Source organism: Helianthus annuus, chromosome 12 (assembly GCF_002127325.2).
Source record: "Helianthus annuus cultivar XRQ/B chromosome 12, HanXRQr2.0-SUNRISE, whole genome shotgun sequence".
NCBI lineage: Eukaryota > Viridiplantae > Streptophyta > Magnoliopsida > Asterales > Asteraceae > Helianthus > Helianthus annuus.
The window spans coordinates 4,228,970-4,373,148 of NC_035444.2; the positions used below are offsets into that span (position 1 = coordinate 4,228,970).

The window sequence follows — 144,179 nt, forward strand, 5'->3', positions numbered from 1 at the left end:
TGATTTGAGATATCTTGTCAGTAGTTTCTTGCACAATCTCTGGACCCGATAATTGACTTTCTCCTATCTCTGCCCAACAAACGGGAGTTCTGCACTTGCGTCCATACAGTGTTTCGAATGGAGCAGCTTCGATGCTCGAATGATAACTATTGTTATAGGAGAATTCAATTAATGGTAAATGGCTATCCCAATTACCACCAAAGTCAATTACACATGCTCGGAGCATGTCTTCCAGGGTTTGTATTGTCCTTTCACTTTGTCCGTCCGTTTGAGGATGATATGCGGTACTTAAATTAAGCCGGGTTCCCATTGCTTCTTGGAAACTTGTCCAGAAACGGGAAGTGAAACGACTATCTCTATCCGATACAATGGAGAGTGGGACTCCATGTAAGGATACTACTTCATCTACGTACAACTTGGCTAACCTTTCCATGCTAAAGGTTTCCTTTATTGGTAGAAAATGAGCTGATTTGGTTAATCGATCCACAATTACCCAAATAGCATCATTACCTTTTCTGGTTTTGGGTAACTTAGTAACAAAATCCATTGTTATGAGTTCCCATTTCCATACAGGCATTTCTAACTGTTGTAGTAGTCCTGAAGGTTTCTGATGTTCGGCTTTAACTTGTAAACAGGTTAAACACTTAGATACGTATTCGGCTATATCCTTTTTCATTCCTATCTACCAAAAATTATTTCTTAAATCCTGGTACATCTTATTATTTCCTGGATGTACAGTATACCTAGATTTATGAGATTCTTCTAAAATTTTATTTCTTAATTCTCCTTGCTTAGGTACCCAAATTCGTTTCTTGTGGAATCTCCAAATTCCATCTTTTCCTTGTTCTAATTCCTTTAGGTAACCTTTCATTCCTTCGGCATCGTCCTTGATTGCCGTTTCTTGAATTTTCTTTATTTGTTCCATTAAATCTAATTGTAGATTTAACCTAAGAGCACGGACTCGCTTTTGCTTTTCATGATATTTACGACTTAAGGCGTCTGCGACTACGTTTGCCTTTCCTTCGTGATATTGAATATCACAGTCGTAATCACTTAAGATTTCCATCCACCTTCTTTGCCTCATATTTAACTCTTTTTGCCCAAATATATACCTTAAACTCTTATGGTCCGTATAGATAGTAAATTTACTTCCATACAGATAATGTCTCCAAATTTTAAGGGCAAAAATTATGGCTCCCAACTCTAGATCATGAGTTGTATAATTTTCTTCGTGCTTTTCAATTGCCTAGAGGCATACGCAATTACCTTTTTGCGTTGCATCAACACACCTCCATATCCTAATTTTGAAGCATCACAGTATACTTCAAAATCCTCAATTCCTTCGGGTAAAGCTAAAATTGGAGCATTTGTCAATTTGTGCTTTAGAATCCTAAAAGCTTCCTCTTGTCTAGATCCCCATTCAAACTTAACGGCTCTACAGGTTATCTTAGTTAAAGGTACAGCTATCCTAGAGAAATCTTTAATAAATCGTCTATAATATCCAGCTAATCCTAGAAAACTTCTGACTTCCATAGCCGTTCGTGGAGCTTTCCAATTCGTGATTGCTTCTATTTTAGCAGGATCTACGTGAATTCCTTCGTGATTCACCATATGACCTAAAAATTGCACTTCTTGTAGCCAGAATTCACACTTCGAGAATTTGGCATAAAGCTTTTCCTTTCTTAACAAAGTTAAGAGTGCATGCAAGTGCTCACAATGTTCCTCATGACTTTTAGAATAAATGAGTATATCGTCAATGAACACGATTACAAATTTATCCAAGTATGGTTTACAGATCCTATTAATCATGTCCATAAATGCAGCTGGAGCATTTGTTAATCCAAAGGGTATGATTGTAAACTCATAATGACCATACCTAGTTCTGAAAGCAGTTTTAGGTATGTCCTCCTCTTGTACTTTCAACTGGTGATATCCAGATCTTAAATCTATTTTAGAGAAATACCTAGCTCCTTGTAATTGATCAAAAAGATCATCAATCCTAGGTAATGGGTATCGGTTCTTAATTGTAACCTTATTCAATTCCCTATAATCGATACACATTCTCATTGATCCATCTTTCTTTTTCACAAACAACACTAGTGCACCCCAAGGGGATGAACTAGGTTGTATGAATCCTTTGCTTAGTAATTCATCTAACTGCTTTTTCAATTCTAGCATTTCAGTAGGTGCTAATCGATAAGGTATCTTAGCTATTGGTGCAGTACCTGGAATTAAATGAATTCTAAATTCTACTTCCCTATCAGGTGGTAAACCAGGTAATTCTTCTGGAAAAACATCTGGGTATTCTGAAACTATAGGGATGTTCTGGAGTTCCTTACTTTTAGTGTTAATGATTACAGAAATCATATACACCATTTCTTGTTTCCTTGAATAACTAGCTAATTTCATTACTGAAATGAATTTTAGTGGCTTTCGAGGTCTATCTCCTATAATTAGAATTACTTCTCCTGTGGGAGTACGGATTTCTACAGACTTCTTATCACACAGGATTCGAGCATGGTTGGCTATTAACCAATCCATTCCTAACACTACATCGAATCCGGCTAAATTCATAGGTAACATGTTTGCAGAAAACTTATGACCTAACAATTCTATTTTTACTTCTTTCAAAATCTTGTCTATGTTGACAGAATTTCCATCTGCCGTTTCAACAGTAAAGATCTGCCTAAGGGTATTTAGAGGTAGGTTAAGAGCTTGGCAGAATGCAGTATGAATGAAACTTTGGTTTGCACCAGAATCAAATAATACTTTTTCATAGATGTTATGCACTAAGAACGTACCCGCTATCACGTCTGGAATGAGTTCGGCTTCTTGAGTGGTCAGCTGGAATGCGCGAGCATTTTTCTTAGTAGTTCCTTCAGTCGTTTTAGCTCTACTGTCTGCTGGTTTAGCTAACTTAGGGCATTCAGACTGGAAGTGTCCTGTTTCTATGCAGTTATAACAAACTCTTGTTTTCTTTCTGCAATCTTCTTCCCGATGTCCTTTCGCCTTGCAGAAGTTGCAAAATACATTGCACTGTCCATAGTGTTTCTTTTTGCAATTTCTGCAGAAAGGAGGTGACGAGTATTGCCCGGTTCCTCTTTTCTTGAATTTATTGCTATTATTACCCACGCGAAATCCTTGGGTAATCTTCTGAGCCAATTCCTTCTTGCGATCTTCTTCTCTGGTGCGGACTAGTTCATCAGTTAAGGTATTAGCTAATTCCACAGTATCGTCAATCGTGCGTGGTCTCGCAGCTTTAACGATGTTACGGATTTCTCCGATTAATCCCCAAATATAACGGGAAATAAGTACCGGTTCTGGCGAAGCCAGGGAAGGTACCACTCTCGCATATTCGAAGAATGTCGAAGTATATCCTCGATAGTCTACACCTAGCATACGATGACTCAGGAACTTGTTTGCCATTTATTCCTTCTCGTATTCGGGACAGAATTTTCTTTTGACAAGACTTTTAAATTCTTCCCAATTCATCGCATAGGCCACCCTTCTTCCTTTTGCTTGTAGCACCGTGTTCCACCATTCTAACGCCCCTTCTTTGAACAAGTTTGATGCATACATCACTTGATCTTCTTCAGCACATTTACTTATTGCAATTACTGCCTCGGTTTTCTCTAACCAACGCAGTGTTGTAGTTGCCCCCTCATTACCTGCAAATTCTGCGGGTTTACAGGAAAGAAATTCTTTGTAAGTGCAACCAGGCGTTGCAGCTTTCATTCTCTTAGGGAGTGGGGCTTGTGGCGGATCATGATCGTCATGATTGCCGCCTCCATTTATGCTGTTACTGCCGTTATCTTCCGGAATACGTTTACTAGGAATTAATTGTGGTTCGGCAGGTTTCTGAACAGCAGCCACGATTTCTGGAATAGCATTGGCTATCCCTTGAGCAATAAAGTGTTCAATATCTTGTCTAGTTATATATTGATCTTCCTGATTTTGCTCGGACTGATTTACTTCATTAACTGGTTCACTATTAGCGTTTTCCATCTGCTAATTAGTATTAATAGAAATTATTAGTGTCTAATTATTAATAACAAAATCACAGATACATACACATATGATCACATAGATCAGCATAACATGCAAGCATAGTCAAAATTGTCGATGCCTCGACTTCTGTTTTGTTTCATATATTATACCTGCTTCAATACACACTTTTTATCTTACAGTGTTTTATTGCCCATTTTACAGAATCAGTTTTACTATTTTAGTTATAATACAAACAAACTTCTCCAAACCCCTCTTATCTTTTGGTTCTCTGGCAGTTTCAGTAACGACGCTCCCTCTCGTCGTACTTCCAAGAAATCTGCTCCCCCATTTCCCTGATCCTATTCCCGGTGCCTATCAGTTCTTCACCAAACTGACGTAGCTCAGCTAAATTTTCATAGCTCATTGGCGGATTAGGGATAGGTTTTGGATCAAACTGTGGGAGAAAACTATAGGGACTATTAACTATATTTTGGAATTGCCAGTCATTGGTCCACCATTCCTCCATTTGGCCTAATGGTCGGGTGTGAACTAGTGGGTCTGGAATAGCTGGTCCTAGGTTTATTGGGAATTGGGCTGTAGCAGGATAAGAGAAAAGATTATCGTTGATAGGCTCTAGAACATCACAATTATCCGGTAGGCGGTCTATTTCGTCCTGGAATGTGATTTCCTCAGACTGTTTAGAACTTTCTCCGATCTCTATCCCTTTTTGCTTTAGGTCTATCCCTATTTCTGCTGGCTTGGAACTTTCTCTGGTTTCTATTTCTTTTCCCTTGCTCACACTCACAGGGTTTTCTATTTTAGGGATTCTCCTAGGTTTCCTTCTGCGCACTTTTCGCCACCCTACATATCTTCTCTTCTTTTTAGGTTTTGCTTTTTCCAGCGGTGGAGCTTGGAATTCTAGCGGTTCCTCTATGTCAGCAATGTAACCAGTGATGTTGTGGGAGACTTCAATTGGCACAGGATAGAGGTTGAGGTTCTGAAATGCTTCCGACATCTCATTCATGCTGTACGGCATATATGCAAAATACACAAAAATGTTAAGTTAAAACTTTGGAACAAAGCTTAACAAATAAACATTTTTATTGCACACTAGTTTGTACAACATACAACAAACAGAATACACTCAGATCTATTTATTTATTTACTGGGAAGTAAATATTTCTAGGTTTAAAGCTTAAAGATTTGCATTTTCTGCTACAGTAGCGAGCAGATACAGATTTGCCCATTTTTCATCTAAGTTATTTTCCCCTGGTGGATTATTATTAATTTCCTAAATTTCTGGGTTAAATCTCACTCTCTTGGTTCGGGGTTTCTTTTTCTCTTGACCTTTTCTAAGGATTGAATTCCTTTTCTCCGGTGTAAGTGGGTTTTCATAATTTGCCTTACGGACAAAAATTCCCTCTTCTAAATTGGTGGGAGATTTGGAGGAAGAGGTTCTCTGTTCTTTAGGTGTACTATCTAATTTGCGATAGATAGCAGAAATCTTTTGTTTACCCATACTGTAATTTTAACAATTAATCAGTTAATAAGCATATATTCACAGAATAACAAATAAAACTTTCCTAATTAACATAGTGAGCTTAATCAGTAAGCTTAAAACAGTGGCTCTGATACCACTTTTTCCTGTCACGGCCCCCGACCCGGTTTGACCTGTTTCAGGAGCCGCGGAACAGGAACCCCGTGGTATTTTAATTTAGGCGACAGCGGAAGTCTTTTCAAAACAGGATCTTTCAATAATTCAAACTGCTCGTTAGGGATAAATTCCCGAAAATTACAATACTGTGATTTCTCAAGGAAATCTTTATTTTCAAAACATGTTCATTTATTTATATGCATTGAGCCACTTTTCTAAGCTGGGAGTGCTACACGGCATGATGTGTGTAAAATGCAACATATAAATCACATCAATTAAGGCATAAAACTAACCCTTTTTAAGTACTAATGTTGGAAAAAGAGTGTTTTTGTCTTCCTTTTGTATTTTCAGGATGAAATGAGCTCAAAATCACAAAAGAAGCAAAAAGACAACTAATTCTAGCATAAATATAAGAAAAGGAATAAAAGTAGACTGCCCGGATCCTCAACGGCACCTCCCAAGGCAAAGAAGAGAAAACAGAAGACTGAACACGCCCCGTGTCCAGCGAACACGGGGCCGTGCCCAAGAAGCAGCAGAAAAGACAAACCAGTAGAAGCTTCCATTGCCCACCACGGGGCCGTGTCCAGCGGACACGGGGGCGTGGTGAAAGTACAGCAGGCGCATTAATTGTAATTGCGAATTACAATTAATGAAGAGAGAGAATGTCAGACGGGCACGGGGGCGTGTCCAGCGGACACGGGGCCGTGCCCAGCCTTCTGTTCAGCCTATAAATAGGGGTGCTTGGTTTCATTCCATCTCATCCCTTGGCACACCACCTCTCTCACACTTCATCCACCACCCACCACCACCATAACACCATCATCCACCACCATCATCCATTGTCCATCGTAGAGTGTGTGAGTCGTCTCAGGATCCAAGATTGATCGTAAGAGTTCTTGACAATCAAGGCCATGTTTGCCTAAGTCTCTTACATCACTTGGTGAAGACAAGTGTTTAGTATAATACTTTTTATTTTTAATCTTTTGCACTTTTTATTTGGTTTTGTATTAATGACTTTAATAACTAGTTACTTATGTTGAAGGTGATCTTTCCTTATCGTTTGTCCGTGGTGTCTTGGCATTATTTTACTGTCTATATAAAATAAAAGATTTTCACCATTCATATCTCCACGGTCTATATGGAGGTATGTTGGCTACCTGGTCGGGGGTTAAGGGAACGGTTTGGTAAGGGTCTTGCCCTTGTTCAGCGTTTAGAGGTCCTGCTTGGGACCTGGGTCAAATTTAGTAGGATCTCCTTCAATGCCCATAGGTATTGGATGGCGGGGATCCAAACTCTTTGACCCCCTCATAAGTTAACTACTATTAATATTATAACCCGGCTATTTAGGACTATATCCCTGCTGACTCAGACTACTTAGCCGAGGGTAACGTCACTGCCGAAAGCGGGGCCTACCACAATTTGCATTAATAACTTAATTCATTATCTTTCAATAATCCGACCCTTTAGGATTGTATCCTTGCTGACTCAAACTACTGGGTTGAGGGTAACGTCGCCTTCAAAAGAGGGGCCTACTACAATAACTAAGATAATCTCTTAAACAAGTGCAAAAGTGCGAAAATAATCAAAGGTTATACTAACACACGTGTCGGATCCAAGTGATTCATCTTGTCTATCTGTTTTTATTTTATTTTATTTTTCAGCATTTAGTTAGCTTTTATTTTTCTTAGTTTAAAACATTTTTTCTCACTTTTTGATTTGATTAGACGTTGAGGATAAACCGGTATTAAAAGCTCTTGTGTCCTTGGACGACCTCGGTATCTTACCAACACTATACTACGTCCACGATGGGTGCACTTGCCCATATGTGTGTTTAGTGTTAGTGAATATCGTGTTTTATAAATTTAAAACTTGGCTAAAAGTGTAAAAAGGGCTTAAATATACATCTAAAAAAAATAACACACTTCACGCACATCACGGCACTTTTCTTTGCTCATATCATATCACCTGAAACATGTTTGAAAAAGGTTTTGTCAGCAGGGAAATACTGAGTGAATCATTCATTTTACTGAAAACGACACATTTGTTATAATCTACAGTATTAAGAGCGATTACAATGTTTCTGATATCAATCCAACTACCCACAGTATTTGTCACTCGACCATCCATTGGCTAGCCCATTTGTCCAATGGTGTCTGTGACTGTGGTCAGATCACCCCTTGGCCACCCGTTTGTCCAAGTGTGACGGGAAACAAGTAATGTATACAAAACCCCACATACCGGCTGTAATTTGGCGATTACATAAACTTAATCCCTGTAATTATAACTTTGAAAATAGTTTTGGAGTTTTGTAAAACAGTTGATAAAAAGAGAATGACTCACATTGCAGATTTTACGAGCGGAGTATAAGCTTTACTGATTAGCCTTTTAACCTAATTTAAATAACAATGCACACACAAACGGGATTAGTAACTAATTCAGCAGTTACGTCAATTCACGAGATTAAACCCTCACAACTATTATCAAGTGCGATACTTAACAATTCAATGGATTCACAACGAATGACAGAGCATAGTCCGAATTCGAACAGCACTCAAACATTCAAGTCGAAATCACAATGAATAACAAAGTACAAGCTCAATTTGAGCAGCACTCGGACAATCGTTGGATAGTTATAATCGATCGGACGTTGAATCGTAATAGCGATCGAGTTATTACCCTGATTGCGGCAGCACCTCGTGATCGTGTGTGTGTTTATTGTGATATATTGGCCTGAACTTGACGTACACAGGGACAATTTACGTCGTTTTAACTTCAACAGTCAAGTGCCAAGGTCGGCTATTTATAGCAAGTTTTGAGGCTCCCTTACGGACCGTAAGCCCGAACCTTTACGGTCCGTAAGCTAAGCAGTCTAATTCATAGGCTGCCTAGACTCGGTTGTAGCTTGGGTGACTCAACTTTTTAACAAATCAGAACAAAGCAACGTTTTAATTAAGATAATTATCAACTAGGGTTTACCCCCCTCGAGTTTTAGGGGCCCTGATCCTGATTCTGATTGTTCTGAAAATTTTAGGGCTAGTGCAGAATTAATTGGGTGTCTCAATTAGGGTTTCCTTATTAACTAATTATCGTCCTAATTATTGATTTTAGTGGCAGTTGTTACAGAAACGATAACCCTTTGAATGATCAGGATACCCGATAAAGAAGCAGGTAACTGTTTTAGGGTCAAGTTTCCTTAGGAAAGGATTATAGAGTTTTGCTTCAGCAATACAGCCCCATACTTTCATATATTTAAGACTCGGTTTCCTTCCTGTCCAAAGTTCATAAGGAGTTTTAGGGACAGACTTAGAAGGAACTCTATTGAGTATATGAACAGCTGCTTTTAACGCTTCAGTCCAGAGGAATAATGGTAAATTAGTGTTGGCTAACATACTGCGCACCATGTTCATAAGGGTACGATTTCTTCGTTCAGCGACACCATTCTGCTGAGGTGTACCAGGCATGGTGTATTGGTTCACAATCCCCTGGCCCTTACAAAACTCATAAAATGGACCAGGAGCTTGACCCACATCAGTTTGTCTTCCATAATATTCACCGCCTCTGTCTGATCTCACAACTTTAATCTGACGATCTAATTGCTTTTCAACTTCAGCTTTATAATCTTTAAAAGTTGTTAGCGATTCAGACTTTTCCTTTATAAGATACAAGTACATGTAACGAGAATAATCATCAATGAAAGTGATAAATGAAGTATGTCCTGTGATGCCAGCGATTTGATAGGGACCACTAATGTCAGTGTGAATGAGTTCTAATAAATTAGAGCTCCTTGTGGCACCTTTCTTATTCGCTGATGTCATTTTGCCTTTAAGACATTTGACACATGTTCCAAAATCAGTGAAATCGAGAGGATGTAAGACTTCATCCTTTACGAGACGATTTAATCGTTCTCTTGAGATGTGGCCTAAACGTTGATGCCACAACATAGATGAAGTCTCTAAGTCTCGAATTTGTTTCTTTTCCATCTTTGTGAGTGATTCATTTATATTATATGACAACAAAGATTTGGAAAAATTATCATCTAGTTCTAATCTATAGAGACCACCATCCAGAATGCCAGTACCATAAACAACGGAATCATAGAGAATAGAGAGTTTGCGATGACCATGAGAAACGACAAAACCGTCCATGTCTAACTTTGGTCCTGATACAAGGTTCCGAGTTACCTCAGGAACATATAAGGTATCACAAAGTTTAATACATAAACCAGTTTTCAAAAATAATTGTAATGTTCCTATGGCCTTCACTTCTAATTCCCGATCATCCCCGACTTCTTCCCAGCTTCCGGATTGTAAGGAATCCCTGAAGTGAATTGGTAACATGAACCATAGAACCAGAATCAAACCACCAAGAATTAGCAGGAACATTTAAATTAAAGGACTCAAGTATCATGAAAAAATCGTTACCTTTCTTAGCCAGCCACTCCTTGAAGTCAGGGCATTCCTTTTGCTTATGTCATGTTTTCTTACAGAACTTGCAATAGGGTTTGCCTAAGGAATTCTTAGAGCTGGAAGGTGCACTTGTATTAGGATTTGGATTTGGCTTTTGAACCTTAGAAGCATCCTTTCTTTGATAAGAGTTCTTCCTCTTCTTTGAGCTGGAGGTGGTGAAGTTAGCAACATCAGTAGTGCGATCCATCTTCATACGCTCTTCCTCCTGCACGCACATAGCGATCAGCTCACTCATCGTCCATTTGTCCTTCTGAGTGTTGTAATTGATCTTGAATGCTTCATAGGACGAAGGAAGCGAAGTGATGATGAAGTGAACAAGAAAACCATCACTGATTTCCATCTCAAGGCCCTTCAGCTTATTGGCCATGTCATGCATCATCATGATGTGTTCGCGAATGCCGCTCCTCCCATCATATTTAGTTATCACCAGCTTGAGGATAAGAGTGCTAGCGTGTGCTTTTGATGTTCCCTTGAATTGATTCTCCACAGAAGCCAAATAGGTTTTAGCATCTTCAGAATCAGGAATGGCCCCTCTGATTGAGTTATGAATGGACTGCTTCATGAACATGAGAGACATGCGGTTACACCTAGTCCATTTATCATGGACTATCTGCTCAGCAGCAGTACTTGTAGCGGTAAGGTCCGCTGGCTTATTCTCTCTTAAAGCATAATCAAAGTCTAGCAATCCTAGAGTAAGCATGAGGGCATCCTTCCATTCAGCAAAGTTATCACCAGTCAAAGGTGGAATCCCGCAATTGGGTGCTGATAGTGGAAATAAGATGAGCAAGTTATGATACAAAAGAAGAAGTCCTAATGTGATCTAATGGGCTTGTTATACTAAGGCAGGCATAAATAATGACCATTTTAATTATGAAGCTGTGATAATGTCTATTACTAACATCACAATAATAGACTTAGTTAAAATTCTACTTAAACGAAGACAAATCAGCTTTGGCCAGAAGTGTAATCATTTAAGTATGTGTGCAAAGTAATCGTGACAAATCAGCTTTGGCCAGAAATGAGACAATCACTTTAGTTATGCACTTGTCAAGCATGCTAAACATAAATGAATTAAATCAGCTTTGGCCAGAATTAAGACATTTCAGGTTTGTAATGCATACTCAACATAGCTTTCATAATACTTGAACAATAAATAGATGTATTAAATCAGCTTTGGCCAGAATTAATACATCAGAAGCTCATTCAAGTAAAGCTATTTTGGTTTTGCAAAAATTATCTGATTCTGATAAATTAATTAAGTGTTAACAAAACCAAGTATTTAATAGCAAACCACCTGTTAGCGCGGATCGAACAGCCTAAGTTTTGAGATCTCGAGTGAGGTCTCGAGTCATGGTCTCGAGTCATGGTTTCGACTGAGTTTTGAGATCTCGAGTTAGTTATGAGGTCTCCAGTCGCAACCTTAGTCTCGACTTGTAGCCTTATTATCTCGAGTAGCAACCTTGGTCTCGAGTTATGACCTTATGGTCTCGAGTAGCAACCTTATCGTCTCGAGTAGCAACCTTATGGTCTCGAGTAGCAACCTTATGGTCTCGAGTAGCAACCTTATGGTCTCGAGTAGCAACCTCATGGTCTCGAGTAGCAACCTTATGATCTCGAGTAGCAAACTCATGGTCTCGAGTAGCAACCTTATGATCTCGAGTAGCAACCTCATGGTCTCGAGTAGTAACCTTATTAACAGCTGTTTTGTGATGATAACTGAAAACTCGAAATTTTAGGGATTGTGGGATAATGTTTCCTGTTTTAATGCTGATCTAAACTTATCAAAAGATTTCGAAAATAATAACTGATTATCTTTTAACAGTTTCCGAAATTTTTAGTAGATAAAATTCAGATCAAAAACAGTAAAACACCCACTAATCCGGATTATATTCCAAAACTTAATGAATTTTTCGAGTTTTCTTAGAACAATATGATGAACCCTAAAAAATATAAACATAATTCTGGGTTCCGAAATCTAGATTTTAAGATTCCAGTTAACAGATTTCGGATATTATTATCCCGTTTATGGTTTCGAGTAAAAAATTATTAAACTTATTTTCCGAAAACAGGGATTTCGGCTCATTAGGACTCGAAACAGTTGTGATTTTAATGACTTAAAAAACTTCCGTTTTCCAGATTATGATCCCAGAATGATGGATACGAAAACAGAACTGATTTATCAACATATGCTCTGATACCACATGTTGGATCAGTTCTGTTTAAATGTAATGGAAAACATGAATAATACCTGTTACAGCAGATAGGCCAGCAGAGAATCCAGTCAGAGATGCAACCATTGAGTTCGACATGATTGTCAGGATGATCTGGTTCCTCCTTAGGGTGTAAGTTAATGATGGTGATGAAACCGAAATTAGGGAGGTTTCGGTTATGGGGAGAGAGAGACGAAAATATTGATGTTATGAGAGTTTGTAATTGTGTAATGTGTGTAACCCTTTAACTCTCTAATAAGCCCCTTATTTATACACCCAAGAGGAAACCCAATTAGTTAATAAGGGTAATATGGTCCATCAACAATTACCAACTAATTATTAATAGGTTATTAAATATATTTTGATCTAATATAATATAAATGATTATATAGGCTACAAGATTAAATATTACATTTATATATTTAATCTCACATCGTTTAGACTCGCGAGCCTAGATCAGTCCAAACAAATTTTATATTTTTTGTGTATATATATAGTATACCTGCTATCTAGCATTGACGAGCTGAGCTTTGGCTCATTTAACCTATCGAAACGAGCTCGAGCCGAGGTTTTAGCTCGTTTAAAATTGTTCTCAAATTACCTCGAGCGAAGCTCGATTTCAACAAATAGTAGGCTTGAACCGAGCCGAGCTCAAGCCCGAGCTTCATAAAAGCATGATGAGCCGAGCTCGAGCCTAGTTAGGCTCAGGCTCAACTCGTTTACACCCCTATTTGTACGTACATTTTAATCGGCGAAAAAATAATAGTTTTTTTAAGCCAAGTGCCGTTAGAATTGGTAATATTCGTATGATAAATGGCACAAAACTCGTAGTCCTTTTAGTCATAAATGACTAGGTTTTACGTAAAAATGGTCCATGCGTTTACGTTGTTGGAAAAGTTAAATGGAAAATAGTTTTTCGTTAACTTTGAACAAAGATATTATATTTATATACGAGGTATACAATTAATTATTTATGGGTTTTTGTTAAACTTGATAGTTTCTCAACGAGCTAAAATTTGTAGATAATAGAGTTGCGATAAATGAGATATCGATGCTCAAATTAGTGTATTTATTAGGAAACATCTTAGTTGTAACACCCCAACCCAGAACGGGCTGGCATGTCACTATTACAGATATCAAAACCAAAGAGTTTCAATAAACGATAGAAACCAAGAAACAAAAGCCTCGAATCCACCAGAAAACCTAAGTCTTATATTACTCAATTTACTGAAATAAAAAAACGGAAGCTTTAAAACTTGAACTTCATATTCCTCTCTCTCATCCCTGTTTCCCTTGATTACCTGAAGACACATATGACAAACACCAGAAAGGAAAATACGGCTGAGTCAAAAAGTTGCTCAGTAACGGAGAAATCAACAGTAAAAGTAAGGCAGGCATACGGAAGCAAAACGGATCGATACTGACACTAACAAATCCAAAAGATGGCACGGAAACAAATACTTTTATAACTTGAATCCCAAAACTTATACTGAACATATAACAGATACTGAACATACTCAGATGCATATAATCATATCAAACATATCATAACAGAGACAAGACATACGTGACAACATATAACAATAAAACAAGTCACGTAATATAGAAGCACCCACGAGCCTAAACAGAGGCATGTATGGCTATAGTCCATGCGCCGAGATGGTGCATGTAGGCGCACACACAATATTCCATCTCAACAGGAGTCAGGAGTCAGGAGTCAGAGCTAAGATCGATCTATTCGCCTCTAGGGGCCATGTGCTACACAAGCACAAACTAGAAACGCCGTGAACTTTAGTTACGCACCGTCATGATGAGTGCCATGTCGTTGACGCCCCAACGACAAGTCAGAAGCGCTTGGGTGACAGAGTACAAAGCCGTATCAGAAATAAAATGTATTTTGACATAAGTTTAGAGGGAACATGCAATAATGAGCACAAAGTCTAAGGTCTATTGCATGCTACAATATATACTAGTCTTATAACAATACGAAACAGAGACAAGTAGCGAAAACATCCGTACTACAAAGTAACGGACTTGAATAAAATACTATAATGAAAAGATAACAGAATCCGTACCTTAACACATAAGTCCAACTTGACAAAACTTTAACGTCTCGCTTGAAAATTATATAGGATAACCTAAAGATAAAATTTTATACACATTACCGCAGAGCATCACTTAAAATTTCTGAACAATAGGCCATATGTGTCTTTCATGGATTTAAGCGATAAGTTCAAATAGTTAATTATGAAAATTCGTATGTTTCACATGATATGCTCTTATACCTACAAAAAATCGTGATATCATCCAAAGTAATTAACTTATTTAAAAGTCTAGAAGTGGAGTTTCACAAAACTTTATTTACACATTTGAAATCGTGGATTTACTTTTAAGTGGACAAAAATCATGAACATTGTTTTTTTTTTTAAAAAAAAGAACGTTAAATCATTATTATTAGGCTTAATAAACAAGCTTGATAAACTGACATAATATGGTGTAGCTCAATGTTATTAGACTTATAAACAAACTCCAAAATCAATCATCAGGTTCGAGTAACATGCATTATGTCTAGGTTTATGAAAAAAATAAATAAATTAATTAATTGCAGGATCATCATTATTCCAAATACAGAAACTTAAAACCCATGATAGACATCCATTTAAATTAAGAAAAGAAAAATGATCGGACTACTCTCTTCGAATGGTTAAACCATAATCGAACTCAAAAGGTGAACGAGAAGGATAAGGTTCATAAAGAGGTTGAGGCTCGATCTAGTTACCTGAACGATGCGGTGGCTGTCAACGTGGTCGGAGAGTTCAGCAACCGTTCAAACCGAAAATCTGGAGACAACAGATGAATATGGCAACCACGGCGGCGAACGGAACAAACAAAACAGCTTCAAACGATGGTGCGGTGGTGAACGGCTCTTGGCAGTAAGGTTGTGCGGCGGTGCGGACGACGTGTGGTGTTTGTGCGGCAAGAACAACGGTGTGGCGGTGGTCACTACGCTGCTCCGGTACACGGTGCGCGGCTTTAACCGAACCAAAAAGGCAATGTACGAACACTTACAGGCAGAATGGAATTAGATCGTTGCAGTGCTGGTCTCGACAGGGATACGCTTCCGGATGCGGTCACGTCTGCCGGAGAGAGTGGTGCTGTGGCAGATCGAGCGGAACAACGAATCCAATTTAGAAGTGATTATGAAAGGGGTTTCACAAGGACGGTTATATCCGTATCACATCCCAAATCTTCGGTAGTTAGTTTGAATGCGATAGAATTGAAAGTTATATATATTTATATATATAACAAAGAGATGAAGAACGATCTGCCGCAATTGCATTTACATATGCTTCTTTTAATTGTATATTTTATTTTCTTCTTTTTCAATGCAAATGATTAAAAAAAAAGTCAAACCATATTCAACTAAAGAAAATCTATAAAGTTAATTCAACATGTAATTTTCAAAGTCTAATTAGAATTTTTATTTATTTACTATATTATCTATACTATATAATAAAAGAAACCTGATTTTAGACACGTGTCATTCATTGAAGATGTCTACATTTGTAGTTTCCTACCTTTTCATATTTAATATTATTATTTACCAAATTAACCCGCAATTATAAATAATTATTATTTAATTTAAATTATTAAATATTAATTAAATTAATATAAATCTTATAACTCTAAATTATATGTACCAATGAAAACAAAAAGTTGGATAAATATTAGACGTAAAGGTGGATAAATATTTTTTGTGTTTCCAACATATTTAAAATAACTTATCATTTTAAAGGTATTAATTTATTAAGTCGGTGTTATACGGAGAATCTAAAAAGCCCAATACATAAAAATATAAAAATACTAGGTTAAAACCCCCGTGTATTACACGGGTTTAATACATGTAATTTTGTATAACAAAATAAAAAGTTATATCTTTATGAACCCCGTATATTGTACGGGTTAAATAAATGTAATTTTACATATCAAATAATAATAAAAAAGTTATATATTTAAAAAAAATCTTTAAAAACTATGTGTATTACAAATTAAATAAATGTAATTTTGTATACTAAATACTAAAAACGTCGTATCTTTAAAAAAAACTTGTGTATAATCAGGTTGAATAAATCTACCAAATAATAAAAAAAATTACATTCTTAAAACCCCTGCATATTACACGTGTTGAATAGATCTTAAAAAAAGTTATACCTTTAAAAACCATGTGTATTACACAGATTAAATAAATGTAATTTTGTATATTAAATACTAAAAACGTCGTATCTTTAAAAAACCCGTGTATAGTCGGGTTAAAAAATCTACCAAATAAAAAAAATATATATCCTTAAAAAACCCCGTGTATTACACGTGTTAAATAAATCTAATTTTATATAGCAAATTATAAAAATTATATCTTTAAAAACTCCGTGTATTACACGGGTTATATAAATGTAACTTTGAATAGTAAATAATAAACAAAATATTGTTAAAAACCCCACGTTTTACACGAGTTGAATAAATATAATTTTGTATACCAAATAAAAAAATTTATATTTTTAATAAATTAGGATAACATTTAATATTAATTTATTATTTATATATTTAATATAAGATAAGTAGGAAAGAGATGTATTTGTTTTAAAAATATATTAAATTAAACTAATTTAAAAAATAATAAAAAATCCATTTTGATTTAGAAAGATTTTTTTTAACAATAGATAAAGACGTGTAATACACATGGTTTTTAAAGATATAACATTTTTTTTATTATTTGCTATATAAAATTAGATTTATTTAACCTGTACAATAAACAGAGTTTTTTTTTTTTAAAATATAACTTTTTTATTATTTAGTATATAAAATTACATTTCTTCCACCCATGAATGCACCAGGTTTTTTTAAAATAGAATTTTTTTGTTTGGTATATAAAATTACATTTATTCAGCCCGCACAATAAACGAGGTTCTTAAAGATATAACTTTTTTATTATTTAGTGGGTGTTTGGGTTAGCTTATTTTGGAGCAACTTATAACTTATTGACTTATAAAAGTTAATAAGTTGTTTTTATATTATTTGGTTAACTTATTTAAGTTGTTTTTGTGTGTGAAAAAGTTGTTATTGAGAAGTTAGAAATTCTAACTTATAACTTATGACTTATATAAGTTAATAAGTTGGTTTTGAGAAGGAATCCCAAACACCCCCTTAATATATAAAGAGTAAAATACAAATGCGCTTATCGTACGATACGTACGCGATCATCCCAGCCGTTCGATCAGGTGCAGATCTGGTGCGAATTCAGTACATATCGCATGTGAAAAATTGGTTAGCATGGGGTAGTGTGAAAAATGGCATGGGGTAATGTGAAAAATGGCATGGGGTGTGTAGAATCGCATGTGGAAGATTGAATATCGCATGCGAAAAAATGGCTAGGATGGAGTAATGTGAAAAATGGCATGAGGTGTGTAGAATCGCACTTGGAAAATTGAATATCGCATGTGAAAAAATGGCATGGGGTAATGTGAAAAATGGCATGGGGTGTGTAGAATCGCACTTGGAAAATTGAATATCGCATGTGAAAAAATGGCATGGGGTAATGTGAAAAATGGCATGGGGTGTGTAGAATCGCATGTGGAAAATTGAATATCGCATGTGAAAAAATGGCTAGCATGGGGTAATGTGAAAAATGGCATGGGGTGTGTAGAATCGCATGTGGAAAATTAAACATCGCATGTGAAAAAATGGTTAGCATGGGGTAATGTGAAAATGGCATGGGTGTGTAGATGGAGAAAATATCATGTGGAAGATTGAATTCGCACAGCTCGTACAGTTCGCATGGAGGTATTAAATCGCATGGGATGATGAAGATCTGACGGCTGGGGTTATCGCGTACGTAATGTACGATAAGCCCGATTGTACGTTAACCGGCCTCAAATTATATTTACTCAAAAAGTGTAATAAATGAGGTTTTTAAAAATATATTGTTTTTTTATTTGTTATACAAAATTACGTTTATTCAACCCGTGTAATACACGGGGTTCTAACCTAGTTATTAAAATATAAAATTTTATGGATATTACATTAGTGGATAGGAATCTGCTTTAAGAAACATCTTATTGCAACTAGAAATGAATATATTTTACTAGCTTGGAATTTGGATACGGATATGGATAGACTAAAGGGAGTTTGGTTTGTAACGATGATTGGGCCTCAATATTTTGGGTTGAATGTGTGCAGCCGGTTCTGATTGGACCGTGACAGAAGACGGACCAGGCCCACTAATGTTGGATTTATTAGGAGGGATTACGCTTGCCCTAGTATCATGGGCTGTGTAATTGGGCCTAGCGGGCTCGGGGATGCATATTGGGAAGAGAGGGTCACAACTAGGGGTGGCAATAAAAACCCAACCATGATATTTTGGGTTATTTTGGGCTTTTTTAAAATAGGAAATAAGTTAGAATGGGCTAAGGATTTAATCAAGATGGGTTAGAATGGGTTTTAAAATACCCATCTAAGTTTTAACATGGGCCAAATGGGTTTTTACTCTCTAAGCCTAAAAGTCTAAAACACGCATCAGACAATGTGAACTTGTGTCAAACCTCATCGATCTGATCCTTAAATCACGATCATTATCTGATTTCAAACCTCATCATCAGATCCTAAATCACCATCATCGTGGATTCAACCCTAAATCACCATCATCATCGTGGATTCTTCCTGTTTTCACCACTAATTTGCCTACACCTTCAACATCAGATCCCTCTATTTGGTACGTACTAGAAATAATAAGTTTTTTATGTTACTGTTTGCAAATATTGTTGGGTTTCTGTGCTTTTGTAGATTATAATGATGTGTTAATTGTTGGGTTTCTGTGCTGTTTGGTAAGGGGTGTTGAACGAATGCCTACCAGGTGTTCTATGAAATGCTTGAGTGAGTGTGAAACACATAATGGTCTCTGTTCACTTTATTACCTGAGCCAGATGTGAATGAACAATATTTTAGAACTGGTTATAGCATAGAAAACGAATCGGTGTACACTAGTCTTGGATAGTTCGATCCCATGCTGGCAAACACTAGTCTGTAACCTATATCGGTGTACAACCTGGACAAGATGGGATTAAGAAATTATGTCGACTAATCCCGAGTTAGTACAACCAGCGAATCTCAGAATAGGAATCAGAAATACTGCTGTTTTCAGTAAGTATTCGTTGGATTCAAGTAAAAATTATGAAATTATAGCGGCAGAGTATCTTGGAGACGGGGTTATCAACGAACCGTGTTGGTTACAGTACATGAGAAAATGGGGCCCGACAACTGTACATGATTCGAGGGCTGAGATGAATAGAACCTTAAATCGTTTGCCTGAAACTCTTCGGTATACAGCACAAATTGTATTTAATAAATTACCAAACGAACTATATGGCGAGGACGGGCCTACTGGGCCGAAGGAGAAAAGCAGTTGGTTTGGTGATGAAAAGTGTTAGGTTTATCTTCTGCCACTTCCTATTCAATATGTGAATTTACCAATATACCCTCGAACCTAATCACACGAAAGTGATACTTTCATGGTTACGTGATTAAAGTAGAGAAACGGTAATAAATATTTATAGGTTTGTGCATATATTATAGCGCTTTTGATTGTTATAAACGATGCGTGCGTCTTGGTTGTATATTATGTTGTAGCTTTTCTATCCTTTGTGTTATTCTTAATGAAAGATTGCTGCTTGAATTTAAGGCACTGATGCCATATGTTACATGAGCTGAATGTTTAGTGTAGACTGACAGATAGTTTTAACCCATTTATGTGAAAAGCAGGATAAATTTTTTAGAAGGTTGACTCGTATTGACCCGCACGACCCATTTAACCCGTCTTAACTATCCATTTTGCCACATCTAAACTCTTATTTATTTATTTGTAGGAGACAAATTATGTCGACTAATCCCGAGTTCGAAGATGAAGTTAGTTCATTCAATTCGAGTAAAGACCATTCAATAGTTTGGAATTATTTTGAGAAAATACAACCTGGACAAGATGGGATTAAGAAAGCGAGTTGTAATGGTTGTGGAAAGGTGTTTAAGGCTAACAAGGGAACAACTACCATGAAACGTCATTTACCTAAGTGTTTCTACATTAATGAACCCGACCCACTAAGAAAACGTGCTCCTTTAGATCAAGCAATGTATCGGGAAAAATTAGCATATTCTATCATTAAACACAACTATCCTTTTAGTTATGTTGAACATGAGGGGACACGAGATTTACATAAATTTTTACATCGAGATGTGACTCCTATAACAAGAAATACAGCAAAGGCGGATGTTTTAAAAATATATGATAGAGAGAAGACAAAACTGAAAGAAAAGTTGCAAAAGATAACTAGTAGAATATGTCTGACCACTGATTTATGGAGCTCTATCACAACTGATGGATATATGGCATTGACGGCTCATTATATTGACGATAGTTGGGTTCTAAGAAAAAAAATTCTAAACTTTAAAGTTATACCACCTCCACACAGTGGCAAACTTTTAGCAGAGTACTTGGTTAATTTATTAGGAAATTGGGGTATTGAGAAAAAGGTGTTTACGATCACAGTAGATAATGCCAAATATAATGATGTTTTGGTAGATTGTTTAAACAGTCATTTTCGTTTGAATCGTGTTTTACTTTGTGATGGGGACTGTACGCATGTGCGTTGTTGTGCACACGTGTTAAATCTAATTGTTCAAGGAGGATTAAAGGTGATTGAAGGAGCCATTGAAAAGGTTCGAGAGTCGGTGAAGTATGTTAGAGGAAGTTCTGATAGAAAGTACAAGTTTGCAGAATGTATACACCAACTGTCATTAAAATGTGGGAAAAAAGTGCATCAAGATATTGTAACCAGATGGAATTCTACCTATCTCATGCTCGATAGTGCATTGGCCTATCGTAATGCATATGAGAGGCTAGCACTTGTTGATTCGAGGTATAAGACTTTCCCATCAGAACAGGAATGGACAAGGGTGGAAACAATCACAAAATTTTTGAAGCCCTTCTATAACATCAAAACTTTGTTTTCTGGTAACTCTTATCCTACTTCCAACTTATATTTTTATAATGTGTGGAAGATTCAAAAGTGTATTGAAGATCAGATGGACAATGTTGATGAGGTGATAAGTGACATGGCAAAAGAAATGAAAAAGAAATTTGATAAATATTGGGAAAACTATAGCATGATATTATCTTTTGCGGTTGTTCTAGATCCACGATATAAGTTTGAGCTTGTTGAGTTTTTTTTCAAAAAGCTTAACATGGAAGAGAAAGTATGTAAAGAGAAATTGGATATTATTTTCAAAGGGATACATAAGCTATATGATACGGAGTATGGTGTTTTGTCAAGAACAACTTCTTCAACAGCCAGGAGTTCAAATATTTGTGTTGATACGTCTGATGATATGGATGGATTTGAGTCATTTACTGGCGAATTTAGGAATGTCGAGAAAAAAAAATCACAACTAGACATGTATTTGGAGGAGGATCGACTTAATAGAAAAGAAGAACTTGACATTTTACAGTATTGGAAGGATAATCAAGGGAGATATCCTCAATTGTCTCTCATGGCTCGTGATATATTGAGCATCCTTATCACTACCGTTGCCTCAGAATCATCTTTCAGTATTGGGGGCCGGGTTCTAAGTAAATATCGATCTTCATTACGCTCATCGAGTGTTGAGGCTTTGCTATGCACCCGTGATTGGTTGTTTGATTTAGAAGGTATTAAGTTCGTTCTATTTATGACTTCACTATGTATAGAATGTTAATTAATGTTTTACTCTTTTTGCATATCCAGATGATGAAAACGAGGATGATATCGAGGAAGAACTTGCAGAAGATATTGAATCATTGTATCCGACATATGATGATAGCCACGTTTAGGTAATATTGACTACCATACTGATAAAGTAGTACATGTTTAGAAAATATTTTTTTACGCCATCAAACATTATCTTCCAATCACTTTTTCGGGCTACGCTTCTCTTTTCTGGTCAAAATACTAGGGGTGTCAATCGTGTCTTGTTGACGGGTTGTAATCAAGTTGTGAAGAACTTGACTCTTCTCTTTTCAGGTTGGTGATCTGAAACAGCAAAGGGGATGAAAAAGATGCCGATATTGCAGTTCGTGTCTTTTTTTTGTAGTAGGGAGCTTTTTAATATGTATTAAAATTCTTTTAACAACTCTATTAATAGTATTTGTACATTATGCATCTACTTGCGCAATATTGTCATTACAGTATTAGAAATGTCTACCCGTTATACTCAAGTTTGTTTTGATATCTGAAATTTGTCATTAGAGTGTATAATGTGAGTGTAGACAGTTTAAATGGTGTGAGCTACTTCGGCGCGTTGTCACAGATAGATGAAGATCCACTTATATTGGTATAAAAGTTGTAAAGCTCTATGAATGCTTGTTTCCTGTGTAATTTAGTTGAACGAAACTTTATCGATTGTTCGGAAAACTTTATATCTTTCTGTCAATGCAGAAGCAGTCCAACAAGCTGCTACTATTGCTGAAGCCGAAGGCGGAGACAAGAAACGCTACTTCATCAGTTACTTTCGGATTTTTAAGGTACAATAACTGCTATATTAGTGTCTCCAACAATTTGTGAATGAAAGATCTTAATTTCGGTTTTTGATAACTTGTCATTGCACCGAATAGTGAAAAAAAGTTGTTATTCTTGTATATATATTTTTTTTGATCGGCAACAATTCTATATATATAAATATATAGGGCCAAGTAGAAATATACAAGTAGAAATTTGAATAACACACTGTTAGTTATTTTTGAAAACAATGAACCAGTATCACACTTCTAACAGCATCTCCTCACTGGTGTAGATACCAAAATAACTAATAAACATAATGTCAAATTCAACTGAAACACGACAATCATTCCCGTTAATCGGTACAACAACGAAACATAAAGAATTTTCTGATGATGGCCTGCAATCCCAAAGTTTTTTTTTATTTTTTTTGAATTTTTTGATTTTTTTTGAATTTTTTTGAATTTTTTTTGAATTTTTTTGAATTTTTTGATTTTTTCGATTTTTTTTTGAATTTTTTTATTTTTTTTTGAATTTTTTGAATTTTTTTTTATTTTTTTTTGATTTTTTTGATTTTTTTTGATTTTTTTGAAAAAAACCCATCTTGACCTAAACCCATTCTAACCCATCTCTTAATAAACCCATCTTAACCCAACCCATTCTAACCCATGCCCATCCTAACCCATTACCCAAACCTACCCAACCCACCCATTTTGCCACCCCTAGTCACAACAGTGGCCAATGGGTGGCGGTTTTGTTATGTCGTAGGTATCTTTTCAAACTCAAGTTCGGCTCGTTTATTATTTATTAATTATAATTTTATATATAATTTAGTTATTTTTTTATAATTTTATTATTATTACTTAAAAATATATATATATTTAATATATTAATATAAAATTGTATAACAGTAGGTTCCTTTAAGCTCGCGAGTCGCGAGCAGGGTCGAGCTCGATAAGCGAAACTCGGGCTAAGACCCGTTTATTAAACGAGTTTGTTTTTAGGCTCGGGCTCGAGCTCGAGTAACTCACGAGTAGCTCCGCTCGTTTGCACCCCCAATATAAACACAAATGATACCCTTTGGTGCAATAAAAAAATAGGAAATACAAATAAGTACATTCTTATTCTTATAACTAACAATTTTAAAGGACTTGTACAGTAATTCTTCTCATTGGTCCATTTGGATCAATCTTATATTTTAGCTTTCTTTTTTTCTTTAATTCCTTTTTAAAGTGAAGTGTCCATCAAATGTTTTTTTTTTTTTGGGTTTTCTATTTGTATAATTATTTTTTAATATAATTGTTGTAGTATTTTATTATTGTAATTTCTTTTGAGTAGTTTTGGTTTAAGTATGCTATTGCAATTTGCTTATTTTTATCCACATTTAGACATAAATTTTATTTAAAAATGAGTTGTACACAGTAATATAATAGGACGTTTTATAAGCCGTTTCCCCTATTCGTTATTTGAGTAATATAATAAGACGTTTAATAAAACTTTGAACATACGATTCGATAATATTTTTCTTCCAACAAACATCGATACAAATGTTGTATTTGGTTTTATGGCTTTAACGACAAGGTGATACAAAATTTGTTGTGTTTTTTATATATAGTAACTCGGCCAGTATTTTATCATAAATATTTCAGGTCTTTATTCGTTAAACAAAATATATATATATAAATATATATATATATATATAGGTAGAGGATCCTGTAAAAAGTGGGACTTTTGTAAGAAGTGTAAGAAATAATCTTGGAATGACAAGTGTCCCTCTTCTTAATTAATTCAAAAGGGTACATTAGTAATTTACCTTTTCTTATCAATTAATTGTGTGTAACTGTTTTGGAGTTAATTTAGGAGATTATATCATCAGAATCAATCATTAACTAGTATTATATCATCTTCGTTCATTAATTCAGGATCAAACGTATTTTTTTTTTCTCTGCAATTTTGGAGCAATTTTTTCATTACGAAAATCACAAATGGAAGAAAGCGATACAGGTTCATGTGTGGTGTTTTATTGCATAAAACAATTGTTTGTATGGTGTCGTTTATATACAGATTGCGTTGAGGAAAAATATACAATAAAACTTACTGTGTTTTCATGGATTTCATCTATATTTTTTTTCATGAAAAAACATGAGTTATTTGATAAAGTTTGTTTTATATAATGTTTGGTATGAAACGGGTTCTATTAAGTTGTATGGTCTTATATTCATAGAAGGTTGCTTGGGATTCCAGATAAAACACCATGACTTGAATCATGGCGTGGTGTTTTATCTAAAGACATTGTTCATGGCGTGGTGTTTTAAACATCTGGAGACAAAACACCACGTCATGAACAATGTCTCTAGATAAAACACCACGCCATGAATAATGTCTCCAGAAACACCACACCATGAACAATGTCTCCAGATAAAACACCACGCTATGAACAATGTCTCCAGATGTTTAAAACACCACGCCATGAACAGTGTCTCCAGATAAAACACCACACCATGAACAATGTCTCCAGATAAAACACCACGCCATGAACAATGTCTCCAGATAAAACACCACGCCATGAACAATGTCTCCAGATAAAACACCACGCCATGAACAATGTCTCCAGATAAAACACCACACCATGAACAATGTCTCCAGATAAAACACTACGCCATGAATCTGATTACAGTTCTTCTTAACGTAAAACATCACGCATTGAATCTTATATAAAACAAAGAGGCTTCCGATTTATATCTTGGTAATTAATTCCTATAATTAAGGAAAAATGAGTGAATGTAGGTGTTTTTGGTTGTGTGAAATACGGTTACCATATTTGAAACATTGAAAAAGACACTATTGCCCTTCAATTTTACATAAGGTCCCTCTAATTAAAACACAATTTACATTTTTATACTCTATTGATCTCAACCATTAGATCAAATATCCAATGGTTTAAAACACTTCTTACCCTTCTTACATTTTAGACACTTTTTACCATATCCCTACCCTATATATATATATATATATATATATATATATATATATATATATATATATATATATATATATCTAATTGTAAAAACCATAAGAACCACTTTATGGCCCTTAGATCAACTAGATGGATGGATGTGATTAAAAGTAGTTAATATTAATATTAAAAGTTTTTTGTCTTATTATGTCTTTAATATTATAATCCAAAAGGGTATTTAAGTAAAATAACTCTATTTTGTCTTTTTATATATATTAATTTTAAATTACCTTTTTTTTCCTATTCATTAATTACTTTTTATTACTTTTATTTTTTAAACATAATTTCTTTATTAAAAACATTTTTAAATTCATATTTTTTTTAAAAGATTTTTATACTTTTTACAATTTAAGTTTTACGTTAAACCTTTTACGTTATTTTGACGGGCCGTTTTTTTGGCGCGCCGTTTTTTTTACGCGCCGTTTTTCAAGCGTAACGCGCCGTTTTAACGCTGTTTTTTAACGCCGTTTTTTACGCGCCGTTTTTCACGCGCCGTTTTTATGCGCCGTTTTTTTTAAGGCGTCGTTTTTCTCAAACGGCGTTTTTTTAACACGCCGTTTCTAACGCGCCGTTTTTAACGCGCCGTTTTTTAACACGCCGTTTTTTAACACGCCGTTCTCAATCGGCGTTTTTAACGCGCCGTTTTTTAACGCCGTGTTTTAACGCGCCGTTCTTAGTCGGCGTTTTTAACGCGCCGTTTTTAACGCACCGATTTTTTAACGCGCCGTTGTTTAACGCCGTTCTCAATCAGCGTTTTTAACACACCGTTTTTTAACGCCGTCTTTTACGCGCCGTTTTTCACGCGCCGTTTTTTAAAGGCGTCGTTTTTCTCAATCGCCGTTTTTTTAACGCGCCGTTTTTTAACGCCGTTTTTTACGCGCCGTTTTTTTAAGTCGATGTTTTTCTCAATCGGCGTTTTTTTAACGCGCAGTTTTTTACACGTTTTTTACGCGTCGTTTTTCCGAAGTTTTTTAACGCGCCGTTTTTTTTCAAGCGTCGTTTTTTAAAACGCGCCGTTTTTCCACGTTTTTTAACGCGCCAAATTTTTTACACGCTTTTTACACGCCGTTTTAACATGCCGTTTTTCCGAATTTTTTTAATGCGCCGTTTTTTGAAGTTTTTTAACGCGCCGTTTTTCCGAAGTTTTTTAACGCGTCATTTTTTTACGCGTTTTTACGCGCCGTTTTTACAAGCGTCGTTTTTTTAAAACGCGCCGTTTCTCCACGTTTTTTTACACGCCGTTTTAAACGCACCATTTTTTTTCACTTTTTTTAACGCGCCCCTTTTTGTACACTTTTTACGTTTTGCGCTAAAAATTTAAACTTTTTACGTTTTACGTTAAACTTTTTACGTTTTACGTAAAACTTTTTACGTTTTACGTAAAACTTTTTACATTTTACGTTAAAAATTTAAACTTTTTACGTTAAAATTTTCACGTTTTACGTTAAACTTTTTACGTTTTACGTAAAACTTTTTACGTTTTACGTTTTACGTAAAACTTTTTACGTTTTACGTAAAACGTTTTACGTTTTACGTAAAACTTTTTACGTTTTACGAAAAACTTACGAAAAAGTTTACGTAAAACTTACGAAAAAAATTACGAAAAACTTACGAAAAAGTTTACGTAAAACTTACGAAAAACTTTTTACGTTTTACGTAAAACTTACGAAAAAATTTACGTAACACTTTTTACGCTTCACGTTTTTACGTTTTACGATAAAAAGTTTACGGTTTACGTTAACAAGTTTACGGTTTATTTTTTTTTTACAAAAACGTTTTTACGCAAAACCAAACGCAACAGAAAATCGCCGTTTTTTACGTTAAATTTTTTAGTTTTTAACGCGCCGTTTTTTTACGTTTTACGTTAAAATTTTTACGTTTTAACGCGCCGTTTTTTTACGTTTTACGTCAAAAAGTTTACGTTTTACGATAAAAAGTTTACGGTTTACGTTTTACGTAAACTTTTTACGTTTTACGTTTCACGTAAAACTTTTTACGTTTCACGTTAAACTTTTTACATTTTACGATTTACATTAAACTTTTTACGTTTTACGTTAAACTTTTTACGTTTTACGTAAAACTTTTTACGTTTTACGTTTTTTTGTTTTACATTTTACGTTTTTACGTTAAAAAAGTTTACGTTTTTACGTTTTACATTAAACTTTTTACGTTTTACGTTAAAAAGTTTACGTTTTAAATTAAAAAGTTTACGGTTTAACATTTTTTTATACAAAAACTTTTTTACTCAAACACGGACACACCCAGAAAACGCGAACTCGGTAGGTATCTCAGATAGATAGATTATTATCGTCATCGACTAGGGAAAAAAATATAAAAAGCCAACAACATCAAAACAAAGCGTATCTCGAAAAGAAAAAACGGGGTTTGGCTCAGATTTTCCGATAATCAAAAAGGCTGCAAAATGGGGTTGCAGGTTCAAAAAACCTACCCTCCGCCGTCCTTGTCGCGCCATCGTCATCAAAATCAACGTTTTTTTTTTCATCATCGCCCCCCAAAATCCAAACCGATCAAAACCCACATAATCAAAGAATACAAATGCATCATTCAAGCAACATGTATCCATTCAAAAAAACATTCAAAACAAGTGCATTTATCACAAACAAATCAAGAATTCAAAATCAACAGAATCAAAGAATTCAAATCAACCCCCCAACAAATCAACCCCAATCTCCCTTCACTCGAAACCCCCAAATTATGAAAACAGAATTACAAAAGAACACATCAGATTCAAAGACATACCACATCATCAGACTCAAAAGAACACACCAGATTCAAAGAACACATTCCTCATGCCACCCCCATTACCTTTGCCGGTCAAAAGAACACATCAGATTCAAAGACATACCACCTCGACACCCCTTCCCTCGAGAATTCCACCATCTCCGACGAACAGAATCAGCCGGCCATCACCCTTTGGAGGTTGCACACGACGGTGAAAAACCCAAAATCGAGAGAGATAAGCCGGCGAAGGCTTACCGGTGCCGTCGTCGCCGCTCACTGCGGTGGTAGCCGGTGGATTTCAGCAGCGGGACCGGCGGCGGCGGTGTTTTTATGTTCCCGACGGTGGATTTCAGCAGAAGGGATCGGTGGGTGGCGGTGGATTTCAGCAAAAGGATCCGACGGGGTGGCGGGTTCATCCTCACCATCGATCGTGATGATCATCATCTGCGTTTAGGATGAAAGGGTGGCTTTCTAAATTGTGGAGAGAGAGCAAAGTAATGGGTTTTCAAAAATGGTGAGTTTCAAAATTGTGGAGAAGAAAGACTGACAAATATAAATGGTGAGGAGAGAGAAGTCTGCCATAATTAATGGGGAGAGAGGTTAGAGAAATGACATTTGTGGGGAAATGACAAAACTACCCTTTTAAGTGGCAAAATCTAATTGGCTGAGAGTGGTTTTTACGGTTTTTACAACTGGAGGTGGTTTTCATTTTAGCGGCTCCCTATATATATATATATATATATAGTTACATTGTTTACCTTTTTTGTTATTTGCGTAACATAATATAAAATTATGAATTCACCGTTGCAACATGTTTATTTTTATCTATGATTTGATAAAACTTTTAATCGAACTGGTAAATATACTTGATTTTTCTTTTGTTCTTTACCATGATCACTCTAACCAATATTGTTTGAACTATATTGGTACGAGTACCATATTCATTTTTGTGGTTTTCTCAACTTCACAATATAAAAGTTATTGAGAATAAAGTTGTATTGGCAATAGAGTATTTATAGTATTGTATGCTATAGCGAGTGTTAGTGACCTAACTTAGGCCCCGACTAAATAACATCGGTACTAATACATGTATTTGTTTCTATAGTTTTTCGATCATTATAAAACATATGTTGATATCCTTTTATGTGTGTATATTTTAGTTGCTATACTAAGTGCAAGCATCATACCGATACATTAGCAAACTAAGTTGGTACCGGCCGAAAGCCCGCCGTGAAGCGCGGGGATACCACTAGTTAAGATTAAATACTAGAAGAGGATTGTCTAAAAGTAACTAAGAATTAGTTTGGGCGTTTGTTCATCTTGTGATGGAATGAGAATACAAATATCTTTCAAAACCCATATGCATAAATTTGTGGGTTTGATTATTATTTTTAAAACCCAAACCCGTAACCAAAAACTAATATCATGTGATGAAACTCATCCGTCATTTGATCTCTCTATAATGGATATAGGTATTGATATAAATTAGAGGTGTGAATTTCTAGCATGACAAGAATCTAATATGAAATTTGTAAGATTAGGTTTAATCGAAATAAGTTGTCAGGTATGATGGAAGTGTGGAAGACGTTAGTTAAATGGGTTGGGTTGGGTTCAGCTCAATCTAGTGGGTTTGTGGTTTGACCCGTTAGCCCATTTTAATTTTATAGATTTAAAATATTGTGTTTTATGTCATAACTTAAAAGTGACAAGGTATCTTAAACCAACAATTATTAAAACATAAAAGTCTATCGTATTTTATACATAATTGTATTTCTGATTGTAATTTCACAATTTGAGAGCATTAATATGCAAAAAATAATATAAAATACTTGCATGGTTAAACGAATGGTGTTTGTATCAATCATATAAATGTCATGTTTAGGTTCATGTGCCACGCATGATTTTAGGATTCGTGTTGTGTTCGGATTCAACCCGCCAACACACCAACACAATGAATTTAGTACCCCTGATAAAATCTATACAAATTAACCATCTATTTCCTCCAAACCAACTAAATGGTATATTTAAATATTCAAAAAATACTATGAAATAACAAATTAAATGTAGTAACGTAACAGATTAAAGAGAGGATTTGGATCTACAAAGATAACATTAACAAACAATACCTACAAAAATTACAAAATTTCATATACCTGGTAACTTGATGCTTCTTCATCCAGTTTTTTTTTTTTTTTGGGTTATTGGATTTTATCACCCTCAACTATCGGCCTTTGGCCGTTGCTACCCGCAACTAACATTTTGATGTCCGGCACCCCCAACTTGACCTTTTGTTTGCAATGGCACCACCCAGTTAAATTTCCACTAACTGGGTTTGTTTTTTGTCCGACGTGGCACAAGTTTGCTGAGTTGGAGATGATTACGTGGCAATTATGTCTCACTATATCACACTTGTAAATACAAACAAACTGCCTAGTACCAACATCAAACCCACATTCTCCATCCAATCTTCCACACTCATCACACCGATCGCCATACGGATGGATCACTATAAACCACCTCAAAACCTCTCGTAAGTGCTTCGGCAAGAGTTAACAAGATCCGGTTAAGCTCAGCACCAACACTTTTCAACAAAGGAACCGTCACACCATTCCTACAATGTATCATCTTCCGTATCGGATCAATCGGGACCTCCGTGATTATAAAAAACGAATCCGTAAGATCCACACCTGGTTCCGGTCAAGTTGACTTCAAGAACCCTGTATACAACTGAATTAATTGTTAACTCTGGGTAACTGTTTTTAACACAGCTGAGGTGGAAGTCCGGTGGCCCACAGTGGTCCTGCTGGTTACCGCCAGTGAAAGGGTAGCTTAGGTTGTGGATATTGCCGTATGACCACCCCCTCCCTTTCCCCCATCTCTCTCTCTAAAATCAAAGTCACCGACACCATGGCACCCTCATCGGCACCATCTACAACAAAAAGTCATAGACGTACCCTTTGTGTGTACCATGTGCTTGCTTGCTTGTACCGTGATGACGATCAAGACTTGTTAGGGCTCCAAGCCTCCGGCGATCTTGTTAAGCGACGGTGACTGAGGTGGGTGCACACTTTTTTTTTCCGGCGATAGCACCGGCTTTGGTGGATGCACACTTTTTTTTCCGGCGGGGAAAGGTAGTGTGGATAACAAACCCACATGATCTTTGGCTCCAATTCAGTTTTCAAGTGATTTGATTGAACTATGAGGATGATGACGGTGACGATTTTTGGCGATTTCCGGTGAGTTTTGTAGATCGTAGTGAAGTTTTGGATCCATTTTGTTCATGATTTGCGCAACACTAATCGATTTGTAATCGTTTGTGATAGACTGTTAATGAGGTTTCTAGAGATTTAGTTGAATGATGTTAGAATAATGTGTAGAAATTGAAAATCCTAGAAATAGAGATATGAAGTTGCGTGATGGATGTAGATCAGAGATGTGTGTGTGTTTATACAGTCTGTCTGATGATGCAGAGGGATTTTGTGGGGATTGTTATAAAGAAGGAGAAGATGGTTTTTATGGGGATTGTTATAAAGAAGAGAGGGATATAACACATCACCGACACCTAATCATGTACACATCAGCAAACCTGTGCCACGTTGGACAAAAAACTAACCAAGTTAGTACAGATTTAACTGGGTGGTGCCATTGCTAACAAAAAGTCAAGTTAGGGGTGCCGGGCGTCAAAGTGTTAGTTGCGGGTGGCAACGCCCAAAGGCCGATAGTTGAGGGTGATAAAATCCAATAACCCTTATTTTTTTTAGATACACTACAAAAACTATTTTTACTTTTAATTTCTCTATGCTACAAAATTCTGCAAATTATGAAACTTTTTACAGGGTATGTATGTGCATATCTCTTAGATGTCCGATCCACCGATGACCCACATTCAACAAATAACGACCCGTTTGACCAAAATCAAGTCAAAGATTCACATATGCTTGCATTTCCGCTCTCAATAAAGCTAACATCGCGTAAATCTCATCACTTTGTGAATTCGATCTATCATTAGCAACAAAAACACGAAGTTCTTTTCGGATTTGAACCCAACTACACCCAGAATTTTACTTAACACGAAGAACGACCCGTTTGACTTTGACCTACCCTTGGGTCAAAGATTCACATATGCTTTCATTTCCGCTCTCAATAAAGCTAACATCGCGTAAATCTCATCACTTTGCGAATTCGATCGATCACTAGCAACAAAAACATGAAGTTCTTTCCCGATTTGAACCCAACTACACCCGGGGTTTTTCTTAATCCCCTTTTCTTTCATTAAACTCCTCAAATCCGACACCTCATCCCACATTTCATTTGCGGCATACGCATTCGAAAGCGCCGTATAATTTCCCGAATTATCTGGTTCCAACTTACTCAAATTCTCCGTTAAATGCTTTGCGATATCAATCTCGTTATGTTCTCTACACGACACAAGTAACGATCCCAATATATGCGAATCGGGCTTAAACGGCATGTTTTTAACAAGCCGAAACGCCTCAAACTTTCCGCATTTCGAAAGAAGACTCACCACACAACCGTAATGTTCCATCGTTGGCGCCACGTCATACTTTGTAACCATACTAACGAATATCTCCACACCTTCGTTTATTAATCCGCAATGTCGACACGCTGACAAAACGTTAGTGAACGTTATGCTATCGGGATTTACACCTTCATTTGTTAATTCCCGGAAAATCGCGATAGCTTCTGAGTGACACCCGTGTAACGCATAACCAGAAATCATTGCGTTATATAACGGTAATTGTTTTACTAAAATCGATTCGAATACCTTTCTTGATTGAATTATATTCCCGCATTTTGCATACATATCGACCATCGAAGTTGCTAATACGGAATTCATATGCATTTCATGCCTTAATACGTATCCGTGTACCGCTTTTCCAAGTTGCAAAGATGCGCGGTTTTTACAAGCCGAAAGTACGCCCACTATGCTTACGATATTCGGTTTTATCCCCTTTTCTTGCATATCGACGAATATTGTAATCGCTTCATCAACATATCCGTTTTGAACCAAACCCGTGATCAAAATGGTATGTGTAATCAAATTAGCTTCAACGCCAAACGATTCCATTTCGGAAAACGAAACCATGGCTTCGTTAACTTGCGCGTTTTTCAAGAATGCGAGAATTACCGAATTCCACGAAACGACATTCGGAGGTATACCCTCTAATTGCATTTCGTAGAACAACTTTAACGTCTCGCCACTTGACCCGAGTTCTGCATACGCGGCTAATAACGTATTCCATAACACGAGATCTTTAGTCTGTAATGACGAAAATACCCTTCGTGCTTCGTGAATTTTGTTACACTTAGCGTACATATCGATGATGCTGCTTGCAACCGCCATGTCGTACATAAGGTTGTTTCGAATGCATTGACAATGTGTTTCTTTTCCGAGTTTTAAACTCTGGCTATCGCCTGCACCAGTCGCGATTAACGTCATCGTCACCGAATCGAACTTTAATCCGTTTAATAACATGTCACTACACAAATTCAACGTTTTTTCGATATCTTTATCTTGTACATAACACGATACCATCAAGTTCCATGCTACAACGTCTTTTTTCACCATCTTGCGAAACACTTTCTCCGCATCTTTAACCAAACCCGTTTTCGAATAAAGATTAATCAACGACGTGCCCACAATGTTCCCTTCATCCAGCCCGTTTAAAACCGCAATCGAATGACCTTGTTTACCTTCTTCAACCGCGCAAAGATTAGCCGTAGCCGAAAGAAAGCTAACCATCGTAACAACGGTCGGTTGAACATCTTCCTTTCGCATATCCGCAAACACTCGAACCGCTTCTTCATACATCCCATTTTGCGAATAACTCACCATCAACGAATTCCACGTCACAACGTTTCTCTCAGGCATTTTATCGAACACCTTACGTGCATCTTCCAACGCCCCGCATTTCCCGTACATATCTACTAAACTACTTGCTACAAACACACAATCTTCAAAACCCATCTTTATAACATACCCATGAACCCCTTTTCCAAACCCGACTAACAAAAGCCCCCCACAAGCTTTCAACACATTAGGAATAATAAAATTATCACCCTCAAACCCACTTTCGACCATTTCAACAAACGTTAACAACCCCTTTTCAAACAGACCCATTCTACAATAAACTCCGATAACAGCAGCCCAAGAAAACACATTCTTCTCAACGACTTTACTAAACAACCCATTAACATCATCCAACTGATCACATTTCGCGTAAAAAACGACTAATTTTGTCTCAATGTAGTCATTTTTAGCAAAAGATTCACCCTTTTTGACAATTCGTGAGTGAATTTGCTTACCCAATGAGAGATTTCGGTCGTACACACATCCTTGAAGCAGATCACCGTACACATCTGCTCCGATTTCGAAGTGTTGTGAGTCTAGTTCGAGGAGAATGTTGACGGCTTCTTGGAGGTTGCCCTGTTTGGATGAAATTGAGATGTGTTTGAAGTAGGAGTTGTAGAGGATTTGATGGTGTTTTGGGGTGGGTAATTGGGTTTGGGGGTTGGGGGATTTGGTGATTGAAGAGGGGGTTAATGGGCTTGTTGGGAATTGGAGAGAAGACATTGTTGTGAAGAATGGTTTGAAGTTGGTTGAGTGGATAAAGTGAAGTGATCATGAGTTCATACCCTCCATTGAAATGTTTTTGTTATTTTGATTGAAAGCGGAACTCGTATATTTAAAAAAAGAGTAAATTACTTTCTGATTTTTTTTATTTAGTGATTTTAAACATTTGAGTATAAAATTAAAAAGTTTTACCCCCTGAGTCACTAGCCATTTATTTTATAACGTTTTGAGTCTAATTTTGTGTTGGGGAAATTTCAGAAACCGGACGATCAGAGAGGCGTGTAATCACTATCAGATCAAATTATTTCGTTGGTTCACCCGAATAATTCAATCGGATACAACTCTGATTTTGAGAAATTGAACCAGTGTATGTTGTTTTGTGTGAAAATGATGAACCAGTAGATTGTAACAAAAAAACTGTCTACGAAATTGGTTGTTTGGGGTTGTAACTGCCTCATGGCAGTTGCCTCTATTTTTCAGACAAACAATAGCCGAAAAAACTGTCGTATTTTATCATTTCGAAAATGATAAAAATTCCAGAAAATAAAATTTTCTGATACAGTTTCATTAAGGCAAGCCAAGGGCTCTGCCCCTTGGACCCCGCCAGGGGCTGCCGCCCCTTGGACCCTACTACCAGGGGCGCTGCCCCCGGACCCCCGCCAAGGGGTCGCGCTGCCCCCTTGGAACCCCCGTAGAGTACGGGTTCCGCCCGTACACTTCGAATAATAATAACTCAAACAAGCGTGCACTCCCGCACCTCCTAACTTGCTTGATGTGTATTATTATTCGCTTTGATCACCAAGTCAATCCCCGATTATACTAAAATATCTAACATTCCTCCCCCATTTTATAACGGTTTAATTCCAATTTTGTTAAAAAAAATTGGACTCAAAAGGTTAAAATTCAGACTCAAAAGGACTCACATGGTTATAGAAAAAGAGTCTAGGGACTCAGGCCGTTAAACATTTTGATTTTGGACTCAAATTACTAAAACCACTAAAACACAAAGACTCAAAAAGTAATTTATTCTTTAGAAAATGTGTCATTCTTTTTTTTTTTTTTACTTTTATTCATTACACACCGTATTGTGGTTTGGTGGTGGGTTTGTGGTTACCACCACCAAATATTGTTGTTCTCAGTGTTGTAGTAGTTTGTGTGGATTTGTTGGTTTCTTGCTCTTTAATTCTTGAGGGTTTCTTACATCCAATGATGACGTTGGCTTGCTTCTTGGCATGACAAATTCGGTTGCAGTCGTGATGACACTAAGCCATAAGGACGACGATGATGATCTCTTAGATATGAGTCTAATGTTTTAATTATTTCTTGTACTAAGGTGATGGTTTTGTGATGGTGACCAGTTCCGGCGATCGGTGGTGGTTGTGGTGGCTAACATCAGGGTTCATTACCGTCATCGTTCATCAAAAACCGTAATAGGTTGGATCTGATGGATGGAATGTAGAGAGAGATAAGAAAGGCGTTGGTGGTTGTGGGGGATGTCGGGCAATAAAGATGAAAAAGAGTCGAAATTTCTAGCTTACTTTGCATTTTCGAATACGTGGCTTGACTTGCATTTCTATTTTGAAACAAGCATTTAAATAGTTATGTATTAGCAAAGATATGGGCATAAATTTATATACTTTGAATGTATTTTAAAAGACACCCGAAGTAAATGATGATGGCGTTATGAATGGTAAGAGTTAATTACAATTTTTTCCTTTACGTTTATACCAAATTTCATTCGTTGTCCTTTGGCTTTAAAATTGATGACTTTTGTATTTTATGTATCTAAATGTTACACATTTTGTCCTTTGATCCTAACTTAGTTAATTTTTTTTTTTGTTAAATCTAGCCGTACGCCTTGCACATGAGGGTATTTTTGTCATTTCACTTTCTCACCACTCTCTCTCCCTCACTCACTTACCACCACCACCACCATCCCCCCACACCACCTGCTAACACAGCCCAAAAATGTTATTACTTGTCAAAATATTGATACAATTAGCTCTGCATCGATATCTCCATCACATATTTAATCCCTTTTTGCCAATTTGACATCCACTGCATCTGCAAGTTATGGAATCCGAAGTCTACTGTTTTTCTTGCCAACCATCAAAGACCCAAGATCGTCTGTATTTTGTGAAGATTAAACAAATAAATGAACAAAAATTCTCATGAGTTCACATGTGGAGTTCAAGGAGTGGACGTTTTCGCCACCAATGGTAGACTTCAGATCTTTGTATTTTCACTATTTTGTGAAGATTAAACAAATAAATGAACCAATATTCTCATGAGTTCACATGTGGAGTTCAAGGAGTGGACCTTTTCGCCACCAATGGTGGACTTCAGATCTGTTCCAGCGAGTTTCAGATCTGTTCTTGAAGGTGCGGCGGGGGTTCAATGGTGGACGGGTTGAAACCATCGGTCTTGCGGGGTTCAATGGTGGACGAGTTGAAACCCGTCGGACCAGATCTGTCTCAGTTGCGGCGAGAGTTCAATGGTGGACGGTAAGTGCAGGAGGAGGCGGTGGTGGACGGTGTTGCAACGGGAGGCGGTGGTGGACGGCGGGTGCAGGGGAGGCGATGGTGGACGGTGGTTGCAGGGGGAGGCGGGTGATGATGTGGTGGTGAAGAGAGACTGTGGTAGTATGGTAGAGAGAGAAGGGATGTGAGGGGTTGGAGATTTAAAGGAGTAATATTAATGTTGTTGTTGCTGCTGTTGAGGACGACGACCACCACCACCACAACCACAACCACCACCACAGCAGCAATAATAATTGTTTTATTTTTTTTAAATAATATTAAATAAATGGCAAAAAGACTAAAATACCCTTTTGTAATTTAACTTAACCAAAAAATCTAACTGAGTTTGGCCTAAAGGACATAACGTGCAAGATTTTGGAATATTATGTACAGAACTTGTCAACTTTTGTGCTAAAGGACACCGTCTGCAATTTGGTGTAAACATAAAGAACAAAACTTGTAATTTACGCAAATGGTAATTTAATATCATGATACTTAAATATAAACAAAGATTAACATGTGAGTTTAAAAATATAACAAGTCGTTTGTAGGTTAAATAGCTTGGCAACATATTTTAAAGCCCCCGCTCCATCTCAGCGGGGCGCACATCTAGTTCTTAGTAAAAAGTAAAAAAAAAAAAAAAAAATCTAAATCAGATTTGCTAATTGTGAATAGGATCGGTTCTTGATTTGCTCCCGGACACATTTTACTGTACTTGAAATGCTGAATGATAGAGCCATATCCAGTAACTCAAAAACATCTTTGCTGGTATGTATGGGTGTTCAAAAACATTAGAGTCTGAAGTCTGAACCATCCAAATCGAGCTAAATCATACGTTTCAGTCCGGTCTGGTTTAAAAGTGAGCGGTTAGTGTTTCAGCAAGAGTAAGAATACCATGCAGACACCAAAGGATAAGGATATTGAGCCACTTGAAGATGTGTTTGAAAAAAAAAGTACGCAACGATCACGAAAGAGGGGGGGGGGGTGTTTACAAGGCATTCTTGGTGTCCGGTGGTTTGAATGGGGAAATAATGCTATAAGGGCAAACCCGTCTTTTGTTGCAACACCATTGATGCCCAAAGAGTTGTACAGTGGAATGTCTTATATGAGGCGAGTTTAAATATAGTATAAAGGCCCGGATCTCATCGATCAATGGTTTGACACATTGATAATAGAACAAGAGAATAAACGCGTAGCTACTTACTAAAAACGCACAAATTTACCTTAAAAATCAAAATAATAGAACAAGAGAATAAATGCATTGATAATGAAATTGCATGCTTATAATTTAAAATTAAAACTCATTGACAAAACAAGTAATGTTCACTGCTTTAACAAAACAAAGATGCCCGAATACACAAGGCATAAATCGTTCGTAATTTGCAAAAAAAGACCTATTCGATATAGCATTCATAATACGAATCCAAAAGAAAATAATATAGCTGACAATGTAGTACATAAAAGTATACAACTAACCAACTCAAAAGCTTCGGTTGACCAAAACCGCTTCATACGAGAATCAAACCGCTTATACGCTGCCCTTTTCTTGATCTTCTTCCGAATACTCATCAACGTCATCCTTGTTCTCCATTAGCTTAGACGCCGCAGGATCCCGTTGCGCAGACGGATTACTAACTCCTGTTACCGACTGCTGATACAAAATACCTCCAGCAATCGTCACAAGCAAACAAAACAACCCGAACGGACTAGCGTGTTTATCCCAAATCACAACATTAATAGCCACCGTAAGAAACTTGTTCACAACTCCAGTGACAGTAAACGCGGTCGCAGATATCGCCTTCCGACACGCAAACCCAAAGAAACTAATCAAAAGCCCAAACACACACGACAACGAAACCGCAGTAAACGCCACAGCCTCAAACACATTCCCACCGTTCGACCCAACTGCCGCAAACACATCCGTATACTCACCCGTCACAACCCAAAACAACGGAGCCATCATAAGCGACAACAAATTGTTATAATACACAAACCCCCACGTATTCAACCCGAGATTCGTAACCATATGTTTAATATAAACCATTTCGGTTGTTATCGTAACCAAATACGCAAACGCCCACGAATACGCAGTCAACGTAAACCCCGAATCCGTCGCAACGTACCCAACCGCGCCCCCGAGAATAACCAAAAGCGACACGAATGTCACTTTCGACGGAACCGGTTGCTTCCTAAACACAACATCAGCAACAGCTACCAAAAGGGGTGTTAATGATCTAAAAACTATGAATGTATCGACATTCGCATGGCGTAACAGATTTGTATTTGTAAAGATAGCTAAATAGAACACAACAGCAGCTGGTAAAAACTTCTTGGCGGTTTCCCACACGAATGGATCGTGGGTTAAGAACCCTAATTTCCCCAAAACCCAGACGCCTAAAGCGGAAGTTAAGTACTGTAAAGCGGTTAATAGACCTGGGTAATTGAATTTAGTGATGGCGAATTTGTTGATTACTGCTAGTAAGCTTGAACATAGAGCGTACCCGATTACTAGACTGCTTGTAGCGTAATGTTGCTTCTGTACTACTGCCATTGTGGGTCGAATTGGGGTGAATTAGGGTTTGATATGATCGGATCTGGAGAGATTGGGGGTGTAAGATGTGGGGGGTGTGGGTTAATTAATGGGAAAAATATCCATTTGGTGGGGGAGATGAAGATCTGGTGATGGATGGGTAGGCTGAAACAGAGTGATTGGGTTGATTTCGAGGACTTATGGCAGTAAATGAATGCCGTGTTCTATGGGATTCGTTTATACATGTGTTATTTCCTCTTGTAATGTTAATTTTTTTTAACTGCAAGAAACGACGTGACAACTATGATACCGAGCGTTGTGGTAAAGGTAGACTACTGGACCGCTGACAGCCTCTTTACTCTCCCTGGTGCGCGGAAACCTGACCTCTAATCGCCCGAAGGCACGACAGTGGAATAATCGGTAAAACCTCGTCTCCCATCCAAGACAAACCGACGCCACCCGTATTCGTCCTTCACCTGGATGCCGCAGAATATAATGGGGAGAGTGGGAGTCGAACCTGGGTCACAATAAACACCAAATCTTTCCCCAACCACTCCACCACTACCTCATTGGCCGTTTATACATGTGTGATTTCCTCTTGTAATGTTAAATAAGCTCAGATTTTATTATTTGGTCGATAACACTTTTAACTTATAATTGTACTACGCTACTTCAAACTTTCAACTTATTTTTCTCTGACACTCCTAAACTGACTGAATTTCAACTTAGTTTTCTCTGACACTCCCAAACTCGCTGAATCCTAACTCAGTTAACTGGCGTCAGATGTCACATCACTAAACAAGTGTCACGTCATAAAAAAAAAGCTATGTCAGATGTCACATTATTAAGAAAAACCACGTGAGACACCACATCATTACACAAGTGTCACGTCAGCACAAAAAAGAAAAAAAAAAAAAAACTAAATGAGTTAGGTTTAGTTAGTTTGGAAATGCCAGAGGAGTTCGAAGTGACGTGGTGCAACTCGTAAGTAGGGGTGTTCTTCGGGTTGTTTTCTCGGGTTTCTCGGGTCGGGTTGTTTGGGTTTTCAAAACTAAAAATATTATCCAAGAACCAAACCATTCTAGGTTCGGGTTTTTCGGTTTTCGGGTTAAATCGGGTTTCGGGTTAATATAATTTTATCGGCTCCAGATTTCAAATTCTCTAGAAAACGAATTGGATTGAAAATCGAAAGTCACATGGAATTCAATTTCAAAACTTGATTACAAGGTTGGAACTGGTTTTGGGTCGGATACTCTCATCGATGTAGTTTAAAATAAGTCTATGTATAGAAATATGATACAGTATATGATCAACATCAATGTATCTTATATAAAGGATATCGGTTATATAAATATATAATTTGGGGAATGACTTCAAGATAGGATTCATCTGGAGTTGAATATGAGCTTGAAAGTTGTTCGGGTTTTTCGGGTGTAACCCGAATCACCAAAACTATATCCACTAACCAAACCGTTTAAAGTCAATCGGGTTCGGGTTCGGGTAATTCGGGTATGATAGTTTCTCGGGTCGGGTAACATCGGGTCGGGGTCGGGTTCGGGTAACACGTACACCCCTGCTTGTAAGTTAAGAGTGCTATCGGGCAAATGGTGAAAGTGTGGTTATTTAAATCCAATAACCCATTAGAAAAGACTATTGAAATAATACTTTCAAATTAAAAATAATAAAATGTTATTTTCAAGGTGTAGTTTTTTTTTTTAAATATCAACGTATAAAAATACAATGGTCGTCGATGCTTATAATAGTAACATCAATCCTTAAATTAATAAGGTGAAAAGAAATATTGGCTATCAACGTATAAAAATACAATGGTCGTCGATGCTTATAATAGTAACATCAATCCTAAAATTAACAAGGTGAAAAGAAATATTGGCTATCTAGATAAACGCCACGTCCACACAGCCGTGTGAACCACCACTACCAACGACAATCCTTAGAACTGTGAGGTCTGTTACGCCTATGTTCGAGTAATTTCATTATTAATATGTTAACAAAATTCAAATCCTCTCCCGGTAATTGTTATACACATGGAAACGTAAACAGATAGTTATTTAGGTATAGATGGTTGGAAACTTCTTTTTTTGAACGACGTACGATTAAGATGTCGCTAATCGAGTTAGTAGTTAGTATGTTAATATTACCAAGTTAGTATTAAAATCACCTCTTGCCTGGATTTGAACCCAAGACCTCCAAGAGAAGCAAAACTTTTAATATGGATATTTAAACGTGATTCTTGCTAGTAGAGTTTAATCTAAAAATATTAAATGAAGAAGATCGACACGGGTTGAATCTGGTTAGCTAAATGCCATATTTTTTTTTCTTTTACTAAATCCTAACGAGGCCTAAAACAATAAAACATGCTAAATAACTGTGTCGGTTGGTGCGTCTTGAGGTCATGCTTTTGAACTTTTTACCTAGACAATTCCCTCTTACAACAAATAATACTTAAATACCTTTAGAAAAAATAATACTTAAATAATTATAATTTGGTAGTAATTTAAAAATGAATTATTATAATTAAAATATATTAGTACTGAAATAAATTATGTAATATGTGGGTAAAATCCTTTAGAATAAATAAATAATTTTCTTAGAGTAGTGACTAATATGAATCTGTAAATTATTTGTCAATCGATAATATAAATGTTTGTGAAATAAGAATACAAACGTTGAAGAAAACTTCATGATAGAAGTCGTATATTTTTAATAGGTATATTAAAGGTTATTCAAATTCATGACTTGTAGATTTTAGTTAATGAAACACTAAATGAATGGGCCATTGATAATCGATAATTTCGTTTTTTTAAGGGTGGCTTTCTATGTACAGGACCTAGTGGTCACTGGGTTCTTGTCAAAGACAATCCCCCGTCAGCCCCGCCTCCGGACGTGATGTTCTATCGGCCCCGGCCGCCGCGCAAACTGACATTCGCCCGGAAACCAGATTGCCCTCACACGAGAACCTCGCTGGGGTAACAGCCGGGTAAAACCGGGTTGCCCTCCGGATCAAACCATGCCTCGGTAGGAAACGATCCATCATTGGGACGTCCCGCACCTTTTGCTACAGCCGGGAGTCGAACCGGCATCTCCAAGGAGAGCACCAGCCCAACTGACCAACTGAGCTAGGGTGGGGGATAATCGATAATTTCGTAAACTAGATAAGTAATACAAATGGGTGAAGGGTTGTATTCAATTGACAAAATTATTGGAGTTAAGTGTTGAGTTTAAGGCTGATTGAAGACAGACTTAAACTATTAAAAAAACAAGTAGTACAAATTCGGTAGAGGTTCCGTGACTTTTCCTTAAGAAATATATTTATTTGGATACAACTTACGTTTATTTAAGATCCATCCATGACTTTTCTTTAAGATAGTCGTGTTCCATGGGATTCGTTGAAAATTGTGTTTTTTTCCTTGTATTGAATTGAAATAATATAAGGTGACGCCACGTCAGATCCACGTTAGTGAGGGAGCTTTATCACGCATGCCTTTAACTTGGAGGGTGTGGGATAAAACCCACTCAATGTCTGTAGCGCCCCCTTATCTTGATCCCTTCCCTTAACAAATCTCGATCAACTCAACATTTCTCCGTTAACATAGTGGCGAGACTCCCATGGCGCCCCAGTTTAACTTGCAGGGTATGGGTGGTGGCGCCGAGGAGGGGGGTGGGGGGCGTTATAGGCGGTGAGGTGGCACGGTGGCGCCCTCCATACCCTCCGGCCTAAATGAGAGTATGGCTCTATGCGAATCGAGCAAAAACAAATAAGGCTTTTTTGTCGTGTTTGTTATGAAAATAAGGTAATGATCATGTACAAGTAAAAATTTTCACACGTAGTATACACAAGAATATGGGTTTGACAAGTGACCTTTTCGGAGGAAAGAGTATTATGTATTTAATTATTCTCTCTTGAAACTACTCTACCCTTGATTTTTAAACGTATATAACTTTTTTATACGATAATACATATATATATTTTTTAAATTACAACGTATTAACAAACATTTCATTCTTTTTAACTTGAGCAGGCTATTGCAATAGTTCTATTAGTTTTTTAAATTTTATTTTACAAGCTATAAAGTTACGTAATTTGTGTAACGTTATGTGATACGTACCGAAACATAATCAATGAATACTTAAATCACATACCATAAGTGCAAGCACTAACAAATTCTCATTGTAAACATTACATCTATAATCACGTAAGAAATTAGACGAGTCCTTACACTCGGAAGGGTATAAACCACATTCTATATTCTATCTGGTCGACGTTTAATCTAGCGAACCGTACATATCTATTAAGTTAACCGGTCGAAGTCAATGACTTTTAAAAGACCCATTAACATTCTAACGGATCATATTTCCGTTCATTCCAGACTAGAAACCTCCAGTAAATTTCCCCTAAGTTTAGGTTGTTTTTGAATTACGGCTATGCTAAAACATCTTTGATTTGTAAAGACTAGTGCATGTAAATACTCTTATTCTAATTTCTTTCTTAAAGGCTTGGGATACGAGTATACGACACTAGCCGCTTGGTCGAGTATTGAATAAAGGGCGAACGATGTCAAAGAAATTCAAATAATCCGTTTTAATCTGTTTTGCTTGATATCTTAAACATTGGACGTGAATACGACCGTGTCCTGGATATCCCCACTCATTTAATTGCAAATGGCCACGACCTAAACCAGTGGCGGAACTAGAAGAAATATTCAGGGGTATCCCAATTACGATACATTTGTAGAACATAATATTTTTACCTACATTACGAGGCATGGCCGATCCTGAAAATTCAAGTGCCTTGGGTGAGCCAAAAAAAAGGCCCTTAACTCTTACCGAATTAAATTTTATAAACTAGTTTTTTAAGTTATTAGGATTTAGGTTAACGAATCAATATTGAGCATATCACATTTGGGCTAGACTTTATGAATTAATATTGGCAATAAGTTTTTAGATTTTAAATTGGGCTATATTTATTTTTAATTTTTAGATCGAAATTAAACAATTCAAGAACTCAAGAAGAAAAGAAATAAAGAATACTCACAACTCACAATCAGCACAACAGTAGCAACTTCAGCCAATGAGCCTGTTCGATGATTATTGTTCTGAACTGTTTCAGCAATCAGCAGCGATACCTTCAGCTCGTGTTCAGCGACTTGGTATCCTTGTTGTTCAGCGACGTCAGCGTTCAGCCCACTGGTTTACAAAAAGTTCACAATTAAAGCTTGTTTTTTGGATTTTGGTTTCGTCATCACTTCAAAGAATTCAAACAATCAAACAATCAATTAACAATCAAACTAACAACCAATAATCAGCCAATAAAAACAATTAACAAGAATAAAACTAATAAAACTGACCAAACTAACCAATAATCATTTAATCTTCTGTTCGACTCTGTTCGAGTGACTCAATGTGCTGCTACGGCTGCCAATTCTGTTCGAAGATTTAATAAATCAGCGGCCAATAACAACTTATCAACAATTAAACCAACTAACAACAAGTAACTAGAAGTCTAGAACATTAACTCATAATCATAAAACTAATCAAACTGAAACTAACCAATATTTATTAAATCTGCCACTCTGCGTCCTCCTGCGAATCTGCGATGACAGAGCAAGCAATCCTGTTCGTTTGAATCTTCGTGTGATAATTCTGTTGTTCGTGACTTCGTGTAATCGTCCTGTGAATCTGCAAGTGCGATGACAGCAACAAGTCAGCAACAACAGCAATCCCTTGTTCAGTTGTTCGTGTAATCGTTTGACAGCAGTAAGTTAGCAACAACAAGCAATCCTGTTCGCTGTTCGTGTGACAATTTTGGACGTTGACAGCAGGTCAGCAAGCCCTTGTTCGTGTCATCGTGTGTGGAGTGTCGACCTTTGATATCCCTGCTTCATTCAATCTGCCGCCCATTCAATCTAATACACTATTGGGTTATTTGGGCTAATTACTATTGGGCTATCATTTGGTTTTTTTGGGTAATATAATCAATATTATTTGGGCTTAATTTCAGTTTGTAAATTTTTTTTCAGGGGTGTCCTAGTACTTGTTGAGGGGTGTCCTTAGTATAAAAATCGAAAAAAATAAAAATAAAATTTTACACTACCGGAAAAAAGTTGAGCCGTAGCCTGTGCTACGCCTCAGCCTACATTAGGTCCGCCCCTGACCTAAACACAGGGTGTAGGTATACACCCGACAGACGCTACCAAGTCCACCCCACTCCCACATTCTTTTAAAGTGATAGTTGTTGAATTTTGAGGTCATAGCATGGTCAAAACTTAAGTATGTTTGTGGAAATTGTTGCATTATTGAAATATAAGGTCATTTTCTTCTCATTTCAAAACACACTTACCCTTCCCTTCTCTCTTTGTCTACGACTCAAGCATCCCCCCTCACAACTTTCATTTTCTAACCCGTTATGAACTAAATCATACACTAGGAATCAATAAAATGTTAATGTTGAGGTATTAGAAGAATTGGAGCTATATCTTAATATCAAGCCTTCTACCATCTATTTTACAAGAAGTAAACTTCCCTAGTTTTAGAATAATGGTGAGGAATCTTGTTTCCATTTTGTTCATACGTTTATTTGATGTCTATTTGTACAAGTCTTTGTCACCAAATGAGATGTTAAAAGTGTATTTTGTCAAAAACAAGTAACTCAAAGTTAAAAATAGAATTTATGGAAGCTTGTATGTGTGTGTATGTAGCCGTGGGTTTGATGATGTTATTGCGTGTTCGTATGTTAAAACATACAGTTAGTATGTTTAAGGGTAAATTTTGTATGTAAAGACTTGGGAGATGATTAAAGTGAGTTTATGCATTATTTAACATGTTAAGTATATTTTTTGAGTTAAACTAGAGGGTAGGCCCGTGCGATGCACGTCATGACCAACAGTTAGTGTCCTTCATTTTGTGGTGCGTTCGAGAAAAATGTTTATGCATGGATAAAAGGTAATTAGCCAAAAGACAATGTAAGAGAAGCCATACAAAACGTCATAAGAGCTTGTACCATAAGCCGGCCACACAAAATTTAAGGCGTGCATAGCACAGGAAACTTTGTTTGCGGAATGTGTTTAAGAACAAACATGTATGCCAAGTCTAAAAACATACATTACAGAAAAAAAAAATTAAAGGAGTTCATAAAGCTTCCGGTTTTATTCAATAATTCACGAAATCTTCTGCCGCTAATGCATGCCCATGTAGTCGCCCTTCCCCTTAGTAGTTTCTTGTCTACAACAGGTTTAAGCAAGTAAACATAAGCAACGGCTATGAGTTAGTCAAATCAAATATCTTAACATATGTGCACGCATGACTCTCCATACATGACTAACCCATAAAAATCACTGAGAGAACTCACTACCATATGAAAACCTTAAATCATATTACAATATGCAACAATAAATTAAATAAAACCAGACTAAATTGTAACTGCCTAAAAACTTGAAATGAATATTAAACGAACTTAAACATAGATAAATGAAGGTAAATGAACACACATAAACAAATTTTTAAGTGAACGAACGTTTATGAACATATATAAACTAACGAAGCATGTGTTCATGTTTGTTCATTTAATTAATGAACAAAAAAATTGTTCATGTTCGTTCGTTTATTAAGAACATCCGTATCGGTTCGCTTACAGGCCTACCCACAACTCTTTTAATGAAAGTAAGACTTATTCAAAGCATTATAGAACATACCTTCCATGTTTTTGAAGCAAAGATCTCCTAACAGCCTGAGTTGGATGAGCAGTGAACACTAAATCAACTGTTTGATTTTTCAATGAATCAAAAACCTCTTGAGGTGATTTTTTAAGCTTATTCACAAGTCTCTTAAGAGTTTCTTCATTGGATGAGTTAAAATATATCATATCTTGCTGAAAAATGTCGGTGTTGGTTCATTCTTCCCCTTCAATGTATAACAGGATCGTTTCACACAAAGAACCAATCTTTTTCATTCGTTTCACACAAATTTGGATGCATACGTATGTCAATCGTACCTGCGATTGGATCTTGTTTAGAGGTTGAGAGTCGATGGCTTCTTCCACACCTTTAGAGGTTGAGAGTCGATGACTTGTGATTTTGTAATACAGCACTACCATCTACAATACCCTGTTTTAAAAACATAAAAGTTATAAAAAAAACAATAGATTTGTGAATTAAACAAATACACCACTTAAAACATGATATACAAGTTAATACGGAGCAAAGTTTGAAAAATATAAGTTGAATGGACTCATTTTTGATGAATAGGTTGAAATTTCCACCTCAACTTGTTCTTCGCAGTTGTTACCAACCTTGCACTGTCTCTTGCAGGGCTTCTATAGAAAGTGTATAAGATCGCACATATATCGGGTTCTTTGGCTTCACCTTTGATGCAGTGTCTTACGTAAAATCAATCTCATGAGCACCAACTCTTGCAGCAATATCCTTCAATCACAAAAAGGGCTAGTGAGGGAAACTTTATCCAAATGTGATGGTATGGTGTCCCATCCACTTTATATGGATTATGATGACCTTTCTCATGGAAACAATATGCTGTTTTTATTGCTATGTGTTTTCATGAATTACCATAATTATTAATTTTAATTTTAAAATTTTAAAATTTTAAATATTAAGAGGAGTAATTAAATTACAGATGTGGTTACTAACATCATGTTGATGGATGCTGCAATGGTGTACCCGATTGCTACTTCAATAAGATTCAAGATTCACGTACTGGACAATTCCACAAAGGTTAACTTGAACCCACCTGAAAAGTTTTAAAATATTTTATAATTAGACATCGATTCACTCTGGGTGTATTGAATTTGCTTAGGTCTATCTAAACAGTTTGGTGCCAGTCTCAAGACTCAAAATTGGCTGGACTTAATTTGTAAGAGAATTGGGTCGGACACGAGACAACTTAAGTTCACTTTTGGCAGGCTGACCCGAACCTGGCCCAAATATTCACAGGCTGACCCGAACCCGACCCGTTCAACCAGGATTTTTTATTATTTTTTTCAGCAAATTAATATATTAAAATAAATATATACTACAAAAAAACACAAATTAGATATTAAAATTACATTAAAATCATAAAAGCTTATGTCAATTTCTATTTTTAAGTTATAAGAATAGCATAAAATACACACCAAATTTAATTTATAACATAAAACATATTGTAAAAATATAATATTACAGAAATGGGTTAAACGGGTCAACCGCCAACCCGACCAGGTTGACCCGAACCTGACCCGAACCCGTTTAGATAACAAACTCATACAACAATAAAGAACAAAAACATTTAAAATCGCAATAGAAAAAGATGAAAAACCTCGACATTATGTGCCTGCTCTGTTCCTTTTGATTTTGGTTCATGGAACAAAATACCTGCAATTAATCACTTCTTAGCCACCTATCTATATGTATGGGGATAACGATAACGATAACGACCCACGCGTTGGGAGGGTTTATAAATTCTTTAAACCAATCTTACCGAATTAACTAACTGAATAGCAGCAAATGCCAACTGAAGCAACTCGTCTTTATTCAACACAGAATTTTCCGAAAGCAATGTCAACAAACTATCCAGCATATCCTCGAGCCTAGAACAGACTCCATTAAACGATCTACAATCAAAACATCAACCCGTTAAACCAAACAATCAAAAACCTCATTAATCAAATCAGTCATTATACATCTTACTTATTCGCATCATTAACCGTTATACCCTCTAACCCGATCCGAATCACATCAATCCACTTCTCAACATCACCCCCTGCAATAGAACTATCATTGAGGGTAAACTAAAAAAATTCCCATAGTAAAACCTTCTTTTAATCTAACATAAGAGAATTCTAATCAGTCACAATTTACAAATTATCTTTCTACGCGGAAGGTGTGCTTTTTTGGTCATATTATCTATTAACTTCTTAAATAATATTAATATTTTTTTGATAAACCCTCAAAAATCTAATTGTTACAACCTCAAACACCAGAAACACATCAAAAACACTATCTTGTTAATTATCCATATCACTTTATCCCTTTCAAACCATAAATCCAAACACCCTTTACGCGCTACGCTCACAAAAAAAAGATAAGAAACGAAAACCAGACCTACATACACACACACACATATATATATATATATAGAGAGAGAGAGAGATGACCTGGGCGTTTACTGCTAACTCTCCAAACTGAAGATCGAACTCTTGCAGCTCTTGTCATCCAAATTCTCGCCTGACAAACAAAGTTATGAAGTAACAGTAAATCAACAAACAGATATGAAACGAAAAACCAAAGAACAAAATAGAATAAAGTGCATAAAGGGGTAACGACCATGAAGTGGGAGTGGTAAATTAGTGTTATCCGGTCAAACGTAACAGTAGCCGGAACAAAAATCAAGGGCCGTCGGAATACCTGTATCACCGGTTTTATGACTGGATGTTCAAGGAAGAGTAGGGATATCAAGGATCAGTTTAGGGTTAGAAATTGAAATAATAAATAATAGCTATGTCACAGAAAACCGACCTGATTAAAAGTGTGGTCGCCAGTCACCGGAGCACCAAATGCAAATACTGATTTCAAACATCAGAACACCGATTAGCGAATTTAGATACAAATTTCGATTAAATATCTACAGATTCAGATCAAATATAAGTTGTAATCATCTGTATTAAAATCACAAACAACATCAAGATACGGAATTGCTTCTGAATATACACTCAACATGGGTAAAAAAAATCAAACGGTGGTTACCTAAAGATGCGATTAGAGAGAGAGTTCTGGCTACCGATACGAAAAGGAGAGCGAGCGGCTTTGGCTTGAGAGGATGCACGCGCCGCTGCGCTACGGAGGGATGATGACCGGAAAATTGATCGGACGGCAGCCGCTGTAGTCACCATTGTGTGTGTGGTGTACATTGTTTTGATCCGGTTGCTATCAAGGGTTTTGAGTTTTGGGAGATATAAAGAAAGAAAGTGAAGAGGTGAATGAAATTAAGTCATCCTCTTCTACACTTGAAGTTTGACGATTGGGTTTCTGGGAATTAAACGTGGGAGGACGATTTCTCTATTTTAACCCTGAGATGTCTTAAAATTTTATAGAACTTCCTTTTTAAATGGAGTTAATTACTGTTTTCGTCCCTGTGGTTTGTCAAAAATCACTATTTCAATCCATTAGTTTAAAAATTGCGATTTCAGTCCCTGTGGTTTCACTTTCGTAACCATTTCAGTCCACCTCGTAACCATTTTAGTCCCTGTACTTACAGAATAAATGGATTGAAATGGTTACGAAAGTGAAACCACAGGGACTGAAATGGTTACGAAAGTGAAACCACAGGGACTGAAATCGCAATTTTTAAACTAATGGACCGAAATAGTGATTTTTGACAAACCACAGGGACGAAAACAATAATTAACTCTTTTAAATGGCTTTAAACATCTTGTACATGTTGCTTTAAAATTGATACGCATGGCAAAATTACCATCTGGTACATCACTTCTCTTTTTTAATATATTATATATTATAGATTATAGATATTATAGATTATTTTAATCAATATTATTTTAAGTACTGCATTTAAAACATCATAAATGTTGATTTTAAAACAGAACATGTAACTAAATTTTAGATTTTTGAGTTAAATAGCTTAATATATGAGAAATTGAAATTTTGGCTATATTAATGTGTATACTTTAATAGAAGGATGAATATGTTTAATTGTAGAAATTTTGTATGATAATGCTTGAAATTTTTTTAAGTATATGTTTATACTTGGTTTTACATGTTATGTATATATGTGGTAATATATGGCTTATTATGTATAAATGGTGATCTTGGTATGCTAAAGTGATATATTAACATAAAGATCACCAAGTATGGTGATGTTGTGATTAGATGATCATGTCAAGGGTTTGTATCAACTACAAACTTCCGATCTTCACAGGTCCTTCACGAAGGTGCCGTTTGTTGAATCGATATCTTACTACTCTAATTGTATTCGTATATATCAAAACTGAATGAGAGAAAAAAAATGGAGGGAAATAAATACAATATCGATTACATATAACGCATATCTTACTACTTCTAATTGTATTCGTATATAACAAAAATGTAGGACAAACATGGAGGATCAAAGCTCCTGTTATATACAGGATAGGGATTTGACGAGAGCGGATCTCGGCGGACTTATCATCGCCATTCATAAAGACAAAATTGGTCTTTCATTTTCCCAAAATGAATTTCGTAAGCTATTTTATTGTATCTTTAATTTAAGTTCTGCTTATCAATTACTTTAATGCATTTGACCTAATTAATTCTATAACAGGTTTGCCGACTGAGAGCTTCATATATAAAAAGCGCATCACCCGGGCGCTGGTCCTTTTTCTTTATTTTTTTTAAGGGCCGACAAAAATTATTTATTCATTGTAGCAAGATGCTACCCACCATACTTACAAATATTCAACCATAGTTACCTAATTCGCGGTTCGCTCCGGTTCGGGTATGCGGTTCGGGTTCGCGATTCACTAGTTGGCACGAATTCGGTACGGAGGGGGTAGGTTCATTTCGGTACGATTCGGTACGCTATTCCGGTACGGTTTACCATTTATAATGTTAAGTTTATATTTTATGTGTATAAACTTATAGTTTGAAGACCAAATGTAAACTAGTGAAGATAGAGGGGGTTAAACGTTAAAATAAACAAACTAGTTTTACACTTTTTATGTAAAAGTTTAAAGTTTTAAGGATTAATTTAAAGTAGTAAAACATAGAGGGGTTAAATGTTAAAAGTTTATAAACTTATTTAACCTAAAGTTGAAACACGACAGCCACTATTCTTCTTCTTCATCGTTTCAGGCCAATATTGCAGCACCAGTTCTGAAACACAAATTGGAACGACATTGTAGGCTTGCAACACCGGTTGAAGCTCTAAAACACAAATTGGAACGACATTGCAGCACCAGTTGAAGCTCTGAAACATGAATTGGAATGACGAATCAAACCCTAAATTCGCGAATTGATAACGAACTGGTCGTATACGAATAACTTGTCCAAAAACCACTTCATTTCTCGTCTTCCAAATACACCAGAAGGTGACCAAAATAACGGCATACAATGCTTTTTTCCTCTTACTCGAACCCGGATGAATTTCGTGCAACGCAAGTATATCCCTTATGCCGAACGCAATAACCGGCGGAACCAAACACCACCCTGCAATATTTAACCATATTACTTGTGCAAACTGACACGAAACAAATAAATGATCACTCATCTCCCCATAGTCTCCACAAAACACACACAGTTGGCTCTGCACCGGGATGTTTCGCGCTGCCAGTGCACATTTGGTCGGCAACCGCTCCATCTCTGCCCTCCATGCGACTATTGCAACCTTATTCGGAACCAGTTACACCATTCAAATACTCTAGAAGGACGCTCTCGATTAAACGGGTCGAGTAGCCGTTTGATACTAACGACATTAAAGGTACCAGATTCTTCATATTTCCAGCTCCATCTATCATTACCAGATGACAAAGTAAACCCGCTGATCAATCCCAAAAGTTGTTGTAGTTGGTTATTTTCGTTATCGCCCAGAGCCGAAGACAACCAATCCCAATGAAAAACCACACCTGCCTTGCCTACCCCCATCCGTTCATTAACCATACAATCTTTGTTTTTTCTGAGCTTTGAATAAGTCCGGGAATTTTATGTATAGTGGTACCTGATCAGCCCAACAGACTAACCAAAAGGAAATACTCTTACCATTCGCCAAAATCACAGACGTAGCATTCTTTAAATCAATCTCGGCTCTTAACAAAATATGCCAAATACTATAGATATTTTTCCACGGACCGGCTATAAAGACTTTTGTTGGAATATCTTTCCATACTCTTGGGTTGTGATGAATCGCCCAAACTATTCGTCTCCACAAACCTTCTTTTTCTGTTTTAAACCTCCACCACCATTTTGCCAGCATTGCTAAATTAGCGTCCCTGAGTGAGCCAAAACCCAACCCCCCGTATTTAATAGGAGCAATAGTTTTTTTCCCACGCCACCCAGTTCATTTTGGCCTTTTCTTCCGAACCACCCCAAAAGAAAACCCTCCTGATTTTATCTAGTGACTCCAGGACCTTTATTCGTGCTTTAAAAAGTGAGAAATAATATGTTGGTAAGGAGTTTAACACCGATTTGATTAGTGTTATCCTACCACCATATGATAATGTTTTTGCTTTCCATAGAGACAACCTACTTTTAAATACCACCGACTTCCAATTTCGAGGAAGATTCACATTCGCACCTACTAATAACCCAAGATGCTTAAACGGGAACGTACCTTTTTTGCACCTCAGTAGATTCGCCATATCTTGAACTTCATGATCCTCCACTCCAATCCCGAAAATGCTACACTTAGCAAGGTTTACTTTTAAACCTGAAGCTAAATAGAAGCATCTCAATAACCGTCTCAAGTTACTAATATTCGCGATTGACAACTCACCAATAAACATTACATCATCATCATAGATCAGATGGGAAAGAGACGGGCCATCATTAGAAAGCTTAATACCCTTAAATAACCCAACAGAGACGGCTTTCTTCATCATGCTAGTATGTGCTTCCATTGCAATAACAAACAAAAAAGGAGACAACGGATCACCCTAACGCAGCCCACAGGAACAATCAAATTCCCTAGTCGGCGATCCATTGGCCAAAACCGAGGCCCTTGCAGAGGATAAAGTTGCCATTATCCATGCTCTCCACCTACTTGGGAAATTCATTTGAGACAATATCGAGTTAAGAAATTCCCAGTTAACCAAACCATAAGCCTTATTAATGTCTACTTTGAAATACATCCCCCTACGCTTGTACTTCTTTAACCAACTCAATACTTCATTAAGGACTAGTGGGCCATCCATGATATTTCTGCCAACCAGAAACGCCGATTGTTGTTCAGAAACTAACTTTCCCAACACCCCTTTTAGCTGATTCACAAATACTTTTGAGATAACCTTATTGACCACGCCAATTAGACTTATTGGTCTAAAGTCCGCTGGGCTATCTGGATCTTTGACTTTTGGAATTAAGGCAATAAACGAAGAAGTACAACATTTATTGAGCGAACCCTCTTTATAAAATCTATTAAAAAGATCGACAATATCGGCACGTAGCCCGGCCCAACACTTTTTAATAAACCTGAAATTGAACCCATCCGGCCCCGGTGCACGATCACCTTCACATTCCCAAACAATCTCTTTAATATCATCCACTAAGAAAGGTAATACTAACCTGTCTGCCTCAGAATCCGAAATAGAAGCAAGATCCGGACAAACCAATTCCGGCCTAACAGCCATCAACTCAGTAAACTAATGACGAAAAAATTCAAACAAAGATTCTTTTATAGATAAGGGATTCGTAACCCAAACTCCGTCAATTCAACCTGAAACTGACTCGAACTCGTTTAGACTAAATCTAAACTCGCGAATTTCGTGTTACCTTCGTGTCGGGTTGAGAGTAAAAATTCTTACATTGATTGTTATTAACATGGATTTCACATGATCATATTGGTAAGTATGGTCAATCATAACTTATATGTATTAAAATATTCAATGTTTTAAACTTTTAATCCACATTAACTACTCTATAATAAAAAACCTATACGATACAATTATAAAGAAACATTGTCATTGTCATATATTACATAATAAATATACGATACAATAATAGAAGAAAAATATTGTCATTAGAATTTGTAATTGCGAATCCGTTTGAGGGTCGTTTTGTTGAATCAGTTTATAATTGTGACTCTTTCAGTGTGTTTTCTTACTGGACCGTCGTCGTTAAGAAAAAATATATATGAATGATAATTTCTTTATGGATTTTAATTTTCTATGTATAATATTATAGAATAGGATAAATTCTTCACTAATTTAAATTTAAAAAAATAAGTAATAAAATAAAAAATCGAGTTAATTACATAGTTAGTCCATGTGGTTTGAACAAAATAACATATTTAGGTACTAATAGTTTAAAATCACATTCTAGGGTATTAACTTTTCATTTTGTAACATTTGGAGGTATTAACTTCTAGGATTTTAACATAGTTAGTCCTTGTGGTTTGCACAAAATAACATACTAAGGTACTAATAGAATATGATTTTAAACCTACAAATAATGTTAATACCTCCAAACGTTACAAAATGAAAAGTTAATACCATAGAATGTGATTAAACTATTAGTACCTAAGTATGTTACTTTGTGCAAACCACAGGGACTAACTATGTAATTAAATGTAAAAAAAATCTATACTTTTTCTTAAAACGTAATGATCCAACATGCATATTTATCTTAAACACGGGTAAAGTTTATTATCACACAGTGTAACACCCCAAAATTCGAATTATTAAATTCGTTAGCATGTTGCCATGTTTAATAAAATGAGATACAACAACTAAGTTAATAAACCTAGTTAAATGCCTATTAGATAAGCTAAATGATGAAACTTGTGGCATATATGACAGTAAGTTAAAACTTGAGGGACTTAGAGTGCCAAACTTGGAAGTTAATTTATTAAAAACAAAAATCTAACACACACAAGGTGTGTGGGTGCGTGAGAATGATCAGGAGCAAGGGGAAACCCTTCTCCTTCAACTACTTACAAGAACTCAAGAATTGAACCTGATTTTGAGAAGAAATCGAATGCATGAGGCTAGATACAACATAATCTAAGTGTATTGATCATAAGGTAAGTTCCAATTTATGATTTGATCATCTTGTATGAAGTGGGTTATTGATTAATCCACGAATTGGTATGAAATTAAGGGTGATTATGTGTTAGAATCGTTATATGAAACATGTATTATGTATGATTCCAACTAATTTGATGATTTAAGAAGAAACCCACAATTTTGAATAAAGGTAGCGACATGGATGTTCTACCCATGTCCAATCCTTGTTTGACGTATTTGTTACTAGCTTGAAATGGGTTTTGTGATGTTAGTTTAGGGTGAATTGTATGAATGGAATGTGATTTTGAACACTCTCTTGGTGGTTGGAATTTAGAAGTTAATGACTATGCTTGAACTAGTTGTAAACTATGCATAGTAAGTTGTACGCACACCAAGTGTTTGATAAAATGACTAGGTGAAGCTAGAAAGTGAAATTGTATGAAAATTGTGAGTTTGCATGTATAGAAAGCGGTTGTGATAAAAGTAGTAGCTTACTAACTTGAAAAATGTGCTTTAGATGGTACTCGTATATGAATTCGGGTTGAAAGTATATGTTAGTCAAACTTATGCATTAGGAGCTTGTACATTGTGTTTGAACGGGTGAGGTTGCTATGCGGTCTACTAATCCCTTAATTACGGTTAAGAGTGAACATGCACTAAGTGAATATGGTGCACAACTTCACTAACAAAGGATGAAATTAGGATTTTTGCTAAGTTGATTCTTATAAGATATGGTTGTCGAATGTAGAGTTATGAAAGTATGAGTATGTGAGCATTGATTATGTGTTATGTGTGATAGTGAATTTGGATTTCGAAGATATTAGATATCGTGGTTGATAAATCATGTCTTATGCATGTTAGTAAAGGTCGATGTTGATAAGAATAGGTAAATGTGTGTTAATTTGAATGAGCATGAATACTAACATTATTATGGCATGACGACATGAAAGAATCGGACCCACACAAGCATGGACGTGGACTCAAGCACGAAAGACTAACGGGTCAAGATGAGGCAAGCAAGCGGGTATGAACGCGGATGCACAAGGTAAGTGATTCCGTGATCACTTCTTAGTTGTTTATGTAATGTTATATGCATTTTAATTACATGTGATAATTGAGGTCAAATAGGAATGAATTGTATGATGTCGATGAATGTATTAAACGGATCTTAGTTTTGATCCGAGCAAGGTAGGTGTGATTAAGAAATTGTAGCATGGTAGTGGAATTGGTTACTTATGTAAGAAATTCCTTTGTTATTAAGGATAGAGCATAGTTGACTAAAATGCCCTTGATAGGTATATCGGGCAAACGACCATAGAAGCCGTTTAGAAACGAGCTATTTCGATTAGAGTAATGTCTTGGACAAGTATGAAAGCGAAGTATAGGGTTTTGTATGTCATGGTTCATTTAATGTGCAAATACCCATAACGGGTCAACAATAAGCTTTTGAGCGAAAATGGGTTAAGAGGATGCAAGACGTCCGATAATTTAATCTTTTATGTTAGGTGCCAATGAAACTATTAAAGATCATATGAGATTGAGGTCAAATAAACAGATTATGATGTTAAATGCACGAACGGGTCAAATAGTTAGAAAATGGTAATATGTCAAATGCACGCAAGTTAAGAATTTCCTTAATCCGGAGGTAGGATTTTAAGTTAATATGATAGAATATGAATCTACAAGCATGTAGGAAGAAACGGTAGGTTAAACGGGTAAACGGTTCAAAAGTTATGCGCGTTTTAGTGCGTACGGACGACGAAACGGAACTGCAGAAAAACTGCAATTTCTAGAGGGCGTCGCCGACGGGTATGGGGGCGTCGCCGACGGGCTCCAGAAAGTGAAGTTTTGTGCTGACGGGTTAATTACCTGCCTACGGGTTTTTGGGCTACGGGTGAATGCAAGGCCCGTCGCCGACGGCCCTAGGGGCGTCGGCGACGGCCTCCCCAAGTCTCAAAAGCTAAATTCTTGTTATTTAAGTTGATTTACGTGTCGTAGGCTTCGGTTTGTTATCCGTGGACTATGACGGACCTTCCAAACATGATTTTTACGGTTCCTTAGATGTTTATGGGCTTTAAACCTACGTCTAAGACCCTTGTAAATATTGTATGTAAGGATGTAGGAAGATATGTACGTATGTAGATGTGTAGGTATGTATGTCTAAAGATATGTATGAGCGTATGCATGTATGTAAAGATGTAGGAAAGGTATGTACGTATGTGGTTGTGCATGTATGTATGTGTAAAGACATGTGTGAGTGTATGCACGTATGTAAGGTCGTAAGAAAGGTATGTGTGTATGTAGAGGAGTATGTATACATGTAAGATGGTACGTATGCATGATTTAAATACGTAGAGTTTTAACGTTACTAATTATGCGTTTGAGGTTGGTATGTAATGCAGGAACGAGAATATCGGATTCTTACGAAATTTAAGCTCTACCTGAAATAAGAGGATGAGTAAGGATAGTTGGATGAACTAATGTTAAATTGTCGAATGCTATTCAATATTTAATTATATGGGATTAATGTTATATGATGTTGTCGTTGACTAATGACTAAGTTGTATGTTATGTCCACAGGTGCCACACGGACTTCTTCTGCTACTTAGAAAGTGAAGCGGAGGTAGATCGAGTCAAGAGCAAGGATTGCACGGATAGATCGGTCATATAATTGAAGTGTATAACGTCTAGTAATGTAAATTTTAGTATAAATGTTGTAAATTCTTTTATAGAACGTTTAACATTTTTAGCATTGGAACCTTCGCGAAAGTAATGTCGTTAATAAGGAAAGAAATTTTTAAAGCCCTTTTTCCGCTGCGTCATTTTTAAGGTAAAACGTGTTAGGGCGTAACACACAGTATTGTCATCCGTTGTCTAAAGAACAATATCAATCCGTGATCTCGAAAAATTACTATACTCGTGATACATTTAACTTCGACCTGACTCATCCTGAGAGGGACAAGCTGATATCATTGTTTCAAAGAAATCCCGGTATATCACCGGATTATGTGAATTTCTATGAGATTTTGCGGAAGTCCTCTATAAGACAACGATGTGAACCAAGTTTAAATGAAAACTTGTCATCGACTAGTAATAAATACTCCTCAAGTCCTAAAACACACACTAGTACATACAACCCGTTATTGGACCAACCCCACATTGCTGATGGTGGTCGAGGATACATCGGTGTGACTTTGGTGGTGAAACGGTGGCACTTTTTCGGTGTGCAGTTATTCTCACAAGTTTTCTTAACCGTTATCAACCGTCATCCTCGCTTAGGTATAAATGCAGTTCCTCCTGCAATAATGGAGGGTACCAAGAGAATTGTAAATTCTTCAAAGTTGATTGTCGATTTCATTGATATTATCATTTCATTGAATACTCTGTTTTTCATTATCTTCACACAAATCCGCCACAAATCATCTACCTTGTCTAGATAAATTAGATTTTTGTATTTCTAATATATGATTGTTTTTCTTTGAAGATTATTGAAAAAGGGAAAGCTATGCAGGAAACTCAATAGAAGCTTAGGGAAGACCTGGTAAAAATCCTTTGCCCTTCCTTGCATGTGATCTTAGAAACTTGCTGACCGAATCGTACTGCAAATTCAGGATGCATCAAATTGCAAATTCAGAAGCTTGAAGACCGGATTCTTGAATTAGAATCCAGACAAAGTGGCTGATATCCATCAAAGGTTGGTTTCAAAGGTTAATCAAGGTGTTTCGAAGCTTTCCTAATCATCTATGTTATCATTTTCATGTATGTTCACTGCCATTTTCAAGTTTCTAGAGCTTGAATGCTCTAAATACCAAACCAGATGTTCTTGACAGAAACATGAGCCTCATTTGGTGTGTTTTCCTCTCTTGAAATCATCGGTCTAGCACCATCCAAGTTTTATCACGTTAGGTTGGCTGAAAACCACCTAAAACCATCTCTCCTTTTTTAAACACATTCATGTTTGGTTTATGTACATCTATGTTACTAGGTTATTTTGGAGTTTCACAGAAAAGAGAAATTTCCAAAGGTTTTCTGATCAACCGGCGAGTGGTTTGGACAACCCTATTCAAAGACACACTCTCCCGCTAGCCCCGAGAGAGAGAGAGAGAGAGAGAAAGAGAGAGAGAGAAAGAGAGAGAGAGAGAGAGAAAGAGAGAGAGAGAGAGAGAGTGTGAAGGGATGTCTTGGGTAATTGAAGCCGACTTCTATATTTATAGTGGGATTGCCATATACCTTTGATATTTCCAGACTATTCCAAAAATATATTTATGTATAAAGATCAAGAGAAGTTCAAGAAATTATCCATGATTTTTTGATTATTTTCTATACTATTCAAAAGATATATTTAGATAGCATCTAGTTGAAATTACAATTTGTAACAAAAATGGAATCTTAATTTGTTGGATTTGGAATTGAAATTTGTTAGAAGGATTTGAAATATAAAAAAATTAGATTCTATCAAAAAAATTTGATGTGTGCGAGCATAGGTTTAATTTGTAGTATATTTTTAAGCACTTTTACTTGTTTATCAAGCTTTAAATTTATAAAACACGATATAACACAATCACTCTCTACAACACGCTAGGGCAAGTGCATCCATCGTTGGCGTAGTATAATGATGGTACGATACCGAGATCGTCCAAGGACACAAGATCTTTTGATACCGGAATATCATAAACGTCTAATCTAATCCAATTTTTAGGGAAAAAGATGTTTAGTAATTAAAAGTAAAGAAAGAAACTAAAATATTAAAAAGAAAGATAGACAAGATCAATGATCCTCGTACCAATTTGGCGTATTTGGTACTCATAGAGGTATCAATGGAGTGTTCGAAAAATAAAACAAAGGGGTACTAAAGTGGGTGACGTACCGAAATACCACCGGTACCAATACTTGTACCTGTACAATTACACACTTTTTGAAGGGACATTATGATAGTGATGTGACGAAAAATGCCCCTTGGTGGGCATTAACCATTGCCCATGGTCTAAGAAGAGATCAAGAAACAAACGAGTCGAAAATAAAATCAGTTAGTTGGACTAATGGTTTCCATATCTCTAAAATAATTGTATTTGTATATAAATAATTTAATTTAATTTGGGTAACTTATAATAATGGAAAAGATAGATGTCTTCATATTCATTTTAAAACCTTTTATAACATAGATATAGGCAACATATATTCAACACTTAACTTACCTCTTGTTGGGCTTAGACCGGAGATGATAAATGAGGAGAGATAACAAAAGCTCTATTTGAGTACACACATCGAGCGAGCTTATGCTCAAAGCGCACATATTGTTCTCTCATAATTTCTTTTCAGAAAGCTCTATTGGAAACTTCATTAATTAAGATATATCAACTTAATTAGAGAGGGTAAAATCCACACAATGTCACATAGATATAACCTAAGATATTCATTTCGTTGGAGAGTCAGTTAAGCAACGTCGATGCCGTGAAGAATATGCAATGTTATTTATTGTGATAATTATCAACGACATCCTTCATATTTGTTCGGGTTGACCTTCGAACACACCGTAGTTGACTTGTCAACCCGTTGAAATGTTGTCTGATTACGTAAGAGTCAAGGTTTCGATCTTCATATGCGAGCATTGAAACTCAAACAAAGTTCATGATACACGGGCTCTTGAATGAATCAAATTGGTGCATAAGAACAACTTAGATTGTGAAAAAGGCAAATTGGAAAATAATAATCCCATCTTTCTGAAATTGGCCGATAATAATCCCAAGTCAGTTATTAGCCAATAATAATCCGACCTCGTCTAATTTTTTTTGTAAAATAGTCCACCGTTAAAATAGCTTAACGGAGTTAAGTGTTTTTTCCGAATTACAAACCGATGTTTTAGGGTTTTTTTTATCAGAATGAGAATACGAGTCGATTGATGTAAAACTTACCTTGAAATACTTCCCCCAACCCACGAAAACGGTGCTTCAATTCGGGTGTTTAACTTCCAATTAAAAAAATTCAAGCCATTTCGAACACAATTTAGAGGTAAGTTTTACATCAATCGACTCGTATCCTCGTTCTGATCAAAAGCCCTAAAACATCGATTTGTAATTCGAAAAAACACTTAACTCCGTTAAGCTTATTTTAACGGCAGACTATTTTACAAAAAAATTGGACGAGGTCGGATTATTATTGGCTAATAACTGACTTAGCCAATTTCAGAAAGATGTGATTATTATTTTCCAATTTGCCTGTGAAAAATAGGGGTCAGCAAGTTTAGGTCCGAACCGAAAATAACCGAGAACCGAACCGAAAATATGCCCAACCTGACCCGAACTCAAGTACCTAGGTATTTAGATCGGTTCCAATTTTTCATATAAAATAGGGTCGGGTCGGGTCGGTTCTCGGTTCTTTTCATGGTGAAATCCGACTTGGACCTATGGACCGGAACCGACCCTATATTTAGGGCAGTGAATCGGTTCTGCATTTTATGTTTGATCGGTTCTCGGGTCGGGTCGGGTTTTTCCTTTTGCTCACCCCGACAAGTTTTTTTTTAGTTTAATATTTTTTTAACGAGCACGTCGATACTCTATTGAACATACTTTTAACTTTGCTATAACGAGCGTGTCTAAACCGACCAAGTTTCTATCGTTTTCTTTTTCATTTACCTTGTTTTCTTTTTCATTTACCTTATTTTTACCTTTGTTATTTACTATATCGTTTTACCTTTTGTTATTATTTTGATATTCCAAGAGTTACCACGCAAATAGCATAAGTTTACAAATTTATTTATCGTTGGTTGTCATGGTGTGCTGTACTTTCTGAATTCCAATCGCGTACTTACGCAACGCGTGGTAAGTACGACCCTAGTATTTTCTATTTCTAGACAGCATTAATCATTTTATTTTTCAGATTTACAATCACCATAATATTTACGATTTCCAAATATATATATATATATATATCAACTTTTCTTAAATTAAATTTACAGTTTCCAAATATATATCAACTTTTCTTAAATAAGATATATTGTTTATTAATACTTTATAAAATATCTTTACAGCTTTCCAAAGAGAATAAATAGGAAAATTACCCCCAAAATATCCATTACCCCCAAACCCGCTCGGCAATCTCGCATTCACATATCGGATGTAAAACTTAAACCCTAAACCTCATTTTAATGATACGATTGTAGCCCATTGTTCTTGAATTGTTCCATACACACAATCATTCTATTTCACATCAGTACTGTATTGTTCAAAAAATTACATTCAGTTCCTTTTTGTTTCCATCTATTCAAAACAACTTTTGATTTTTGTCAGTGACACTATGCGCCCCCCAATTGGAAAAAGTTTTAAGCTCCACCATGAAATGATTCGATTGCTTGAAGAACAGAAAACCGCATCCAAAAAAACGCACCATACACTTGAAGGAAACCATGCATTTTTTCGAATAGTGTTGAGCTTATAGCCGGATCATCAGATACGATAGTCGAAAAGCTCGGTATTCTCGCGATAAGCCAACAAAAGTATTTTGCTGCTCAGTATAAGCATATGGACGACCAGACCACATATCGTGTTACTTTGGAAAACGTTTTGAAAGCCCAGGAAACACATATGAAACTACATCAGGAGACATCCGAGAAGCATATTGAGATGCAGGAGGAGCATTTTAAGGCTCAACAGGAGGCATTGGTAGCCCATCTGAACGCCCAAAAAACAGCACTGACGGCCCATCTAAAAGCCCAGGAAACTGCACTGGTGGCCTATCTGAAAGCCCAGCAAATTGCATTGGCGGCGGATCTGAAAGCCCAACAAACTGCACTGGCAACTCAACTTGAAGCCCAAAAGACTGCTTTCCAGGAACATTTGAAGGACCGAGCCGAATCCATAACGCGCCTGCAACGTTCCGCAGTTGTCCATTCCATTCCATTCCCTCATTTATTCCATTACACCATACCAAATAGGCCCTTTGAGATTTTGCGGAAGTTCTCTATAAGACAAGGATGTGAACCAAGTTTAAATGAAAACTTGTCATCGACCAGTAATAAATACTCCTCAAGTCCTAAAACACACACTAGTACATAGAACCCGTTGTTGGACCAACCCCACATTGCTGATGGCGGTCGAGGATACATCGGTTCAAGTTCAACATCTGGTCATAAGATTCCCGGTTCCATTAATGTGCTACAGTTAGTGTTGCAGGTAAGATTATTGGTTTACTTTTAGTTATTGTACTATGTTAATTATTAGATAAACTTTGTATATTATGTAATTAAGGGGACCGACAATTGAATCGGTGTGGCTTCGGTGGCGAAACGACGGCACTATTTCGGTGTGGCAGTTATTCTCACAAGTTTTCTTAAGCGTTATCAACCGTTAATCCTCGCTTAGGTATAAATACAATTCCTCCTGCAATAATGGAGGGTACCAAGAGAATTGTAAATTCTTCAAATTTGATTGTCGATTCATCGATATTATCTTTTCATTGAATACTCTGTTTTTCGTTATCTTCGCACAAATCCGACACAAATCATCTACCTTATCTGGATAAATTAGATTTTTGTATTTCTAATGTATGACTGTTTTTCTTTGAAGATTATTGAAAAAGGGAATGCTATGCAGGAAATTCAATAGAAGCTTAGGGAAGACCTGGTAAAAATCCTTTGCCCTTCCTTGCATGTGATCTTAGAAACTTGCTGACCAAATCGTATTGCAAATTCAGGATGCATCAAAGTTGCAAATTCAGAAGCTTGAAGACCGGATTCTCGAATTGGAATCCAGACAAAGTGGCTGATATCCATAAAGACCAACCCTCAAAACTAAATTCAAAAAGGTTGGTTTCAAAGGTTAATCAAGGTGTTTTGAAGCTTTCCTAATCATCTAAGTTATCATTTTCATGTATGTTCACTGCCATTTTCAAGTTTCTAGAGCTTGAATGCTCTAAATACCAAACCAGATGTTCCTGACAGAAGCATGAGCCTCATTTGGTGTGTTTTCCTCTCTTGAAATCATTGGTCTAGTACCATCAAAGTTTCATCACGTTAGACTGGCTGAAAACCACCTAAAACCATCACTCTTTTTTCTAAACACATTCATGTGTGGTTTGGGTACATCTATGTTACTAGGTGATTTTGGAGTTTCACAGAAAAGAGAAATTTCCAAAGGTTTTCTAATCAACCGGCGAGCGGGTTGGACAACCCTAATCAAAGACACACTCTCCCGCTAGCCCCCATATCTCTCTCTAGAGAGAGAGAGGGGATGTCTTGGGTAAATGAAGCCAACATCTTTATTTATAATGGGATTGCCATATACCTTTTATATTTCTAGACTATTCCAAAAATATATTTATGTATAAAGATCAAGAGAAGTTCAAGAAATTATCCATGATTTTTCAACTATTTTCTATACTATTCAAAAAATATATTTAGATAGCATCTAGTTGAAATTATAATTTGTAAAAAAATGGAAATTTAATTTGTTGGATTTGGAATTGAAATATGTTAGAAGGATTTGAAATACAAAAAAAATTACATTCTATCAAAAAATTTGATGTGTGCGAGCGTAGGCTTAATTTTTAGTATATTTTTAAACACTTTTACTCGTTTATCAAGCTTTAAATACATAAAACACGATATAACACAATCACTCTTTGCAACACGCTAGGGAAAGTGCATCCATTGTTGGCGTAGTATAATGATGGTAAGATACCGAAATCGTCCAAGGACACAAGAGCTTTTGATACCGGAATCTAATCCAATTTTTAGGAAAAAGATGTTTAGTAATTAAAAGTAAAGAAAGAAACTAAGATATTAAAAAGAAAGATAGACAAGATCAATGGTCCTCGTACTAATTTGGCCTATTTGGTATTCATATAGGTACCAAGATCAATGGAGTGTTCGAAAAATAAAACAAAGTGGTACTAAAGTGGGTGACGTACTGAAGTACCACCGGTACCGATTGTAACAACCGTCTAATTTCCATTTGAATTTAATAAAATATGCATGATTTTATATAAAAAGTGCTTTAATTCATCACAAGTACAAAATCAAAGTTTAAAGTGATCACATACTAGTCATCTACCAACTAGTTTAAACATTCAAAACATGATTAGTGAAATTGTTTACATCACAAACATTGTCTAAACAAAGTTAAATTAACGCGAAAGCTTGATAGGTTTGTGTTCGGTTCTTCAAAATATGCTTGATCGCCATCTGGAAAGTACCCATCATTACCTAAAGTCAAAACCACTTAAAAAGTTAGTTTTGACATTGAAATAGTGCGTATAAACAAGTTCCAGTATCAAATAAAAAAAAAAAAATTTCAGTTTTGGTCCTGTCGCATGTCGCGCCAGAACCCACTCAACCTGTCGCGTGTCGCGACGGCTTCCGCGTGTCGCGACAGATCCAAAGGATCCTGTCGCGTGGCGCGGGGAGACCATTTTCCAGCAAGTGCAGGTTTGAGACCTGCATTTCCTGCCCAACTCCGAATTTCACAAAAACGAACTTAAAATGCTCATAACTTTTGAACCGTATGTCCGTTTTAGGTGATTCTTTTTCCTATACATCCGTAATTTAATTACCGACGCATCTTTTATAATTATCATACCGAAAATTTGGTTTACGGACCGAACGACTAAAAGTCACTATACAATTGTTCGACCCATTATATTTACACTCATTTTGCTACCCTTGCAATAGTGACCATAAGGCGCTTTAACCCAACATCCGGGGCTTAATATCACCGGCATTTCATTACCAATCTCATGGCTTCATGCTCTTGTGATTGTCACGCCAAATGCTAACTATTAAACACCAACACAACTAATTACACAATTATTCGACCCGTTTGGCTCATCTATGGAATCCTTCATTATAATGATTACCAAACGATTTCTAGAGGCTTCTTAACCTATTAAATTCAAGTAGTGAACATCGTCACTTCAATCATCACCACTTTTATTCTAAACGCAACCATACATGTTCTACTATCAAATTTACTTAATGTAACGGATCAAGTTACATACCTTCAAAGCAAGCCCTTCAATCGTGCTTCACCACCGGCTTGTCCATTAGACGTTCCGGCTTCCTTTCCTATAGAGTTCAACCATGGCATGTTTAGAACTCTTTTCAAATCATATGTCGCATAGTTTGCCGAACCATTACAAATATACGTTTTAACTTGAAATCTTAGTTTTAAGCCTTCTTTGAGGCATTTATACAAACACTTTAAGGGCAGAATTTTACATGATTTATTAACAAGTTCATAACTTGTCATATAGCCCAAATTTACATCAATCAAGCTATCTTACATAAATGTTAGCCTCTACAATTCTGAAGTCACTTCACAATTATCAATTTACACTAGAACAACCACCAAAATCCTAGTGTTTATCAAGTTCTACATAACCCACTAATCACCTACAATGGTGTTCATGGATTTCACTAGAATTAAGCATGATTTCAACATATACTTGTCTAGTGTTTACTCCTAGACACTACAATGTTCCTATTTCATTTGCATAACAAACATACATCCTTAATTTCAAATTCTTTAAGTTTACTCAGAATTTCAACTAGAGATTTCTCATGAAATTTACATACCTTGTGACTCCTTTTTCAGTGGAGATCACTAATTCGTATTCGGATTTTGATTTAGAATGGATTTGGACCTTCAATTTGAGAGATTATACAAGAACTAGGGTTGTGGGGTTTTCCTTTGGTCGCCCTCTGCTTCAATCGACCAGACACACACACTTTTGTGTGTGTTTGGTGTTTTTCTTTGTTTTAATTAAATCAAGTTTCAGGTTTAACAAGTTTGGCCCCTCTACATTCATTAGTTTGTATTTTTAGTGTTTTTAACCCACTTATAAGTCACTAGTAGACTTTTGTCTAACTAGGTTATTTTTAATCCTAGTTAGTTCACTTATTTATTTACCGACCTTTTATTTAAAATAACGGATTTATATTTTCGGGGTGTTACACCGATACTTGTACCTATACCGATAACGTATCAAAATATTCTGTAGAATCTTTTGTTCATATTCGGCATTGGTATTTTTAGTACCTGTACGATTCCACCTTTACCCTAGTATGTTATAAACAAAAATTTTTATTCCCAAAAAGAGGGATAAAACAAACCTATGGTGATAAACAAACCCATAATAATTTATTTTTGTGTAAACATTAATAAATATGTTTCTATGAAGAAATAACACTACTATTAGCTTAAATAGAAAAAAATTGGTTTATTTTTTATATCAAATTGTTCAAGTTATAAATTATGAATGATTAAAATTTTGGTTTTTTATTATTTAAAAAAAAGAAAATAAAAACAATTTATAAGAACAAGATAAAACAGAACTAAAAGAAAAAAATATTATAATTTGATTGGTTGGTCAAAACATATTTGACTACCCTGACATGTACTACCCTGCTTCACGAAAATTACAACATAAGAGATCCCGGATCTTCCAACTGAGAACACCCTAACCATCGTTGTCCCTCTCCTCGTCGTCTATAATGAGAGGCTAAGAGTACTTTTCCCATCCAAAAAGGAGATTGTGATTCTGAAATGACTACATACGACATAAATTTTCATATTTTACTGCACGGGAACAATATTATATCACTCTCTAAGGCATAATATACGATCACTACCATATGTGCATCATTGCATAATGGGGTAATCCAAACCTCACATTATTGCATAATTTGGTAATCCGAACCACAGATCATTGCAGACTGGGATAATCCAAACATCAAATGACTTGCGTGTTTTGGAGATATTGAAACATCTGGGCATATATGTGGGGATCAGTGTCTACTCTTAATTTGATTAAATAATGCACATAATATCATTATAAAAAGAAAGGAACTGCATGGATGCTAAATTAGACATCATATATAACTCATCCTTTGCTCTATTGCTCTTATGTAAATTGAAAGAAAATAACAAACAAATCAAAAGGGAAAACTCCAACTATCAATACATTAATAATTTAGAACATACCCTTATTCATTGAACCTCTATGACCCTTCACTAGTGTAAATCCTCTCATAATTAGCATAATCAAAATCTCCATCATTGTCATCATCATCTCCCTCTATGCTAGCCAATGTAGGTGGATAGTCGTAACCATGATCATCACCACCATTGTCTTCATTTGCATGGCCCTTGTTACACCACCATGGTCCAATATCTTGCTAACCTGGGCCATTTGTTGGAGTTGGCTTATGATGAAGTTTAGAGTTGCAGTTTGGAGTATAAAAATGAGAAACCCTGAAGCCATATTTATGGGTAAGAAAAGGATTTGTTGAGAAGACATTTATATGCTTGAGTATAAGTGTGGAGTTACAAGTGAAGTGTGTGTCAAACATAGTTACATCCATGTGAAAAACAAATCAGGAGACATGTCAGCAGATTTAGCACAATCAGAACAGCTGCATGTACGTGGTGAAACATGAGCTACCTGGTGCATGAGTGGGTCAAGGGGAAAGTGTAGGGTTCCCCACTTAGTGGCTCAACATGAAAGGAACACTACGAAAAGGTGAATGAGCATATCTTTTTCATAAGGAAATACTAATTAGTTTATTATAAGTGAATAAATTACTTCCAAGCTCCATCTGTATGTGGTTGCATTCAATTCATGTATGTGCGATATATACATGTAATTATATATGTATATTCTTTCTTTAATGGGAAATTGTGTGTGTTAAAAACTAAGCAAAGTAGCGCAAAGTTGAAGATGAACTTTGGGTTACAAGTCCATTTAGCCAATTTAAAGAATTTCTTTTAATCAACTAGTGTTTCACAAATAGGAGTTACATTTTGCATGTATACATTTTTGGGTTACAAATCCATTTAGCCAATTTAAAGAATTTATTTTTAGTAAATGCTTATTCAATCTTTCTATAGAAATCAAGAGTGAATTTCAAGGATTGTCCTTTATCTTTATACATATTTTCAGGCGTTGTACTTTATGTTCAAAATTAACAAGTTTGGCACTTTATGTTTTCAAATTATACACGTTTTGTCCTTTAAACCTAACCCAGTTAGTTTTTTTAGTTAAACTTGATCATGTGCAAAGCATACTAAGGACATTTTTGTCACTTCACCTTTCAAGGACTACTCTAGATTACCAAAGATCTAACCATTATATTAAAATTAAAAAAATACCTAAAAACAAGATTAAAGCGCTCTCTCTCTCCCTCTATCGAATTATCTTCTTCCACAAACAAATTATTGTTGCGGATCGTCACCTACAAGCAACAAACAACTTCAATATTTTTCTAACCTAATTTCATCCCCTTTTCATCACCTACAACAAACGTCAATGTATTTCATCACCTACAACAAACAACGTCAATGTATGTTGCAGATCATTACTCTGGCGACCGCCGTAGTTACTTCGGCAACGACCGCAGCGCCACCACCGCCACTTCTCCCCTCTCTCTATCAACGCCACCACTTACACATCTTATTCGCATCACAATTAATTGGTTAATACAACGTTCACCCATTTAAGCATGGATATTTTTCTTTAATCTACATACTTTCTACTTATGATTTAAAAATTAATTTAGTAAAACCATGGGTAATGGTTAATGCTCTTTAAAAGACATTTTTTAAGGCTTCTTAATGCCCTTTCATTTATTAGTTTCTTTGTTTTTCCTTCTTATTGAGCATTATTTTAGAAATGTCACTCCCTCTTCATGCCTATGGGGATGGTGTAAGGGCATTATCAAAACCTTTCACGCCCCTATAAAGCCCCGTTAGGGTGAAGGGGGCACCCCCCTAATGAGGTGAGGGGAAACTTTTTTTAACCCAGTCATACGTTGCCATGTCATTTCCCCTCTATAACTTCCCTCTTGTCCAAAAACGTATGGGGTGCACCCCTCTTAGGGGAATTTTTTTTTTTATTAAAAAAAAAATTGATTGGTTGAAAATGAGGGTGGCCCCACCATCTCCTCTCTCCTTCTTCGGTGAACACTCCCCTCACACTCTCCCCGATTTGCCTCCCCTCTTGGATGGCGGCACCTTCCCGCACGGCAAAAATGGTCCCCGAATGGAGTCCCCGAGGGTGCCCCCTGCACCCTTACGTATGGCCTAATAATATTATCCTTAACTAACTTAGTTTCTAAATACATTCAATCAAAGATGATAACAATAACTGAATTATTAATAATTTAGTTTCTAAATACATAAAATCAAAGATGATAACAATAACTAAAGTTATTAAATATTTCTAAACTAATGTAGGCATTCAGCAACTACCTAATCAAATACATTCTCAAGAGTCAAAAATTCCCTATTATCATAGTTTCTTCTCCCTCATATCTCCTCACTTCAATTAGCTTTAATTCATGCTGCTGGAGCATAATCATAATCCCCATCATCGTCGTCCCCGTTGTTCTCTGATGCCGCCTGAGCATACTCATAACCTCCTTCACTACCATCATTGTATTGGTCTGCATTGTTCTTGAATGACCACCTTCCGCTTATCTCAGTAACAGGCGACATTTTCTTCTTGATTTTTCTGTGATTTTATATGGTTTTTGTTTGGAGTATGAAAAAAAAATGAGGAGAAGCCATATTTATGGGCAAGAGAAGCAAACGGTGGTTATTTGATTTTGAGCTCCACGAGCATAAGTGTGGAGTTATGAGTAAAGGGTGTGTCTTGTATGGTAACACACAAGTGTACACATGTCTAAAGTGCACAATCAGTATAGCTGTAAGTACTAGTACAAAAGCATGTGTGGGTCATGCAAAGTAAAGCAAGCGTAAGGAAAGGTCATATTCTTTTTATGTTGTCCCAGGGTATTAAATGGACCTGTCTCTTCCACACAAAAAATGTGAAAAGTTGTATTCTCAAACTAAACTTGGATAATATCATAGAATAATGAAAACCAAAGTATTATGTAATCAGAAAAACTAATCTAATACCAACTCCTAGAACAATTACAATAAGCCTTAATCACATAGTATGCTGTATAAGAAAACCATACAACCTCTCAAAAAATAAGAATCCATAAAAAATTAAAGAATGTATAAGAATACTTTGTGGTGTTAACAATGAAAGCGGATCCGGGGCCATAGCATACACTGCAAGAAGCACGAAAACAGAGCTACAATTGTTGCGGCATGACAATGGTTGAAAAAGAAAATAAATAAGACATAATCTATAAATGTACAATACGTCCATGTACAATGTTCTAAGACTACATGTGTGGTGGGTAGGGAAAAAGGCATGTCACATAGGTGCCACATCACCAAAATGGCTTTTCCCTCCACGTCAAAAAAAAAAAAAAAGGAGAGGGGTGGTGTAAGATATGGAGGCAAAAAAATCAAGTTGGTCAAATGTCAAAGGCCCCAATGCCAGTGAAAAGTTTGCCTTGGAAAGGGGCGACACCCGTTTGCAATTATGGCGTGTTAGTGTGGGTGGCGTGGAGGGGCTTGCCCTCCCCTCTCCATGCCCCTATACCGTGTAGTTTAACATGGGGGGGGGGGGGGTGATGGAGAAGAGGGATGACTCAACACTAACACATCTAGAGATATTAAAGAAAGAGCAAAGAAGAGAACAAGTCTAAGGTGTAATTAATACCATATAGAATAATGTAAACTGTAAAACATTAATTATATATTATTGATCAACAATCAATCATCTATCAGGGAAATCTAATCTAACATCACTTCTGAACTAATTAGGGGTGTTCAAAAGTATCTGAATTTGAAAATCCGACCCGAAATATTTGATATCCACTCCAAACTATCTAAAAATTCGGATATCCGAAATTTTCGTATTCGGTTTTAGATTTAATAGTTTTAGGATATTCAGTATCTATCCGAAAATTTATAAATTTATTTTTTGTTTTTGTTGGTTATATGAAATTTACCAAAAATATTCAAAGTATATATGAGAATATTCGACATATCATCGGAAAAATTATATTTGGATATCCGAAAATATTCGGTTCAGAATTAAAAAATAACTGGATATTCGTATATCCGATCGGTTATCTCCTAATACGGATATCGGATAGTGAAAGCAGGTATCCGAAAATTTCAGATATCCGATTTCGAACACCCCTGTAATAAAGATACTTAGATGAAAATTTTGACAAAGAGTTGAAGAAAGTAAATAAAGAAAGTAGATTTCTCAAAGAAAGTTAGACAATTATAATTTCTGAGTTCTTAAATGAATACACACTACAAGAAATTAACCTTATAGAGACGAAATTTTGAAGGTCTGTAGTGAATATGAAGACTGCAAAATTGGGTAAAAACTTCAATTGACGAAATCAAAGCCCTTAATCATGGAATTGGGGTCTCACAGCTAGGTCAAACCACATATTATTGTGATGCGGGCCCAAGTGTGGAAGAGCGGGCCATCTTGTATTTGGAGGCCCAAGATCGCGTAACAAAAGGGGCTTCACTAAAATGGCTCTAACTTGGGCTACGGGGGTCCGTTTTGGGCGTGTGACCAGGCAAAACGAACGGGAGAACGAGCTCTATCTTGCTGCAAACAGCCGACGGTGGTTTGGATCATCGTCCAGGCCGAAAAAAACGCTTATTTCTATTAGTTTTTTCCATTTTTATGTTTTCTCAAGTATTTTGGCCATTTTGTTTTTGGGCTTGTGTTTGGCCCGTTGTCTTTTTTAGGCCCATTTCGAATTTATGTTCCTATTTATATGTTGCCCTAGTGAAATGAAAGATCAGACTTGAATTTTGAGAAAACTGATTTTCACTTCAAATTATGTGCCCTTTGGGTTGAATTTTGGGGTTGGGGAAAATCAGCGTGTTTGATCTTCATTATCGTACCATGCACTACATCAGTTGGTATCAGAGCCGAATTCCTGGCTCAAAATGCCTCCGAGGAGAAACAACAACAGGCCTCTCGATGAAGTGTATGAACGAGAGTTGGAGCAGCGACTTATGGCGAGAGTGGATGAACAGTTGGATCAAGTGGTCAATCAGTTGACTGATCGGATGGCCGATTTGATCAATCGTAGGAGGCAGGGACCCAATGACGGGTGTGGTTCTGATTTTAGTAACCCATTTGGTGACGGTTCGGCTTCTGAAGATGAACAGGAAGGGCAACCAAGGGGTGAACGTGGAGGGGGTAACAGGCGTTGGGATTCTGGGATAAGAGTTGATATTTCGGAATTTGATGGGTCTAGTTTGAATCCGGAGGGGTTCATCGATTGGTTGGCTACCGTAGAGGAGGTGTTCGAGTACAAGGAGGTGCCTGAAAACAAGCGGGTGGCCTTGATCGCTACCAGGTTACGTGGTAGGGCCTCTGCATGGTGCCAACAATTGAAATTAACACGGAATAGACTCGGGAAGTCAAGGATCGTGACGCGGCCTAAGATGAAAAAGTGCTTGCGGTCCAACTTTTTGCCTCATAATTTTCAAAGGTTGATGTACCAGCGTCTGTAGAATTTGAAACAGGGGGCTAAATCGGTTGATGATTATAGCACAGAGTTTTACCAGTTGATTGTGAGGAATGATATTCAAGAACCGGAGGAGCAACTTGTTTCTCGGTATATTGGGGGTCTAAGGGTTCAAATCATGGAGTCCGTGAATCTTTTTGATCCGTTAACCATTCCTGAGGCACACCAACGGGCGTTGGCCTTTGAGACGCAAAACCGTCGGGTGGGCGGTTCATTTACCCCTGCTGGGTGAAACGTTGGGTCAGGCAGTGGGGCACCTCGTGGCGGGCCTAGTCAGCAGAAGCCGGGGGGTAGCAATACCGGGCCTACTTCTAAGGGGGCTAGTAGTACTGGTCCGAGATGTTTCAATTGTGGTGAGACGGGCCATCGTCTAGCTGAGTGTAAGAAGGCCGGTAAAAGACACTTGTTTGCTGAGTCTGAGGATGATCGGTATGAGGAATATGAAAATAACCCAGTGTATGATGAAGAAACTGAGTACGAAGAAGAGGTTGTGACCGGTGATGTTGGGGTGAACTTGGTGGTTAGACGTTCTTGCTATACACCAAAGGCAGATGGAGATGACTGGCTGAAGCATAACATCTTCCACTCAACATTTACTATTTTGGGAAAGGTTTGCACATTTGTCATTGATTCGGGGAGTTGTGACAATTTGATTTCTGAAGAGGCAGTTCAAAAGTTGGCCTTGAAGATAGAGAGTCACCCGAAACCTTATAAGCTTCAATGGCTTAAAAAGGGAGGTGAAGTGACGGTATCCAAAAGGGCACTTGTTTCAATTTCCATTGGGTCCACGTACAAGGATGATGTTGTGTGTGATGTGGTCCCTATGGACGCGTGTCACTTATTGTTGGGCAGACCTTGGGAGTACGAGCGTAATATAGAACATAACGGGAGGTCCAATACTTATAGTTTTCTGTTTGGTGGTGTGAAGATCACTCTTGTTCCTAGCAAGCCTAAGCAGTTAGCCACGAAACAGTCAGGTACTCTGTTGACCATTAGTCAGTTTCAAGATGAGTTGGAGGAAGCAGACAATGTTTTTATTTTGATTGGGAAGCCTGTGGCCGAGGAAGTCGACATTCCTGAATGTATGGTTCCGTTATTCGAGGAGTTTGTTGATGTTTTCCCAGATGATTTACCTGTCGGGTTGCCACCCCTACGTGACATCCAACATCACATTGATTTGGAACCGGGGTCCCAGCTACCCAATAAGCCCCATTACAGAATGAGCCCAAAGGAGCATGAGGAATTACGTCGGCAGGTTGAAGATTTAATTTCTAAAGGGTATGTTCGGGAAAGCATGAGTCCTTGTGCTGTTCCTGCTCTGTTGACTCCAAAGAAGGATGGGACATGGCGTATGTGTGTTGACAGTCGTGCAGTCAACAAGATCACTGTGAGGTACATGTTTCCTATTCCTCGACTTGATGATTTGCTTGATCAAATTAGCGGAGCCACTATTTTCACAAAACTAGACTTGAAGAGTGGGTATTACCAGATCCGACTCAGACCTGGGGATGAGTGGAAAACCGCCTTCAAGACAGTTCATTCGAAATTTCAGTTCCCTTATGGCGCCAGTGACTGACTGCATGAAGGGAAAGACCTTTATATGGACTGAGGAGGCAGAATCGGCTTTTCAGTTAATCAAGGAAAAGCTTACATCAGCACCAATTCTAATTTTGCCAGATTTTTCTCGGGTTTTTGAGCTGCACACAGATGCCTCGCAGGGTGGTATTGGGGCAGTCCTAAGTCAAGGGGGGCGTCCAGTGTCCTATTTCAGTGAGAAGTTGACTGGGCCAAAGTTGCGTTATAGCACTTATGATCTTGAATTTTATGCAGTAGTCCAGGCTGTGAAACATTGGCGTCATTATTTGTTTCACAAGGAGTTTGTTTTGTTTACAGACCATGATTCATTGAGGCATATCCGCAGTCAAGATAAAGTATCACATAAGCATGCCCGGTGGATGGCTTTCTTGGAAAAGTTTACTTTTGTTGTGAAGCATAAGTCTGGGATTCCGAATCGTGTGGCAGATGCCTTGAGCAGAAGGAGTAGCCTGCTTGTTTCTCTGAGAGTTGTTGTACCCGGGCTAGACAATCTCATGGAACAACTTTCAACAGATCCATATTTTTCTGTCATTTTGCAGGATGTGCAGTTTGGGAAGAGGACAGATTTTCTTGTGCATGACGGTTTTCTTTTTAAGGAAAATCAATTATGTATTCCTAATTCCAGCCTCCGCCTTCAAATAATTAAAGAACTGCATGGTGAAGGGCATGTGGGTAGAGACCGTACTTTACGATTGGTGCAGTCTTCTTATTTTTGGCCTACTATGCGGAAGGATGTTGACCGGTTTGTTAGACGTTGCAGTCTTTATATGCCTCTACCCATCCCTCAGCAACCTTGGGTAGATATTAGCATGGATTTTGTGTTGGGGTTACCCCGTACTCAGCGTGGTAATGATTCGATCTTTGTAGTGGTGGACCGGTTTTCTAAAATGGTGCACTTTATTCCTTGCAAGAAGACAGCAGATGCAGTTAATGTGGCTCAATTGTTCTTTTGAGATATCTATCGTTTGCATGGTTTGCCATCTTCTATAGTTTCTGACCGGGATACTCGTTTCTTGAGTCACTTTTGGCGCAGTTTATGGAAAATGGTGAACACTCAGCTCAATTTTAGCAATGCTTACCACCCACAAACTGATGGGCAGACGGAGGTTGTTAATCGATCACTTGGTAATCTTTTGCGGTGTCTTGTGGGTGATCATGTGAAGTCGTGGGATCAAAAGCTTTGTCAGGCTGAGTTTGCTCATAATCATGCTGTTAATAGGAATACTGGGTTTAGTCTGTTTGAGGTGGTCTATTCTGCTAAGCCTCGGGGTCCTCTTGATTTGATGTCACTTCCTACCCCAGGTTCTGTTCCCAAGAAGGTGCAAGATTTTGTGGTTGGGTTACATGATGTTCATAAAGCTGTGTAGGATAACTTGGCCAACGCTAATTCGAAGTACAAGCAAGCTGCAGACCAAAAGCGTAGGCAAGTTGATTTTGAAGAGGGTGACTTTGTTTGGGCCATTTTGACCAAGGATCGTTTTTCGGTGGGGGAGTATAATAAATTGTCAGCCAAGAAGATTGGGCCAGTTGAGATTGTGCAGAAGATAAATTCTAATGCCTATCGTCTGAAGTTACCAAGCCACATTCGTTGTTCCGATGTTTTCAATGTCAAACATTTGCTGCCTTTTCATGGGGATTCGTCTGATGATGAGGTTGCTGCGGATTCGAGGTCGAATTTTGTCTACCCAGGAGGGAATGATGCGGGCCCAAGTGTGGAAGAGCGGGCCATCTTATATTAGTTTTTTCCATTTTTATGTTTTTTCAAGTATTTTGGGCATTTTGTTTTTGGGCTTGTGTTTGGCCCGTTGTCTTTTTTAGGCCCATTTCGAATTTATGTTCCTATTTATATGTTGCCCTAGTGAAATGAAAGATCAGACTTGAATTTTGAGAAAACTGATTTTCACTTCAAATTCTGTGCCCTTTGGGTTGAATTTTGGGGTTGGGGAAGAACTACACGGGTATTCGCAGAATCAACGTGTTTGATCTTCATTATCGTACCACGCACTACATCAGATTGTTTATCACGTGACCCGGCTCGTCAACACATTTCCGTCTGCTGGTCATGGGCCTCGTAACTCTGATCATAGCCCAAATATGATTGTTTGAGGTTTGGACGTTTTTCTACTTTGATTCCCATTGTCAAGCTGGTACAAACAACAACCTGGCAACTCTTGAATCAACTCCTCATCAATTTTATGTATAATGGTAAGTAATATAAGTTATTTAATGTTAACTATTTATATTATACTAGAATGGTGCCCAAGCGATGTGACAAGAAACACAGACACAACAAGGATGTGCATGGTTCGATTAGTTTGTGTCTATTATATTAATGAATATGTTTTTCGTTAATTAGCTTGCTTTATTCTATTAGACTGACGGTTTTCGGTTCGGTTCGTTTAATTTCGATTAATAGCCGAAACCAAATTTCGACTAACTGTTTTAGAAATAAATGAAAACGGGGTATAAATAGATGAAATTGAGGTATAAATACATGTAATGGATGTATAAATAAATGAAATGGAGGTATAAATATATCAAATGGAGGTATAAAATATGAAATACATGAACTGGAGGTATAAAAGCTAGAAATATATATAAATATGGATTTTTTGGTTCGGTTTAGGTACAAAAAAAAAAAAAAAGGAAAAAGATAACTTTTCGGTTCGGTTCGTTTAACTGGAGGCAGGGGTGTAGCTTTGTGTGTGGGGGGGGGGGGGGGGAGACCGAACCCGCAAACTTTTTGCTCAGTAGTGCCCTGTATGTAGTTTTGTATAAAATTTTTAGGTATATACGTTTTCGACCCCCCGGTTTTATAATTTTTTTAGGTATATACGTTTTCGACCACCCCGTCGGAAATCTCAAGCTTCGCTTCTTACTGGAGGTATAAAAACTCGAAATATATATAAATTATATGGATGTAGGATTACATTACTTTATATCTTTGACGTTAGATTTTCACTCAATTTATTAAAGAATGTGTTGGTGCACTTGTGTCTGTACTTTGTCTGTATTCGGTCACGATGTAAACGATGTCCTTGTTAGTCTTGTAAGTTTGACCAAGTCAACCGTCCTCCTGGTTTGACTTGGACAAACAGTTAGAATTATGGTTGTAATTGTCTGTCTCGAAGGATAAGAGATCGAAGGATGATTTAGATCCTTCGATCTGCTCGAAAGATATGCTTCGATGGATGCAGATGGACCTCGAAGGATATACCATCCTTCGAGGTATGCATGAATCCTTCGATGGCTTTGTAATCGATAGATGATCCTTCGACCATCTATCGGATCCTTCGGACAAGACAATCTGTGCTGGGTATATATATACCCATGCAGTGTGTGTTAGAAGACAGAGACAGAAAGAGAGATGCACACATAGATAGATAGAAAGTTGAGAGCATTCTGTCCGAAACACACACACACCTTGAGAGTTTGCAAAACTGATTTGTAAACATTGTGCTTGTAACCGGAACCTTCATTCGTATTAATACAAGTGGTGTTAATCGGTGAACCTTTGTGTGTTTGTATTTATACTTGTTTCATCTCGGTTTTGCTTGCTAGCTTGGATTCCGCACTCGCTAGTGGGTTTGTATAACAAGGTTTAGGTTCGTCATCCTCCGAGAGGGACCTACAAGTGGTATCAGAGCCGTGGCTCTTTACCTTGTTTAAAACCGGGTTTGTTCAAGTTCTTGGTGTGTTTGGACACTTGGTTTAGCACCCGTTTTTGGTGGTTTTCTTGCATTTTTAAACTGAAAAACGCGTTCTAAACCTTTCGGGAGTGTTCAAGTTTGGGTTGGGTAACTTAAAAACTTGTTTTTAAGGCTTTTGGTGATTTCCGGCCAAATTCCGGTCATAGTTCCGGTGACTGGTTTCTGGATAGGGTTGTCCATTTTGGGTAACATTTTCAAAGTTGGTAGAAAGGTACAATCTGACCATCCCTTTTGCCGAAAGTTGACCTTACCAACCTATCACCTTTTTCACCAACCTTTCACATCAGTGTCTGTGTGTCAGAAGCTTTCGAAAGATATCCTTCGACATCGAAAGACCATCTTTCGATCAAGGACAGCTCGATAGATAAGCATCTTTCGAGTAGTCTTTCGAAGTCTAAGAATTATCTTTCGTTCCTGGAATCTATTTGAAGGATAGTTGTTCGAAAGATAAGGATTTATCTTGAAAGATAAGGATCTTTCACTGTGAATCTTTCGAGATTAGTGTTTGAAAGATAAGGATCATTAAATTGTGAATCTTTCGAAATTGTTGTTCGAAAGATAAGGATCTTTCATTGTGAATCTTTCGAGATTAGTGTTCGAAAGATAAGGATCTTTCAAATTGTGAATCTTTCGAAGTCTTTGTTCGAAACTCAACAGTGATCTTTCGAACACTGTTGATCCTTCGAACAAGTCTTGATCTTTCGAACAAGTCAGTATCTTTCAATTCGTGTCTGTTTGAATTTAACAGTTTGTGTTTGTGTAGATCTTCAAGTAGTATTTCACCAAAATGAGTTGTACAAGTCCTTGGGATTGGAGTTTGGACTCACAATCTAGTCAAGAACTAACTTCTGCTGCAGCTTGGGCAAAGAGTATGTTTCCACCGCCATCAATCAGTCCAAGTCAATGGGCTTTGGTATCCAATCAAAGTCAAAGCATTCAAAACCTTTTGATTAGTGAAAGCGAAACGGGCAGCAACAATCGTCCACCAAAGTTGAATCATATGAACGACTTTCCATCATGGAAAAACTGCTTTCACACGTATGTTCAAGGGCAAAGCACCGATCTTTGGACGTGTTTCATCAATGCATTCAATGCTAATCTTGAGGTTGCGGCGTCCACTTCAGAAGGTTATGCCAACATGCTGGAAAATGACAAGAAGGCTTATGAATTGGAGAAAAGGGCCTTTGCTACACTTACACAAGCACTCAAAAAAGATATCTATCATCAGTTCTCCTACTGCAAACCACGAAAACATTGTGGGATGCCTTAGTTGCTAGAGGAGAAGGCAATGCAGCTACTCGAAAGTCTCGTCATGATTTGTTGAAGAAAGAGTTTGAATCGTTTCAATTTTTGGAAAACGAAACTCTAAATGATATGACAACACGGTTCTATCATCTGATTAGTGAAATGTGTGCTTATGGGGTTGTATCTACTCAACAAGACATGGTGAATAGGTTTGCTGACGCCTTACCTCCAAAGTGGAGTTCTTTTATTGAGTTGTTGAAGCACACTGGAACTCTAGATACGGTTAACATCTATGAGTTCATTCAGAAGCTGGAACATAAAAATGATGAAGAAATCAGGAAAGCAAAGCGTGCTCCCGCTCCTCAGAATACAGAAATGTACCTTCCAGGCTTCGATGCTTTGGCAAGATCCGCTGCAGCTCAGCAACCTAAACTGCAAACTGCATTTGTGTCCAACACAAGTTCTCTTCCGTTTCCTCAATCAACTGCTGCTCCGGCTTTTGATCCGAGGTCTTACATTCCTGTCCCAACACAGCCACAAGTCCAACCTCCACAACAACAACAGCAGGCTCATTATACAAACAATCCTCAACCTCAAAACCCTAACACAATCCGAGTCGATAATTCAAACCTTTCACACCTCAGCATTGAAGTTGCTAAGGAGCATATGGAAATTATCAATACAATGGTCAGTGCTTACTGTGGTTTGGTAGCAGGTCAGCTTGGAAACATCAACATGACCAATGAAGATTATCAACAGATCGACAAGAAAGAAATGGAGTTGATGGATATTAAGTGGGCTTTTGCAAGTGCAGTTAGAAGGGCCAAAGATTTCATGGCTCGTACTGGTAGAACTTCGTTGGAAGGAAAGAAAGATACGAAGTATGGGTTTGATATCAACGCTGTTACATGCTTTAATTGTGGTAATAAAGGGCACTTCAAACGTGAGTGCACTCGACCAACAAAACAAGGCAATCACAACCCTTTCAGAAACCAGACGAGTACTACAAATGTGAATGCCCAACAAGAAAACCGTGAAAGGAGGATGGTGGCAGTTAATAACAATCAGGGCCAGCCTGGAACTTCAAATCCCAATCGGGCTTTGGCTGTTCAAGCTGATGAGGGATGTGACTGGTCAGTGCAGTTTGGTGAAGATGATCAGAGAAGTGGAACAGCTTGTTATGCAAAGATCATCGAGCATGTTCATAAAGAAGAGTCCTCTGGAAGTGATGACAGTTCTGGTTATTCTGGAAGTTCTGATGAAGAAGGCTCTGTTTCTGGGGATAATCACTCAGAGTCTGATGTGAAGGAGGAAGGAGGTGATGATATTCAAGATCTACTGAATGAAGCCGATGAGCTTAAATGTCAGAAATCAATTCTGATTAGGAAGGCGGCTACTGCATCAAAGGAAATGGAGAAGTTATTTTCTGAAGATGGAGCTTTTTCTTTTCAAACTGCCTTTATGGCAAACGGTTCAGCCTCTTCTAGTCAGGTAAATTCTGAACCTCCTGCTCCTAGTGTTTGTAAATCATGTGCTGATATGAAGCTTGAATCAGAAAAGCTTCATAGTCATAATCAGAATTTGGTTATTGAACTGTCGAAATGCAAAGAGGCGAACATGGCTTTAACTCGGAATGAAAAAGAATTTAAATCTGTAATAGAAACATTAAAGAAAAATGTGTCCGAGGTTAACAAAGTAGTTTACCACAAGCAAGTAAGTATAAATGAATATATTAACATTGTGGAAGAAACTAAGAAGCAATTAGCCATTGCCCAATGCGAGCATGATGCGATCAAACAAAAATTGGAAAGTTATTCTAACTCCCAATTTGTGCTTGATCACATCATCGATGTTCAACAACCGAAGGGAAATCAGAAAGGCATAGGGTACAAGAAATGTCCGCCCCCTTTGATGAATAATTATACCAAGATGCCTGATGAGGAGGAAATGCCTCGGTATGAACCAAGTGTGCCTCTAGATGTTGAGGAATTTGCTACTGGCCTAGGGTTCAAACCGGACAATTCTTCAAACACATCCTCTAAGGAACAAGAAACGTCATCATCCATGAAGCAAAGTCCTCCAATTATCGAGGACTATGAGACATCGGATGATGAAACAGAAGTGGATGTAGGTGAACAGGATAAATCACTTAACAAAATGAAAGGAGTAGTTATTCCACGAGAGAATCACATTCTTTGTGATCCTGATACTCCTGATGTCTCATCTGTTAAGAACCAAGTGATTGATTATGTCAAAGTTGATAAGACATGTGTGTCTACTGTTAAAAGCAGTAATGTGTTGTATACTTTGGTTGGAGATGATAAAATCTACTCAGATCACGTTTTCCCAATTAAAAATGTAAATCAATCTCTGATTGATAAAGTCTTTGAAGACAACACAAACAAATTTTTGGGAAAAACACTTCCGGGAATTGTTGTAACACAATGTGATCCAATTCCTAAGGCTGAGATTAGAAAGCAGTTTGGTAATCAAAAATCTTCAACCACTCAACAACCTAGTGCTTCTAATGGTAAACAACCAGTCAAACGAGCTCAAAAGCATAAAGTCTCTCAGATGAAGTCTGAAACAATAGGAGCTCGATTTCAAAAGAAAGCAAAAGATGTCAAGTTCGTGTCATCCAAGGGTACTGATAAGATTGAAACTTTTGAGAACAAATCTAACACTGATTTTGTAAAACAAGTGACAATCTTAAAACGTAACAGTGATAACAATTACACTCAACGCACAAATGGGTGTGATGAAAAGGCTAGTACCTCAGGTTCCACGAGTTCGACATCTTGTGGTCAATCAAGTTCTCCTAAGTTTGTTGAAAGGAGAACATGTTTTAAATGTGGAGAAATTGGGCACATCATCAAAAACTGCCCAAATGCTCCAAAGAATAAATTTGTTGAGAAAGCTCCACCTGAAACAGTTCACCCTCAACGTCGGTCAGTTTCACCTAAACATGATAAACGAACTGTAAAAGAACAAGAAACTAAACAACGACGTAAGAACATGAAAACTGTTGAAAAAGCTTTAAAATCTGAAGTTAAAACAGTTCAAAAGGAACCAAGTGTGTCACAACCTGTAAAACCAGAATCTTCAAAAACTGGTAGGCAAAAACGAACTTGGTTACCTAAGGCGGGTGACAATTCAGGGGGAGCAGTTGTTCTTGAAAACCATCAAGAGATTGATATCACGTTTCGTGATGCTCAGGGACGACCCAAGACCACTAAGGCTTGGGTCCCCATTCTCAACTGATGTTTTTAAATGACATGTGCAGGATGTTCTAGGAGGAACTATTAATAGTCACTGGATTGTTGATAGTGGAGCATCCAGGCACATGACTGGCGACTTACGGCTCCTATACGACGTGAGAAACATTAGAGGAGGGTATGTTGCTTTTGCGGGAGACAAAGGCGGATTCATCACTGGAGAGGGAAGTATCTCAAATGGTTTTGTGTGCTTCGATAAGATTAATTATGTTAAGCAAATTGATCATAATCTTCTCAGTGTGTCGCAAATCTGCGATAAAAAATTCTCAGTGCATTTTGATGATGCCGGCTGCTACGTGCTGAAACCTGGATTCAAAATTCCACAAGAATGGATTCTCTTATCGGCTCCGAGAGTTAATGATCTTTATATTCTCGACATGAGCCAAGCGATTACAACATCTGCACAAGTCACTTGCTTTGTCTCAAAAGCCACGGAAAAGGAGTCAATATCTTGGCACAGAAGAATGGGACACATTCACTTGAGAAAGATGAACCATTTGGTGAAAAATAATCTTGTGAATGGTGTGCCTGTGAGAAGTTTTCATCTACAAGATATCTGTGTCTCGTGCCAAAAAGGGAAGCAAACAAAGAAGTCTCACCCTTTGAAGAAAATCAACACTGTCAGCATGCCTCTCGAACGTCTTCATATGGATCTTTTTGGACCTATGAAGCACAAGACAACATTCGGAGATGCTTACTGTCTAGTTGTTACTGATGATTATTCTAGATTTTCTTGGGTATCCTTCATGGCACACAAGAGTCAAACTCCTGGCATCCTCAAGGATCTTCTTACAATGTTGGAGAATCTCTATTCGTTGAAAGTAAAGAGGATCCGAAGCGACAATGGAACCGAATTCAAGAATCAAGTTATGGATGAGTTTTGTACTGCTAAAGGCATTCTTCATGAGTACAGTTCTCGTTATACTCCACAACAAAATGGTGTCGCGGAGAGGAAGAATCGAACGATTATCGAAACTGCAAGAACAATGTTAGTAGAGTCGGAACTCCCTATTCAATTCTGGGGGGAGGCTGTATCGGCTGCATGCTACACGTTAAACAGAGTTCTTACAGTAAAGAGACATGGCAAGACTTGCTTCGAACTCCTTCAGAAAAGGAAACCGGATCTTTCTTACCTAGAACCGTTTGGTGCTCCATGTACTATGATTGAGCCGGATGGAAAGTTTGGAGCAAGAGCTATCGAGGGTTTCTTCCTTGGATATGCTACTCCGAATTTTCGTGTTTGGAATCTGGCTACCAAAAAGATTGAGCTATGGAGTGAAGTGAGGGTTCAAAGGTACACGAGTCCTGTTAGGGCTCCGGGTGATCCGTGGATGTTCGATTATGATGGGCTATTTGACTCCTTCAATCTGCCAACCTTTGACGAAGAATCAGCAGCGGCTAGGATGTTGTTGGAAAGTGACAACGCTGCTGTCTCGCTTTTGGTTAGACCTATTGTTGTTGACCCTCAAGCTTCTTCGTCTGTCAACAATATGGTTCAAAATGAGGTTTATGAAGATGCTGCTGATTATAATGAATCTTCTGAAGATGAGAATATCATGATGCAGCTGAAGGATCTTCGGCTCCAGCTGCTCCTGTTCAAGGTGCTTCTGGTGATACACCTCATATGCAGAATGTAGATACTGCTGAAGGGAATGCATCCACTTCTACACACATTCCTGGTGTGGAGTTGGTTGTTGATCTTAATCTTACCAATTTGGGTATCAATGCACGTGTGCCAGAAAATCCTGAAATGAGGATTCATGATACCCACCCCCAGCAGAATATTATAGGAGATGTCCATCGCGGTGTGCAGACGCGTAATCAGCTGAGAAACAACGGGAATGCTGGTTTGTATTCAGCTACAAGAGAATCTGGTCAACAAAATGACTGGTCCTTCGCGTGTTACGTGTCACAAGAAGAACCAAAATCGTGGAAAGAAGCGTTGAAAGACAGTGCTTGGTTTGAAGCCATGCAGGAAGAATTGCAGCAATTTCAAAAGCTTGGTGTTTGGAAGCTTGTTGAAAGACCTGAGAATTACAAGAAAATTGGCACTCGATGGGTCTTCAAATGCAAGAAAGACGACCGTGGAGTGGTTATTCGGAACAAAGCACGTTTAGTCGTTCAAGGTTTTCGTCAGATAGAAGGAATCGACTACAACGAAGTCTATGCACCTGTTGCACGTCTGGAAGCCATTCGGATCTTTCTGGCTTATGCCTCATTCAAAGGATTCAAGGTTTACCAGATGGACGTCAAAAGTGCATTCTTACATGGTGTGGTTGAAGAAGAGGTGTACGTCGAACAGCCTCCAGGTTTTGAAGATCCTGTCCATCCCGATCGGGTTTGGTTGCTCAACAAAGCTCTCTATGGTCTTCATCAAGCACCGCGAGCTTGGTATGCAACCTTATCTACATATCTGCTGGAGAACGGTTTTCGAAGAGGTCTTATCGATTGTACTCTTTTCATCAAGGAACAAGATGGAGATCTTCTTCTGGTTCAGGTATATGTTGATGATATTATTTTTGGTTCTACTAATGATGTCTTGTGTAGGAATTTCGAGCGCATTATGCAGGATAAATTCGAGATGAGTGCTATGGGGGAAATGACCTTTTTCTTGGGCCTACAAGTGCAACAAACTGAGTCTGGGATATTCATCTATCAGACTAAATATGTTGGTGACATCTTGAGCCGGTTCCAGATGTCTGATGCAACGCCCATTGGTACCCCACTGCCACAAAATCACGGAATTACTCCAGACTTGAAGGGTGAAGCTGTTAGCCCCTCATACTATCGCGCAATGATCGGATCTCTTATGTACCTCACAGCATCAAGGCCAGACATAATGTACCCAACGTGCCTGCTTGCTAGATATCAAGTCAACCCGAAGGCCTCACATCTTGCAGCTGTAAAAAGGATTTTTCGTTATTTGAAGGGTTATCCTGACACCGGTCTATGGTACCCTAGGGATAATAACTTTGACTTAGTCGCATTCAGTGATTCTGATCATGGCGGATGCAAAATCGACGGCAAATCCACAACGGCTGGATGTCAGTTTTTAGGAAATCGCCTAGTCACATGGCAGTGTAAGAAGCAGACGTGCGTCGCTACATCAACATGCGAAGCTGAATACATGGCTGCCTCAACTTGTTGCTCCCAAGTTCTTTGGATCCAACAACAATTGCGGGACTACGGTTTTGAATTCCTAACTACTCCTATTTACGTTGATAATTCTGCTGCATTACAGATCACTAGAAATCCTGTGCAGCACTCAAAGACCAAACACATCGAAATCAAATATCACTTCATACGTGATTGCTTTGAGAAAAGACTAATCGATGTTGTTAAGGTCCACACCGATGACCAACGTGCCGACCTTTTTACCAAAGCATTTGACAAATCAAGATTTGACTTTTTATTATTGGTAAACGGCATTAAGGTCAAGCAAGAGTAAACCAACATCGGAAAATCATTTTTGTAAATACCCTTTGTGTTTTAAATTTGTCTTAGTTTGTTGATTTTAGGGGGAGTAAATCCAAATATCGGAAAATCCATAAACATCGAAAAATTTCAAAAACACAAAAACAATAGAAAAACAAAAATGAGTTTCCTGGAGAGCAAAAGAGAAAATGATAGTACATCAGTGGTCTATTCAAACCTCTTTAAACCTTAAAATGCAAAACGATAAGCAGCTCTATATAAGATGTATCGGTAGGCTCACAATCATTTTAAAGTGTGAAGGGTGATATAAACTTAAATCGACTGAAGACCAGGTGGGAACCATTCATTGGCATATGGTCTTAGTACCGAAATTTCGTTTGATAGATTGCCGAGGTTCTGAGATATTCGGTCTTTATGCTGCTTATCATCTGAGTATCATGGTTGTATCTTTTACCGAAAAATAACGGGGACGCAAGTCTAGATCTTCCATGATACTATACATACGTGTACTTATTACATACTGCATTCGACCTCAATAAGTGATAAACAATCACATGTCCAAACAAATAAGTGATAAAATATCACATTTATCCGGGAGTCAAGTTCGTCTCTCTGCTGTACGGAAGTACTGACCTGTTCACGGACTTGCTCCTGTGCCCTCATGCATATGAAAATCAAGTACCTCATCAATAAGTGATTATATCACATAGGGCTTGTTTTCAAATTAAAATAAGTGAGTATCTCACAGCTTATACGGTCAAACAGATGATAATCGGTATACTCACCGGTAAGATGAACCCTCGTGCATACCTTGATACGGGAATGTGTCGTGATGTGGATGAACACCGGTCGGTAAGTATAAATAATACCTTAACGTATCCCCTCGCCATGATTACATCTGATAAGTTGAGCTTAAGTGGACAGCAATACCGATAATTGTTATAGGAAGCTTATCTTAATGTTAACTAACTGAACAACAAGAGTGTTTTGGCATGACCGTACACTGATATGATCCTCTTACCCTAGAAACTCGCAAAAAGAATGTCTGTATATATTTACTGCTTTACTTTTATTGTCTTATTTTTAAACAGTTTCGTCGTTTGGTGCATATCAGCACGACATTAGCGGTGATGTCGTTTGATAACACTCAAAGGATATTAAAATTGTTGTCTTTTAGTTTATTCAAAAATACCAAAAAGACTTTAGGTGTGTTTTAATATAAACTTTATAAAAGCCAAAAAGATTTTATTTCTATTTTATTTTCGATCGTACGATGTTGGAACTCGAGTCTTCGTTGCCTGAAACCTGAACGAAAACCGAATTGACTAAATCTTCATAAACGGTCGAAATTTGCAAGTTTTGAAAGTTGAAATCTAAAATTGAGAAATTTATTAAACTTTCAAACTGTCGGACGGTGTTTGATTGTGACATGGTCATTAGTGTGTCATTTGTTTACACTAACTATTCCAAGCAGTTGTTCTCATTACGCGTTTAGATTTCTTGCATGTGCAGATTCTAAAGGCTCGGAGAACATGGTCGATGACAAAGCTTTGGAATGAAGACACGATGTGAAGGCACTCAAATGATGAAGATGTTCGAGTTGCCGCTGACCATAATCAACACCACAAGGATCTTAAGCTTTGAAGATCAAGTCATTCACGAGCATAACTCAAGGGGGAGCTTATGTTAAGGGGGAGTTTGTCAACACACTTCCTACATGATACGGGGAGTTTGTTGATACACTTTCTACTTTCAAGACGTGAAGACCTTGAAGATCCTCCGACATTGAAGACGTAAAAGGACATCAGAGTCTTGAAGACATGAAGATCAACGATGATGAAGATCGAGACAAATCTGCACCCATCGAAGATCGAGACAAAGCTACAGCCAAGGGGGAGTTTGTTGGTGCACTTGTGTCTGTACTTTGTCTGTATTCGGTCACGATGTAAACGATGTCCTTGTTAGTCTTGTAAGTTTGACCAAGTCAACCGTCCTCCTGGTTTGACTTGGACAAACAGTTAGAATTATGGTTGTAATTGTCTGTCTCGAAGGATAAGAGATCGAAGGATGATTTAGATCCTTCGATCTGCTCGAAAGATATGCTTCGATGGATGCAGATGGACCTCGAAGGATATACCATCCTTCGAGGTATGCATGAATCCTTCGATGGCTTTGTAATCGATAGATGATCCTTCGACCATCTATCGGATCCTTCGGACAAGACAATCTGTGCTGGGTATATATATACCCATGCAGTGTGTGTTAGAAGACAAAGACAGAAAGAGAGATGCACACATAGATAGATAGAAAGTTGAGAGCATTCTGTCCGAAACACACACACACCTTGAGAGTTTGCAAAACTGATTTGTAAACATTGTGCTTGTAACCGGAACCTTCATTCGTATTAATACAAGTGGTGTTAATCGGTGAACCTTTGTGTGTTTGTATTTATACTTGTTTCCTCTCGGTTTTGCTTGCTAGCTTGGATTCCGCACTCGCTAGTGGGTTTGTATAACAAGGTTTAGGTTCGTCATCCTCCGAGAGGGACCTACAGAATGGTCTAGATTCAATTAATAATCAAGATCATAGATGATAAACACACAAACTTTATTCCAATCCTTGGATATCTACTCTTTTTACAATATACTCACCTGTAAATTAAACTGGACACACCAAACAATTAACCATGACAGGGTATTTAAACTTGACCGGTCCTAAACATAGTGTGATTTAAAAACTTAATTAAGCCAACAATCCAAATTGATATACCTAATAAATAAACCAACATTTAGTTTTAGCTCCCCACTAATCTTCTTATCTCCACCTTGTGTTTCGCGTTTCACATGTGACTAACCCGATTAAGGTATAACTCCCTGGACTAAAATCATTGAAAGATATGTAATTTGTCTCACATTGGTTGAAACTATGAGGTTTATAGACCAAATGGACTCACTCATCCATGAAACTGGTCTTTTGGGCTAAGTTCTTCCGTTTGGGTTGTAACATTTCAATATTTAAGTATGGTTTTGTACTGGCAATTATCCTCAAATACACGCCTCGTTTCATGCATTTTCACTAACCATTACCCATTAAAATAAGGGAAATTGGCCTGTAATAATCCCACCTAGATCTTATTAGCCATTAATAATCCCACCTCAGAATATTCCCCCCACCAGTCCCACCTTTCACCTATTTTTCCTACAATGGTCCCCCGTTAAAAAACTTAACGGAGTTAAGCTTTTTTTCCAAATTACAAACAGATTTTTTAGGGCTTTTGATTAGAATGACGATACGAGTCCGTTGATGTAAAACTTGCCTCGAAACGGTGCTCCAAACAATGAAAACGGCGCTTCAATTCGGGTGTTTAAATTTCCAATTAACCAAAATCAAGTCACTTGGAGCACCATTTCGAAGTAAGTTTTACATCAATGGACTTGTTTCATCGTTCTGATCAAAAGCCCTTAAAAATCTGTTTGTAATTTGGAAAAAAGCTTAACTCCGTTAAGTTTTTTTAACGGGGGACCATTGTAGGAAAAATAGTTTTAAGGTGGGACTGGTGGGGGGAATATTCTGAGGTGGGATTATTAATGGCCAATAAGGTCTAGGTGGGATTATTACAGGCCAATTCCCCTTAAAATAATATACATAGGCTAGCTAATGTACATTACGGCTTAACGTACGACCAATAAGCGACCAAATTACGCACGCTATTTTGAAAATCACGCACGTTATAAACTCAAAAAACCTAATCACGCATGTTGAAAATAATAATTATGCACGTTATCATGCATGCCCTACCTCCCGGTTCAAAAATCGCATCCCCTGTTATACGATCTGAAACCATTGTTACTGCCCCTGACTCCTATCGAATCAAAGCTTGGTCATGTTCCTGCATCTTCTGTTCTACGGTCTGAATCAAAGCTTGGTCGTGTTTCTTCATCCTCTGTTTTACGGTCTGATTTCGAGGGTCGACATTTTGATGAAACATTTCAAAATCAACGTTAAATTTGAACCCAATTCGATTAAATTGAGCGAACAATAGCCGATTTGAAGTGAAACGAAAAGAAAATTGAAACGAGATAGACGAAATTGATCAACCCAGGCTAAATGAAAATTTGATATAATCACGCATGTTATCAAAGTAATCACGCACGTTGTCGTACGTGATGTACGTTAAGCCGTAATGTATTTTACTCTCTCTCTCTCTCTCTCTCTCTATATATATATATATATATAGGGGGCCGCTAGAATGAGAACTACCTCGAGTTGTAAGAACCGCGAGAACTACTTGATCCGGGGCGAGGTGGACCAATTTTTTTTTTGAAAAACGTAGATGCATGTATTATAAACACATTCGTAAAAAAAAAATTAAAAAAAAATATGCCTTGCGTGTAGTTTTTTACACCACAAGTTTGTGGTTTACGAGTTCCGGAACTCGTAAACCACAAACTTGTGGTGTAAAAAACTACACGCACGGCATTTTTTTACGAATGTGTTTATAATACATGCATCTACGTTCTTGAAAAAAAAAAATTTGGTCCACCTCGCCCCGTACGGTGTGGTTCTCGCGGTTCTTACAACTCGAGGTGGTTCTCATTCTAGCGGTCCCATATATATATATATATATATATATATATATATATATATATATATATATATATATAGTTAAAACCATTAAAAAAGATTTGTTAAAAAATAGATTTGTTTGATTGGGTTGAAAAAGATGGGGCCCACCAACACCTCCTCCATGCCGTTTCCCCCTCCACGCCACTCCCCACCCCGCCCCCTATCCCATACGTGTGCCCCCTCTTCACGCCAAGCCCCTTGCCATAGTATACAGCCTTAGGGTGGAGGATATGGTTAATCACTCTAGGGTGATTGAGTGAAATCCTACCTAATAATATTATCCCATGTCAACTCCCCATTCCACTCCCCATTTTGCACTCAATCAAGGGGTATGGTTAATCACTCTAGGGTGTTTGAGTAGGTTAAAAAATAAAAAAAAATTGTGATTGGTTGAAAGGGGTTGAGACCCACCATTAAACCTCTCTCCAAGTCAAAAAATCACATCAATGACACTCAATCAATTCGGTGAACTTTCACTGATTTCCATTCTCTCTCTCCAAGTCACCGATCATCTTCATCAACATGGTATAGTCACCGATCGGTGACTATAAGTCCCCGCTCAAGTCCCCGCATATTATACCCTGTTCCCTTAGTGTAAATTAGCTACAATCGCATTTGAAACTTTTATTGTTACATATAAATTGTTCTACCAAATAACTTTCTTGACTGAATTGATTGCCTTTTGTTATATACAACATGTGTATTAGTTGTGTGATCTTGCTGTTTTATTTTTAGTAGAGTACATTCGTAATGTTCAATTTAGAAAGTTGAAGTAGAATAGTGACTGTGGAAGTGGTTTATCATGTGTTCCTGAGCTTTATCATGAGTCCGGTGCATGCCAGATATTCCGCCATATTTGTACAGTACATAACACAAAAACATGGGTACACATGTTTGGTTGCTGATCAAAGTACACATATGAAAAAAAAGATAATAAAGGACTAATCAAATGACAGGTTTGCACCACACCTGTGGATTACAAATGAAACTACAAAAGTAACAAGACTCCTATGATATATTTACTGTTCTTCATCTAGTTTATGCAGCCGTCATGGAGCTGTAAACATCATGCAATTTGAACATGCATAGTACTATAAAACAACATATTCGCAGAAATGTGTGGCTGCTAGGCTGCTTCAAACACACACATACAAATTCATCAACAGTTATTGAAAGTATTTGGCATATAAAGCCTCAAAGGGACAAAGAGTTATTGAAGAAACATCTATAGTTCTACATCTATGTATTGTATATAGGCCAGTTTAATCAGGCTATCTAAAACTAGGATTTCTCACTTGGTTAGATCAAGGATCTTTGCCTAGGCAGCAGGAGCAAAATCTCCATCATCGTCATCGTCATCGTCATCATCACCATCTCTGGGAAGGGTATCATCATAAATATAAGCATGATCATAAACAGGGTTATGATGATGACCATAGTAATAATTTTCATCATCATACAGATTACGCAGAGCAGGAAGCATTTTCCCTTTCTTTAATTTATGGACAAAGAAATGAACGATAACTACTAGTAACTAAGTTACTATAAGCCTATAAAGCTTCTTCACTCTCAAAGTCACTTGTGTTTGGCGAAGACAAGTACATACACTAATGAATATATAGAGAACTCGAGCATGAAGCGAATGGGACATAAGAATAAGTTCAACGAGTCCTTTTCCATAATGTTCGAGGATCTCTATGTCCGTCCACAAAAATAATAATAACGAATATCTTTCTTTGTAATCTCTTTGATTTGCAAACACATAGTAAACGACTCTTTACTTTGAGATGATGACACAAAGCATGGAAGGTAGCGATCATGGAAGATTGTGTGTGATTCCCGTGGAGAGGTGTGTGCAACTACATGCGAAGTGTGCTGAACACATGGAAAATGGGGAGGTGTCTACAACTACACGCGAAGTGTACGTACACATAACAAATCATGCCACGTAATTGTTTTCTTGGCACATTTTCATTCACAAATTCACAGACTTGATTGATTAAGAGTACTTTTCCCAGCCAAAAAAGAGATTGTGATTCTGAAATGACTACATGCGGCATAAATTTTCATATTTTACTGCACGGGAACGATATTATATCACTCTCTAAGGCATAATTTACGATCACCACCATATGTGCATCATTGCATAATGGGGTAATCCAAACCTCACATTATTGCAAAATTTGGTAATCGAAACCACATATCATTTTGTGTAGGTCCCTCGTCGGAGGATGACGAACCTAAACCTTGTTATACAAACCCGCTAGCAAGTGCGGAATCCAAGCTAGCAAGCAAACCGGGATGAGACAAGCATAAACACAAACACACAAGGATTCACCGATTAACACCACTGTATTAATACGAATGAAGGTTCCGGTTACAAGCACAATGTTTACAAATCTAACTTGCAAACTCTCTAGTGTGTGTGTGTGTGTGTTTGGATAGAATGCTCTCAAACTCTCTCTATGTGTGCATCTATCTAACAAGTCTCTCAAGTCTCTCGGTGCAAATGGCAGAACTCTCAGAACTAACTCACACTCAACACATGCATGGGTATATATACCCAGCTCAGCAGGTCTGCTCGAAGGATTCGACAGATGGTCCGAAGGATCATCTGTCGACCACATGTTACACGAAAGATCAGCATGGACCTCGAAGGATCATCCTTCGAGGTCTAATGGTCGAACCATGGTCGAACCATATCTTTCGATCACCTCGAAGGATCAGGTGTATCCTTCGAGGCTATCCTTCGATCAGAACATCTTTCAACTGTTGTCCAAGTCAAACCGGAGGATGGTTGACTTGGTCAACTTACAACACTTCAAAGGACATCGTACATACAGACCGAATACAGACAAAGTACAGACACAAGTGCACCAACAAACTCCCCCTTGGCTGTAGCTTTGTCTTTGATCTCTAAGCTTTGTCTTGTTCTTCTAAAAGTGTAGACTCGTCTGGAACTTCGACAGTCTTTGGTCTTCAGGTCTTCAAGACTCTGATGTCCTATCATGTCTTCAATGTCGGAGGATCTTCAAAGTCTTCACGTCTTGAAAGTAGAAAGTGTATCAACAAACTACCCGTATCATGTAGGAAGTGTGTTGACAAACTCCCCCTTAACATAAGCTCCCCCTTGAGTTATGCTCGTGAAAAGACTTTATCTTTATGAAGTGAGATCCTTGTGGTGATGATGATGGCCAGCGGCAACTCGATCATCTTCATTCATTGAGTGCCTTCGTGTCTTCATTCCAAAGCTCGTCATCGACCATGTTCTCCTAGCCTTTAGAATCTGCACATGCAAGAAATCTAAACGCATAATGAGAACAACTGCTTGGAATATAGTATAAACAAATGACACACGAATGACCATGTCACTATCAAACACCGTCCGACAGTTTGAAAGTTTTTCAAAATTTATCAATTTCAGATTTTAACTTTCAAAACATGCAAATTTTGACCGTTTATGAAGATTTAGTCAATTCGGTTTTCAGTCAGGTTTCAGGCAACGAAGACTTGAGCTCCAACATCGTACGATCGAAAATAAGGCAGAAATAAAATCTTTTTGGCTTTTATAAAGTTTATATTAAAACAAACCTAAAATCTTTTTGGTATTTTTGAAATTAAAAGACAACAATTTGAAATCCTTTGAGTGTTATCAAACGACATCACCGCTAATGTCATGCTGATATGCACCAAACGACGAAACTGTTTTAAAAGAAAAACAATAAAAATTAAGCAGTAAATAAATAAATATATACAAACATTCTTTTTGTGAGTTTCGAGGGTAAGAGAATCATATCAGTGTACGGTCATGCCAAAACACTCTTGTTGTTCAGTTAGTTAACATTAAGATAAGCATCCTATAACAATTATCGGTATTGTTGTCCACTTAAGCTCAACTTATCAGATGTAATCATGTTTAGAGGATACGTTAATGTATGATTTATACTTACCGACCGGTGTTCATCCACATCACGACACATTCCCGTATCAAGGTATGCACGAGGGTTCATTTTACCGGTGAGTATACCGATTATCATCTGTTTGACCGTATAAACTGTGAGATACTCACTTATTTTGATTTGAAAACAAGCCCTATGTGATATAATCACTTATTGATGAGGAACTTGATTTTCGTATGCATGAGGGCACAGGTGCAAGTCCGTGAACAGGTCAGTACTTCCGTACAGCAGAGAGACGAACTTGACACCCGGATAAATGTGATATTTTATCACTTATTTGATTTGGACATGTGATTGTTTATCACTTATTGAGGTCGAATGCAGTATGTAATATGTACACGTATGTATAGTATCATGGAAGATCTAGACTTGCGTCCCCGTTATTTTTCGGTAAAAGATACAACCATGATACCCAGATGATAAGCAACATAAAGACCGAATATCTCAGAACCTCGGCAATCTATCAAACGAAATTTCGGTACTAAGACCATATGCCAATGAGTGGTTCCCACCTGGTCTTCAGTCGATTAAGATTTATATCACCCTGCACACTTTAAAATGATTGTGAGCCTACCGATACATCTTATATAGAGCTGCTTATCGTTTTTCATTTAAGGTTTAAAGAGGTTGGATAGACCACTGATGTACTATCACTTTCTCTTTTGCTCGCCAGGAAACTCATTTTTGTTTTTCTATTGTTTTTGTGTTTTTGAAATTTTTCGATGTTTTTGGATTTTCAGATTTTTGGATTTACTCCCCCTAAAATCAATAAACTAAGACAAATTGAAAACACAAAGGTATTTACAAAAATGATTTTCCGATGTTGGTTTTACTCTTGCTTGACCTTAATGCCGTTTACCAATAATAAAAAGTCAAATCTTGATTTGTCAAATGCTTTGGTAAATAAGTCGGCACGTTGGTCATCGGTGTGGACCTTAACAACATCGATTAGCCTTTTCTCAAAGCAATCACGTATGAAGTGATATTTGATTTCGATGTGTTTGGTCTTTGAATGCTGCACAGGATTTCTAGTGATATCTAAAGCAGCAGAATTATCAACGTAAATAGGAGTAGTTAGGAATTCAAAACCGTAGTCCCGCATTTGTTGTTGGATCCAAAGTACTTGGGAGCAACAACTTGAAGCAGCAATGTATTCAGCTTCGCATGTTGATGTAGCTACACATGTCTGCTTCTTGCACTGCCATGTGACTAGGCGATTTCCTAAGAACTGACATCCAGCCGTTGTGGATTTACCGTCGATTTTGCATCCGCCAAAATCAGAGTCACTGAAAGCTACCAATTCAAAGTTATTATCCCTAGGGTACCACAGACCGGTGTCAGGGTACGCCTTCAAATAACGAAAAATCCTTTTAACAGCAGCAAGATGTGAGGCCTTCGGGTTAACTTGATATCTGGCAAGCAGGCACGACGGGTACATTATATCTGGCCTTGATGCTGTGAGGTACATAAGAGATCCGATCATAGCGCGATAGATTGAGGGACTAACAGCTTCTCCCTTCAAATCTGGAGTAATTCCGTGATTAGTTGGCAATGGGGTACCAATGGGCGTTGCATCAGACATCTGGAACCGGCTCAAGATGTCACCAACATATTTAGTCTGATGGATGAATATCCCAGACTCCGTTTGTTGTACTTGTAGGCCCAAGAAGAAAGTCATTTCCCCCATAGCACTCATCTCGAATTTATCCTGCATAATGCGCTCGAATTCCCTACACAAGACATCATTAGTAGAACCAAAAATAATGTCATCAACGTATACCTGTACCAGAAGAAGATCTCCATCCTGTTCCTTGATGAAAAGAGTACAATCGATAAGACCTCTTCGAAAACCGTTCTCCAGCAGATAGTGAGATAAGGTTGCATACCAAGCTCGTGGTGCTTGATGAAGACCATAAAGAGCTTTGTTGAGCAACCAAACCCGATCGGGATGGATAGGATCTTCAAAACCTGGAGGCTGTTCGACATATACCTCTTCTTCAACCACACCATGTAAAAATGCACTTTTCACGTCCATCTGATAAACCTTGAATCCTTTGAAGGACGCATAGGCTAGAAAAATTCGAATTGCTTCGAGACGTGCCACTGGTGCATAGACTTCGTTGTAGTCGATCCCTTCAATCTGACGAAAACCTTGAACGACTAAACGAGCTTTGTTTCGGATAACAACTCCGCGGTCATCCTTTTTGCATTTGAAAACCCAACGGGTACCAATCTTCTTGTATCCAGCAGGTTTCTCTACAAGTTTCCAGACACCCAGCTTCTGGAATTGTTGCAGTTCTTCCTGCATTGCTTCAACCCAAGCGTTATCTTTCAAGGCTTCTTTCCACGTTCTTGGTTCTTCTTGTGAGACATAACACGCGAAGGACCAGTCGTTTTGTTGCCCGGATTCTCGAATAGCTGCATACAAGCCTGCATTGTTGTTGTTTCGCAACATGTTTCTTGTTTGTACGCCACTTTGCACATTTCCAATGATGTTTTGTTGAGGATGGGTATTATGAATCCTTGTTTCTGGATTATCTGGAACTGGAACATTTATACCCAGGTTGTTAAGATTAAGATCAACAACCAATTCAAGACCCGGAATTGACGAAGAGGATGATGCAGTAGCCTCAGCTGTTCTATGAGCATCTACTGGAGGAGTACCCTCTGAAGTACCATGAACTGCTGTTGTAGGAGCTTCTTGATCTGCATCTAGAAATTCATCATCCTCTGAAGATTCGTTCAATTCGTTTGCATCATGAAAATCCTCATTGTTGAGAGTATTGTTGTTCACCGAAGAAGATGGTTCTTGATTCACAAGAATTGGACGAACCACCGGTGAATCTGTTGCATTGTCACTCTCGAAAAACATCCTAGCCGCAGCATTTTCTTCAACGGCTTCAACATTGATCGAATTGAAAAAGTCATCGTACTCAAACATCCAAGGTTGACCCGGATTTTTGACTGGCAAGGTGTGCCTTTGTACTCTGACCTCAGACCATTCCTCGACCCTTTTAGTCTCTAGATTCCAGACTCGTAAGTTAGGGGTGGCATACCCAAGAAAGTATCCATCAATTGCTCTTGCCCCAAACTTTCCATTAGGATCGATGATTGTGCATGGAGCTCCAAACGGTTCTAGATAAGACAAATCTGGTTTCTGTTTTTGAAGAAGCTCAAAGCAGGTCTTGTTGTGCCTTTTGACTGTAAGGACTCTGTTCAATGTGTAACATGCAGAGGACACAGCTTCAGTCCAGAATGGAATGGGTAGCTGCGACTCTACCAACATTGTCCTAGCAGTCTCGATCAATGTGCGGTTCTTACGTTCAGCGACACCATTCTGTTGAGGAGTATAAGCTGCACTAAACTCATGAAGAATACCTTTTGAAGTGCAGAACTCCGCCATGGAATGATTCTTAAATTCAGTACCATTGTCGCTACGTATCCGCCTAACCTTCAACTTATACAAATTCTCAATCTGAATGATTAAGTTTTTGATAATACCAAAGGTTTCACTCTTGTGTGCCATGAACGCAACCCAAGAAAATCTTGAATAATCATCAGTAACCACGAGGCAGTATTGATCACCCCGAATACTCTTGTGCTTGACAGGACCGAACAAATCCATGTGCAAACGTTCAAGAGGAACTGCCACTGTGTTGATCTTCTTTGTAGGGTGCTTCTTCTTTGTTTGCTTTCCTTTCTGGCACGAAACACAGATGTCTTGAAGATGGAAATTTTTGAGGGGAACACCATTCACCAATTCATTTGAAACCAAATGATTCATTTTGCGTAAGTGAATGTGACCCATTCGTCTGTGCCAAGAGATAGTGTCTTTTTCTGTGGCTTTGGAAACGAAACAAGTTGCTTGTGCAGACGTAGTAATAGCCTGGCTCATGTCAAGGACGTACAAATCATTTATCCTTGGAGCCGACAAGAGAATCCATTCTTTTGGAATTTTGAAGCCGGGTTTCAGCACATAACATCCATTAGCATCAAAGTGTACTGAAAATTTCTTGTCACAAATTTGAGAAACACTAAGAAGATTGTGATCAAGTTGTTGCACAAAATTGATCTTGTCAAAGCTGACAATCCCGTTAGATATCATTCCTTCACCCGTAATGTATCCACCTTTATCTCCAGCAAAAGCAACATAACCTCCTCTAATAGATTTAACGTCGTAGAGAAGCTTCATGTCGCCCGTCATGTGCCTGGATGCCCCACTATCAACAATCCAATGACTACTGATAGTTCCTCCTGAAGCACCCTGCACATGAACTCAAATGAATTAGTTGGAGATGGGGACCCAAGCCATTGTGGTCTTGGGTCTTCCATTTTCATCAATGACAATAACTTCTTGTCTTTGATGATTGGTGAATTGTGATGGCCCCCCTGATTCAGTAACCGTTTTTGGTTTCCAAGTCTGTTTGGTTTCACCAGTGTTTTTCTTTAAAATTTTAACTTCTTGATGATTTGAAGTTTTAGAATTGTCTGGTTTTACAACAACAGATTGTTTTTGAACCGCATCGGTTTTAATCGCTTTTTCTATCTTTTTGACCTGTTGGCGTTTCTGTTTCTTTTCCCTTTCTTTTACAAGGCGGGGATCTTGTTTTGTGGAAACAGTTGGCTTACGGTCAGTTTTGCCACGGGGATCATCAACCTTTCCTTTTTGTTTATGAAGATATGGGCAGTTTCTAATAATATGCCCAATGGTTCCACACTCAAAACATGATCTTCGTTCTACAAACCCCGAAGAATCATGTGATCGTCTAGCCGATGATGTTGAACTTTGTGAACCCGAGGTACTAGGCTTTGAACTGCTTGGTTCATTTCTTTTCTCGACAATCGCTTTCTTGACAAAATCTAAGTTAGATTGATTTTCAAACTTTTCAATTTTGTCTGTTCCCGTCGATTTCACAAAGTTAACATTTTTCTTCTTCTTTTGATTCGGCTTCTTGTTAGCTTGAGCCGGTGCTTTACCTTTGGGTTTGGTGTGATTTTGCTGTGTTGGCACTGTTGGTAATTTCTTGTTCCCAAATTGTTTTCGAATTTCAGCCTTTGGAATAGGAGGACACTGTGTAACTGTAACTTTAGGTCCTGCCTTTCCCAAGAACTTACTCGTCGAATTCTCAAAGACTTTGCAGATTAAGGCTTGATTAACGTTCTTAATGGGAAAATCTTTGTCTGAGTAAATTTTATCATCACCAACTAGAGTGTACAGCAAATTCACACTCTCCGGCTCTCCTGCAGATGAGGACTCAGTTGCAACAGTCTTAGCGGGTTGAACAGGGGGATCGCATAGAATGTGATTCTCAAGAGGTATGTCCTCATTTTTGACTACCGCATCAGACTTTGCTGGGACAGTATCATCAGATTCATCATCAGACGAATCAGCATCCTCAATCACAACTGGAGGATCTTGATTCTGTTCAGCACTCACAAATGTATCTGCTGACACATCTGAATCTGAGGATACTTCCTTTTGGTATCCGAGCCCTGCAGCAAACTCCTTAACATCCAGAGGCACAGAAGGTTCAAAGAAAACTCTGTCCTCTTCATCAGGCATGGCGTCATAATTATGTCTCACTGGTGGTGGACACTTCTTGTAGCCTATGCATGTGACATCTCTCTTTTCCTTCTGAACGTCAATGATGTGATCTAACACATAGCTAGAACTCAAATAACTGTCTAGCTTGAGTTTGATCGCATCACTTTCGGTTTTCACACAAGCCATCTCTTTTTGCATACTCTCAAGGCGAGATATATACAAATTAATATCAGTTTGTTTTCTTGAAACCATTTTAGTCAGTTCAGTTTTATCTTTCTTTAATGTTTCAATTACTGACTTAAATTCCTTTTCATGGTTTTCATAAAACATGTTGGCCTCTGTGCATTTAGAGAGATCCACAGTCAGCTTCTGATTGTGAATGAATGTCACATCATATTTCTCTTGCAAAGCGTCATGCTTACTTTGCAAGTCACTCAAATTCTCATTCACAGTAGTATGTTTGTCTTGCAAGTCAAACAAACTAGCTTGTAAAGCATCATGTTTGCCTTGCAACTCAGACATACTTTTCTCCATTTCAGCACATCTAGCATGCAACCTAGCACATTCATCACAATTAACAGCAGTGGGTTCATCGACACATACCTGACTTGATGAACCGTCGACATTAGCCATAAAGGCTGAATGGAGAGAAGACGAAGAGTAAGCAGCCTGATCCACCAGAATAGATCTTCTTTGAGTTTCTGCTACAGCTTCCCCCAAGAGTTCATCAATGTCAATATCATCCGAAACATTAGATGTCTCACCCACATGATCATCACCAGAATTGGATGATTCTTCATCAATGCTCCTACTGTATCCAGAGGAGTCTTCATCTTCAGACGATTCATCACCACTGGCAGAAGATTCTCCACCACTGGTGTGAACTAGCTCCTTCACAATCTGAGCAAAACATGCTGTTCCATCAGGAGCATCACTACCCAACTGGATTGACCAGTCACAACCTTCATCCACCTGAACTGCAAGTGCTCGGTTTGTTTGGTTGTTGACAGGCACCAATGTACGATCATTGTTTCTGTTCTGCTGGTTGCCTTGGTTCCTGAAGGGGTTTTGATTCCCGTGCTGGGCTGGCTTTGTACATTCCCGTTTAAAGTGGCCCCGTTCACCACAGTTGAAGCACTTAACAGCTTGCTTATCGAACCCATACTTGGTGTCTCGCTTACTTTCCAAGCTGGTTCTACCAGTACTTTCCATCCAATCCTTTGCTCTTCTCACAGCACTCGCAAAGGCCCACTTGATGTCCATCAAGTCCATCTCTTCCTTATCAATCTGCCTGTAATCTTCTTGTGTCAGATTAATGTTTCCAATCTGACCTTCTATCAATCCACAGTACGCGCTCACTACAGTGTTAAGCAGCTCCATGTGTTCCTTAGCTACTTCTACACTGATTTTAGAGAAACTTGACGTGTCGAGCTGTACTGTATTTGACTTTGATTGTTGACCTGCAGCAGATGATGTTCCTCCATAACACGCATATTGAGGTTGTTGAGCAGGAGGAGGAGGAGGTGGTTGGACTGGATTTCCATACAGATCTGTGGTTGGAGGCGGTTTTACAGGAACTTGCACTGGATTGCCATACATATCCGTGCGTGTGACAAACGCCGTCTGAAGTGGAGCATGTGAACCAGTTTTTGCAGATGAAGTAGTGAAGGTGCCATAATACATCTCTGGATTCTGTGGCACTGCAACTCTCTTTGCCTTCAACGTTTCTTCCTGATCCTTGTTCTCCAGAAGCTGCACGAAATCGTTGATATTTGTAGTTCTCAACGTTCCGTTGTACTTCAAGATTTCCAGGAAGTTATTCCATTGAGGAGGCAATGCATCGGCAAATTTCTTTACCACCTCTGTTGGAGTTGTTGTGACTTCAAAGTTGGTCAGCTCAGTAAGCAGGTGATAGAAACGGCTTGTCATATCTCCCAAGGACTCCTTATCCATACATGTGAAGCCATCGAATTCTTTCTTCAGTAGATCTCGTCTTAGTTGACGTGTGGCTTCATTACCTACTCCTCTTGTCTTCAATGCATCCCACAGCTTCTTCGTAGTCTTGAAACTGACGAACTGATGATAAATATCCTTGCTCAGTGCTTGAGTGAGAATAGCGTATGCTTTCTTTTCTAAGTCATACGTCTTCTTTTGATCATCAGGAAGATCGGCAAATGTAGCTGTCGAAGAAGCAGCAACCTCGATAGTTTGATCGAATTCCGTAATGAACCGTAACCACAACTCTGTATTTTGACCAAGAATGTATGTATGGAAACGATCAACCCATCCTGGATATTCATGAAGATGCATCAACTTTGGAGGCCTGTTCAAACTTCCGGTTTCACTTTCGCTTAGAAGAAGACTTTGAATACTCGGAGTTTGATTTGAAACAAACGCCCATTGACCAGCTGGAGTGGCATTTGTTTGTGAGGATGTAGATACCGGAGATTCGGCCCATGATGGAGATTGACTAGTATTCATGTATTTTCCACTGTCTGGAGCCGGACTTCCCCACCAACTCGGATTCATGATAGATAAGCAAAATAAATGCTAAGTAAGAATGATCCGAAAGATACACAGCCGAAGGATCCTGGTCGAAGGATCTGAAATCACAGAAACTTGTTAGCAGTAAACTGACCACAGTCGAAAGATCGATTTATTGTTCGAAGGATCAACAGTATTCGAAAGATTACTGTTGACTCTCGAACAATGATTTCGAAAGATTCAAGAGCTCGAAGGATTCCCTTTTGAAAGATCCTTATCTTTCGAGTTAACTCTTTATCTTTCGAATAACAGATCTCGAAAGATTCACCAATACGAAGGATCCTAATCTTTCGGACACTAATCTTTCGAAATGATTCCTTTCTCGAAGGATATGTTTCAGACTTCGAAGAATGGGTCGAAGGATATTAATCTTTCGAGCCCTCCTTGGTCGAAAGATATCGAAGGATGATCTTTCGATGTCGAAAGATATCTTTCGAGAGCTCTGACACAATCTGATCTGATGTGAAAGGTTGGTGAAAAAGGTAATGGGGTTGGTGAAGTTGCTTTCGGCAGAAGGGATGTTTCTGCACAACTTTCCACCAACCTTTTGACTTTCAAAAATTATACCCAAAAAGGCAAAACCTTATCCTCAAGTCCAGTCACCGGAAACACACCGGAATACCACCGGAAAACACAAAGTTTTCTAAAAACCAATTTTTATGTTACCCAACCCAAACTTGAACACTCCCGGTTAGTTTAGACACGTTTTTACTCAAAGAAAACGCAAGAAACTTAGTAAAAACAGGTGCAAAACCAAGTGTTTCAACACACCAAAACTTGTAAAAACCCGGTTTTAAACAAGGTTAAGAGCCTTAGCTCTGATACCACTTGTAGGTCCCTTTTCGCGGAGGATTACGAACCTAAACCTTGTTATACAAACCTACTAGCGAGTGCGGAATCCAAGCTAGCAAGCAAACCGAGTTAGTAGCAAGTAGAGAAACAAACACACAAGTTCACCGATTAACACTAGTCGTATTAATGCAATGAGGGTTCGGTTACAAGCTCAATGTTTACAGAAATGTTCTATAAACTCTCTAAGTGTGTGAGTGAGTTCTGGACAGAATGCTCTCTAAGAAACTCTCTATCTCTCGGTGCAAATGGCAGAACTCTCAGAACTAACTCACACTCAACACATGCATGGGTATATATACCCAGCTCAGCAGGTCTGCTCGAAGGATTCGACAGATGGTCCGAAGGATCATCTGTCGACCACATGTTACACGAAAGATCAGCATGGACCTCGAAGGATCATCCTTCGAGGTCTAATGGTCGAACCATGGTCGAACCATATCTTTCGATCACCTCGAAGGATCAGGTGTATCCTTCGAGGCTATCCTTCGATCAGAACATCTTTCAACTGTTGTCCAAGTCAAACCGGAGGATGGTTGACTTGGTCAACTTACAACACTTCAAAGGACATCGTACATACAGACCGAATACAGACAAAGTACAGACACAAGTGCACCAACATTTTGCATACTGGGATAATCCAAACATCAATTGACTTGTGTGTTTTGGAGATATAGAAACTTTTGGTAATATATGTGGGGATCAGTGTCTACTATTAATTTGATTAAATAATGCACATAATATCATTATCAAAAGAAAGGAACTGCATGGATGCTAAATTAGACATCATATAGAACTCATCCTTTGCTCTATTGCTCTTAAGAAAACTGAAAGAAAATAACAAACAAATCAAAAGGGAAAACTCCAACTATAATTACATTAATATTTTAGAACATACCCTTATTCATTGAACCTCTATGACCCTTCACTAGTTTAAATCCTCTCACAATTCATGCTGCTGGAGCATAATCATAATCTCCATCATTGTCATCATCATCTCCCTCTATGATAGCCAATGAAGGTGGATAGGCGTAACCATGATCAGCACCACCATTGTCTTCATTTGCGTGGCCCTTGCTACACCACCATGGTCGAATTATCTTGCTAACCTGGGCCATTTGTTGGAGTCGGCTTATGATGAAATTTAGAGTTGTAGTTTTGAGTATAAAAATGAGAAACCCTGAAGCCATATTTATGGGTAAGAAAAGGATTTGTTGAGAAGACATCTATATGCTTGAGTATAAGTGTGGAGTTACAAGTGAAGTGTGTGTCAAACATAGTTACATCCATGTGAAAAACAAATCAGGAGACATGTCAGCAGATGTGTATGTGGTGAAACATGAGCATGACTATGTCTACCTGGTGCATGAGTGGGTCAAGGGGAAAGTGTAGGGTTCCCCGCTTAGTGGCTCAACATGAAAGGAACACTAGGAAAAGGTGAATGAGCATCTCTTTTTCACAAGGAAATACTAATTAGCTTATTATAACTGAATAAATTACTTCCAAGCTCCATCTGTATGTGGTTGCATTCAATTCATGTATGTGCAATATATACATGTAATTATATATGTATATTCTTTCTTTAATGGGAAATTGTATGTGTTAAAAACTAAGCAAAGTAGTGCAAAGTTGAAGATGAACTTTGGGTTACAGGTCCATTAGCCAATTTAAAGAATTTCTTTTAATCAACTAGTGTTTCACAAATAGGAGTTACTACAAGTCCATTTAGCCAATTTAAAGAATTTATTTTAAGTAAATGCTTATTCAATCTTTCTATAGAAATTAATTACCAGATGAAAATTACATTTTGCCTCTACACATATTAAAGAGTTAACAAATTTTAGACTATTAATGGTGATATTAATCTTACTTATTCCGTCACTTAATACTAACCCACTGTTCCACTAAAGTTGCTCAAACCTTGTGTAGCTAGAAAAACCACACAAGTTCCATTGTTGTGAAACTTTGTATTCATGCTATAAGTGGCCTAAATGGAACATTAATAATATGAAAGTTTGGTTACAATTTAGTATTATATATTCTTTTCAAGTTTAGCATGAAGTAAGAGGTGTTGTTCTATTTAGGTCAACCACTACAAAAAAATTATGAAAAATTCCACCACAATGAAACAATATTGAACCTTGGTTACTATTGTTGGAAGATAAACATGGACATCAGATTTAATTAATCATGTGCGCATATAATAACTTATACTTATCTCATTATCTTGTATTATTATTATTATTATTATTATTATTATTATTATTATTATTATTATTATTATTATTATTATTATTATTATTATTATTATTATTATTATTATTTGTAATTAAACACCTATCTGCTAGGTTTCGTAGGTCGTATATTTTTGGTGGTTGAATGTATTGCTTTGCCTGCTTCTGGACGGTTATATATAGATTTAATCTCCATAATCTCAGGTATAAAAACCTGCAAATCAAATCATTTTTAAATATATCAATAAAGCGATTTGAATATTGTTCTCTCTAAAATCCTTTTGTGCGTACTGTTGTTGTTGTGCAATCTTGAACTGTTAAATGTGGGGACTCAATACGTATAAAAATTTTAGATGTTTTTGGTAAAATTTACACTTTGAAGCGAAAAAACAGCCCATGGGCCCCAATTGATATCCTCCCTTGTTTGGATTCCACAAGGCTTTGAGCTGATTTCTACTTACAAAATTCTACTATGATATAACTTGTTAATTATTGTATCATTTCTCAAAATTATTCATGAATCCATGTGATACAAGAGAGCAATATTGTAGCACTTTCTAAGGCTAATATATATATATATGATTATCATCATTGGTGCATCATTGCATAAGGGACATCATATACCCTGGATATAGTTCTAGGTTAACCAGAAAACACACCTTAGTGAGATTGCATAGCTAAATTCGACATCATGTACATTTCATGCTATGGTCTATTACACTTAAAAATATTCAAGGGAAATAACAAACATATCAAAAGGGATGCCTCCAACATCAATTCATTAACGTTTCAAAATGATAAAACATACCCTAATACATTTATCATCTATAATCCTTAACTAAGTTAAATCCTCTCTCATAATTAGAAACTATGAGCCATGAAAACCCGATGCTAGCTAGCCAACAAATCCTTAAAGTTAGGGTCAATGTTGTTCATTCACTAAACAATTATTTCATGCTGCTGGAGCATAATCATAATCTCCATCATCGTCATCACCATCTCCCTCTAAGCTGGCCATCATCGATGGATAGTCGTAACCATGATCATCACCGTCATTATCTCCATTTTCATGGCCACTGCTGCACCACCATGGTCCAATTGTCATGCCAACCTGTGCCATTTGTTGTAGATGGGCTAATGATGAAATGAGTTGTGGTTTTGAGTATGAAAATGGATTAACATAGAAGCCATATTTATGGGTAAAAAGAGAATCCATTGAGAAGACACCTATATTGATTTCCATGAGTTTAAGTGTGGAGTCATAGGTGATGTGTGTGTGTAACATGGTCACATCCATGTGAAAAACAATTCAGAAGACATGAGCATGTGTCTGCTTGGTGTAGGAGTGTGCCACAAGTGGAAAGTGTAGGTTCCCTTACTTTAGTGGCTCAACAAGAAAGGAACACTAGGAAAAGTGATGGTGCCTTTTTGCAATATTATATATGTTTTTAGTCTAGGTCTGCCCCACCCCGCTAAGGGTAATATATATTAAGTTACATCTAGTATGTTGATGATTCGAGCTCGGTGTTTGAACTTCATATGTCTACTTCTCGATGACAGAAATAGTTGACATTAAGCACCTAGTGCCATCAGGGAAATATATATATTAAGCCTTGTCAACGAAACTGCAAGCCTCGCAAAAACTTTTTGATGTGAAAACTGGAAACCTCAAACGAATTCCTCACTTACAGACCTACTGTACCATGGATCAACGAACAATGTTAACCTGAAATAGGGAGGAAGATCACGTTTGTGTGTTCGTCCCGACGAGAACCTGTTTAGCCTAAACCAAAGATTATGAAATTCTTGTTAGATTCGCATCGTGTAACGTACTCATAATATATATCATATGTCTTCGTTTTAAAAAGCAGAAGTGCACAAGAGCAACAAGGTCTAAAACCGAGGTGCGAAGCGCCATGCAAGCACAAAAGCGCAACCGCTTTTCGTACGGGGCGCAAATAATTATACAACTTTTTATATATTTTTATAGGTTTCTTGCATTACTTACCCAATATTTAGAGATGAGTAAGCTTTACTATGTTTTAACATGGAAACTACATACATGTACAACCTGAAAAACATGATGTTACAACAACCTGCTGCACAAAAAAAGGAGAAACAAAGGAGGCGCACGCCTCATGGTCAATATTTTGCCAAGAAATCACTCCTCAGGTGCGCTATTTGAAAAAAAAAGTGTGCCTTATATGCTACAAAAGCGCAGGGGCTTGAGCCGTGTTGCGCCTGATATCGGATCACCCGAGTTCGGGCCGAGCCGCAAAATGCAGCAGGATGTTTTCGTTTTTTAGTTTGTTTAGTTATTGGGTCAGACTTATTTATTATGTTTTTATTTGTTTGTTTCGAATTGGGCCGTAGGCCAACAAGTCATTGGGTCGAATATTATCTAGAGTCCATTAGGTTAAGTATGGTTAGTTTCACTACAAGAAACAGGCACCTTTAGCGACGAAAAGTCCTTTTTGTCGCCGCTATTGACTTTTAGCGGCGACAGCTCGTCGCTAAAGGGTCGCCGCTATAGATCGGCCGCTATTGGTCACCTGTCGTCGCTAAAAAGGTTGTGTCGTCACTATTGTGCATGACTTTTAGCGGCGACATTTGTGACTTTTAGGGGCGACATACGTCGCCACTAAAAGTAAAAAAAAAGGAAAAAAAATAATTTACTTCTATTTACATTGTTACTCACATACATGCCAAAACGTTCATATGTATACAAAGAATTAAACAGTAATTCACATTCAAACAACCAAAAATTACATAGGAGTTTGTTTATATCACCATACTAAAACAGTAGTAGTGCTTTCAACCCGCGTGCTGTGGCGAGGATGACAAACATTTGAAGTTTGACATTGTATGAGTTAAACTACAATTTGATTCGCAGACCTGTTATGTATCGAAAAGCACCTGCCGCAACTTAACTTGTCGGAAGATGGTAGTTTCTGGCCTCTCTTCATTCAGACCCAGCCATGCCCCATCTTCCACTGAGTGTACCCTGATATAGATTACCTGCAAAAGAATAAAAGGAGGATATGAGTACACTAAAGTTTCGGCTGCAAACGCATCGGTTAACTGTTGCATTTACGGCCTGTTCGCAGCCGTTATACGTACATAAACAAGGTCGTTTAACGGCTGCGAACGGGCCGTAAACGTAGCGGATAACCGCTGCGTTGCAACCGTTAAACCGCTGTGTTTACGGCCCATACGCAGCCGTTATATGGCCATAAACGCAACCATTTAACGGCTGCAAACGGGCTGTAAACACAGCGGGTTAACGGCTGCAAACGCAGCGGTTAAATAACACAATGAGAACCCATTGTAAGCCTATACAATCATAGATTCATAGTTACCAAACATTTAGTATAATCATAGTTGTCAAATATCAACAGCTACCAAGTCTAACCTCACTAAGTAAACCCAAGTATAATACTAGTAATGCCAAATAGTTCAACATCTCACGTGAACCATGCACCTTTAACTTACTTCATGCAACCTTAAATAAAATACCAAGGGCGACCGGTACCCGTGATCGTAATCGAAACGACCCGTATGACCCGCTAGCAAACCGAATAACCCAACTGTGCCAAATGACCCATTTTAGGAAAAAAAATCAAGAGCACCTTTTGCTCCCAACCCGTATTGACTGAGCCCATTTTTGACCCCAACCAAATTGATAGTTTTTTATTGACCTATTTTGACTCAAACTTATTTTGCTCCAAACCTGTATTGACCCGAACATTTTTTTGCTCAAAACTCATTTTGACCAAAACTTATTTTGCTCTTAAACCATTTTTGACCCAAACTCATTTTGCTTGTAAGGTTTAAGACTTTTACATATTTAATTCCTGTTAGCAACAGTTTGATTATTGTGGGCCTTACACGTTGAGGGACTGTTGTTTTGAAGACGGCTTCTATCCAGGCTGGTGCAATCTTTTGATTCTACATTTCTTAATTGGATGAAAATGGCAATTTGAACCAAACCCCAGGGACTAAAATGGCAATTTACTCTACAGTTTTTTATGTCTTAAATTGCTTTTTAAATGTACATCCAATAGTTTATATAACTGTATACGTTCAAAGTGAAGGTAAAGTTGTTGCATAATTTCACATCACAGGTCAAACACACTTTTTATACCGATCGAAGTAGTAAACCTCAAAGAAAAAAAATATTAATATTGCTAGAGATTTAGTAACATCCGGCCTTTAATAACGTTCCAATTTTCCTCTCAAAAAGTCATCTTTATCTTTTGTGTTTCCGCTACGCATCATTTACCGAATTCAATCAATATAATCAAGAAAACATAAAAGTTCAAACCTTTCTCCTAGCGCAAATGTTCTTGAAAGGAAAGATCTTTTCATATGTCTCGCATTTGACTTCCTAGCAATCACCAAATCCTCTCACATTTGATAAATTAGGACCAAACCCACTGCAAAACAAAAGAACATGAAATTTCCATCTAACGTAGAATCAAATATTAATATGAAACATTAACCAACCTTTCTTAAACGGCGGATCTCACCATCACTCCCCCACGTTGGCTGCAAACTTTAATCCAATTAACTTAGGTTCCTATGCAGTTAATGCGGAAAAATATCGGTTATCGGTCAAGGACCGATATATGAGATATCGTTTATCGCGGTGAGATATCGGTGAGATATCGGTAATTTCTAATATCATGCATAAATATATATATTTATATTTATATTCATATCTAGAGCCTATATATATACTAGAAGTCTAATATCATGCATAAATATATATATTTATATATATACAAGAGGTGGTAGAAAGTCTAGGTGTGGGAATGAAAGTCTCAAAAGGTGGTAAATACTTTGTCCCACATTGGTGTGGGAACAAAGTGAGTGGGTGTTTATAAGGTAAAGCATTTACTACTCCATTATAGCTTTATGACATGTTTTACCACAAGTCCTACCCGCGCGCGCAGGGGGGTGCAAAAAAAAAAGGGTTTCTGAGCTGGAAATTTGGTTGAACTCGTGCGTGCCCGCGCATCCTGCGGACACGAATGCAGCTCCGAAACCCGGGGTACCGCGTGAGGCAGTTTTTACACCATATTTAACTTCGTTTTTTTGCTGAAATCCAGATTTTTTATACAAAATTGGCCCAGCAGCGTTTTACCTTCGTTTTTTTGCTGAAATCCAGAATTTTTTTATACAAAATTGGCCCAAACGAGATATCGCTGAGACAACCGATACGGTTTTGCAAGATATCGGCCGATATTTCGGCGTTGACCGCCGATATTATCGTTGACCGATATATGACCGATATCGGAAACCGATATTTTGGTGAGGGGCCGATAACCGAGATATCGCCGAGATATCACCGAGATATCGCCGAGATTAACTGCATAGGGTTCTACTATCTGAGATAGCAGATCCATGTCAACCATTAAAGCTCAAGTGTCAAGCCATGTGACCAGGTTAAGCGACGTAATCCCTTCTCTCACTCGACCGCCACTTCAGCCTCCACCTTGCAAGGCCACATGGGACAGAAAAATCCAAGTCAACTAGTTTTGCTATCTTAGATATTGGAATCACCAGAAACCTTGCAACCCATTTCATACACACCATAAACCATTATAAATTCATGAAAAAGACAAATAAAACCCTAATTTCCAAAAAAAACAAGCAAGTCAGAAACTAGGGCACCAATTCTCTAAACAAAACAATGAAACACGGAATCAAATTCAATACACAACAAAACATATAATTCATTATGAGCAAACAAAAGCCTTCACCTTAAAAAACAACCTAATAAAAAAATACAGGGCACTAACCAAAACAAAATAAAGCACTAAAAATAATTCATAATTCACCTTAAAAACACATGAACCATCTAAAAATAAAATTCAGGAACAAAACAAAATACCCAAAAACCTGAAACCTAATTCAATAAACAAAAATCAAATAAAAACAAAACTAAAAAAACTAATTACAACAATGCAAAATCACTAACCAAATATTTGACGGTGATACTTCAAGCCAACCACCGTATACCTACAATTGCACACAATCCACACCTACAACAAAATCAATCGTCGGTTCAGTGATGAAAACAAGCACAACAAAAGGATATAAACAATCAACAAATAAAGATGAAAACAAGCACCATAAAAAAAGAGGAAAACGAAACAAGCACCATAGAAAAAAGGAAAACGAAACTAACCTGTAGGTGCAGCAGCGGCTGTGGAGCAACGAGGAGGTGAGTGCAGGTTCTGGTGTTGTCGAGCTGTATCCGGAGGGTGGTGGTGGTGGCGGGTTAACTGCAGATTGTTCTAGTGGTGATGGCTTCGTGGGGTTTGGGGGAGGCAGGTGGAACGATTTGGGGGGGAAATGGGAGAATGGCTGCCCGCCAAGGGTTTTATTCACTTTAAGGGATGATAAAAGCTGGACCGTCGGATTGCTTTCAAATCAATGGTCAGGGAGTAATTCTAAAAAGTTTGACACGGGTAGGGTTTTAGGGGCGACAATTTTGAAGTCGCCCCTAAAGTTGTCGCCCGTATTAATCTATATTTCTTGTAGTGGGCTTGTTATGAAAGGGCGTGTGTGAAGGGATATAACCGTAGAAACGGTTATCAATGTAATCGACATATCCCTTCAACACACCTCTTCATCAAGTATTTAAGGGTTTCAAGTTTCTTGTAATCATACAGTTTTCAAGTTCAAGTTATAGTTGCCCAGAATCTTAAAGAACAATGAATATCACAATGAACGAATAAACATAAACTAACCTTGATTGAAAGAATAATGATTGTGAATATGTACAAGTATTTTTACAATAGAAATCTGTTGGTGCACTTGTGTCTGTACTTTGTCTGTATTCGGTCTGTATATAAACGATGTCCTCGGTAGTCTGTAAGTTGACCAAGTCAACCATCCTCCGGATTAACTTGGCCAACAGTTAACATATGTTTGATATGTTAGTCAGTCTCGAAGGATAGGCTCGAAGGATAGACTCGAAGGATACTATTGATCCTTCGAGATGGTCGATAGATATGGTTCGACTGTTAGACCTCGAAGGATCATCCTTCGAGGTCCCTGCTCATCCTTCGAATGGCTTGTCCTCGATAGATGATCCTTCGGACCATCTATCGGATCCTTCGGGATAGACAACATGTGCTGGGTATATATATACCCATGCAGTGTAGTGTGAAAGGCAGATGCACACAGACAAGAGATAGAGAGCTTGAGAGCATTCTGCTGGAAACACACACACACACTTGAGAGTTTACATCTTTGGTTTTGTAAACATTGTGCTTGTAACCGTAACCTTCATACGTATTAATACAGTGGTGTTAATCGGTGAACTTTGTGTGTTCTTGTGTTTGTTCTTGCTTCATCCCGGTTTGTCTACTAGCTTGGATTCCGCACTCGCTAGTGGGTTAGTATAACAAGGTTTAGGTTGTTCTCGATCCTCCGAGAAAAGGGACCTACAAGTGGTATCAGAGCTTGGCTCTTTACCTTGTTTAAAACCGGGTTGTTCAAGTTCTTTGGTGTGTTTGGACACTTGGTTTAGCACCCGTTTTTGGTAGTTTTCTGCATAAAAACGCGTTCTAAACCTTCGGGAGTGTTCAAGGTTGGGTTGGGTAACTTGAAAACTTGTTTTTAAGTGCCTTGGAAAATTCCGACCATAATTCCGGTCATTATTCCGGTGAACTGGTTTAGGATAAGGTTGCCATTTTGGGTAAACTTTTTGAAAGTCAAAAAGTTGGTGAAAAAGTTGTTGACAGAACCATCCTTTCTGCCGAAAGTTGGCTCACCAACCACATCAACTTTTCACCAACCTGTCAACCTTTTTGTCAGTGTGTCAGAGCATTCGAAAGATATCCTTCGACATCGAAAGATATCCTTCGACATCTTTCGATCAAAGGGAGCTCGAAAGATAAGCATCTTTCGTTTAGTCTTTCGAAGTCTAGGCTCTATCTTTCGTTTCTGGAATCTTCTCGAAAGATAAGGATCGTTCGTGTTGGTGAATCTTTCGAGATTAGTGTTCGAAAGATAAGGATCTTTCGTTGTGAATCTTTCGAGACCTGCGTTAGAAACTTAAGGAGAATCTTTCGAAATCATCATTCGAAAGATAAGGATCCTTCGAAGTCTTTGTTCGAAACTCAACAGGGATCTTTCGAACCTTGTTGATCATTCGAACAAGCATTGATCTTTCGAACAAGTCAGTATCTTTCGATTCTTAGTTGCTTGTATTTCTTAACAGTTTGTGGTGTGTAGGTTTGGTACTTATATTTGATCAAAATGAGCTGTACAAGTCCATGGGATTGGAGTTTGGACTCACGAAACAATCAAGAGTTAGTGACTGCTGCAGATTGGGCAAAGAGTATGGTTCCACAGCCATCAATCAGTCCAAGTCAATGGGCTTTGGTATCCAATCAAAGTCAAAGTCTTCAGAATCTTCTGATTAGTGAAAGTGAAACTGGCAGCAACAATCGTCCACCTAAGCTGAACCATATGAACGATTTTCCATCTTGGAAAAACCGGTTTCACACATATGTTCAAGGGCAAAGCACTGATCTTTGGACGTGTTTCATCAATGCGTTCAATACTAATCTTGAGACTGCTGCGTCAACTTCAGAGGGTTATGCAAATATGCTTGAAAATGATAAGAAGGCTTATGAATTGGAGAAAAAGGCCTTTGCCACACTTACTCAAGCACTCAACAAAGACATCTACCATCAGTTCTCTTATTGCAAGACCACGAAAGCATTGTGGGATGCCTTAGTTGCTAGAGGAGAAGGCAATGCAGCTGCTCGAAAATCTCGGCATGATTTGTTGAAGAAAGAGTTTGAATCCTTTCAGTTTTTGGAAAACGAGACTCTGAATGATATGATCACACGTTTCTATCATTTGATTAGTGAGATGTGTGCTTATGGAGTTGTCGCTACTCAACAAGAAATGGTGAGTAGATTTGCTGACGCCTTACCTCCAAAGTGGAGTTCTTTCATTGAACTGTTGAAGCATACTGGAACTCTAGATCAAGTCAACATCTATGAGTTCATTCAAAAGCTGGAACATAAAAATGATGAAGAAATTAGGAAAGCAAGGCGTGCTCCAGCTCCTCAGAATACGGAAATGTATCTTCCAGGATTCGATGTTTTGGCAAGATCTGCTGCAGCTCAGCAACAGCAACCTAAGCTGCAGACTGCATTTGTGTCCAATACAAGTTCAAGTTCCTTTCCGTTTCCTCAGTCAACAGCTGCTCCACCACAACCTCAATTCGATCCGAGGTCTTATATTCCTGTTCCAACTCAGCCACAACCACAACCTCAACAACAACAACAGCAAGCTCACTATACAAGCAATCCTCAACCTCAATCCCAAAGTCATCACACAATCCGAGTCGACAACTCAAATCTTTCACACCTTAGCATTGAAGTTGCTAAGGAACATATGGAGATTATCAACACCATGGTCAGTGCATACTGTGGTTTGGTAGCAGGTCAGCTTGGAAACATCAACATGACCAATGAAGATTATGATCAGATCGACAAGGAAGAGATGGAGTTGATGGATATTAAATGGGCGTTTGCTAGTGCGGTTAGAAGGGCGAAAGATTTCATGGCACGAACTGGAAGAACTTCGTTGGAAGGAAAGAAAAACACGAAGTATGGGTTTGATATTAATGCCGTCACGTGCTTTAATTGTGGCGAGAAAGGGCACTTTAAACGTGAGTGCACTCGACCAACAAAACACGGCAATCACAACCCTTTCAGAAACCAGACGAATGTGAATGCCCAACAAGAAAACCGTGAACGGAGGATGGTGGCAGTGAACAACAATCAGGGACAGCCTGGAACTACCAATCACAATCGGGCTTTGGCTGTTCAAGCTGATGAAGGATGTGACTGGTCAGTTCAGTTTGGTGAAGGTGATCAGGGAAGTGGAACTGCTTTGTATGCTAAGGTCATCGAGCAGGTTCAAAAAGAAGAATCTTCTGGAAGCGATGACAGTTCTGGTTATTCTGGCAGTTCGGATGAAGAAGGCTCTGTTTCTGGGGATAATCACTCAGAGCCTGATGAGGAGGAAGAAGGTGGAGATATTCAGGATCTTCTGAATGAAGCTGATGAGCTTAAATGTCAGAAATCAATTCTGATTAGGAAGGCTGCTGCTACATCAACGGAAATGGAAAAGCTATTTTCTGAAGATGGAGCTTTTTCTTTTCAATCTGCCTTTATGGCAAACGGCTCAGCCTCTACTAGTCAGGTAACTTCTGAACCTCCTGCTCCTAGTATTTGTAAATCATGTGCAGAGATGAAGCTTGAATCAGAAAAGCTTCATAGTCATAACCAGAATTTGGTTATTGAACTGTCGAAATGCAAAGAGGCAAACATGGCTTTAACCCGGAATGAAAAAGAATTTAAATCTGTAATAGAAACTTTAAAGAAAAATGTGTCCGAGGTTAACAAAGTAGTTTACCACAAGCAAGTAAGTATAAATGAATATATTAACATTGTGGAAGAAACTAAAAAGCAATTAGCCATTGCCCAATGCGAACATGATGCGATCAAACAGAAATTGGATAGTTATTCTAACTCCAAATTTGTGCTTGATCACATCATCGACGTTCAACAACTAAAGGGAAATCAGAAAGGCATAGGGTATAACAAATGTCCGCCCCCTTTGATGAACAACTATACCAAGATGCCTGATGAGGAAGAAATGCCTCGGTATGAACCCAGTGTGCCTCTTGATGTTGAGGAGTTTACTACTGGCCTTGGGTTCAAACCGGACAATTCTTCAAACACAGCCTCTAAGGAACCAGAAACTTCACCATCCATGAAGCAAAGTCCTCCAATTATCGAGGACTATGAGACATCGGATGATGAATCAGATATGGCTGTAAGTGATCAGGATAAATCACTTAGCAAGATGAAAGGAGTAGATATTCCACGAGAGAATCACATCCTTTGTGATCCTGATACTCCTGAGGTTCCATCTGTTAAGAAGGAAGTGATTGATCCTGTCAAGGTTGATAAGGCAGATGTGTCTACTGTTAAAAGCAGTAATGTGTTGTACACTTTGGTTGGAGATAATAAAATCTACTCAGATCATGTTTTTCCAATTAAAAATGTAAATAAATCTTTGATTGATAAAGTTTTTGAAGACAATACAAACAAATTTTTGGGAAAAACACTTCCGGGAATTGTGGTAACACAATGTGATCCAATTCCTAAGGCTGAGATTAGGAAACAATTTGGTAATCAAAAATCTCCAACCACTCAACAACCGACTGCTTCTAAGGGTAAACAACAACAACGAGCTCCAAAGCCAAAGGCTAAGGTTGAATCAAAAGGAGCTCGTTACATGAAGAAAGGAAAAGATGTTAAGTTTGTAGCATCAAGAGGTACAGATAAAATTGAGACTTTTGAAAACAAATCAAACACTGATTTTGTACAACAAGTCAAAATTTTGAAACGTAACAGTGATAACAATTACACCCAACACACAAACGGGTGTGATGAAAGAGCAAGTACCTCAGGTTCTACAGGCTCAACATCTGGTAGTCGATCAAGTTCTCCTAAGTCTGTTGAAAGGAGAACTTGTTTCAAATGTGGAGAAATTGGGCACATTATCAGAAATTGCCCAAATGCTCCAAAGAAGAAATTTGTTGAGAAAACTCCACCTGAAACAGTTCACCCTCAACGTCGGTCAGTTTCACCTAAACAAGATAAACGAACTGTAAAAGAACAAGAAACTAAACAACGACGTAAGAACATAAAAACTGTTGAAAAAGCTTTAAAATCTGAAGTTAAAACAGTACAAAAGGAACCAAGTGTGTCACAACCTGGAAAACCAGAATCTTCAAAAACTGGTAGGCACAGACAAACTTGGTTACCTAAGTCGGGTGACAATTCAGGGGGAGCAGTTGTTCTTGAAAACCATCAAGAGATAGAGCTTACGTATCGTGATGCCAAGGGACGACCCAAGACCACTAAGGCTTGGGTCCCCATTCTCAACTGATGTGTTTAATTGACATGTGCAGGATGTTCTAGGAGGAACTATTAATAGTCATTGGATTGTTGATAGTGGAGCATCCAGGCACATGACTGGCGACTTACGGCTCCTATACGACGTGAGAAATATTAGAGGAGGGTATGTTGCTTTTGCGGGTGATAAAGGAGGGTACATCACTGGAGAAGGAAGTATCTCCAATGGCATCGTGTGCTTTGATAAGATCAATTATGTGAAGCAAATTGATCACAATCTTCTGAGTGTGTCGCAAATCTGCGATAAAAAGTTCTCAGTGATTTTTGATGACGCTGGCTGTTATGTGCTGAAGCCTGGATTCAAAATTCCACAAGAATGGATTCTCTTATCGGCTCCGAGAGTTAATGATCTTTATATTCTCGACATGAGCCAAGCGATTACTACATCTGCACAAGTCACTTGCTTTGTCTCGAAAGCCACAGAAAAGGAAACCGGATCTTTCTTACCTTGAACCGTTTGGTGCTCCTTGTACTATGATTGAACCGGATGGAAAGTTTGGTGCAAGAGCTATCGAGGGTTTCTTCCTTGGATATGCTACTCCGAATTTTCGTGTTTGGAATCTAGCTACTAAAAAGATTGAGCTATGGAGCGAAGTTAGGGTTCAAAGGTACACGAGTCCTGTTAGGGCTCCGGGTGATCCGTGGATGTTCGATTATGATGGGCTATTTGACTCCTTCAATCTGCCAACCTTTGATGAAGAATCAGCAGCGGCTCGGATGCTGTTGGAAAGTGACAACGCTGCTGTCTCGCCATTGGTTAGACCTATTGTTGTTGACCCTCAAGCTTCTACGTCAGTCAACAATATGGTTCAAAATGAGGTTTATGAAGATGCTGCTGATTATAATGACTCTTCTGAAGATGATGAATATCATGATGCAGCCGAAGGATCTTCAGCTCCAGCTGCTCCTGTTCAAGGTGCCTCTGGTGATACACCTCATACGCAGAATATAGATACTGCTGAAGGGAATGCATCCACCTCTACCCACATTCCTGGTGTGGAGTTGGTTGTTGATCTTAATCTTACCAATTTGGGTATCAATGCTCGTGTGCCAGATAATCCTGAAATGAGGATTCACGATACCCATCCCCAGCAGAATATCATAGGAGATGTCCATCGCGGTGTGCAGACGCGTAATCAGCTGAGAAACAACCGGAATGCTGGTTTGTATTCAGCTATAAGAGAATCTGGTCAACAGAATGACTGGTCCTTCGCGTGTTACGTGTCACAAGAAGAACCAAAGTCGTGGAAAGACGCTTTGAAAGATAGTGCCTGGGTTGAAGCCATGCAGGAAGAATTACAGCAATTTCACAAGCTTGGTGTTTGGAAGCTTGTTGAAAAGCCTGAGAACTACAAGAAGATTGGCACTTGATGGGTCTTCAAATGCAAGAAAGACGACCGTGGAGTGGTTATTCGGAACAAAGCTCGTTTAGTCGTTCAAGGTTTTCGTCAGATTGAAGGGATCGACTACAACGAAGTCTATGCACCAGTTGCACGTCTGGAAGCTATTCGGATCTTTCTGGCTTATGCCTCATTCAAAGGATTCAAAGTTTACCAGATGGACGTCAAAAGTGCATTTCTACACGGTGTGGTTGAAGAAGAGGTATATGTCGAACAGCCTCCAGGTTTTGAAGATCCTGTCCATCCCGATCGGGTTTGGTTGCTCAACAAAGCTCTCTATGGTCTTCATCAAGCGCCACGAGCTTGGTATGCAACCTTATCTACGTATCTGCTGGAGAACGGTTTTCGAAGAGGTCTAATCGACTGTACTCTCTTCATCAAAGAACAAGATGGAGATCTTCTTCTGGTACAGGTATATGTTGATGATATTATTTTTGGTTCTACTAATGATGTTTTGTGTAGGAATTTCGAGCGCATCATGCAGGATAAGTTTGAGATGAGTGCTATGGGGGAAATGAATTTCTTTTTGGGCCTACAAGTGCAACAAACGGAGTCTGGGATATTCATCCATCAGACTAAATATGTTGGAGACATCTTGAGCCGGTTCCAGATGTCCGATGCAACGCCCATTGGTACCCCACTGCCAACTAATCACGGAATAACTCCTGACTTGAAGGGTGAACCTGTTAGCCCTTCATACTATCGCGCGATGATCGGATCCCTTATGTACCTCACAGCATCAAGGCCAGATATAATGTATCCAACGTGCCTACTTGCCAGATATCAAGTCAACCCGAAGGCCTCACATCTTGCAGCTGTCAAAAGGATTTTTCGTTATTTGAAGGCTTACCCCGACACCGGTCTGTGGTATCCTAGGGATAATAACTTTGACTTGGTTGCATTCAGTGATTCTGATTTTGGCGGATGTAAAATCGACGGCAAATCCACAACTGCTGGATGTCAGTTTTTAGGAAATCGCCTAGTCACATGGCAGTGCAAGAAGCAGACGTGTGTCGCTACATCAACATGCGAAGCTGAATACATTGCTGCCTCAAGTTGTTGTTCACAAGTTCTTTGGATCCAACAACAATTGCGGGACTACGGTTTTGAATTCCTAACTACTCCTATTTACGTTGATAATTCTGCTGCTTTAGATATCACTAAAAATCCTGTGCAGCATTCAAAGACCAAACACATCGAAATCAAATATCACTTCATACGTGATTGCTTTGAGAAAAGGCTAATCGATGTTGTTAAGGTCCACACCGATGACCAACGTGCCGACTTATTTACCAAAGCTTTTGACAAATCTAGATTTGACTTCTTATTATTGGTAAATGGCATTAAGGTCAAGCAAGAGTAAACCAACATCGGAAAATCATTTTTGTAAATATCTTTGTGTGTTCTTAAATTTATCTTAGTTTATTGAATTTAGGGGGAGTAAATCCGAAATCTGAAAATCCAAAAACATCGAAAAATTTCAAAAACACAAAAACATAGAAAAACAAAAATGAGTTTCCTGGCGAGCAAAAGAGAAAATGATAGTACATCAGTGGTCTATCCAAACCTCTTTAAACCTTAAATGAAAAGCGATAAGCAGCTCTATATAAGATGTATCGGTAGGCTCACAATCATTTTAAAGTGTGCAGGGTGATATAAATCTTAATCGACTGAAGACCAGGTGGGAACCATTCATTGGCATATGGTCTTAGTACCGAAATTTCGTTTGATAGATTGCCGAGGTTCTGAGATATTCGGTCTTTATGCTGCTTATCATCTGGGTATCATGGTTGTATCTTTTACCGAAAAATAACGGGGACGCAAGTCTAGATCTTCCATGATACTATACATACGTGTACATATTACATACTGCATTCGACCTCAATAAGTGATAAACAATCACATGTCCAAATCAAATAAGTGATAAAATATCACAGTTATCCGGGTGTCAAGTTCGTCTCTCTGCTGTACGGAAGTACTGACCTGTTCACGGACTTGCACCTGTGCCCTCATGCATACGAAAATCAAGTTCCTCATCAATAAGTGATTATATCACAAAGGGCTTGTTTTCAAAACATAATAAGTGAGTATCTCACAATTTATACGGTCAAACAGATGATAATCGGTATACTCACCGGTAAGATGAACCCTCGTGCATACCTTGATACGGGAATGTGTCGTGATGTGGATGAACACCGGTCGGTAAGTATAAGTCATACCTTAACGTATCCCCTCGCCATGATTACATCTGATAAGTTGAGTTTAAGTGGACAACAATACCGATAATTGTTATAGGATGCTTATCTTACTGAACAACAAGAGTGTTTTGGCATGACCGTACACTGATATGATTCTCTTACCCTCGAAACTCGCAAAAAGAATGTCTGTATATATTTATTTACTGCTTAACTTTTATTGTTTTTCTTTTAAACAGTTTCGTCGTTTGGTGCATATCAGCACGACATTAGCGGTGATGTCGTTTGATAACACTCAAAGGATATTAAAATTGTTTCCTTTTTAATTCATTCAAAAATACCAAAAAGATTTTAGGCTTGTTTCAATATAAACTTTATAAAAGCCAAAAAGATTTTATTTCTGTTTTATTTTCGATCGTACGATGTTGGAGCTCAAGTCTTCGTTGCCTGAAACCTGAACGAAAACAGAATTGACTAAATCTTCATAAACGGTCGAAATTTGCAAGTTTTGAAAGTTAAAGACTAAAATTGACAAATTTATTAAACTTTCAAACTGTCGGACAGTGTTTGATTATGACATGGTCATTCGTGTGTCATTTGTTTATACTATATTCCAAGTAGTTGTTCTCATTACGCGTTTAGATTTCTTGCATGTGCAGATTCTAAAGGCTAGGAGAACATGGTCGATGACAAGCTCTGGAATGAAGACACGACGAGAAGGCGCTCAAAAGATGAAGATGATCGAGTTGCCGCTGGCCATCATCAACACCACAAGGATCTCACTTCATAAAGATAAAGTCCTTTCACGAGCATAACTCAAGGGGGAGCTTATGTTAAGGGGGAGTTTGTCAACACACTTCCTACATGATACGGGTAGTTTGTTGATACACTCTCTGCTTTCAAGACGTGAAGACTTTGAAGATCCTCCGACATTGAAGACGTGAAAGGACATCAGAGTTTTGGTAACTCGAAGACCAAAGACCGTCAATGTTCAAGACGGGTCTACATCTATAGAAGATCAAGACAAGATAAAGACAAAGCTACAGCCAAGGGGGAGTTTGTTGGTGCACTTGTGTCTGTACTTTGTCTGTATTCGGTCTGTATATAAACGATGTCCTCGGTAGTCTGTAAGTTGACCAAGTCAACCATCCTCCGGATTAACTTGGCCAACAGTTAACATATGTTTGATATGTTAGTCAGTCTCGAAGGATAGGCTCGAAGGATAGACTCGAAGGATACTATTGATCCTTCGAGATGGTCGATAGATATGGTTCGACTGTTAGACCTCGAAGGATCATCCTTCGAGGTCCCTGCTCATCCTTCGAATGGCTTGTCCTCGATAGATGATCCTTCGGACCATCTATCGGATCCTTCGGGATAGACAACATGTGCTGGGTATATATATACCCATGCAGTGTAGTGTGAAAGGCAGATGCACACAGACAAGAGATAGAGAGCTTGAGAGCATTCTGCTGGAAACACACACACACACTTGAGAGTTTACATCTTTGGTTTTGTAAACATTGTGCTTGTAACCGTAACCTTCATACGTATTAATACAGTGGTGTTAATCGGTGAACTTTGTGTGTTCTTGTGTTTGTTCTTGCTTCATCCCGGTTTGTCTACTAGCTTGGATTCCGCACTCGCTAGTGGGTTAGTATAACAAGGTTTAGGTTGTTCTCGATCCTCCGAGAAAAGGGACCTACAAAATCTAACCCTATTTATACTAATCTAAAAGGTGCGATCTAATAGACGTGTTTCCTCGCGAACAGTCGTGTCTCTTGATGTTTCTTGATTGCCGTCCATTGTGAAGAGTCGTGACTCCTTGTTGAATAGACGTGCCCTTGCTTCCCAATAGACGTGACCTTGCCTTCCAATCAACATGACCATGCCCTTCTTTATACGTGAACATGCCTTTGTTTTTGCGCCTGTTTGTAACATCCCAACCATTCTGATACATCGCCTCCTTTGATATGTAGGTTAATAACTTTCAGCTTTCCATCTTTGGCCCTTGTACTTTGTAACTTATCTAATTCTAATATAAACTAACAATTAACTAATTACATAACGAAACCTTATACTATAGGATGTGAAGGAGATTATGATTTGAGTTATCAAGTTCAGTTTGTGTATTAAGTTCGTTTCAGTTTCTTTATCAAGTTTTTACAATCATGTATTGGTGCGATGAATGTTGTGATTACGTGGATAATTGTTATGATCTCTCGAGTCCTAAATCTTGGACCTGGGAATCCTGTGACAATGATACCAACAACGCCTAGGCGCACTTTTTTATACCAAGGATAACATGAATTCATTTATATTTCCTAACATACTGATGCGGGCCCAAGTGTGGAAGAGCGGGCCATCTTGTATTTGGAAGCCCAAGATCGCGTAACAAAAGGGGCTTGACTAAAATGGCTCTAACTTGGGCTACGGGGGTCCGTTTCGGGCGTGTGACCAGGCGAAACGAACGGGAGAACGAGCTCTATCTTGCTGCAAACAGCCTAGGCGGTTTGGGTCATCATCCGAGCCAAAAAACACTTATTTCTATTAGTTTTTTCCATTTTTATGGTTTTTCAAGTATTTTGGGCATTTTGTTTTTGGGCTTGTGTTTGGCCCGTTGTCTTTTTTAGGCCCATTTCGAATTTCTGTCTCTATTTATGTATTGCCCTAGTCATCTGAACAATCAGAATTGAATTTTGAAAACAGTTTTTTCACTTCAAATTCCGTGGCCTTTGGGGTTACGATTTGGGGGTTGGGGAAGAACTAAACGGGTATTCGTAGAATAACGTGTAATCTTCATTTTTCCGTTTCACGCGCTACATCACATACCCTAAAACATTGAACTTATCGTTGACTATTTAGATGCTAGCCAATGCATCCTCAAAGTTAGATCATTGTAGTCTTCTTTGATTGCGATTAGGAGAGTTGGTTCCTCGTCTTCCTGCACCAGATTTGATTCTTCTCCTCTTTGATTTGATTCAGGACAATCTGAGGCATAATGACCAAACTTTTGGCAATTATAACATTTTATCTTGCTTAAATCCTTCCCCAAACTTCTTTTGGTTGCTTCTATTCTTGTAAGCATCATGTGATGAATCTTCATCATCTTCTCCTTGTCTGAACTTTCCGTATCGACACTTATCTTGCGATGAATTGAACCTTCCTTGTCCATTGTTCCCAAAATGCCTTCCACGACCATAGTTCTTGTCGCGTCGCGTATACGTAAGTTTCTCTTGATTGCATACCAGGTTTTCATCCATCAAACTGGTCCTTTCTTCATAGGCCTTCAATCTTCCAATTGTCTCGTCTAGCGTCGTTGTTTCTAAATCAGCGAATTGTTCAATGGTTGCAACAATTTGAACGAACCTTTTTGGTACAGAACTCAGAAGTTTCCATACTAAAGTCGGTTGATCAAAAGTTGATCCAAGACCACTTGCCCTCGTGACAATACTGTTTAGTCTTGCAGTGAACGAATCAATAGTGTCTTCCTCCTTCATTTGTAACATCTCAAACTCTGTTTTGAGCGTTTGAAGACGTGCCTTTTGCACTCGATCAGCACCGACGTGCCTAGTCTTTAATGCATCCCAAATTTCTTTTGCACTCTTTCAACTTGCAGCTTGTATAATCATATCTTCCGGTAGTTCTTGATATAAATAAGCGATCGCCATCATATCCTTCTTTTCATCCGCTTGCGTATTTTCTTTTGGCTCTATCATTTCCCATAAACCGTTTGCCCTCAAAATGGTTTTTATACGGATTGCCCATACCGTATAGTTTGTAGACTTTAAGATAGGACACTGAAACTGGGAGAACGAACTACCATCTTTAATTAGTACCGCGTTTGACAGAGAGGCTCCTCCTGAATCCGCCATAATTTCTTTTCCAACAATTTTCACTTTCTATACTTTGGTTTTCTCCTAAAACCGAAGTCTATGATTCCAAAAAATTTACACTAACTTTCTAACGTGGAATCAAACCAATTTCTAAACCTTATTTAAATTCCAGAAAAAGAGAACGTAGAACCTGGAATTTGCGAACCGACCGACTTCTCTTATCGCGATTCTCCGCACGGTTTTCTAACTTTTCTTAATAACCCTCTTGGCTGCGTTTTTTTCTTCCTGATTCGTGACTCTCTAAACACAAACCAAAAATCAACCCCAAACCCGCTTGATTTGCGACTAAACTTCTCAACCGAACACCCTCTTGATGCTTTGATATCACAAAACTTCTCAGATTTTGTGTCTTTTGCAAATTTCAAACAACCCAAACTTCTCAGATTTGCGATTGCTTCTTCAAACCGGAATACAAATTTCTCAGATTTGCTTCCGTCTTCTTAACTCAAACCGTAGCCTCTTGCTGTGATTTGAATTAACAAAAAAACTCAGAATCCAAACACCCTCAGTGATGATCGGATAAAAAATTGAACACCCTCCTGATGACCGATTAATGAACGAACAACAATCGTACCCGCTTGATGCAATTGGTGTTAAAACTTAACAAGAACAACCCAATCAACGCCTCCTGCGTGATCAGTATTGTTAGGGAATTCAACCACCCGCCTAAACGAATTTGAGCCCTAGGCTTTGATACCACTGTTGCCCAGAATCTTAAAGAACAATGAATATCACAATGAACGAATAAACATAAACTAACCTTGATTGAAAGAATAATGATTGTGAATATGTACAAGTATTTTTACAATAGAAATCTAACCCTATTTATACTAATCTAAAAGGTGCGATCTAATAGACGTGTTTCCTCGCGAACAGTCGTGTCTCTTGATGTTTCTTGATTGCCGTCCATTGTGAAGAGTCGTGACTCCTTGTTGAATAGACGTGCCCTTGCTTCCCAATAGACGTGACCTTGCCTTCCAATCAACATGACCATGCCCTTCTTTATACGTGACCCACTACAAGAATCTGACACCATTAGCGGCGACAGTCATCGCCGGTATTGATACAATTTGTCGCCGGTATTGACCTTTAGCGGTGACACGTGACCGCTAAAGGGTCGCCGGTATTGATGGGCCGGTATTGCCCTTTTTGACGCCGCTAATGATACCGTCGCCGCTATTACCTGTGCCGGAGGATTGCCAGAAAGCTCGTCGGAGACAAAACATAAACTACAATTTTTCATAAACTCGAACAAAAAAAAACTGAACATCCATAAACTCAAACAAAAAAACCCGAAACATTCATAAACTCAACAAAAAAACTCTGAAACTACAATTTGCCGGAAAGCTCGTCGGACTATTTTCATTCAACTCTCTTACATCCTTAAACTGAAACAAAACATTTTACATAACATTACACACTACATATTTTCCACAGAAAACTAAAAAACTGGCCAGAGCACCGGTGACGAAGAAGATGCTCGGTGACGAAGAAGATGCTCGGTGATGATTGGTGGAGCTTCAAATGTCACAGCGGTTGTTGATACGGCGGCGATTGATGGTGGTAGATGACAGCAACTTTGCTGGGTGGTGAACGGTGGAGAGCCGGAGGTTGATGGTGGCGGTTTGTGGCTGAAGGTGGTGGTTGTAGCTTGGTGGTGAATGGTGGAGTTTCATGAACATGAAGGTTGAAAGGGGTGTTGAGATGGGTTTGTGTTTTAGGAGGATAAGATAAAGGGGTGTATGTTTGTGTTTGAGCAGAAGGTTAACGGTGGCCATTGGATCAATTTTTAATCAATGGTCCCTAGCAACTCTGGAAGAAGCACACAGATCGAGCCCTTTAGCGGCGACAGCAATAGCGGCGACAAAGAGCAATAGCGGCGACCCCTGTCTAGGTCGTCGCTATTGCTCATTGTCGCCGCTATTGCCGTCGCTGCTGATGGTATAACATTCTTGTAGTGACCATGCCTTTGTTTTTGCGCCTGTTTGTAACGTTGCAACCATTCTGATACATCGCCTCCTTTGATATGTAGGTTATTAACTTTCATCTTTCCATATTTGGCGCTTGTACTTTATAACTTATCTAATTCTAATATAAACTAACTATTAACTAATTACATAACGAACCCTTATACTATAGGATGTGAAGGAGATTATGATTTCAGTTATCAAGTTCAGTTTGTGTATTAAGTTCGTTTCAGTTTCTTTATCAAGTTTTTACCATCATGTATTGGTGCGATGAATGTTGTGATTATGTGGATAATTGTTATGATCTCTCGAGTCCTAAATCTTGGACCTGGAATCCTGTGACAATGATACCAACAACGCCTAGGCGCACTTTTTTATACCAAGGATAACATGAATTCATTTATATTTCCTAACATACCCTAAAACATTGAACTTATCGTTGACTAATTTAGATGCTAACCAATGCATCCTCAAAGTTAGAGTCAGTGTTATTCATTCACCAAACAACTAATTGTTGGTGCACTTGTGTCTGTACTTTGTCTGTATTCGGTCTATATGTAAACGATGTCCTAGTTAGTCTGTAAGTTGACCGAGTCAACCATCCTCCGGATTGACTTGGTCAAACAGTTAGATATATGGTTGTTCTTGTTCTGGCTCGAAGGATGATCATCGAAGGATAAGTGTTGATCCTTCGATGAACTCGAAAGATGAACCTTCGATGGATGGTTCGATAGATCATCCTTCGAGGTTCATGCAGATCCTTCGAAGACTTTGTAATCGATAGATGATCCTTCGACCATCTATCGGATCCTTCGGACATGACAACCTGGGCTGGGTATATATACCCATGCAGTGTATGTGAGAAGACAGATGCACACAGACAGAAAGATAGAGAGTATTCTTGAGAGCATTCTGTCCGAAACACACACACACATAGTGAGAGTTTGCAAGTTATATTTGTAAACATTGTGCTTGTAACGGAAACCTTCATACGTATTAATACAGTGGTGTTAATCGGTGAATCCTTGTGTGTTTGTGTTTATACTTGTCTCATCCCGGTTTGCTTGCTAGCTTGGATTCCGCACTCGCTAGTGGGTTAGTATAACAAGGTTTAGGTTCGTCATCCTCCGGAAAGGGACCTACAAGTGGTATCAGAGCCGTGGCTCTTTACCTTGTTTAAAACCGGGTTTGTTCAAGTTCTTGGTGTGTTTGGACACTAGGTTTAGCACCCGTTTTGGTGGTTTTTCTTGCATCTTAAAACTGAAAAACGAGTTCTAAACCTTCGGGAGTGTTCTAGGTTGGGTTGGGTAACTTGAAAACTTGTTTTTAAGTGACTTTGAATTTTCCGGCCATATTTCCGGTGTGTTCAGGTGACCGGATCTTTTGGATAAGGTTTGCCATTTTTGGGTATACTTTGTTTGAAAGTCAAAGTTGGTGAAAAGTTGTTGGCAGAACATCCTTTCTGCCGAAAGTTGGTATACCAACCTATCACCTTTCTCACCAACCTGTCACCTTTTCAGTTGTGTCAGAGCTCTTCGAAAGACATCCTTCGACATCGAAAGATAATCTTTCGATCAAGGAGGCTCGACAGATACCCATCCTTCGAATATCCTTCGAAGCCTGTGTTCTATCTTTCGAGCCAAGGAATCTTGTCGTAGGATACATCTTTCGAGCTACTGTTTCTCTACGAAAGATAAGGATCCTTCGTATTGGTGAATCTTTCGAGATCTGTGTTCGAAATATAAGGAGAATCTTTCGAAATCATCTTTCGAAAGATAAGGATCCTTCGTGTGGTCAATCCTTCGAAGTCAATCTTTCGGAGTCGTTGCTCGAAACTCAACAGTGATCTTTCGAACACTGTTGATCCTTCGAACAAGCGTTGATCTTTCGAACAAGGTTGTATCTTTCATTTCGGGTCTGTTTGAACCTTAACAGTTTGTGTTTGTGTAGGTTATCTATTAGTAATTGATCAAAATGAGTTGTACAAGTCCTTGGGATTGGAGTTTGAACTCACAATCTAGTCAAGAACTAACTTCTGCTGATGCTTGGGCAAAAAGTATGTTTCCACCGCCATCAATCAGTCCAAGTCAATGGGCTTTGGTATCCAATCAAAGTCAAAGCATTCAAAACCTTTTGATCAGTGAGAGCGAAACTGGCAGCAACAATCGTCCACCAAAGCTAAATCATATGAATGACTTTCCATCATGGAAAAACCGTTTTCACACGTATGTTCAAGGGCAAAGCACCGATCTTTGGACGTGTTTCATCAATGCGTTCAATACTAATCTTGAAACTGCTGCGTCCACTTCAGAAGGTTATGCCAACATGCTGGAAAATGACAAGAAGGCTTATGAATTGGAGAAAAAGGCCTTTGCTACACTTACACAAGCACTCAACAAAGATATCTATCATCAGTTCTCTTACTGCAAGACCACGAAAACGTTGTGGGATACCCTAGTAGCTAGAGGAGAAGGCAATGCAGCTGCTCGAAAGTCTCGTCATGATTTGTTGAAGAAAGAGTTTGAATCGTTTCAGTTTTTGGAAAACGAAACTCTAAATGATATGACAACCCGTTTCTATCATCTGATCAGTGAAATGTGTGCTTATGGGGTTGTTTCTACTCAACAAGACATGGTGAATAGGTTTGCTGACGCTTTGCCTCCAAAATGGAGTTCATTTATTGAGTTGTTAAAGCACACTGGAACTCTAGACACGGTTAACATCTACGAGTTCATTCAGAAGCTGGGACATAAAAATGATGAAGAAATCAGGAAAGCAAGGCGTGCTCCGGCTCCTCAGAATACAGAAATGTACCTTTTCGATGCTTTGGCAAGATCCGCTGCAGCTCAGCAACAGCAACCTAAACTGCAGACTGCATTTGTGTCCAACACAAGTTCCTTTCCGTTTCCTCAGCCAACAGCTGCTCCACCACAACCTCAATTCGATCCGAGGTCTTACATTCCTGTTCCAACACAGCCACAAGTCCAACCTCAACAACAACAACAACAACAAGCTCATTATACAAGCAATCATCAACCACAACCCCAAAATCCCAACACAATCCGAGTCGACAATTCAAATCTTTCACACCTTAGCATTGAAGTTGCTAAGGAGCATATGGAAATTATCAACACCATGGTCAGTGCTTACTGTGGTTTGGTAGCAGGTCAGCTTGGAAACATCAACATGACCAATGAAGATTATCAATAGATCGACAAGGAAGAAATGGAGTTGATGGATATTAAGTGGGCTTTTGCAAGTGCGGTTAGAAGGGCCAAAGACTTTATGGCTCGTACTGGTAGAACTTCGTTGGAAGGAAAGAAAGATACGAAGTATGGGTTTGATATCAACGCCGTGACATGCTTCAACTGTGGTAACAAAGGGCACTTCAAACGTGAGTGCACTCTACCAACAAAACATGGCAATCACAACCCTTTCAGAAACCAGACGAGTAATACAAATGTGAATGCCCAGCAAGAGAACCGTGAGAGGAGGATGGTGGCAGTTAATAACAATCAGGGCCAGCCTGGAACTTCAAATCCCAATCGGGCTCTGGCTGTTCAAGCAGATGAGGGATGTGACTGGTCAGTTCAGTTTGGTGATGATGATCAGAGAAGTGGAACAGCTCTTTATGCAAAGATCATCGAGCATGTTCATAAAGAAGAGTCTTCTGGAAGTGATGACAGTTCTGGTTATTCTGGAAGCTCAGATGAAGAAGGCTCTGTTTCTGGAGATAATCACTCAGAGCCTGATGTGAAGGAGGAAGGAGATGATGATATTCAGGATCTACTGAATGAAGCTGATGAGCTTAAATGTCAGAAATCAATTCTGATTAGAAAGGCGGCTACTGCATCAAAGGAAATGGAGAAGCTATTTTCTGAAGATGGAGCTTTTTCTTTTCAAACTGCCTTTATGGCAAACGGTTCAGCCTCTTCTAGTCAGGTAAATTCTGAACCTCCTGTTCCTAGTGTTTGTAAATCATGTGCTGATATGAAGCTAGAATCAGAAAAGCTTCATAGTCATAACCAGAATTTGGTTATTGAACTGTCGAAATGCAAAGAGGCAAACATGGCTTTAACTCGGAATGAAAAAGAATTTAAATCTGTAATAGAAACATTAAAGAAAAACGTGTCCGAGGTTAACAAAGTAGTTTACCACAAGCAAGTAAGTATAAATGAATATATTAACATTGTGGAAGAAACTAAGAAACAATTAGCCATTGCCCAATGCGAGCATGATGCGATCAAACAAAAATTGGATAGTTATTCTAACTCCCAATTTGTGCTTGATCACATCATCGAGGTTCAACAACCGAAGGGAAATCAGAAAGGCATAGGGTATAAGAAATGTCCGCCCCCTTGATGAACAATTATACCAAGATGCCTGATGAGGAGGAAATGCCTCGGTATGAACCCAGTGTGCCTCTTGATGTTGAGGAGTTTGCTACTGGCCTTGGGTTCAAACCGGACAATTCTTCAAACACAGCCTCTAAGGAACAAGAAACTTCATCATCCATGAAGCAAAGTCCTCCAATTATCGAGGACTATGAGACATCGGATGATGAATCAGAAGTGGCTGTAAGTGATCAGGATAAATCACTTAGCAAGATGAAAGGAGTAGTTATTCCACGAGAGAATCACATCCTCTGTGATCCTGATACTCCTGATGTTCCATCTGTTAAGAAGCAAGTGATTGATCCTGTCAAAGTTGACAATACATGTGTGTCTACTGTTAAAAGCAGTAACGTGTTGTATACATTGGTTGGAGATAATAAAATCTACTCAGATCATGTTTTCCCAATTAAAAATGTAAATAAATCTTTGATTGACAAAGTCTTTGAAGACAACACAAACAAATTTTTGGGAAAAACACTTCCGGGAATTGTGGTAACACAATGTGATCCAATTCCTAAGGCTGAGATTAGAAAACAGTTTGGTAAACAAAAATCTTCAACCACTCAACAACCTACTGCTTCTAATGGTAAACAACCAGTCAAACGAGCTCAAAAGCATAAAGTCTCTCAGATGAAGTCTGAAACAAAAGGAGCTCGTTACAAGAAGAAAGCAAAAGATGTTAAATTTGTAGCATCAAAAGGTACAGATAAAATTGAGACTTTTGAAAACAAATCAAACACTGATTTTGTACAACAAGTCAAGATTTTGAAACGTAACAGTGATAACAATTACACCCAACACACAAACGGGTGTGATGAAAAAGCAAGTACCTCAGGTTCTACAGGTTCAACATCTGCTAATCGATCAAGTTCTCCTAAGTCTGTTGAAAGGAGAACTTGTTTCAAATGTGGAGAAATTGGGCACATCATCAGAAACTGCCCAAATGCTCCAAAGCAGAAATTTGTTGAGAAAGCTCCACCTGAAGCAGTTCACCCTCAACGTCGGTCAGTTTCACCTAAACATGATAAACGAACTGTAAAAGAACAAGAAACTAAACAACGACGTAAAAACATGAAAACTGTTGAAAAAGCTTTAAAATCTGAAGTTAAAACAGTTCAAAAGGAACCAAGTGTGTCACAACCTGTAAAACCAGAATCTTCAAAAACTGGTAGGCAAAAACGAACTTGGTTACCTAAGTCGGGTGACAATTCAGGGGGAGCGGTTATTCTAGAAAACCATCAAGAGATTGATATCACGTTTCGTGATGCTCAGGGACGACCCAAGACCACTAAGGCTTGGGTCCCCATTCTCAACTGATGTGTTTAAATGACATGTGCAGGATGTTCTAGGAGGAACTATTAATAGTCATTGGATTGTTGATAGTGGAGCATCCAGGCACATGACCGGCGACTTACGGCTCCTATACGACGTGAGAAACATTAGAGGAGGGTATGTTGCTTTTGCGGGTGACAAAGGCGGTTTTATCACTGGAGAGGGAAGTATCTCCAACGGCATCGTGTGCTTCGATAAGATCAATTATGTTAAGCAAATTGATCATAATCTTCTCAGTGTGTCGCAAATCTGCGATAAGAAATTCACCGTGCATTTTGATGATGCCGGCTGCTATGTGCTGAAACCTGGATTCAAAATTCCACAAGAATGGATTCTCTTATCGGCTCCGAGAGTTAATGATCTTTATATTCTCGACATGAGCCAGGCGATTACAACATCTGCACAAGTCACTTGCTTTGTCTCAAAAGCCACGGAAAAGGAGTCTATATCTTGGCACAGAAGAATGGGACACATTCACTTGAGAAAGATGAACCATTTGGTGAAAAATAATCTTGTGAATGGTGTGCCTGTGAGAAGTTTTCATCTACAAGATATCTGTGTCTCGTGCCAAAAAGGGAAGCAAACAAAGAAGTCTCACCCTTTGAAGAAAATCAACACTGTCAGCATGCCTCTCGAACGTCTTCATATGGACCTTTTTGGACCTATGAAGCACAAGACAACGTTCGGTGATGCCTATTGTTTAGTAGTTACTGATGACTACTCTAGATTTTCTTGGGTATCCTTCATGGCACACAAGAGTGCAACTCCTGGCATCCTCAAGGATCTTCTTACAATGTTGGAGAATCTCTATTCGTTAAAAGTGAAGAGGATCCGAAGCGACAATGGAACCGAATTCAAGAATCAAGTTATGGATGAGTTTTGTACTTCTAAAGGCATTCTTCATGAGTACAGTTCTCGTTATACTCCACAACAAAATGGTGTCGCAGAGAGGAAGAATCGAACGATTATAGAAACTGCAAGAACAATGTTAGTAGAGTCGGAACTCCCTATTCAATTCTGGGGAGAGGCTGTATCGGCTGCATGCTACACGTTAAACAGAGTTCTTACAGTAAAGAGACATGGCAAGACTTGCTTCGAACTCCTTCAGAAAAGGAAACCGGATCTTTCTTACCTAGAACCGTTTGGTGCTCCATGTACTATGATTGAGCCGGATGGAAAGTTTGGTGCAAGAGCTATCGAGGGTTTCTTCCTTGGATATGCTACTCCGAATTTTCGTGTTTGGAATCTAGCTACCAAAAAGATTGAGCTATGGAGTGAAGTGAGGGTTCAAAGGTACACGAGTCCTGTTAGGGCTCCGGGTGATCCGTGGATGTTCGACTATGATGGACTATTTGACTCCTTCAATCTGCCAACCTTTGACGAAGAATCAACAGCGGCTAGGATGTTGTTAGAAAGTGACAACGCTGCTGTCTCGCCTTTGGTTAGACCTATTGTTGTTGACCCTCAAGTTTCTTCGTCTGTCAACAATATGGTTCAAAATGAGGTTTATGAAGATGCTGCTGATTATAATGACTCTTCTGAAGATGATGAATATCATGATGCAGCTGAAGGATCTTCAGCTCCAGCTGCTCCTGTTCAAGGTGCCTCTGGTGATACACCTCATATGCAGAATGTAGACACTGCTGAAGGGAATGCATCCACCTCTACCCACATTCCGGGTGTGGAGTTGGTTGTTGATCTTAATCTTACCAATTTGGGTATCAATGCCCGTGTGCCAGATAATCCTGAAATGAGGATTCACGATACCCATCCCCAGCAGAACATAATAGGAGATGTCCATCGCAGTGTGCAGACGCGTAATCAGCTGAGAAACAACCGGAATGCTGGTTTGTATTCAGCTATAAGAGAATCTGGTCAACAAAATGACTGGTCCTTCGCGTGTTACGTGTCACAAGAAGAACCAAAATCGTGGAAAGAAGCATTGAAAGACAGTGCTTGGGTTGAAGCCATGCAGGAAGAATTACAGCAATTTCAGAAGCTTGGTGTTTGGAAGCTTGTTGAAAAACCTGAGAACTACAAGAAGATTGGCACTCGATGGGTCTTCAAATGCAAGAAAGACGACCGTGGAGTGGTTATTCGGAACAAAGCTCGTTTAGTCGTTCAAGGTTTTCGTCAGATTGAAGGGATCGACTACAACGAAGTGTATGCACCTGTTGCACGTCTCGAAGCAATTCGAATCTTTCTAGCCTATGCGTCTTTCAAAGGATTCAAAGTTTATCAGATGGACGTCAAAAGTGCATTTCTACATGGTGTGGTTGAAGAAGAGGTATATGTCGAACAGCCTCCAGGTTTTGAAGATCCTGTCCATCCCGATCGGGTTTGGTTGCTCAACAAAGCTCTCTATGGTCTTCATCAAGCGCCACGAGCTTGGTATGCAACCTTATCTACATATCTGCTGGAGAATGGTTTTCGAAGAGGTCTTATCGATTGTACTCTCTTCATCAAAGAACAAGATGGAGATCTTCTTCTGGTTCAGGTATACGTTGATGATATTATTTTTGGTTCTACTAATGATGTCTTGTGTAGGAATTTCGAGCGCATTATGCAGGATAAGTTCGAGATGAGTGCTATGGGGGAAATGAATTTCTTCTTGGGCCTTCAAGTGCAACAAACTGAGTCTGGGATATTCATCCATCAGACTAAATATGTTGGTGACATCTTGAGCTGGTTCCAGATGTCCGATGCAACGCCCATTGGTACCCCATTGCCAACTAATCACGGAATTACTCCTGACTTGAAGGGTGAAGCTGTTAGTCCTTCATACTACCGCGCAATGATCGGATCCCTTATGTACCTCACAGCATCAAGGCCAGATATAATGTACCCAACGTGCCTGCTTGCCAGATATCAAGTTAACCCAAAGGCCTCACATCTTGCAGCTGTCAAAAGGATTTTTCGTTATTTGAAGGCGTACCCTGACACCGGTCTGTGGTACCCTAGGGATAATAACTTTGAATTAGTAGCTTTCAGTGATTCTGATTTTGGCGGATGCAAAATCGACGGCAAATCCACAACGGCTGGATGTCAGTTTTTAGGAAATCGCCTAGTCACATGGCAGTGCAAGAAGCAGACATGCGTCGCTACATCAACATGCGAAGCTGAATACATTGCTGCCTCAAGTTGTTGCTCCCAAGTTCTTTGGATCCAACAACAATTGCGGGACTACGGTTTTGAATTCCTAACTACTCCTATTTACGTTGATAATTCTGCTGCTTTAGATATCACTAAAAATCCTGTGCAGCATTCAAAGACCAAACACATCGAAATCAAATATCACTTCATACGTGATTGCTTTGAGAAAAGGCTAATCGATGTTGTTAAGGTCCACACCGATGACCAACGTGCCGACTTATTTACCAAAGCTTTTGACAAATCTAGATTTGACTTCTTATTATTGGTAAACGGCATTAAGGTCAAGCAAGAGTAAACCAACATCGGAAAATCATTTTTGTAAATATCTTTGTGTGTTTTAAATTTCTCTTAGTTTATTGATTTTAGGGGGAGTAAATCCGAAAATCTGAAAATCCAAAAACATCGAAAAATTTCAAAAACACAAAAACAATAGAAAATCAAAAATGAGTTTCCTGGCGAGCAAAAGAGAAAATGATAGCACATCAGTGGTCTATCCAAACCTCTTTAAACCTTAAATGAAAAACGATAAACAGCTCTATATAAGATGTATCGGTAGGCTCACAATCATTTTAAAGTGTGCAGGGTGATATAAATCTTAATCGACTGAAGACCAGGTGGGAACCATTCATTGGCATATGGTCTTAGTACCGAAATTTCGTTTGATAGATTGCCGAGGTTCTGAGATATTCGGTCTTTATGCTGCTTATCATCTGGGTATCATGGTTGTATCTTTTACCGAAAAATAACGGGGACGCAAGTCTAGATCTTCCATGATACTATACATACGTGTACATATTACATACTGCATTCGACCTCAATAAGTGATAAACAATCACATGTCCAAAACAAATAAGTGATAAAAGATCACATTTGTCCGGGTGTCAAGTTCGTCTCTCTGCTGTACGGAAGTACTGACCTGTTCACGGACTTGCACCTGTGCCCTCATGCATATGAAAATCAAGTTCCTCATCAATAAGTGATTATATCACATAGGGCTTGTTTTCAAATCAAAATAAGTGAGTATCTCACAGCTTATACGGTCAAACAGATCATAATCGGTATACTCACCGGTAAGATGAACTCTCGTGCATACCTTGATACGGGAATGTGTCGTGATGTGGATGAACACCGGTCGGTAAGTATAAATCATACCTTAACGTATCCCCTCGCCATGATTACATCTGATAAGTTGAGCTTAAGTGGACAACAATACCGATAATTGTTATAGGATGCTTATCTTAATGTTAACTAACTGAACAACAAGAGTGTTTTGGCATGACCGTACACTGATATGATTCTCTTACCCTCGAAACTCGCAAAAAGAATGTCTGTATATATTTATTTACTGCTTAACTTTTATTGCCTTATTTTTAAAACAGTTTCGTCGTTTGGTGCATATCAGCACGACATTAGCGGTGATGTCGTTTGATAACACTCAAAGGATATTAAAATTGTTGTCTTTTAATTTCAAAAATACCAAAAAGATTTTAGGCGTGTTTTAATATAAACTTTGTAAAAGCCAAAAAGATTTTATTTCTACTTTATTTTCGATCGTACGATGTTGGAGCTCGAGTCTTCGTTACCTGAAACCTGAACGAAAACCGAATTGACTAAATCTTCATAAACGGTCGAAATTTGCATGTTTTGAAAGTTAAAGACTAAAATTGACAAATTTATTAAACTTTCAAACTGTCGGACGGTGTTTGATTATGACATGGTCATTCGTGTGTCACTTGGTTACACTAACTATTCCAAGCAGTTGTTCTCATTACGCGTTTAGATTTCTTGCATGTGCAGATTCTAAAGGCTAGGAGAACATGGTCGATGACAAGCTTTGGAATGAAGACACGACGAGAAGGCGCTCAAAAGATGAAGATGATCGAGTTGCCGCTGGCCATCATCAACACCACAAGGATCTCACTTCATAAAGATCAAGTCATTCACGAGCATAACTCAAGGGGGAGCTTATGTTAAGGGGGAGTTTGTCAACACACTTCCTACATGATACGGGTAGTTTGTTGATACACTTTCTGCTTTCAAGACGTGAAGACTTTGAAGATCCTCCGACAATGAAGACTTGAAAGGACATCAGAATTTAGAGAACTCGAAGACCAAAGACCATCGAAGTTCGAGACAAAGCTACAGCCAAGGGGGAGTTTGTTGGTGCACTTGTGTCTGTACTTTGTCTGTATTCGGTCTATATGTAAACGATGTCCTAGTTAGTCTGTAAGTTGACCGAGTCAACCATCCTCCGGATTGACTTGGTCAAACAGTTAGATATATGGTTGTTCTTGTTCTGGCTCGAAGGATGATCATCGAAGGATAAGTGTTGATCCTTCGATGAACTCGAAAGATGAACCTTCGATGGATGGTTCGATAGATCATCCTTCGAGGTTCATGCAGATCCTTCGAAGACTTTGTAAATAGATGATCCTTCGACCATCTATCGGATCCTTCGGACATGACAACCTGGGCTGGGTATATATACCCATGCAGTGTATGTGAGAAGACAGATGCACACAGACAGAAAGATAGAGAGTATTCTTGAGAGCATTCTGTCCGAAACACACACACACACATAGTGAGAGTTTGCAAGTTATATTTGTAAACATTGTGCTTGTAACGGAAACCTTCATACGTATTAATACAGTGGTGTTAATCGGTGAATCCTTGTGTGTTTGTGTTTATACTTGTCTCATCCCGGTTTGCTTGCTAGCTTGGATTCCGCACTCGCTAGTGGGTTAGTATAACAAGGTTTAGGTTCGTCATCCTCCGGAAAGGGACCTACACTAATTCATGTTGCCTTGTTATTTAAACACTAAACAATTTGTTCATGCTGTAGGCATCGTATCACTTTGATGCTGCAGCAGCATGGTCGTGATCTTATGCCACCCGAGTATAGTCATAATCATAAACACTATCATCATCACCATCTCTCCTTGTAATTGTAGAGGTCACCACCGTCATTGTATTCGCCTCATTGCTCTTGAATGACCACTCTCTGTCCCTCTGTATCTCTTGGTAACACCAAACATTTCATTGTGATTTAGCGTTGAATTTGTAAAGCTTAGGTCTGAGTATGAAAGAAACTGATGAGGAAGCCATCAGTTTATTATTTGGGCAAAAGAAGCTAACTTTTTAATTATTTTTTTTAAGTTTACGTTCGTCCATGAGCATTAGCGTAGAGTTACAATTAAGGATGTGTCTTAAATAATGCACATAATATCGATATAAAAATGCATGGATGTTAAATTAGAAATCATATAGAACTCATGCTATGCTCTATTGCACATAAGAAGATTGAGAGAAAATAACAATCAAAACAAAAGGGATTACTAGCTCCAAACATCAATTCGTTAATTTTTAAAGCATGCCCTAAAGCATTGAACATCTATAATCCTTGACTAGTTTAAGTCCTCTCACAACAAGAAACTAGGATGCATGAAAAATCCAATGCTAGTCAACAACTTCTCAAAGTTAAAGTCAATGTTAACTCATGCTGCTGGAGCATAATCATAGTCTCCATCATCGTCATCACCGTCTCCCTCTAAGCTAGCCAATATCGGTGCATAGTTGTAAGGATGATCATCACCATCAGTGTCTTCTTTTGCATGGCCCCTGCTGCACCACCATGGTCCAATTGTCTTGCTTACCTCATGAGCCATTTGTTGCCTTGTTGGATTGGGCTTATGATGAAATGGAGAGTTGCAGTTTGAGTATGAAAATGAGAAATCCAGAAACCATATTTATGGGGATGATAATGAGATCAAGAAAATGAGATTGGCGTACCGGATTCCTTGAAAGGGCACCTAAATTGATATCCATGAGTTTAAGTGTGAAGTTATAAGTGAAGAGTGTGTGTAACATGTTTACATACACGTGAAAAGCAATCTAGGAGACATGTCAGCAGATTAAGCACAACTAGAGCAGCTGCAAGTGTGTGCTGAAACATGAGCATATTTGTGTCTACCTTGTAGTGGGTCACAAGAGGAAAGTGTAGGGTTCCCCTTCTTAGTGGGTCAACAGGAAAGGAACATTAGGAAAAGGTGGTGGTACCTTTTTAGCAAGTGTAAATATATAATAAGCATATCTTTTCAAAATAATAAATATACTTGTTCGATTATTTATTATAATTCAAATTAACTAAACATTTAAAAACACTCTGACGGCCCAAAGGATCAATTTAACACACACCATTATGAATAAAAACTTGTATAAACATGATTCTATGAAGAATGAATGATTTCTTCATTGAATGTATGATCTTTATACAAATGACTTTACAGTTCAGTATAGGTCCAAACCAGTTTCAGAATCAGGTACAAAACCGGGTTCAACTTATTCTTGGTGCCCCTCTCGGAATGGTACAAAGATTTACCAATCATCTGCCAATGCAACCGATCTCATACATGCCCGTCAACTGTTTGATCATGGGCCTGATAAAGATGACACCCTTATTACAGTTAGATATTCGCCAATATTTGAGTTTGTATAGAAAGGCTAAGAAAAGGGTTGACTTTAAACCAATAGGAATGTTATTATAAGGAATGTGATACTAACATTATACGTATGATTTATTGTATTAGATTTCTTCGCTAACATTTGATTTAAAACATTTGTTGGACGTTAAAAAAAGTATTACTCGCTATGCTAATATAACTTATAACAGTGACAAATTGACAATAATATATAAAGTCTAGATTTAGATTTAGCAAATGATAGGCTATATATCATGCTGCTGGAGCATAATCATAATATCCGTCATCGGTGTCGTCATCGTCATCGTCAGCATCATCATTATCATCCTCATCATCATCTCCTTGTAACATAGCTGATATCTGATCACTCTGACGCCAGAGGAACGTAGTCATAATCTCTAACACATGCGGCAGGAACATAGTCATAACCACCATCATCATCGTCACCGTCTCTTGGTAACCGTAGCTGTCATCGCCGTCATTGCATCTGTTGGCAGAGGAAATTTATCATGCAGATCATCACCATAACTGGAACTTGATTCATCACAAACATGTTTTGATTTCATGATGAATCAATCGAATAAAACACACAACACTTGTGAAAGAGAATTCGAAAGAGAGGATATTAAATGTTAATATCTTGGTACCGGTTAACATACCGGTAATTTGTTTATATACATATGAGAAAGGTAGTTTATTCCGGCGGTTACTTTTGGCGCCAATAACCACCATTCAAAACGGTGTGTCTTGAAGTGACACACCCCTTCACTAATATTCGATAATTACACACTTAATAAAGTAATAAACATACAAACATATAACAGTATATAAATATGATATAATCGAGTTTATTAGTTCTAATACTCCCCCTTAAACTGGATTATATCCATGGGAATTC

General features: G+C 38.1%; 5 protein-coding genes and 6 long non-coding RNA genes across 12 annotated transcripts; 2 read left to right on the top strand and 9 right to left on the bottom strand.

Annotated features, from left to right (window-relative positions):
* Positions 1-32,411: 32,411 nt before the first annotated feature.
* LOC110893829 (pentatricopeptide repeat-containing protein At5g55740, chloroplastic) lies at positions 32,412-35,316 on the bottom strand. The gene has a single exon (XM_022140974.2). It carries the CDS (start codon positions 35,245-35,247, stop codon positions 32,761-32,763), a length of 2,487 nt encoding a protein of 828 aa, XP_021996666.1. The 5' UTR covers positions 35,248-35,316; the 3' UTR covers positions 32,412-32,760.
* Positions 35,317-39,027: 3,711 nt separating this feature from the next.
* On the bottom strand, positions 39,028-40,514 carry LOC110893828 (GDP-fucose transporter 1). Its single transcript, XM_022140973.2, has one exon. The coding sequence runs from the start codon at positions 40,315-40,317 to the stop codon at positions 39,295-39,297; it is 1,023 nt and encodes a 340-aa protein (XP_021996665.1). The 5' UTR covers positions 40,318-40,514; the 3' UTR covers positions 39,028-39,294.
* A 6,770-nt stretch (positions 40,515-47,284) lies between these two features.
* Positions 47,285-48,164, bottom strand: LOC118484760. Its single transcript, XR_004874357.1, has 2 exons — positions 48,006-48,164; positions 47,285-47,535 (listed from the first exon to the last, which is right to left on the bottom strand). It is a non-coding gene; the product is annotated as an uncharacterized LOC118484760 (long non-coding RNA).
* Positions 48,165-49,020: 856 nt separating this feature from the next.
* On the bottom strand, positions 49,021-49,871 carry LOC110896292. Its single transcript, XR_002567812.1, has 3 exons — positions 49,783-49,871; positions 49,621-49,676; positions 49,021-49,056 (listed from the first exon to the last, which is right to left on the bottom strand). It is a non-coding gene; the product is annotated as an uncharacterized LOC110896292 (long non-coding RNA).
* Positions 49,867-50,853, bottom strand: LOC110896293. The gene is made up of 5 exons (XR_002567813.2): positions 50,820-50,853; positions 50,628-50,708; positions 50,459-50,528; positions 49,992-50,064; positions 49,867-49,915 (listed from the first exon to the last, which is right to left on the bottom strand). It is a non-coding gene; the product is annotated as an uncharacterized LOC110896293 (long non-coding RNA).
* Positions 50,854-53,094: 2,241 nt separating this feature from the next.
* LOC110892298 lies at positions 53,095-53,652 on the bottom strand. The gene has a single exon (XM_022139472.1). The coding sequence runs from the start codon at positions 53,650-53,652 to the stop codon at positions 53,095-53,097; it is 558 nt and encodes a 185-aa protein (XP_021995164.1).
* A 1,291-nt stretch (positions 53,653-54,943) lies between these two features.
* Positions 54,944-55,636, bottom strand: LOC110892297. The gene has a single exon (XM_022139471.1). It carries the CDS (start codon positions 55,634-55,636, stop codon positions 54,944-54,946), a length of 693 nt encoding a protein of 230 aa, XP_021995163.1.
* Positions 55,637-56,896: 1,260 nt separating this feature from the next.
* LOC110896291 lies at positions 56,897-59,819 on the top strand. Its single transcript, XR_002567810.1, has 3 exons — positions 56,897-57,027; positions 57,961-58,055; positions 59,591-59,819. It is a non-coding gene; the product is annotated as an uncharacterized LOC110896291 (long non-coding RNA).
* A 7,178-nt stretch (positions 59,820-66,997) lies between these two features.
* On the bottom strand, positions 66,998-68,715 carry LOC110896290. Its single transcript, XR_002567809.2, has 3 exons — positions 68,577-68,715; positions 68,000-68,066; positions 66,998-67,208 (listed from the first exon to the last, which is right to left on the bottom strand). It is a non-coding gene; the product is annotated as an uncharacterized LOC110896290 (long non-coding RNA).
* Positions 68,716-74,907: 6,192 nt separating this feature from the next.
* LOC110892296 lies at positions 74,908-77,001 on the top strand. Its single transcript, XM_022139470.1, has 3 exons — positions 74,908-75,216; positions 75,424-75,622; positions 75,671-77,001. The coding sequence occupies exons 1-3, from the start codon at positions 74,908-74,910 to the stop codon at positions 76,999-77,001; spliced, it is 1,839 nt and encodes a 612-aa protein (XP_021995162.1).
* Positions 77,002-111,103: 34,102 nt separating this feature from the next.
* LOC110893827 lies at positions 111,104-114,897 on the bottom strand. Of its 2 annotated transcripts, none has more exons than XR_002565984.2 (5): positions 114,637-114,897; positions 114,427-114,490; positions 112,950-114,015; positions 112,768-112,879; positions 111,104-111,461 (listed from the first exon to the last, which is right to left on the bottom strand). It is a non-coding gene; the product is annotated as an uncharacterized LOC110893827 (long non-coding RNA). The 2 variants fall into 2 exon arrangements; XR_002565985.2 differs by having other exon boundaries at positions 112,950-113,940; positions 114,637-114,896.
* Positions 114,898-144,179: the final 29,282 nt, after the last annotated feature.

Coding starts and splice junctions, on each gene's coding strand:
- LOC110893829 (XM_022140974.2), bottom strand. CDS start 35,247: ATGTCTTCTCTCCAATTCCCAACAAGCCCATTAACCCCCTCTTCAATC.
- LOC110893828 (XM_022140973.2), bottom strand. CDS start 40,317: ATGGCAGTAGTACAGAAGCAACATTACGCTACAAGCAGTCTAGTAATC.
- LOC110892298 (XM_022139472.1), bottom strand. CDS start 53,652: ATGGAGCGGTTGCCGACCAAATGTGCACTGGCAGCGCGAAACATCCCG.
- LOC110892297 (XM_022139471.1), bottom strand. CDS start 55,636: ATGGCTGTTAGGCCGGAATTGGTTTGTCCGGATCTTGCTTCTATTTCG.
- LOC110892296 (XM_022139470.1), top strand. CDS start 74,908: ATGGCGAGAGTGGATGAACAGTTGGATCAAGTGGTCAATCAGTTGACT. Junction 75,217..75,423: donor AGGTGTTCGAGTACAAGGAG/GTGCCTGAAAAC, acceptor AATTTGAAACAG/GGGGCTAAATCGGTTGATGA. Junction 75,623..75,670: donor GGCCTTTGAGACGCAAAACC/GTCGGGTGGGCG, acceptor ACGTTGGGTCAG/GCAGTGGGGCACCTCGTGGC.